Source organism: Perca fluviatilis, chromosome 2, assembly GCF_010015445.1.
Source record: "Perca fluviatilis chromosome 2, GENO_Pfluv_1.0, whole genome shotgun sequence".
NCBI classification, from domain to species: domain Eukaryota; kingdom Metazoa; phylum Chordata; class Actinopteri; order Perciformes; family Percidae; genus Perca; species Perca fluviatilis.
This window is the reverse complement of record NC_053113.1, coordinates 29,250,021-29,394,199: the sequence shown is the minus strand read 5'-3', so window position 1 is coordinate 29,394,199 and position 144,179 is coordinate 29,250,021. Positions and strand designations below refer to the sequence as shown.

The 144,179-nt window shown below is 39.7% G+C and overlaps 8 protein-coding genes and 1 long non-coding RNA gene across 11 annotated transcripts in view; 5 read left to right on the top strand and 4 right to left on the bottom strand.

Moving 5' to 3' along the window:
• foxn1 (forkhead box N1) overlaps nt 1–8,096 on the top strand; it is a 21,080-nt gene extending 12,984 nt beyond the window's left edge. Inside the window, exons 4-9 of the mRNA XM_039821887.1 lie at nt 413–508; nt 767–897; nt 1,036–1,132; nt 3,868–4,075; nt 4,310–4,762; nt 7,556–8,096. Coding sequence (XP_039677821.1) covers nt 413–508; nt 767–897; nt 1,036–1,132; nt 3,868–4,075; nt 4,310–4,762; nt 7,556–7,869 — 1,299 coding nt within the window. The 3' untranslated portion in view covers nt 7,870–8,096. The remainder of the gene's footprint in view (nt 1–412; nt 509–766; nt 898–1,035; nt 1,133–3,867; nt 4,076–4,309; nt 4,763–7,555) is intronic.
• A 3,790-nt stretch (nt 8,097–11,886) lies between these two features.
• On the bottom strand, nt 11,887–31,067 carry unc119a (unc-119 homolog a (C. elegans)). 2 transcript variants are annotated; one of them, XM_039789712.1, is made up of 5 exons: nt 30,769–31,067; nt 16,857–16,970; nt 16,428–16,518; nt 13,003–13,175; nt 11,887–12,874 (listed from the first exon to the last, which is right to left on the bottom strand). In XM_039789712.1, exons 1-5 carry the CDS (start codon nt 30,890–30,892, stop codon nt 12,762–12,764), a joined length of 615 nt encoding a protein of 204 aa, XP_039645646.1. In that variant the 5' UTR covers nt 30,893–31,067; the 3' UTR covers nt 11,887–12,761. The 2 variants fall into 2 exon arrangements, with proteins under 2 accessions (XP_039645646.1, XP_039645638.1); XM_039789704.1 differs by having other exon boundaries at nt 16,428–16,521; nt 30,769–31,065.
• A 1,487-nt stretch (nt 31,068–32,554) lies between these two features.
• On the bottom strand, nt 32,555–36,021 carry crybb1l3 (crystallin, beta B1, like 3). The gene is made up of 6 exons (XM_039821399.1): nt 35,939–36,021; nt 34,715–34,788; nt 34,481–34,599; nt 34,251–34,383; nt 33,653–33,795; nt 32,555–33,538 (listed from the first exon to the last, which is right to left on the bottom strand). Exons 2-6 carry the CDS (start codon nt 34,778–34,780, stop codon nt 33,370–33,372), a joined length of 630 nt encoding a protein of 209 aa, XP_039677333.1. The 5' UTR covers nt 34,781–34,788; nt 35,939–36,021; the 3' UTR covers nt 32,555–33,369.
• A 2,837-nt stretch (nt 36,022–38,858) lies between these two features.
• cryba1a (crystallin, beta A1a) lies at nt 38,859–41,875 on the top strand. Its single transcript, XM_039819018.1, has 6 exons — nt 38,859–38,925; nt 39,365–39,429; nt 39,592–39,710; nt 39,912–40,053; nt 40,275–40,417; nt 41,319–41,875. Exons 2-6 carry the CDS (start codon nt 39,391–39,393, stop codon nt 41,464–41,466), a joined length of 591 nt encoding a protein of 196 aa, XP_039674952.1. The 5' UTR covers nt 38,859–38,925; nt 39,365–39,390; the 3' UTR covers nt 41,467–41,875.
• A 4,901-nt stretch (nt 41,876–46,776) lies between these two features.
• Nucleotides 46,777–64,832, top strand: cpda (carboxypeptidase D, a). Its single transcript, XM_039782932.1, has 21 exons — nt 46,777–47,423; nt 49,678–49,925; nt 54,406–54,548; nt 54,720–54,889; nt 55,377–55,792; nt 55,942–56,133; nt 56,681–56,848; nt 57,220–57,329; nt 57,530–57,632; nt 58,019–58,161; nt 58,257–58,426; nt 58,522–58,824; nt 59,009–59,204; nt 59,474–59,609; nt 59,797–59,943; nt 60,264–60,362; nt 60,451–60,515; nt 60,800–60,931; nt 61,211–61,396; nt 63,464–63,566; nt 64,158–64,832. The coding sequence occupies exons 1-21, from the start codon at nt 46,777–46,779 to the stop codon at nt 64,382–64,384; spliced, it is 4,104 nt and encodes a 1,367-aa protein (XP_039638866.1). The 3' UTR covers nt 64,385–64,832.
• Nucleotides 64,833–67,684: 2,852 nt separating this feature from the next.
• On the top strand, nt 67,685–90,915 carry gosr1 (golgi SNAP receptor complex member 1). Its single transcript, XM_039783251.1, has 9 exons — nt 67,685–67,800; nt 68,258–68,369; nt 69,728–69,815; nt 70,386–70,493; nt 70,748–70,839; nt 75,556–75,630; nt 85,154–85,183; nt 88,664–88,746; nt 90,292–90,915. Exons 1-9 carry the CDS (start codon nt 67,767–67,769, stop codon nt 90,414–90,416), a joined length of 747 nt encoding a protein of 248 aa, XP_039639185.1. The 5' UTR covers nt 67,685–67,766; the 3' UTR covers nt 90,417–90,915.
• A 2,734-nt stretch (nt 90,916–93,649) lies between these two features.
• Nucleotides 93,650–113,682, bottom strand: trarg1a (trafficking regulator of GLUT4 (SLC2A4) 1a). Of its 2 annotated transcripts, XM_039823091.1 has the most exons (3): nt 112,065–113,253; nt 96,281–96,407; nt 93,650–95,872 (listed from the first exon to the last, which is right to left on the bottom strand). In XM_039823091.1, the coding sequence occupies exons 1-3, from the start codon at nt 112,470–112,472 to the stop codon at nt 95,865–95,867; spliced, it is 543 nt and encodes a 180-aa protein (XP_039679025.1). In that variant the 5' UTR covers nt 112,473–113,253; the 3' UTR covers nt 93,650–95,864. The 2 variants fall into 2 exon arrangements, with proteins under 2 accessions (XP_039679025.1, XP_039679032.1); XM_039823098.1 differs by lacking the exons at nt 93,650–95,872; nt 96,281–96,407 and adding an exon at nt 109,981–110,797 and having other exon boundaries at nt 112,065–113,682.
• On the top strand, nt 95,778–96,860 carry LOC120573394. The gene is made up of 2 exons (XR_005641703.1): nt 95,778–95,911; nt 96,288–96,860. It is a non-coding gene; the product is annotated as an uncharacterized LOC120573394 (long non-coding RNA).
• A 1,725-nt stretch (nt 113,683–115,407) lies between the features above and the next one.
• aipl1 (aryl hydrocarbon receptor interacting protein-like 1) lies at nt 115,408–126,050 on the bottom strand. The gene is made up of 6 exons (XM_039823081.1): nt 125,799–126,050; nt 124,360–124,539; nt 117,762–117,950; nt 117,474–117,650; nt 117,239–117,380; nt 115,408–116,830 (listed from the first exon to the last, which is right to left on the bottom strand). Exons 1-6 carry the CDS (start codon nt 125,901–125,903, stop codon nt 116,631–116,633), a joined length of 993 nt encoding a protein of 330 aa, XP_039679015.1. The 5' UTR covers nt 125,904–126,050; the 3' UTR covers nt 115,408–116,630.
• Between the last annotated feature and the right edge of the window lie 18,129 nt (nt 126,051–144,179).

Sequence of the window (144,179 nt, the reverse complement as noted above, 5' to 3'; positions counted from 1 at the left end):
ATGCATTACACTTTGTTCCTCATATGTTAGGACTATTACACAGATACCTGCACACAGTGATCATTCATTAATAACATAAGAGAGTTCATTTGAATGCAAAAAGCGGCTATAATCAATGTTTTTTATAGTAACAATGTATCATGTGACAATGTGAAATGGGGTCGCTCGTAGTGATAAACCTACAGAGAATTATCACCTGAATCTGCAGCTGAACTTGTTTCCGCTGCCCCGAAGGGATCAAAAAAATCTGTTATTGCTGGTTTAAAGGTGTCAAATTACGCCTTAACATCAATTTTAGACACTCTGACATCACTCCATTAGTGCATGTATAGGTTCTAGGCATGTTTATGTTTATTATTACAAATGAATACAGTCTAGATGGCTTTTCCAAACAACTTCCTCATTTTTGCAGAGTTCCTACCCAAAACTACCAACTCTACCAGCAGAGCCCTCCTGCTTCCTGTCTCAAAGCTATCCATCCTACAGCTCATCGAGCCCTCTACAACAGGTGAGTGAGTGAGCTATCAAGGAATTTGATGTATGTGATGATTCAAAACGTGAGTAAGAAATATTTAGGTTTGAGGGTACCACAATAATCTATACGAGCCAAGATAATGCCACCCAATTTGTTTCAAAAGCAGCAGGCAATACATATGACTCAGCCAAAGCAGATAAACTAAAAGGTCATAAAGTGTGTGTGTGTGTGTGTGTGTGTGTGTGTGTGTGTGTGTGTGTGTGTGTGTGTGTGTGTGTGTGTGTTCTACAGGTCTCATCTAGACTGTATCTTAATAATGATCAGTCCAACAGCTCAAAATATTGTCTCCAAAGTCTCTCCAATCAATCACACCAGGAGAGCACCACACAGTCCCACTTCCCCAAGCCCATTTACTCATACAGGTAACATGTATTTGCCAACATCCGTATTTCTGTCTACCTTTACACAATCATATGTAAAGCAACAATGTGCAGAATTCCACATGTAACATAACACATACATAAAATGCTAATGTAAAAATGTTTCCTTCATGACGGCAGCATCTTGATCTTCTTGGCTCTGAAGAACAGTAAAACAGGAAGCCTGCCAGTCAGTGAGATCTACAGCTTCATGACTGAACACTTTCCCTATTTCAAGGTACCAGGATTAATGTTTTCTCTATTAAATGCTGATTTTAACCAAAAAAATATTTTTCAGTTCAGCACAAGCAGAACTGAAAAACAAAATGTTGCTGTGAAGTTCAACACTTTAACAACCCATACAGATATTCTACTCCAGCAGTCTCTATAGATCAATCGATAGTCTTTCAGTAGTAGATCAGTAGCTTAAGGATTCACGTTTAGGTTTATGTTTTGTTGTGCACATCCCTTCAGATGGTTAAAGCCTGATTCAATAGCAGAAAAAGTTGCTATTCCATCATTGGCAACAACTGCCTACACTGCAAAGCAAAAAGGGAGATGGACTTAAAAAAAGAGTCTAAAATAGAGTATGAAAAGGCAATAAAACATGCATCAATATCAGCAAAGTGTTTCAGAGATGGAGAAAAATTTTGCTGCGGCTCTAGCTAGCTGGATCCTTGAATCACAGTATGTCATTGCAAAGGGCTTCAAAAAGAAATCAGACGGTAATTATCATAGAATTGCTGCTATATAAAGGCATTCAGGATCACAATCATGATCAGGATGATTGAAAGAGATGACTGGTACTTGTACAGGTTACTGAGCGTGTGCATATGCCCATGCTTGTCTGGTGGGAGGGGCTCTGGACAGACAGGGGAGAGCTGCAGGAGGAGGGCTGTATTTTCAAATTCTGTTTTTTTTGTTGTTGCTTTTTCCAGAAATCTGCCACCCTTACTCCCTAATGATTAATGACATACTGCAAAAATCAATGTGCCAAATCTACACCTGCAGCTCTGAGGCAGTGTGTGTGTGTGTGTGTGTGTCTAATAAGTAAAACCGAAGAGATATCATAATTATATGTACTTGATAAATTCAAATTTTCTTTAATATTAATAAAATCAGGCAGCTGCAGGGTTGGACCTCTTTTTGAACCCTGGTTCGTCACAAATACTGTACATTCTTCAAAGGCTTGCAGGTATCTACAAATCAAATAAGTTCAGACTCACCTCTGGAAAGAGCTCAAAGACTTGCTGCCATTTATATTCAAGAAGGTACCTTATAGATGGCTGCTTTCCAAACAGCTGCCTGTAACATTAAACACAGGCTGCAGGGCCAGAATACACATGAGGCAGATGATAAGTGATACTCCACAGAAAGTCAAAGTATTTTTGCAAAAGCTGTGATTTTTAAAATACTATAATAAAGTTGACAATAATTGTCATAAAGTTGACACAAATTGTCATAAAGTATGTTTGAGTTCATTTCAGTTCAGTGGACACTTGCTATGGCATGAGAATATTAAACATTACAAAGGGTGGACAAATGAATACACATTTATTTATAAGTGGTGTTTAATGTGACACATTCAGGCAGTGGGTGAGAGCTGCAGTGAAACCAAATGTCTTCATTGAACATGAAGAGAGTTAATGCCAAGATACTGTAGGGCAACAAAGGGCATGAAAGTACAATCATTTTTAGCCACATTAGTGGTGTGGCACCAGGGATGCTAATGTCAGTCGTTGTGTATATTTTCACTGTATATATTTATTTGAACAATCAATCAATCAATCAATCAATCAATCAATCAATCAATCAATCAATCAATCAATCAACCAGGATTAAGCAGTTGCAGCCTTACTCCGTTGCTATGCCTTGAACAACCCTGGCCTCAGTGAGAGGGCGAGGCAGAATGACAGATAAAGGATAGAGGAAGGCTCTCTCTGTCAAAGAGTTCTTGAATGTGGGAACAGATTCCAGGGGGCACTTCAGTAAAAGTCTCATTGTCTTTTGGGAAATAATTGCACCTAAAACTCAGAAATACATCATAACATGGTGACAATTATTGTATTTTTATTTGAAGCGTGTTTCAAAAAGCATTTCATTGTACGATGTAATAATATGTTGAGCACGTGACAAAATGAACTTCAAACTGTCTATTTGATGGATTGCCATGAGATTTTGTACAAACTTTCATGTCCCCCCTAGGATGAATTTTAATAACTTTGGTGGTCCCTTAACATTTCATTAAGCGCCATCAACAGGTCAAAATGTGTATTTGTTCAATTCGTTGGTTTATGACTATATACCTGCAAAACTCATGACATTTCTATTAGCCTCAGCTGTAGGCTACTGGCGGATATGTGCTAATTAACAAATATCCGCATGCTAATATGCTAAACTAAGATTGTGAACATGGTAGATACATAACTGTTTAACATCAGCATGTAAGCATGCTGATGTTAGCATTTAGCTCAAGGCACTGCTGTGCCTAAGGACAGACTCACAGAACTGCTGGTGTAGCTGTAGACTCTTGTTGAATTATCTTTGGCTATTTTGCACTTTCCAAAGGAACTAAACACAGTGCGTAGAGCTGAAAATGTGTTGATTCAGTCGATTGACATTAAATAACTTGCCAACTATTTTTAATTTCAATGAATTGCTTCAGTCATTTTTCAACATTCACTGGTTCCAGCTTGTAAATATTGTCTTTGGCTTATGTAACAGAATGTCATATATCATTGGTCGGACAAAACAAGCCATCTGAAGATGTCACCGGAAGATAATATTTTACAATTGTTTTTTTTTACAATTTTATATAGAATATGATATGACATATTCTGGTAGCGCAGTAGATAGGATGTTGCAGCCCTAATAAAGTGTGCTCAGTACTTATCTTCCTGTACCACTCTGAATAGCTGCTTTAAACCTTTTATTTCCCATCTTCTGCATTTATCTACCACTCTCTGTTGTCAGTCAGCTCCTGATGGATGGAAGAACTCTGTGCGTCACAACCTCTCCCTGAACAAGTGCTTTGAGAAGGTGGAAAACAAAAATGGGAACTCGTCCCGTAAAGGCTGTCTTTGGGCTCTTAATCCAGCCAAGGTGGAGAAAATGCAGGAGGAGCTGCACAAGTGGCGTCGCAAGGACCCTGTCACTGTTCGCAGGAGCATGGCGAAGCCAGGTGGGTCCCCTAAATGAGAGGAAATCAAGTGGGAAATAATGTTTTTTTATTTATTAATTTTTTTACATAAGATTGATTTTTACAATGGATTCATTACAGTAAGATTAAAAGGTCAAAGATCTACTGTAAAGACATTTGCCATTTTAATCAGTTCTTGCTGATCTGACCTGTACTTTTTAATTTTATTAGGCTATATATTTGGATTCAAATTTGATTCAAACACTTTTTCTACAGAAGACCTTGATCGGCTTCTGGGAGAGAGACCGGACAAGTTCAGGTCTGTGCCACTTTACACCAACCCAGCTTTGTTATCCAGAGTGGCCCCTATCTACGGCACCACCTCGTCATCTTGCACCCTAGCCCAGCTCCGACCACCCTACCTACCCGTTCAGCGTCCACAGTATGCCCAAGTTCAACCTCAGCAGTCCCGTTTCCTTCCCCCTGCCACTGCTCACCCCAGCAACTCATTTGCCCTGTACTCACCATGTGGACGGCTGCCTACAGCTGGCGTCCCATCAGCCACTGGAAGCTTGCACTCCCCCGTGACTGGTAAGATGCCACCTGTTTACAGTGCCGCCCTACATGCTGAGTTCAGCTCCAGGAACATGCAGGACTTGCTGTTGGATGGAGACGCCAGTTATGACATTGACACACTCAACCCCAGTCTGACTGACCTGCAGCTGCAAGGTATGAGAATCAGGCAAAGAAAGAAAGTTCTGAATCAATTACACATACTGTACACACACACACACACACACACACACACACACACACACACACACACACACACACACACACACACACACACACACACACACACACACACACACACACACACACACTGTTATGCTAACTAGCTATTTTCAGCTCATAGCATGCTAGCAATTGCTTTCCTCATTTTGTAACTGGGATGTCAAAATGTGGCATCATATTGTTTGATGTACAAACTAGTACAAAGTCTGCCTTTGTCGATTAACAAAAATCCTGTCTGTATTAAACCTTTGTGCTGCTATCAGGCCTCAGCAGACATTTTCATGTCAAAGAAGCAAAAGCACAGGTTCAATGAATTACATTAACAATGGCTCTGTGACATTTTGTTTTATTTTTCGTCATTCTCTGCTACACCTTTTTCACAGCAGACATTTTGACTTATCAAAGCAGAAAAGGCACGTGTACGGCACATAGTATGGCAAGCCCTTTGAGCATTTATTCCATATCCTTGATTTTAAAAGCCACGATCCTCAACTAGTAAAAGCCAAAATTACTAGTTCACTAGTTGGATTGTTTCTGGATGTTACTAGTTAACTAGTGCGGTCCAAAATGTCTACTTGATAACTAGTAAAGGCCAAAGTGCACACTAGTTAACTAGTAAGACAGTGCTAATGAGGAGGAGGAGGGGAGAGGGGGATTTGAGGCTTCCTGTTCGGTCTCCACTTCAAAATAAAAGATACAAACCAATCAGGACTCAGGATTTTGTTGTATCCCGCCTACTTAATTTGCATGTTGCACACTAGTTAACATGTTGCCCCGAGGAACTTACATGTTAACTAGTCAAGGCGAAAACATTCACTAGTTAACTAGTTGATGCCTGTTTGGACCTTGCTAGTTAATTAGTGTGGTGGTGTAACTGTCATACATGTTAACTGGTGCCATTTCATCACATCAGTAGTTGAATCAGTGGAGCGTACATGTTAACTAGTATTAATTTTTGTTGAAGTAGTACAATGGGAACATCAACTAGTGTGCCGAAAATATATACTAGTGCGACGGAAATATATACTAGTGCGACAGAAAGCCCAACATGTTGAACAAACGTCTCACTAGTGGTGCCCAGACGCTTACTAGTGCTGGGTGAGGCTCAACTAATTAAAGGAAAGATCCAACATGTAAGAAAAATTGTTCAACATGTTCAGGACAGAGTCCAACTAGTGAGACAAAATGTCTTCCACTAGTTAACCAGCGAGGAAAACATCAGTGTCACTAGTTAACTAGTGAGTCATTTTGAACCTTACTAGTTAACTAGTGAGGTTGCACCAGCAGACCGAATTGTGATAGTGTAGCTGGAGAGGTTTTGCTGGCTGTTTGCACAACTTAAAAAAATAAAATAAATATATATATATATATACACAGTATATCTTGTCCGTGCATGTTAAATAAATTGTATTTTGTTTCTCTATTTCGTTACACACACACACACACACACACACACACACACACACACACACACACACACACACACACACACACACACACACACATCTATGTGTCATATATATATATATATATATATATATATATATATATATATATATATATATATATAAGCTTATTCATTTCAAAACAGCCAAACAAAAGCAGTTTGAGGTAAAAAGATATTTTTGTCCTAATGCTATAATTCATAATCATGATTCATTAAATACAAAATATTGCATATATTTGTGTTTTACTGTGAAAAAATACATCAAGCTGAGGATTTTTAACAGAAAATACAATGTTCTATGTTTTTTTCATTGTGGTTAATATAAAAAATAATCACGTTTTCCTCTGGATAGTGTATTAAGGAGCGGGATTAACACAGAAAGCTCTTCAGGCTTTCGAGGGTTAAACTTTGGCTACAGGGAGTTCTTACTGGAGAGTCAATAGAAAGCCTTAAAGCCCCTTGTCCCTGTCTCCTCATTAGCATCGTGTGCTACTAGTTAACAAGTAAGCATTTGGGGCTTCACTAGTTAACTAGTAAACATTTTGGACCCAACTAGTTAACTAGTAAAGTCAAAATATATCTCACTAGTGCCACTTGTAGGCTTTTTGACGTCACTTGTTAACTAGTAAATATTTTGGGGCTCACTAGTTAACTAGTAAGATAAAAAAGAGGCTTTAATGTGTTAACTAGTAAACATTTTGCCTTAACTAGTTAACTAGTAAGCAATTTTGGCTCTCACTAGTTAACTAGTGCAGAGAGATGTAGCTCACTAGTAAACTAGTAACCGGAATTCATGTTTACTAGTTGACATGTCAGAGCTTTTGCAGCTCACTAGTTAACTAGTAGGGCTTTTAGTGTTACTAGTTTGGTCCACAGGACCACTAGTGCGTCAAAGAGCTGACAAGTTTGGACTTTGGTGCTACTAGTATGCTGCTCGGCGTCACTAATAAGGCTTCTGCTGTAACTAGTTAGACAGATGTTCCAGTAGCTGCTGAAAAAAAGTGACAAGTAAAAGATTTTGTTCAACTAATAAGACAAAATATCCAACTAGTACAAACAAGTGTTCAACTAGTACTGACAAAAAGCCAACTAGTGGTCGTAACAGTTTGACAGTGAGCCATCATGAACAGTACCAGGACCCAGAAACTGAAGCAGCTAAATGGAAATTCAGCCATCATTATTTTTTTTTATTATTTACACCTGTGCTTTTCTTGCTGTGACATGTCCAAATGTCTGTTCTTTAATCATGGAGTTAAAGATATGTCTTCATTTTTGCTCAGGTAACTTGTGGGAGGAGTTACAGGAGGACAGCCTGCTGTCTGATCCACAATTTACCACCACAACCCCATCCACGACCTCTGCCCTGCAGGACCACAGCGTCCAGACCAGTGGCCTTCAGGCCACGCCACCTGACGGTCAGACATCAGAGGTGACTGCCGTCGTTCGACGAAAAGCTGAGTATGAGGACGAGAACGCAGACAGAAACTTTGAGCAGCATGGCTGTTTGAATGGACTGCATCCTGTGGCTTATTCGGGGATGGAGAGTCTAGCTGGGTATCTGACCTCCTGTACCAAATCCATCTCCTTAATGTAAATACCTGACTGTTTGGGCTCGTTCACACTCCCTGACCATTAATGTAATATATTAACCTGAATCGGGAATATTGTTGCAAGCAGCGTCATGCCACAGTATTTGCTTGGTGGTTATTTTACCCATCAAATCCTCTGTTTACCATAGTGTGACAAACTGTGGTGGAAACAGTTATATCCTTTTTGGCTGTTTAATACACATGTCTTTCCCACCATTTATTTATTTGCAAGAGCTCCTGTTATAAAAAGTATAATATAAAACATATATATGTTGTTGATTTTATTGATGCATTAATATATTTGTGCATTCTTGCCATTTCAGTTATTTTAGTGAGTTTATACCAGATGATGAATTGCTTTCTCAGTATCCAAGGGTTAGGTTCCTCCATATTAGAGAGTAAAAAATATAAACACACATTGTTGGAGGATGTCCTCTGCTTCAGCACCTTACATTAAACTGGCTGCAACCTGTACCACATGTACAGTTGCCTGGATTATCCTGCCGTCTTATGTGAACTGATTAAAATTCGCTTAACTCTGTTTTTTTTTCTATTTTGACTCAAGTGGATCTAAAATGAGCCTGTTACCTTACACACTGTTAATTATTGCTTTTCAGTTCTGGCTGCTTTTCCAACTATTGAATGTGTTTATGGTTAAAAAAACAACAACACAAACCTGTGAGAGAGCGTATTGTATATTTTACAGTCATAAACTCCACTGTGATACTGGCTCAGCATAAGAAAAGCTGTTTACACTGACGTCTAATAACAATGCTTGCCTGATGGACGATGATAGGTGGTGTCATGGCAACAATGCAGTAAGACTGTTGTCACAGAAGATGGCAGCAAAGATACTTTGTGACATGTAGCTTGTTCAATCTTCTGATGTAACAGTCACATCTTTAACTTCCTGTTCCTATTTCAGTTGTTTTCTACATTATGTAGCCTGATAAACATGCGGAAAATACAATATAGACCACCTGCAAACTTTATTTACTGGCATTATTTTAGCACTTTGGGTTACTGAGTTTCAACAATCACTGTTTATGTAAAAGCATTGGCCTAAACTGATTAAAGAGTGTTATATTTAAGTACATTTTGAACTAGGTAACTGGTAACTTTTTTGTGTGGAAAAGCCTTACCTGACACACATTATTACAGTTTTTCTCGATTGCTAAGACACATTTCTTGAAAGCTACTCTCCTTTTCTCTAAACTGTGAACACAAAACCCAATTTTCAAGCTACATTCACAAAACCTCAGACTCTTCTTGCAAAACCAAACTTTCACCTCAAAACAGTTCAATCTGTGCTCAAAACTGAACTATGTTGTCAAATCGTGCCCCGAGTCAATCAAAATTAAAAACACTACTGAACAGTCACTAAACACTATGTAGAAAAATAGAAAACACAATGCTCAGGACATGAAGCTGGAGAAATAAATGTTTATTGTTCACTGTAGGCTAAATGCATGTTGCAAAACAAAAATAAACTGTGCATTTAGCACTTTTACAAAAAGACAAAACAGAAATCTTGTGCATTTACACGTAGCACTTGTAAAAACAAACAGAAATCTTATGTGTTTGCCACTTGTGTACAGTAAGCCCATGTAAAAATAAAGTACAAAAATATACAAATAAGTGCATTACTCAGCCACAGCATCATGTCTCCGTACTGGGTCAGGCCACAGGACTTCATCCACATCACCGGCCACATTTTGTCTGGCCGCACCGGGGAAAAAACCCTGGCATGCCATATCCAGGCTTGGCATGCCTCCACACCTATGTCACCACAGGCAAGTCCCATGGCTTGTAGGAGATTTACCCTGGTGTAAGGTTGGCGTTCATATACCTTCCACCGCCATGAGGAGAATAATTCCTCAATGGGGTTTAGGAAAGGGGAGTACGGTGGAAGGCAAAGATTGATACAACCTTGATTCATATTGAACCACTCTCTAACCTGGAGGGCTCTGTGAAAACTCACATTGTCCCAAACAACAACATAGATGGGATGCTCATCCTGCTGCCCTAACAGAGCATCTCGCATGTGATTGAGGAAAATGAGGAACTGGTGAGTGTTGTATAGCTGTTTCATGCGCAGTCTGTTGCGCTTGAGGACACGATCAACAGTAGAGAGGCTGACACTGTTGATACCCTCAAAATGTACATGGTCCTCAATGATCTTCTGCTGAATTTCACTCAGTTTAATGGCATTGTTCTCACGGACCATATCAACAATTAGGGTCTCTTGGTGTGGGGAGAAAATACCTGTCCTCCCACCCCCATGTGGCAGTTTTTCAATTCTACAAAAAGAGAACATGGAGTTACAAAAAATATACATGGAATATTAGGCCTACAAACAGTTAGACCAACCCTCCATTACAATACTACAGTACATTGGTACAGTGATGTACTGAAACATATATTTACTTACAGTATACTATGGTACAGTATATAGTATGTCATACAGTAATTGCTGTCACCATTTACATACTGTACTATAATGTCAAAAAAGGTAATTACCTGTTCTCTTCTCTACATCTTCGGATTATGGTGGACACAGTGAATCTACTGATGTTTGGTTGTACCGTTTGTCCAGCCTCCCTCATGCTCATACCATGGACAAGAACATGGTCAATCACAGTAGCTCTGATTTCATCAGATATTACTGTTCTTTGTCTTCGCTGACCACCACGACCTCCTCTCACACAAACTCTTCTTCTCAGATTTCTATCCATTGTAGGGCCTCACAAACCAGTGCTCTCTGAACTGGCTTATATGTTCCCTCACATCATTAGCCACAAGTGTGATACATTTTGAGTTGTTGTGTTCAAGTGGTGACAACTGTGCTTTAATTGTGTTTGACTTTTGTCACCTGTGCTCACCATTATGCAGCACGGGTGCATCACAATGAAAATGTGTTGGCAAGTTGTGTCTAAACAGGTGAAAAGTGCTTATGGTTTTGCCGAATCAGTGGGTTCAGGCAACTGAGCATTTGGTTCAGACAATAGGGTTTAGTGTTTTAGCAATTGAGAAAAACTGTAATCCAAGCAAAGTATTTTTTCACCTTAAAACTTGTCTGGAAAGGTTCTTTTTATCAGTGCTCTTTAGGGTTGGGTACCGAAACCCGGTGCTAATACGGCACTGGTGCCTAAACGACTGGTATCTACCGGTCTGAATTGCAACGTGGATTTCAGTGCCACTTAAATGCCTTCTGCGCTGATCTCTGATGCTCTGAAACAGACGTTAGAGGCAACAGGAGCATTGCTGCACGTGACGCTAGTTAACACTTAATTTGACAGCAGGTAACGTTAGCCTACCGTTAGCTAGCAGCTGGATTAAACACGGTTAAAATGCTAACAGCTAAACGGTGTAAAGGGTGTCTGTATTTCACTGTAGAGGATTCCAACAGCGGGACGTTAAGCAGTTTTGTCGGAAAAACAACCGACGTGGTGCATTCACCTTAAACTAGTAAGCCTCATTGTACATTCAAAGTTATTTTAAAATACCTTATTCCCTATTACCCTATTTTTTTAAGTATCGGTTCAGGCACCGTTTAGGCACCGTTTTAAAAGTAACGTTTTAGCACTGGTATCGGCAAAAAACCCAAAGGATACCCAACCCTAGTGCTCTTAAAGTGTTGGAGTATGGTTCTTTTCCACACCTAAAAATCTGAAAATCAATAATACTGTAGAGAAGAAGATTTTGACTGTTGAATCAGGTAACATCGTCATTTTGGAATACATCTTTTCCATCTCACCAATAAAATTCAGGGAAACAAGGCTGACAAAAGAAATCTTATTATATAAAAGAACACAAGACAATATACTAACTCTGGGTTACATTTACTTTGTTTTCATGCCTTTTATTTTGTTTCTTCAGTTTGTACTAATTCTGATTCTTTGTAAGTGTCACTGTTTTGATATTTGTCTACTCAACATTTTTTTTACCGTTAACGTTTAAATACAAAGTACTTTGTATTTCAGTTTCATCTTTTGTGGAAAAAACCCAAATGGATATCAAGATTCCGATAAAAACCCATATTTATTGCAGTGATGGAATTTCCGCTGTCAAAACTTTACATACTTTTTCATTTTATACTTAAAACATTTATCATAACTAAAGTATACACAGAGTTCAGTACTACAGAGAACGTACTGGATATCAAAATTGGTATGGTAGGCCTATAGGTTTTCTGACACTTCAAAGTGGCTATTTATTTAAAAATACTCCTGAAGTAGTTCTAGTACTACATGAAAACATACAACAAATGACACGTTCACATGGACAAAGTATACATTTCTGTTTGTTGTTCAAATAAACGACGACATAATGAATCATTCAGATGTGTGCTACTAGAATTTAAGAAACTTCAGGAATAAAAATGTATGAGCTTTCTATACAAACTATATAAATGTACATCTGAGTGGATTCATTATTATTAAACTTTTTTTAGGGTAACTTTATTTCTCTCTATGCCTCATGGTGCGTTTCTGACTCACTGTTGCCCTTTTTCCCTTCATATTAATAGCTATCAAAACACACAAAATGTAAATGAATCAACAAGTATTCCTTATGATCAAGTGGAACCCACATATAGAGACTGAAATCAACAGTATGTACAGACACTGCATGTGTTTGCTGCCCACACACTCACTCACACACTCTGATGCAACTGATGATCAAACTGGCAGGAGTCGATGTTTCTGCAAAGGGGCAAAGGGAGAAATCTATTGGTCTGGCAGCTGAATACCTGAATGGAAATTTATGGAGTTAACAGGAGTGAGACAAGAGCGTTTACTGTCAGTGAATTGTCCATTAGTTCATCTGTTTCTGGTCCTGAAGTGGTACAAGGAAAATGTCTAGAGCAGGGTGGAATGAAAGGTAGAGGAAAGTCTTCTTATGGCCCCCCACTGTAGGAATAGTCTGCCTTGTTGTGCATCACCAGCTTATTGTCCACAAAGTAGAAGCTGTCAGACTGGGTTTCATAAGGGTGCAGGATCATCTCGCGCACTGAGAGAGAAAAGAGACACACAAAACTCAGGATTTTGCATCCTGTCATACCCAATAACACATCTCTGTGTGGCTGTGTTTGTCTCTTGTGGTCACATGTGTGTTGGCGTATTGTGTTTGACACTCACTGATGTCCTCGGACAGCGCGGGGAACTCGTAAATGTGCTCGCACGTGTTCTTGCTGCTTGGCATGCAGAAGCCAAACTCGAAATCGAAGCTCTTTAGCAGCTGATCGCGGAAGTAGTGTCTCTCAATCATACGGAAGTTGTTGATGGGTGTGTCTCCCACTGTGAACTCCACGCTGCAGAAACACGGGGAGGAAATTAATTAACCAACTTGGAAGCAAAGTTTCGGGACTGCTCAAAGGTCAAGTACATTATAAAGGTTAATTCCAGTTTATTTGAACTAGGGCCTTATTTTTGTAGTTTTGGCCATCTCTTCTTACAGTTATAATAACATTGTACTTACTAAAATAATTGCTGAAATATGGGGACATCAGTACAACAAAGTCAATCAGGGCAAGAAAAGCGAGCAGTCAGCCAATCAAATGAGTAGCATTTTCCTGCAATAGAGGCAGCTGCAGTTTCAGGACCACATTCCTAGGATTGCATTTCTAAGACTCTAGTTTTTCAATCAATCAATCAATCAATCAATCAATCAATCAATCAATCAATCAATCAATCAATCAATCAATCAAACAATCAATCAAACAGTCAATCATTCTATTTGTCACATGAAATCGTAAAAGGTACAATTCCAGTGAAATGTTATCCCATCAGCTCCTTCAAATTGTGCATCATACATCACAAAGCAGAATGTGGCCACCAGATCAGCACCGTAGACTGTAACAATAGTGGACGCAGCATCTGTGACATCACCCATTGGTGTGTGGACTGCTGTTCTGAAGACAGGAGTTAGCATTTTAGCCGGCCCGTCGCCATCTTGGTATTTTGGAGAAAGAAGTGACCACATTTGGACAAAAGGGCAGAGCTGGGGAGGATGACGTGTCTAAGCCAGTGTTGTGTATGGTTTCATGGCACTGCGACAAGCTAAACACTAAAGAGGAAAAGTCGCCAATTTATAACTCTTCTGATGTCAGTCATCTAGATAGTTTTACTGGCGGGTAAACACGGACATCTGGTGCTGTTCATCAGCATGTATGGCAGTACACAGAGCTGTTTGAAAATCAGCAGACTTAAGTTACCAGCTAACGCTAGCGCTAGCTAGCTAGGTTGGTTGGCAAAACCGCTATTTTTATTTTAATTCATGGATAAGCATCGCTAAGCCTCTATCATGATTGACAGGTCGGCTTGTAGCCATGCCCCTGAATTATCACCTGCTTTTTCGTGTATATTGTGTATAACACATTTTGTAATATATAAAATGAACATCATGCCGTATTAGTGTTAATTTTGTCACCTATTTTTAATTTAGTCTTAGTCTTAGTCTTGTGCCAAATGTCCTGGTTAGTTTTAGTCACATTAAGTCATTCACATATATAACTTTTAGTCTCGTCATTTTAGTCTAGTTTTAGTCAAAAGAGAACTAGATATATCTTAGTCAAGTTTTAGTCAAAACATTTTAGTCTTTTTTTAAATAACAAATTATTTCTGAGATTATTTCTGATAACCATTTCAGTCAAATAGTTATATAAAAATAAATTATATAAAGTTATATAAATATCGAGCCTCTTCCTTATTTCACCAGTAAATTCCTGTTAAACGACAAAAATAACCACTGAATGGGAAAATGGTATTTTGCAATAACATTGAACGCAGCACGAGGCTGGCGAGGCGAGTTTGAAGTGAACGCAACATATGTGTTGTTTTTCAGACAACGGCAGCTGCAGACTGTCATACGCCCCGCTGTTGGAATCCTACACAGTGAAATACAGACAAACTTTACACCGTTTAGCTGTCAGCATTTTAACCGTGTTTAATCCAGCTGCTAGCTAACGGTATGCTAACGTTACCTGCTGCCAAGTATAGTGTTAACTAGCGCCCCGTGCAGCGATGTTTCGGTTGCCTCTAACGTCCGTTTAGGAGCATCAGAGAGAAGCGCAGGCATTTAAGTGGCACCGAAATCCGTGTTGCTATTCGGTCTGGTAGATAACGGTCGTTACCGTTGGGGCTGTATTAGCACTGGGTCTCAGTACCCAACCCTAGTAACAGCTGAATATTCTATCTCATGATGGAAAAGTAGAGACGATTGTAGACGAAAATGAAGAGAAATTTTATTTTATTTTTTATTTTATGCAAAACATTTTAGTCTCGTCTTTTTTCGTCAACAATAATGCATGTTAATTTAGTCTTATTGAAGAAGACTTAAGACTATCAATTGAATCCATAAAGTTGTTATGAAAATGTTTATTGAGGTAAAAAAATGAAGTACGAATTAGCGTCATTTCCCCATAGACTTCTATAGAAATTGATTTCTTTTTGGAGCCAGTGGGCATTAGATAGAATGGAGGGTTAAGGCACTTCCTCATTGGCTTCACTTTTCAGGCACGGAAGTTGCAGCTTGATTGAATTCAGCACATTAAGTCACCCTGTTGAATGGCGCTGGCATTCAGTCAAGTCTCTGCGAAAGGACACCACAGCATCCGACATACCGACACACCAAAACAGGCACAAAGGCATGGAGCCACCAGCTCACCATCCGACGCCTACACACTGGCTAGCAGTGTCGATAATAAACTGTCGTTGCACAGGAGTAATGTAATGTAATGTAAATGAGCTCAGGAGAAGGTTGTGTATTCAAAGTATTTTTTGTGATCTCACAGATGTCTACTTTCGATCCAGGATGATAATTGGTCAGTGGAGCGAACCCTAAATCAAATGTTTCTGCAGACTATGCTGCTTTGCTCTACTTTTCTGCTTCGTTGGACGAATGTAATGACTCTGCTGCTTGGGCCATGGCAATGACCAATCAGTCTGTCCAAATTGGGAGACAAAATACATCATTAAAATACAAATAAAAGTTTCACTAACCCGTTTACAACCTAGACTGGCGTCATTTTAGTGATGTTGCTGGATTGTCAGATCTCAGCAAGTATGTAACTTTATGAATGCGATGTTGTTATAACAGATAAGAATGAAGGCCAAAACTATGAAAATAAAACCCAACTTGTAAAACACATATATTTTCTGAGGTGCTATGCTAAATAAAAACATAACACTTCTACTATTATATGGTGCACAAAACACATTGTATCAATATGCATTGAGCTTTTTCATTAAGCCTAGATTATCTATATGAGTCAGTTGTTGGGTTGAAATAAGAGTAGGAGTCTGTTGATGAACACCACTCATGACCACTGACAGCTGTTGGGTGCCTGACTCAGCAGGTGGGTTTGGCTGCTCTGTATGTTCACACTTGTCATCGTCAGCCTGCCGTCCCACTCTGACGCCCACATATCTCCCACATCCGGTATGTGTCTTCTATCAGTGCAGCAGGGTTGACCGGACATTATTGCATCATTCAGCTTTTTTGGACACGTCTCTTTCTCTCGTCTTTCTCAAAGTCTTCAAATACACGCTGAATGACAACTTACGTGGCTCCAACCTGCCGCAACTGCAGAAAGGCTGGGGTGAACTGGTATCGAACAAAACGGCCAGCGTTAGGGTCGCAGTGCTTTCTGCCTCCTGCTAAAGAGGAGACATTTAAAAGAAAAGAATTGAGTTAGAACTACAGCTCACATACAGTTTTTAAATGCCTGACATGAAAAATGTCCATTATATCCATTATTATATTGTCTATGCTTGCTTATCTTCTGCAGTGTAATGGAGACAAGAAAAATATCATACAATAAAATCTAGCAGGATAAACGATAAAATTCCCTTTAAAGGACACCATGGACTATGAGATATAAAAAAAACAAGTGGCACACATCACAAAACAAAACATTGACTCTCAGTCTTCACAATATATTCATAAATCTGTGGATCTGTCTTGTAATCTGTTCCCAAGGTTTGGAGCTGACCTGGTGTTGGAGGTTTGGTAATCTCAAACAGGACCGTCCCTGTTTCCATATCACGGATCTTAAACCTGGTGAAGTCGATCATGTGGACATTTTCTTCTGGAGAACAAAGATAATCTGGACAAGAGAGAAAATACTTTGTTCTCATCCAAATACTACAAACTGTATATTTCTTCTCTTTTCCTGATATCACTGTGAATGAAGCAAACCATTCATGTCAGGCAGCAAGCTGTCAATTAATAATAAATTGCCTGCCAAGATACAGTAATAGCTGTTGTTACAGGCAAGTTTGAAATGGTGTCATTCATAAGCCTGCTCCATGCTGTATACATTCTCCTGACCTTGTTTTTGGAATGCTCACCACTAACCTCACAAAAAGGCCAAGGATACTATTTTCTTCACATCAGATCTTTCAATGTGCTAAGGTATGACACCAATGATACGTACACAGCCTGTCAGACAGGTTTAGTGTTGTGGAGACAATGTATACATACAATACAGTGGGTAAAATGAAATGTTGTTAAATACAAAGCACCTCAACAACATTCGTTCAATTTACCAGCCTGCTTCCTGTCTTCCGACCTTAGACTTACAGTCTATGCTTCCGACACTGAACCTGGATTGATAAGTAGGCTAATTAACAAGAACAGGGTGAACAAAAATGCACATCTTGTGTTTTATGAAGGTGATTCCTGTGGGAAAGATGGTTTTAATTGTTTCTCTTCTCCGTTTTTGTGCATTAAGTTTTTAGTTTCTGCCTATTGTCATTTTTATTTTTTAACCACTTCTTTTATGTCTGTAATATATGTTGGGCTGAGGTTTCTGTTTTTTAAGTTTGATTAATTTGATTTGGAGTACTGGAGATTGAAATCACAATAATTATTAATTAAATCACAATCATTTCAGCCTCCAGGCCTCCAGGGGTCCTCCTGCCCTCTCTGTGTCTATTTCCCAATACACACACACACACACACACACACACACACACACACACACACACACACACACACACACACACACACACACACACACACACACACTGAATACAAGTCCCTCCCGCTAGGGGTTTCTATTGGCTGACATTCAGCTGACAAACTGCATGTGATTGGTCCATAGACCAAGTCAACCTAGTCAACGCCATCTTGGATCCTGCCCAAAGCGAGTGTAGGATTATTATTATTTTCATACAGAACGATGACTAAATAGTTGTTCAGTCATGGATTTATCGCTTTGGAATTACTTGTGCAAAGTGTCCAAAAAGTCATTGTCCTCCCGGGCGAATTACTAAACTTCTGGAAGGGCTACAAAGACACTAAACATCCTGCTGGAAAGCTGGAGCTAATGGCTACAAGCTACAAACAAGACGTGACGCTGGGTTGACAGGTCGCGAAGAAAAAACGAAAATTTGTAAGTTAATTTTTGGATTCATAATTATTTATTTATGTTACAAAGACACTGTAATTCCAAGATGGATTAAAAAAGCTTCTGGATGGCCTACAATTGTTAGAGGATCTCGGTGAAACGGCCCATTTCTCTGCTTCTAACACTGTATTGATCTGGAGATATTAAATATGATGTAAAGTCACCGGCGAAAGCATCTACATAAACACTTTAGGCAACACTTTCTGTAGGTTTAATCAATCATCTGCAGATGGACTCACAGCAACACACACACACACATCAAGTGCATACGTATGCTCAAATGAACGAGGATAGCCTGTTATTTATTCCAGCTTCAGGGTCAAGCGTTATCATATCACAGAGACACGTTGTCCCTGAAGCCTGACTAGTACAGAGAACAGAGATGCATTGTATGTTACACATATTCAATGTCATAACTAAATCACTCTGAATCCAGGGGTTACATGATTAATAAGAAATGCTTAATACATCAATGTGTCTTGGACTGCCATTACAGAATTACACACACACATTTGGTCTTGCTGGCACTGTGTCTGTGTGTGTGTGTGTGTGTGTGTGTGTGTGTGTGTAAGCAAGTCTGAGACACTCCTCTCCCAACGGGGCAGGATTAGACCTAAGAGGCTTATTGTGTTTTACCATCACATGGACTGGCTGGTTGGGAGGGGAGTGTCACACACACATGCATGTACACGCACACAACACAAAAAAAAAAAAAAAAAAAAAAAAAAAAAAAAAAAAAAAAAAAACACCTCTTTTTTTTTTTTTTTTTTTTTTTTTTTTTTGGGGGGTTTTTTTTTTTGTTTTTTTTTTTTCTTAAGGGTTGACACACACAAAAAAAAAAAAAAAAACAAAAACACCCACCCAAACACAAACACCCCGTGTTTAGGGTTAGGGGAGGGGAGAGGTGCTTTGTTGTAAGGGTTGAAGAGTCTTTCTTACTGATTTTCTGATTATGATTATTTTTGACAGGACAGATGAAGACATGAAAGGGGAGAGAGAGGGGGAATGACATGCAGCAAAGGGCCACAGGTCGGAATCGAACCCTGGCCTGCTGCGTCGAGGAGTAAACCTCTATATATATATATATATATATATATATATATATATATATATATATATAATATATCGCCCAGTCTTTTTTACTGATGACTTCAACAACATATTTAAAAAGACTGTTACGGGTCAATGATGAAGGTCCAAATAAGATAAACACACAAGTGGTAGTGTGTCTGTGCATAGTCAAACTCACTGCTGCATCTTCTACTGTTTCTGTAGGTAAGAGAGCAGATGGGCCACACAGGCTTTAGCCACCTGCTTGAAGATATTTATAGACCTTTTCATAAAGTACTGTACACCATACCTGACACCTTGTCTAAAAATGCCCCTTTTGTGAAACAGGACTATTTGGAGCTTATTGTTTATAGCAATACAGTGAACTGCCTCTTTTTTACACTGATGTAAAACTAGCTGAATATGACTGATTTCATGTGACACAATGACTACACTTTCCTAATAAATTAAAGCTGCAATTGGCAAACTTCTGACGTTGAAACTACAGCAAAGATGACAGAACATGTAGTGTCTTTCTCTAAAATGCCATTGACAAAAAATATAAATGCAATTTTATATGGCGTATGAAAAATCTTATCATTACATTTTTAGTATTGCAGTGCTTAACCATACAGATAATGATTCGTGAGCTGAGCTCGTGATTTGTTAACTAACAACTATACAGATTTCCGCTTTAGGCCGTGTCTTAATGCCAAATTTCTCTTTTTCTTTTCACATCATCATGAGAGTACTGGTTAAAAAATCATGTCTACTCAAACCAGTAACATTTTCATGCATTGTACATTACATCATTCAAACAATAGCTATTACAACTACACGAGGCACAGAACTAAATGACAAAAAATTGTCTGCAAAATTTAAAAACTCTTCAATGTATAATATTTGTGTAATCATAATTTCATGTCTTTGGTTGGTCACTGATGTAAAATACTGCATTAATGTTGACGTGCAGCACCCCCAAAATGATATCTAGAATATTTCAACACCCCCAGTTATTAAGAATTAACAACCCCAGGTCGTGTCATGTCAAGAACTGGGCTCATCTCTGGTAATCATTAAATGTTAAAATACCGTAGATGTGAGTGGGGTGTTTCCACAGTGAACGTCAGGAGACTGGTTAAGGCGTTTCCATGTAAAGCTGCTCTGGCTCAAAAAATCAAAGTATCTTTATATTGCCTTCCATACTGCAGTGAGAGTGTTAGAGAGCTACTGTTTGATGCAGTGCCCTCTGGTGCCAGTTCATTTGATGTGATGCACTTATCTGCTCTGAGAATATTACTTCAAGCCTACTGTTAGTCTCAGATTGCGTTTCTTCTTAAGCAACACCATTGTTTTCCTTTAATCTTCTTAATTGTAATTACCATAAAGATCAAAATTGTCCATTTCTGATCTTAAAACCTTTTGCTGAATAGACAGAAAATGCACCATAAACATTGTATTAATGATTTTTGTTAAAATACCTTCTGAAAGCATCAATGTTCATCCCCAAACTATAGTCAAATTATGTATATTATATTATGTCTACTTAAACTTATACTGTAGTATACTATTGTACTATACTATTCTTATATTTTTTCATATTGTATTGTAATTGTTCTCATTTATTTTTTTTAAAGATGATTTTTTGGGGGGCTTTTCCCTTTATTATATATAGTGACAGTGGATAGACAGGAAAGGGGGAGAGAGATGGGGGATGACATGCAGCAAAGGACAGCAGGTCGGATTCGAACCCATGCCGCTGCAAAGGACTCAGCCTACATGGGGCAAACGCACTTACTGGAAGAGGCCGCCCCAATTGTTCTCATTTTTATATTGTCTTTATGTTTGTCTTTTGACAGTCTTAATTGTCAATTTTTGTATTCTCTCAATACACCCATAGAGAGGTAACTGGTAAAAAAAAGGAAATCTTTATTTTCCCTCAATGCAAAGTCCAATAAGGACTGGAGTAAGTAAGGAAAAGAGTGTTTGTAAAGGGTAAAACATTTTTCATCCGTTTCTCCATTTCTGACAAAAAATAGCACTTAGGCCTATTTGAAAATTTGTTGGCAGAGTTCTCTGAATGCATCTTGTGTAGCTGTCACAGAGCAGCTCTCGTTGTGGGCAGATGCCCGAAACAAGCATTTTGTGAATCAGAGATGGCTACTTGCCAGAACCTGCTGCAAAAGACAGATGGGGCATTTCATTTGATACCTCAGCCAGTGAAGTCACTTTCACCCAGTCCAGTACACGTATTCACACACAACCATGTCAATCCCACAGTCGTATTAAACCCAGAGCACATAACCAACTCTAGACTACACTAAGTGTGAGCTGTGAGGAGAGAAAAAGGATCAAAATACACACACTGAACGATGAGAGTCATTTTCAGTTTGTGAGAGACAGACAGCAGGAGAGAGAGAGAGAGAGACACACACATGGAGATAGAGGATACAAAGAGGATAGTACATATTTGAGAAAAACAATTGTTTACACATCTTGACTGAACTGTATCCTATTTTACAGACTGCAGTTTGTCACAGTCTTTTTTATGATGAACCAGGGCCTTGTTTCACAGCAATACCAAATGTCTAGGCTTGCATTTGGGAATATTTAGGATAATTACACAATACATTTCTTATTTTGGGAAAGACATTCATAATTTATTTTTGGATTAATTTCAAACTGGTTTCTGAAAACATACAGCTGGGACAAATCCACCAATCAGTGATTTACAAATGGCCCCTGAGACTAATTAAATGATTCAGTAATTCAAACTGCACAGTGGTTTTCAGAACTTGGTAATCAAAATAATATCCTAATCGTGAGCTTCTGATAATGAATAGAACTATCCTCAGAAAAAAAAGATCAACCCAAATCAACATGATTTATGTAACCATCTCGATGCTCACAGTACTTTTTTCTTTCCTTTTTCCCTTCAATATAGCTTAGATTGACCATGCAATAATCTGACACACAAACACCTATAAAACCACAACTCACAAGTCATTTTGACACTTTGGTTTTTTTACGGATTAAACAAACAAGATATAATGTGTTAATTAGTGAGCTTTAGAGGTGCTGGTAGGCATATTTAGTTTCAATTGAACAGAGATTCAGGTTATTATACTAAGCTAAACTAACAAGCTGCTGGCTATTTAGCTGCATATTTACCATACAGACACTAGAGTGGTATCTACTGTATCATACCGTCTAACTCTAAGAACATGGACAATTTCCCAAAAGTTTGAAGAATTCCTTTAGGAATTTGCTCTGGCTCCAACAAAAGTAGTCCTAGCGGTGTGGCAAAAAGGAAAACCATATTGCAGTCATTGTTCTTCTTATAGGAATAGATTGTGTTGGAAGGAAATGATCCCTGCTAACTGTGCATCTATGCAAAGTGTCCAACCAAACTATTGAAATTACTATAAAACTTTAACTTCATGCTAAATAATCCATTAGTTACTATTTCCCTACTGCATGAATCACCTGTATGCCATGATATACATGTTCATACCTCTGTTCTTTTTTCTTTTTTCCTTCCGTCTTACACACACACACACACACACACACACACACACACACACACACACACACACACACACACACACACACACACACACACACACACACACACACACACACACACACACAACACACAAAGTGCTCCACTTCACTTCCTTCAACACTGTCACCTAGCAACGTTCCTTCTGATAGTGTGCCAGCTCGATTAGCCTGTCTTTTTCCTTCCCCTCATCCACCTAGCTGCTCTGCAACAACAAGGTGCAGCAGCGAATCAAAGTGAGAGTGTCTCAGGTTAGACATCAGCGCTATGCAAATGAAATGTTACACGTTTGATGAAGATATAAACCTGGGGCCACCTCCTATACACTGAGGGCCTCCTTTTGCTTGATTTCACAAGGAGGAATCAGGATGTGCTGATCTGATGCAGAATATTAAGAAGGTATGAGTCAACAGTGACTTCAATTACAATTTGACATGATAGATTACAATACCCTTTATTGTCCCAGTGGGGAAACACGACATTAACTCTCAGTGCAGGTGATCTGCCATAATTACATACGGGTCTTTCTACATTCATTTTATTGTGATTTCCATGTATCTTATTTCATGTTTTTAGCTATACAAAGGATTTTGCTGTGTGCTTTCTAACACACATTAGTCATAGACCCAAAGACCAACAGCAGATTATTGTTAAACATTATAAATTTCACTCTAGACTAAGTCAATACAGTCCTGAAAAGATCCCTCAGGCAGCAGCCAACCCTAACCCTCTAAAGAGAGTAAAATTAACACAAAGTCTTGAGTCATGCTGTGTTCCTGTGGTCAGATACACAGAGCCTGTCTGACACCAAAGTGGCATTCATTAAGAGCAAGCATGCTGCCATTTATAGCTCCCTAATCCCCAAGATTAGCCCTGAGTTACAGACTCTCAATGACAGGGATTGGTCTCCGATCACTGCGAACAACATGAGGAAGAACAATGCAGACATGTTTACTTATCTTTACGTTCAAATATTCCATAGCTGAAGGCAGCTGGTGTGACATTAGCATTACACCTCGATGTTCTCATCATGATGTACAGTGCACCTGTGTGTGGCATGCTGTTTCATGTCTCTCAGGTAACAGCACCTGTAGGCAAAGTTTTGAGGTTCGTAGAGAGGTTGCATTCTGAGCAGCTGAATGCAGATGAGATTTTTTTCCTCTTCTCTTTCTCCGGCCTGCATCACCAAGTGGAAAAACATCTTCTGTGAGAGGGTTTTATCAGGACAAATATTGTGATCTAAGCTCACTGAACCACAAAGACAAAAAAGACATAGTTTGACAGTTTGGGATATGCTTCTTCACTTTCTTGCCGAGAGTTAGATCGAGTGGATCCATACCACTCTCATGTCTATATAGATAAGAAGCTACAGCCAAGAAACGGTTAGTTTAGCTTAGCTTAGCTTAGCTTAGTATTAAGACTGGAAACCGGAGGAAACAGCTAGCCTGGCTCTGTCTGAAGGTAACAAAATCGGCCTACTGCCACCTCTAAAGCTTACTAGTTATTAAACAAACAGGACATAAAGTGTTAATTAGAGGTGCTGGCAGGTGGATTCTGTTAGTTTTGCTAGCTGTTTTGCAGTCTTTGTGGTACAATCTATAGCATTATGTTTAGCATACAGACATGAGAGATGAAATCTTCTCATCTCATCAACTCTTGGCATGAAAGGGAATAAGTGTATTTCCCAAGATAGCCGGCTCTGTCTAAAGGAAACAAAATCCACTTATCTGCACAGCTCGCTAATTATAAACAAGACAAGACATTAGATGAGACGATTGATACCAATCTTAGAGTGGTAACGTTACTGTAACGTGATTGTACAGCAAAGACACATATTTCCCCAAATGTTAATACATTTTCCTTCCACGGATGAGATTATGTAAAATTGGAAAATCATGTTTGTAAAATCACGATTAAAAAGTGCAAATTAAAGAAAAGCTTTTCCACAGTTGAGGAATATTTGGGCTGAAATAAATTTAAAAGTGATCAAGGACCAAGAGGTTTTGTAATCATCTGACTATGGTTACCACTTGGAAGTACTAGAAAGGTACTGTGCAGCACACTATGTATGAACGAATCAGCAGCTCACTTTAGTGTCCTCTGTCTCACACACACACACACACACACACACACACACACACACACACACACACACACACACACACACACACACACACACACACACACACACACACACACACACACACACACACACACACACACACTTCCTTCCCATAGGATTAATACATGTATAGTATAGATAAAGTTATACAAATTAAATGATAAGTGAGGGTTCCAAGCTCTAACTACATTGGATGTGTTCTGTTCAGGATCATCCCTGTTTAATCTGATTTAGGTCTTCCAGAAATGTCATCCTATCTAGAGAAGGTGGGGCATTTACTGTCTCCGCTAAATTACAGCATCATACATGAATAGAATATGATATATAGGAGTGTGTTTAGGTGTGCTATTACAGTTTTGGTATCAATGACTGAATAAGTTTATCTCTTTTGGGGCCTTTAAATATTCTTCAAAGAAAAAAAAATTACTCTTTAGTTGATCTGGTCATAACTCACAGACTCACTTGTGTGTGGAAATCATGGGAACATTGGACTTGTGGAGAAATTGATGCTGCCGCTCTCTGTATCTTGGCCCCCGTGATCTGACATTTCGCCTCCAGCAGTGACAAGATATTTAGGATTATTCACCTCTTATTGGTACAAAGAGGGTCTTCTATGCATGTTGGTCTGAACAAATATGATTTAGCACCAGAAACCTAAAAGAACACAGCTAGCTAAAAATAAATATGGATAGTGTAGACTGCATATTTTGCCATTTTGTCAATTGAAATCCAAAATGCAGAAGTGTGGGCATACTATGCTTTTTTCCATATTTTCTGTCATATCTAAAATGTTATAATGTTGGACTTTCATGTTAAACATGGCCAAATAAAGACGTAAACATATTTTAGACAAATCCCCCAAATGAGTGTTACACAAAACTTAGCCAGCCTTCTCCGGCCTTCTGTGATTGGTCATCTGCTCCAGGTAGGCAGGATTGGAGTGTTTTTTTTAAGATACTGCGGTGTTAACATTGTCACATGTAGCTACATACTAACGGCAGTAAATGATGTCATCTGGGCTGCCAACGTTGTTAAATTCTCCCCAATTTTGGGTCGCATTACTGCTGAAACATGTTTGATTGGGTAGTATTTGGTTCAGAAGCCTTTATCTACGATTTTTGACAGTAGAAAGTGCTGCTTTGTTTCATTACAATCTAACGTTAGCATACTGTTAACTATGAAGTAGCTGCATGCTAAAGCCAGATAGCTGTTATCTTGGCGGCCAATGCTGGTTATTTCTCCCCAATTTTCGGGATCACATTACTGCTGGGACATGTCCGGTTGTGTAGTATTTGATTTAGAAGCCTTCATTTGTGATTTTTTACAAAGTCCTGCTATATACTCCGTTGCAGTAGCTCCAGCTGCTACTAGTGAAACAAAACTTGAGAGCAGCGGAGATTCCAGGAAACATGCTGGCCAATCAGAGTAGATTGGGCTTTATCGGGAGGGGGGCTTAAAGAGACAGGCGGTCCAGCAGAGCGTCTCATACAGAGGGTATATACTGGTGCAGCAGCCATGGGCAGTGTGAGAAAGAGAGTTTTTTGAACATTAAAGCATGTAAACATGTCCTAGTACAAACACAAAATAAAAGTATCAACTTGATAATGCTATATGATAGTTCCCCTTTAACACAGAGCTTCAGCCAGAAAAATCAGCACCAGCCAGTAATCACTGAGTTATTGATATTGATCATGAACCCTGTCAAACTCTATAGGACAGTACAATCTTACATAATGTACGTGATACAATTTATAATATTAAGTTAATATGATCTTAAGTTTGGCAACAACTTCCTGATTCAAAGAGCAAGAGCAAGCACTGGTAAAAGACAGATCATGAGATTGTGTTGATTACTTCTCTCCATGTCAAATCACTCTGAAAGAGTAACCTTGTGACAGCTGTGTATGGGAGATTAAGAACCAGCTGCACCAATCAATTTAAATTAAAGCTGTATCCATTGTGCTGGCAGACATCACAGAGTGGAAATCCCGCCCGACGTAGATAAAGCACTGCTCTGTGTCCCAGACTTATTAAAGCCAAATAATTGATCACCCATTAGTTTAAGAGGAGCCAGGCTGTTCTGAGTAAATAATTTGGATGAGGCAAAATTACACATCATTGTACCTGTATATTCTTTGAGTCAAAAATACCAGAAGTACAACAGATGATCTAGTGTGGTGGAGCTTTTACCTCCCATTACATAATATTTCCAACTTTGATTTTACTTTTTGAAGGTATCTTACTTCTAATTTGAAATGTACTCACTTTTATGCTAAATAAATTGTAATGGGATCTAGCAAGACACCAAAAGAGTTTTTTCACTTAACATACAACTACTTTCTTCACTTTACATGTGTATGAGTGCAACACCACGAGTGCTTTTGCCAAGCAAACCATTATCCTAAGACAGATGGTCTTTTACCCAACCTTTCTGTCCTCTCTACCCTTCCATCTGCAGCTGGGGGTTTTCTTCATGCACAATAAAGGATAGGTTCAAAATGTCTGAAGTCTGTCTTAAAACAGTAGTCAGGTGCTCAAAAGGACATTGAATGAGGTTTTGCCTGCTGTAATAATTCCTCCTGTTCATTCTGGACATTAAGAGGTCCCTCTCTGATGCACTTACAATTAAAGTCAAAGGGACAAAATTTAAAGTCCTTGCTAAAATGTATATTAAAGTTGATCTGAAGTTAATTCGCAGCTTTGGCACCATGATAACTTTCCAGAGTTGTACAATCCCGACTGTGAGTATTATAAATAAACCTTTAAACGCATTAATCTGTTACTCAAACTGGACTTCCTGGATCATATTTTATTGTCTCACCAGTAGCTTAACAACACGTCCCCGCCAACGCAGACCCCTGTTTTAACACAGGCCTCTTTCCGGTCTGAACAGCAACGGTTTAACAGTGAGTTAGGCCAGGGATCTTGAGCTCTGAGGTTGCTTTGACTAAACTGAAGAGTGCATCTTTTGAATTCATGGTTTACATTTAAAAACTCTTGCAGTCAAATTAGGAGGCATGTTTTCACTTTTTATCAACAGGAAATCCTCTTCCTCTTGCTGTGATTGCCCACTCCAGAAAACACAAAAACAATTTCAGAAATGCACTGAACAGGATAAAACACACACACACACACACACACACACACACACACACACACACACACACACACACACACACACACACACACACACACACACACACACACACACACACACACACACACACACACACACACACACACACACACACAGGTGTTCTGTGTATGTCTGTCTGCCTGCCTGCATATCATAAATCATGCATCAAGTAAACAGTTAACTGATAATGTGCCATTTTTCATATCACAGCAGGGCTTCTCTGCTGCCTGGATTATATTTCTTCTCCTCTCCGCCTGTGTGACAATGAGGCGCTGTGCTTTGCTTATCAGCACTGAACCACTGTGACAGACTGGAGCTAGGCTGCCCCAAAATGGTGGCATTTACGTCCCAAAAGCACAACTGAAAAAGTCATTTACACTGCAGGGTGAGGCGTTTTCTGCTTCCCTCTTTTCACACCGCGATTTTCGTTTTCATGCAGCAGAAAATGATACCCTGAATTGTGCACCACACAATGGATTTTCTCTGTGGTATGGTCTGTCGTTTAAAATGATTGGGCCTTGGAGAGACTTTTGTGTTCTCTCATCACTTAACAGGAAACAAGGAAGCAGATTCAACGTCAGTTCATTTGTATAAACCCAAACGTTCCAAATGAACAGCACTGTCATTGTTGACAGGATACAAAATCCATCTTACTCTGAGTGGATAATCTAAATATGATATCTTTCGATTACAATTTGCAGCTATATATGGCCAGTAAATGAATGGTTAGGGAACATAACAACTATACGTTTAATCTTATATCCACAATGTAAACAAACTCACTTATGCTTCAGCTCCAAGGTCATTACAGTAATTACCTGAGGTATATTGCATCATTGCTCTGTTACAGCCATCCTGACATAATCCAGATTACTTTGATGTCAGTGGAGAGCGGAGATTACTGCACCAAGTATAATTTGTGGTGAAGGAGGGCTAGTATTGCTTTTCGGCTGAGGGGGCATCAAATGAAAACAGATGTAGCGGAGAGTTGGTGTTCAAATTGTGTGTGTGTGTGTGTGTGTGTATGTGTGTGTGGGGGGGGAGGGGTGTTTGAGAGGGTTCAGTTTTGACTCAGACTTCACTGTCAATCACTGCTATAAATATGAATTAATGGAAATGAATGCAAATTTACCTTTCAGAAAACAATAACTCCATTGTTTTTTGTCTTATGTTGTCAGTTTAAGACCAATCAACTAATTTGAGTGTGAAAGCACGTTTAAAACCTGTTACCAATAGTGCCAATAAAAATGCAAATATATACCCATTTTTCGGGGATCTGGGGATAATGTCGGAGTTTCTTCATGCTATGTATTTGGTAATTTGGTTTAGGTAAGTAGTGACAAACAATTCTGAATGACATTAGACTTTTACAAAAAATAAATAAAATTATTAGACACAAAGAATCTTACAGTAAAACAAGGTCCACTATACCAACCCCCTCTCACAGTCTCTAACGATAGCGTTTGCTTACATTCACTGACGAAGACCTTGAGATGAGGTTGAAATCTCCAGAAAAAAGCTAGGATTTAGACCTTGAGTCAAGATTTTTATTTATTTATTTGCAAAATGTATATTTAAATCAACAATGATCTATCATTCTTATCATTAGACTTATGAAGTAGACTCCACTAATCACATTTCTTTCTTTAAACCAACTATTTTCTGTAAGCCTCAGGTATATAGTTTTGACTCCATGCCACCTCCACAAACTACTTAGACCCTTGCTTGTTTCACATTTCCATCCTCAGTCCCAATCTCACCCTCATTAAAAACTGCAACATCATTTTAACACTATACAAAAGGGAATCCTCGTGACAGTGTATGATATTATGTAGCACTCATGAAATGGAAGTTGAAAGTTTGTGAAACTCCTTTCCTCTGACTCCACCCTGCTAATGAACAGGCTTGAAACCAGGCATACTAGTCACCTTGAAGAGCCTACCCTGTCCTGTTCCCATGACATAATCTGCAAACAGTTTCCACAATATGTTAAACAACAGGCTGACAGTATTCTTCTCTTGTATTTTTTCCAGCTGATCACTGTCTGTGACAAGCTATAATTGGTGGATCACATCTCTGGCCACCTGTTACCACAGAGCCACAGGTGTCTTGAGGTGAAGAGATTTCTTTTTTTCAGCAGGATTTGAGAAGCACACCAGGAAGTACTACAGTCACCTTCTCTCTCTTTCAATGCCTACACACTCAGACACAGAGAGATGAAAACACCTACAATCACACACGTTGACATTGGGAAACCTAACACGCTACAAGCCACATCTAAGGTCCAATCAAAATAGTAAATAAATAAAATAGTAACCTATTAGTCCTTGGGTAAGACATGAAACATTTACAATAACTGCTCACTGACTGTGATACACACCGGTTTTAGTGCTAAGTCTAAGAGACTCTGAGCTCCTTTCAGACTGTGTCGCTGTCCATGGTACCTGTGTCTAGTTCCTCGAGACAGCTAATAAAAACAGTAAATGAGCGCAGGGAGTATGTTACATTAAAAGGACACATAAACAAGGAAACAACAGCAGAAGATGGATTGCACTAATCTCCTCTAACTGTAAGGCTTTAAATACTCTTCCCGTCATGTTAATTACAGTAGCAGGTTACTTACTCTTGGTGATCTTCTGTAGCCCGAGCACATCATCGGGCGTTATTACGGAATTTCTGCGCAATTCTTCTTCAGTTCTAACCGGGATCCCCATGTCTGATGAGTTGCAGCCCTGCTGCACTTTCATGTCCAACAGAAGAATGCTGTTCGGTGCGCAACCTGACAGGAACTGAGGCTTTCTGATGTTCTCGGCGTCGTCGCCGCAGAAGCCGATTTACTTGCGTCGCAGCTTTTAGTTGCACGCTGGCTAATAAACCGTGCAGCAAACAGGCTCTGTGCTGCTACAAGAATAACTCATTCTCCGTGCCTCCTCCCCTTCTCGATCCGGTAAAAGATAAAAATCAGCCCTTAGCTCCCTCCCCTCCCGCGCTCAAGGCTCATCGGTTCTCTCACAAGCTATTTAATCCAAATCCTGTGGCTTTAAACCGACCAGTGGTGCGGGGCTGACAGTCTGCGCGCCTCGTCATCTGCTGCTGATACACCAGTGCGTGCATGGCTGGGCTTTACTCAGGAACAGTAACTGATCACTCAATACTCCTTTCTCACCTCGGAAATGAGCTCCTACATCCGATGAGGCAGAGATTCATAAATGTCTGAAATACAATCTTCAAATTATATTGACCTTTTACAATAAGGCACCCACAATTGGAGTAGTTACCCAAACAAATGAGGATTGAATAAGGAACTAACTGCTAGAGAGTCATTAGTTCATGGGTCACTCCTTATTACATGTTACAGCTAACGATTAGTTAACTAAGAAACGAATAAGGAACGAATCAGGACCAGTTGATAATTGATGAATTAGTAATATAAGTTATAGGTAGCCTATACTTCCCTAATAATTACTATTTGAGTGCTACAGTAGCCTAGATAATGAACAGGCTACTTATAGAGAAAAGCACAAGGGACACGGAAAGGGTAAGTAATCATAAAATAACGATGAAGTGATGAGGGACTACTTTGTACATACTCAGTATAATGTATCACTTTTGCTTGGAGGGGGGGTTAAGTAGTTAATAATTAGTGAGTCATTACTAGTTTTGTGCCCTCGCTGAGTTACTCCTTAGTTCACTAGCATTTAGTTCCTTATTCCTTCCTAATTTGTTCCCTGGTAACTACTGAAATGTTATGTACGTTATTGTAAAGTGTTATCGAAATAAAATATCTTCTTGAGGTTTGGTTCTGTAGCATTATTCGCCTCAACAGGTAAAGCAGTATTAACGGCCACCTGGGGGCAGAAGACCAACCTGTAAACATAACATTTACATATTATCGCCTTATAAGGTTGTTATGCTCACAAACAATTACCCATTCAGCAGACGCTAAACAACATCAGCATTAATTTGGAGTTGTGTTTCTGGCCTCCTGATGAATGTAAGTCCAATATTTACTCTGCTTTTAGCTCTATTTTGGTCTCTACCAACTCTTGAAGGAAATATCTGGGGCTCTAGCCACTAAATGCTCCAGCTAGCTAACTTTGTCTGTATGCTGTTTGGTGTTAGGCCAGTAGTGTACAGTGTGTTTATTAGAGATTTATTTTTATGAAAACAGCTGCCTGCAGCTACTGGAAACCAGGTTGATGTGAGACTGATCCAAAACAGGAAAGTTGTGGGCCCGAAAACCAAAACATGTAGCTCTTTAGTTTTCACATTACACATTATCTTCTGATCCTTTCTAAATAAAACCTATTCATTAATGACACTTTAAATAACACCAGAGTGTAAGACCACCATGACCCTTAAGGAAAATACACAAAAACAGGGAAAACAAAGACGAAGATGAGACTATCTTTCAGCTTTATAATATCTTTATTTCATTTTTCTTCATTGGAAAGTAGGTTTCCAGATGCCAGCATCCCTGAGAAAGTGTAAAATGCAAATCTCCGGTCAGCCCCATCAATGAGCTGAAACGGGCCAGCCAAAAGATATTCACATCTGCAAAACACAACCCTGCACAGCCACTTCTCTTTTCATTAATCACACACTGGCCAGTGCCCTCTTCCTTTCAGTGAAGTGAGCCTTTTGCTTTGCGATGAGGAGATAGTGCCTCCCTCTGCTTGGCAAACTTACTGCAGGGCATGTGCAGAGCTGAGAGCTGTCCATGGTAGTACCTTGTGAGGAGTGATATGATTGTTTATCCCTTTGCTCTTTAAAATCTGTGGATCCCAGGAGAGGGAGAGCGCTTTGGTGAACAGGCTTATTGGCATCATGCCAGCTAGAAACATGTAGGCGAGTAGTTAAAAATAAAATAAAAGGGTTATAATAGCATTGAAACAAACTAATAAACACAAACTATCAACTAATCCCCTATAATCCGCCTTTCATAATCTTTCTATGAGGTCTGTAGACAGAGAGCATTGCTACCATTTTTACCGGTGTTACAGTTACTCTGGAAGTCTGTGACAATCAGAACTTCTCATCAGAATCATTCACAATGCCACATACTCCCAAATCCTACCAGTAAATGCATAACAATATTCAAAAGCCATTAGCTTATGTGTGGCTAGGTGGCTGTTGAAGAATTTTCAAGGGATGGTTAACAGCATGGCAAGCCTGATCCCTTTGCGATTCCCTCCTGTTAGCCCACAGTCTGCAGGACTCCTCTCTATGCGGTCATCTCGAAGCAGCCCCTGCGGTGTGTCTGCATGTCTCTCACCCTACGGATGGACTGGATCTGGGGCTGGTGGGCTCCCCACTCGTTCCAGTGCTTGAAAGGGCCCATCTCAAACACATACTGGTAGCCACGGTAGCCTGGGTACTGGTAGCCCACCCAGCTGTGTGAGGAAGTAGAGAGAAACACACGTGAACCCCAAAGCTCTGCTTATGTTGGCCAACAGCTTTGTGTCCTTTTAGTTTTCATTTAATTCTGATGGACAGAAATGTCTTACGTTCCACCGGTGACCTGAATGCTGGCAACACGATCCTGGAAGCCGTAAGACCACAGGCTTGGAATATCCTCATCGCACACCTCCATCTTACGACCCTCGAAGTTTGGACATTCGTACAGGCAAATCTTGTGATCCTGGGCATCCTATAAGATACAAACATTAATAATATTAATAACTGTTACTGTTATTAGATTCTGGTTTACTCTCTGTCCCAGATTTTAGCCAATGAAGAAAGTCCAGTCAGGATCACTACTGAAGTACAAAAGGGGCACAAGTACTATTAGTTATTGATGGTTTGAATAGAAACATTGCTTTGCAAGCCAAGACCAAACCTCTGGGGATACACTGTTTAAAAAAAAAAAAAAGTTTTTTTTTTTTTTTTTTTTTTTGTTAAAAAATTAAAAAAAAAAAAAAGAGGCAAAAAAAAGGCAAAAAACCAAAAATACTGCCATTGGAATAAGCCTATAAATACAGATATAACTGCATCCTTAAATAGCACTTTCCCTTGTGCCAATAGAAGATGGATGAGAGGTGCAAATGGAGCTTGACAACAGTGATACAAATCAGCCCCCCCCCCCGCAGGCTGATCCCAACTCACCATTCTGACGGGCCTGACTGACATGAAGCGATCACACCTGTAGCTGTTGGACCAGGTGTCCCAGCGGGGATAGTCTCCCTTCTCCAGCATGAACATCTCACCAGTCATGTTCTGCTGCTCATAACCCACCCAGCTGCAAAGATAGATAGATAGATATATACATATTTTACTTTGGAAAAAATGATATACAGAGTTGTAACACATATTTGATGGCAGGTGTGATGACTTACGGTCCACACTCGACCCTGATGGAGCCGATTTTTTCGAAACCCTTCTCACACAGGTTACGGCACTCTCCGAACAGGTCCATCCTACGGCCTTGGAAGTTCTCATATTCATAGAGGTAGATCTGAAAGGTAAAACAAGCTGAATTAATTTGTGTAGTAGAAAAAAAAAAAGTCAATGCCTAAGTTAAGGCTTAGTTTTAGGATTAGTTGATTAAAAAACAACAACTGTAGAAGTACCTTGTGATTGCGCATTCCAATGGCAGAGTGGCTGCCAATGCTACCTTGAACACCTGAGTGGGACATGATCAGTTCTAGAGAGAGAAGAAGAAGACGCACAGAGTAAGTCACTAATTTTCACAAATCAATGTGGGGCTACTGTTTTTTTACTGCTGAAATACAATATGTAAATCAAGAGTGGTGTGTGAGCATGAGGATTCCTCTTTTTGATAAGAACTGGAAGGTTCTTTCAGTTGTGATGGGTACACTGCAAAAACTGCAATTAATGGAGGCCCTCAATTAATGTATATCCTTGTAAAGGCTTCCAATGCTGAAATGCAGCGTTTCACCCCCCTCCGTGGTTGAAAGTTTCAAGTCTGTTTCTCCCCTTACACTAATCAGAATCACTGATGGGTGTGGATGGGTGAGCACCTTTAACCACACCCAACAATGATGTCACAGTGCGCTGACAGACCTTGGAGTACCCTAGTGCATCACTGCATCAAGGTTAATGCATCAAGTTAAACCACTGTAAATGTAAAAGGTTGTTAAATTGCTCTTCAAAGTTAAAACATAATGTAAAAGAATTCCAGCTCTTTCTTTGTTTTGGACATCTTTTCTTTCATTATCTACTAAAAGAAAAACCTCTAGGCTTTTCGTTCAATTTAAATTTGAAAAGCAAGATGGAGAAAAAATAAGCAGATTTCTGCAATAATGTAAATGCAAGCATTTGTAAAACAATGCTGTTCTTTCTTTTTCTGTTTCCAGTAAAAGTGGAATATAACTGAAGTCCTCTCAATGTTTTGCTTACTTAAGTCTACCCCAACAACCTCTTAGCAACATTAATTTGATTCTTCCCCTCAAAGAGGTGTTTCCTCTGTACATTTCCCACTGATCCCTCTCCATGAGAGTAACTCATTAACAAAACACAAAAAACTAATCTATCCAAACCTGCCATGATCCAATTTTAAGGAAAAATTATTTGGCACAGCCCCTCATCTTTCTCATCCATCTTACGTCAGGATGAGCAACTGAACATGAGAGCAGCACTAAAACATAAAATCATACCCTGCTGCATTTTATGTCAATATTCCATCTACTCAGTCGAAAGTTTAGGTTTAAGAAAAGAGCCAAGCCTTGCTTGGTCCAAAGTGTGAGCAGACAGGAAAACCACAACATTCCCCTTAATATCTAATGATTCTAGCAGTTCTTACAGAGTTAGAAGACCTTAGAGTGGAAACTTACAGTTACAATCGCAGGTTGGAACGGAGCGACCTATTGAGAATGTGATGGACACAGGCGTTGCTAGTGGGGATATATATATACATTTACATCCAGGCCGAGTCTATAGAGGCCGGATTCTAACTTCTCATTGGCTGTGAGCTCTTTGGAGCACAGTGCAGGGGTCAAAGGTCACGCTGCTTATCTGTGCGCAAGTCGTGCTGACTCAGCTGCCTGTTTTGTTGTCCAGCACCATTGTGGGGGACCAGGGACAGTCACTGCCATCAGCAGAAAGTTTAGTTTTACAAACACTCACACACACACACCCACACACACACACCCACACACACACACACACACACAGTTACTTTAGTAGACACCATTCTCACGTTCTGGCCCTCACTTTCGTAGTAAATTCTTACTGTTTTCTTTATCCGTCCCTTCTGTTTTTCAAGTTTCTCTGTGATCTGTTTTGTCTTTTACCTCCATATTCTCTCTTTTTCTCTTGATCCTTGGTGCAGCTGGCCCAAGCCTTTGATCCCTGTGTGTGTAATGTGCTGACTGCAGGAGCGGCATCCATCTCTCTATTGTTTGCACAGGCGAGTGTTGGGTTCTCTTTTGCGTATTATAGTGCTGGACAGGCTGTATCCATACATACACGTCTCATACAACTCGACCGACACACTCATGTCATATGCACACATGCATTTGTGCATGCACACCTACAGAGTATTAACTTTTTATGACTTGTGAAAACAGATACAAAACATTTGACCAAAACACCACAGACACATTAAATGTCTTCTGTAAGCAAAACGAAAGATTCACATTTAGTCTGACTGCTTTCTATTACAGTAAATCATTTTAATTGTTGGGTGTATGAGCATTTGCCGATGGATCTCTCACACCAGTGGCACAATGATCGTAATGCTTGAAAAACTAATTAAGCAGACAGCTCTTATTAGAACATTGCTATTTGCATCTGATGTCATTTTAATGATTCTGATGCAGCTGTTAGACAGTGGTGAAAGGCCTGTGGAAAAATATTCACAGTATGAATTTATCAAAGGAATTATTAGAGCATAGAGGAAGAACCCATAGGAAATGTCATTTTTGTATTCATTTTTTTTGTACAAAATACAAAGACAATATAAACACCTTTGACATCAAAACTATTTTAGACATTTGTAAAGTAGACACGGGAAGAAGAACAGAGAGAGAGACAACTAGATCAGTTTTACTCTGATTCAAAATATTCTGCCATTCTTACTGCTCAGTTTGAGTTTATAACACAGAAGCATTTACGAAAGGCCTCCAACATGCACCCCTTCCTGCTTAACTCTAACCCTTTTTATAGTAAGACCAGGTTTGAGATGTGTTTCTGAGGCTTATGTAGACCTATATTGGTGTTATAAGTCATGCTACATTTACAGTAACAGCAACATTAATCTTTATATTGGTATTGCGAGCTTACAGCAGTTACAAAGTAACCTGGCATCAACATCCTATCTCTCATCATCTTTTTGGGTGTGACTGAAATATGCAGTAAGTTTGCTTAAACACTTAAAAAAAAAAAAAAAAACATCTATAGATGTTTCCCCTTAATTTCTCATACATTTGATACATTTGTTGAGCTTAGAAAAGTCAGCTTCATATTACACTTAAATATGAATTCAAATATATATCATATAAGTCATAACAGGGTAGTAAAACATAGATACCGAAAGTTTTGACTTTTTTTATAAATGAATGTTAAATCACAGTTTGCTGGGCGCCTGGGTAGCTCACCGTGCGCCCATAAACAGAGGCTTAGTCCTCGACGCAGCGGTCGCAGGTTCAATTCTGACCTGCGGCCATTTGCTGCATGTGGTTCCCCCTATCTCTCCCCTTTCATGTCTAAAGCTGTCCTATCTAATAAAGGCCTAAAATGGCACAAAAAAATTCTATATTACAGTTTGCTTCCAAACAAATCTCAAACAAATTGACTTACTCTGACAATTATTTCATCCCTCATAAACCCAGAGTATTAAGAGTGTATGTAGCTCTGTAAACAATAAACATTGGAGTTTTTGTCAAAACTACCAGGAGTTTAGAGTTTGGTCAGCTAGGTGAACTGACCTGTTGGGAAGCTTGTGTGAAGTGTTTGGAACTACAACGTAAATGTACTTTTGCAATATGTGTTTAGGCTAAACCTTTTACTGCCATAAAGAAGAAAAAAAACATGAAAAGAAATGATAAAGTAAGTGTCAATTGTCACTGTGTAAATATATGTGTAAGTGTGTGACTTCTTTTGTAGGCTCTGAATGTATTTCTGACTGCATGAACAGGCCTTTGCGTTCCGGTCTCTGTCCATGACTGTGTGTGTGCATGACTGAGCATGTGTGTATATAGGAGTGAGTGAAAAGGTGAAAGGACCAGAGATGTGGGGTCAGTTGACGTGGACATGGCGTGCAGATCAGCGACGGAGCTCAGCACAGTGTGGAAAGAACTCAGTAAGTACGTTATTAAAATACAAAGCAGCTTGTTTAATTAGAAAACATCTTTCATTTCATTTTCTGGATCCATAATTGGAATACAAGTACCAAAAAAGTTGAAATGATCTGTTTGTAGTCTGAAATTTCTGTTCTTTGCTTTACACTTTAACACTAAATGTGTTTTTCCTTTTACACCAGAGTCACTGGCAAGACTATCCACATGTGTGACAATGTGTTTCCTGGACTAGGCTGTGCCAGGACTTGGTCTGGCCCGCTGGTCATGGACCATTTGCAACTTGCGCTTATCTGCACTGGGCACAGTGCCCTCCATCCAGTCCCACTGCAGCGAGCTAAAGCCCAGCAGCTCAGTGTTGAACAATGACTGGAACAGCAATGTGCTGACTCCTGCCCCGACCCACAGGCCCATCTGCTTTCAGCACCAGCATGTATAAATAGGTCAATTTACTCTGGGGTGTGGACATCGTTTTTGTGGAACCCCCTGTGAGCACTGCACTGCTATTCTTTGGGGCCGGTCAGGTAAGCCCTCCATCTCAATCCATTCATCCTATAGACCTGTGCAGACCATTGTCACTTTACATTTCTGTGTCTTTTGTCTTTGTTGTTTTTGCTGAGCCACATAAATGTATAGACTGAGGTCAGACATGCACATGCATACACATACTGACCATGCATTGGGAGAACAAGCAGCATTGTGCCAACATCAACAGCTGCATCATCAAGTGTGAGCATGCAGTCAGCTTCAAGAAGGGTTTCATACCCAAACAGATGACATGCAATTGTTGATACATTATTTTTTATAGGTCAAGATTCTATCTACTGTATGAAACATGCTAACACAAAGAATATTAATAAAAGGTTTGCGTGTAAGAGGTGACAGGTTGTGTTTGAACTGTGTGATGTTTTCCTTAATAAGCCTTTAATATTGACATGGTTCTCTCTGCTCTCTACACTAAAGGTAAATCAGCATTCAGACACAGTAGCATGGCTCTGAATAACCCCACCCCACTGGGACCATGGAAGGTGAGTGTGATGTCTTTGCCATGGATGATTAACGAAAGCTGATTACATTCTTTTTGATTTCATGCCTGGCCTGATGATGTCAATGATGTGTGTGTCTGTACACACATCAGTGTGTGCGTATGGCATGTGCATACTACATGTATGCATTTGTGTCCTCTCCAGATCACAGTTTATGACCAGGAGAACTTCCAGGGGAAGCGTCTGGAGTTTACCTCAGCCTGCCAGAACATCATGGAGTGTGGCGTTGACAACATCCGCTCCCTGAAGGTGGAGTGTGGAGCGTAAGTCAAACAAAAAGCTCTGCTTAATATTTCACACGTGAGGAAACTATCTACATTAAACAGATCTACCTGTCAATACATTTATATTCAGCAACAATTGAAATGCAAAGCAGATCTAATATCTGACGATCAGTCTGTTTTACAAGTGTCCTAATGGTCCTGCATGTTGTGTACATGTGTCTGTCTGCTTGCTGGAGACAGCTGGGCAGGATATGAACACTCCAGTTTCTGTGGACAGCAGTTTGTGTTGGAGAGAGGAGAGTATCCTCACTGGGAGTCATGGAGTGGCAGCAACGCTTACCACATTGAGAGAATGATGTCCTTCCGCCCCATCTGCTCTGCTGTGAGTTTCTGTCCCACTCCAAAGGCGCCTGTTTCCCCTATATCTGACTTCTCATGTGTCGCCAGTTAAAAAGCACTACATTTTGACTCATCAAATTGACTAGCTTGGTTTCTTCTACACTATAGTGCAGTGTGATCTTATGCACTATAAGAATTTGCACTTCCCACACAAATTAGTAGGTATATGGTAAATAACTTTTTTTTTGCATCATATGCACAAAGATCCACAAGGAGTCCAAGATGGTGTTGTTTGAGAAGGAGAACTTCATGGGACGCCAGTGGGAGATAAATGATGACTACCCCTCTCTGCAGGCCATGGGCTGGGGCAACAACGAGATTGGATCTATGCAAATTCAGAGCGGCTCGTAAGTCTCAACCTCTGCACTCAGATGGATCGCTCTCTACAGGCTTCTGACGTGTGAATGCTAGCATCAACCAACATGCTACATTTAAAACTCACAATATAAGGGATCCGAATATCAGTAATATCAGTAGAGCATCAATCAAAGGATAGTGTCATTTTTTACATATCCATGAATATATTGCATTGGATCAAGAGACTTTGTACACTTTGTTTTGCTGTTATACTAACAAACTGCAGACACAGACACCTTCACTACCACCTGATCCCATTCCTCAGGGGGAAATGATGTCTTTCATTATTTATTGCAACTCGATTATGTCACTTTATTTGTGATTGTTAGTGTCTCAACAGTGTCTTATTTTACAATTATATCAGGATAAACCCCTTGAGATGTATAATTTTATATTCAAGGGCATCCCCTATTTCTGTATGGTGTATACTGTATATAGTATGTATAGTATGGCAGTATAGTGCCTAGTATTTTTTCAGGGTTTATTGAATGTTGTAGATGCACATAATATATTATATTTTATTTATTAGTATATTAGACTCTAGCCTTTTAGTAGTTTTTGTACGTACATTTTACAGTGTAACCTTTAAGGAAAAATATGGTTGACAGTAGCTCCCATTTCAGTCTTATTTACTTGACTAATCTGATTTAAATCAACTCCAACATATGTAGTTGTATGTCTTGTCAAAATGCATCCATTTATGACTACCCTAACCTGATATTGTCTCTCTACCTTTGATATTTTACTTAGTTTGAATGGAATGCGCGACATGCTTATAATGATAGTTTTTAAAGAAGCCTACAGTATTCAACTTCTGCCTTCTTCTCAAATAGTTTTGAAATGTGGTTATTTTAAATCATTAATCCCTGCTTTCCTTTGCTCCTCGTCCAGCTGGGTGTGCTACCAGTTTCCAGGTTACCGTGGTTACCAGTACATCATGGAGTGTGATCGTCATGGCGGCGAGTACAAACATTACAGAGAGTGGGGCTCCCATGCTCAGTCCTTCCAGGTGCAGTCGCTGCGTCGAATCCAGCAATGAGACCCGCTGCCTCCTCTCCCAACCTCTCACTCTTGACCTCCTCCGGCTCCTCTTCCTCCTCCCCCCTTCACCCAGTCATTCCAAGCTTTAGCCAGCTCTGTCACACCCTGATAAAGGCTGACACTTTGCTGGTGCTTCACAATCGAGATGTTTAACGCACTTTTGTTTTGTTCTGTTGCCAAATGAAAATAAAGAGAAATGATGGAAAGAATTAAGGGAAAAAACAGTCACAAGAGAAGCCCCTGACTGACGCCCCACTGAGAAAAGAAAGAGGAAATTAAAGGCCTCAGGGTGGAGATGTCACTTAGAATCATTGCTTCTCATATTTGTGGCTAAAGATGGTGCTACCAGTGATCAATAAAGAAGGGGCAACTTAAAATAAACATAAATACAAGAGTCTGCTGCTAAACTCCATGTGGTCAGTTGTGATTTATTTCCAATCTTTGCTTTTGGAAAGTTTTATGTTGCAGTACACTTACACTATGGCTTCTCCATTCATACCTTAAACACAAAAAGGGGCTCACAAGTCCACATGAAGCTTGCTCTAAAACTGAGTAGTGTAATTATTCTATTGCCTGGTGTAGTAATTTTAGGAAGTCTTAAAATATGCAGTTTGAGATATGAAAATAATGCACACATAAACATGACCAACATGTAGTCAGTGCTACTAGTTAATTATTGGAAATCATGCGCATTGTGAGCATATCATCCTCTGGCATCTTTGTAACAGAGGATAAGCTCTTAAATACTTACATCAGCAAAAAGCACACATTTTTTTAAATGCAAACAAGTTTGATTTATTGTGTTTGGCTGGTTGCTCTACCTATACACACAATAAGAACCATTGCATACTGATAATAGTTAATAGCATAACAGCATTGATAAGAAAACCACAGAGTGAAATTTATTTTCCCTCTGTGGACTCTAAGGGAAAATAAATGTTCTAACTGCTCTTTCCCTAAAGAAAACATTAAGGCTCTAAAGCTTAGATCCTTAATGTTTTCTTTAGGGAAAGAGCAGTTTTTGACTCAGTAATCTTTAAATTGGACCAAAACTCAGATCCTCCTAAGATAAAGAGTTGCAGACCTTCTGCTACATTGCGAGCAAAAAACATAAGGATCTCATAAGCATAAACACCACACACTTATCAAGTTTGTGTGATATTAAGTGGGTGGCCATGCAGCCTCAGTGTAAGCTTGAGTAGTCTTGAGTGAAAAAGGGTTCAACATGGTCTAAAACTATTATAGGCAGGCCACTTTTCCCCCCATATTTATTTTCTTTTACCAATTCCTACAGTGCAATTAATAGTGCAACAGAAAATAGCTTGACAATATTTCCTGTGGCCATAGGAAAAGACTAAAAAAACAGTAAACCTTTCAGGAGTTTTGAGTCATAAAACATGCAACTCTGACACGCACAGTAGTACAAAATTACATCCTATCAGCAGTATATTTCCCAGTGATAGCCCCAGCATGTTACTTTACACAAATATATTCATATGCAGTACAAACAATTTGGCTTTATACAAGTTCAAGTCAAGAGATGTATAATAGAGAAAGAAAGAAAATATTTTAAAAAGTTAATACGTATAATAATAAATACATTATAATAAAAACAAACAAATAGGCCTAATAAATACATAAATCAATAAATAGGGACTTATAACATAAAGCCAGAATGGTATGAAGCTATTCTTTTATTTAAAAATGTGAAATAAAATGCTTTTTATGTCGTTGAAAAAACACAGAAAACAAACAAACAAACAAACAAACAAACAAACAAACAAACAAACAAACACATATCTGTTCTTAAGGATTCACTACCTTAGTTAGTGGGGATAATTACACAGTTCAAGTCGACAAAACACGTTCAGATGGTATCAAATTGATTACCGTGGTTTATTTGGAGGATATTAACCCTCATGCCCTCCTTAAAAAAACTTACTCTCGACACCTTCGAGGCAAAAATGTCCACGCACACAAAAACTGTTATTAAATCATCATATATCAATATTTTTTTCTGCTTTTTTTTCATAAATCACTTAAACAACTTCTAACCTAATCAAAACTACCAAACATTCAATCATTTTCAGGATTTTAACCCTTTAAATGCCAGTTTATGTATTTGAAGTATTTCATTTTTATTACAAAAAACACAAAAATTATTTTTTTCCATATAATGAATAATATCTAGATGGGGCTTTGGTGGTGATTAGAGGCTTGGATATGTCAAAGATAAGCAACAACATTAATTTGATTGCATTAGTATTTTTTACATAGTTCCAGATACTCCCTTTGGACACCTTCGAGGCAAAAATGTACATGTCCAAAAAACTGATATTAAATCATCATATATCAATATTTTTTTCTGCTTTTTTTTCATAAATCACTTAAACAACTTGTAAATTGCTCAAAACTACCAAAAATTTAATAATTTTCTGGATTTTAACCCTTTAAATGCCAGTTTTAAATCTTTGAAGTAACAATTATTTATGAAAAACCCAACAAAACATTAATTATTTTCCATAAAATAAATCATAGGGGAATGGGGCTTTGGTGGGGATTAGAGGCTTGGATATGTCAAAGATAAGCAACAAAACTGATTTGATTGCATTAGTATTTTTTATGTAATTCCAGATACTCCCTTTGGACACCTTCGAGGCAAAAATGGCCCCATTGACTTCCATTATAACCACATGTTTTGATCTCACTGCCTTTACAGTATAAAACCATGCATTCTGTAATATCAGCATTTCATTTGGAAGAAAACTAGTCATATTTGACATTTTTACAGTATTTCACCAGATTCAACCATTTTGCCCTTGTAGGCCGATGCATGAAATTATAGTTATATTATGGAGCTGTGTGTGTGTGTGTGTGTGTGTGTGTGTGTGTGTGTGTGTGTGTGTGTGCGTATGTGTGTGTGGGTATGTGTGTTTGTGTGTGTGTGTGTGTTTGTGTGTGTGTGTGTGTGTGTGTGTGTGTGTGTGTGTGTGTGTGTGTGTGTGTGAGAGTTTGCGTAAACCTGTAAGCAAGCAATGATCACTTTAGGGCTGAAAAAAGGCATCTTTTGAAGGATGTATTTCATGTGTCTTTGAAGACGTGCTTGAATAAAAACATTGTCTCCTGCATTTGCTGTAAACTGGCGCTTATTTCAAATGGTTTGTGGGACATGGTGGCCCTGAAGACTGGTCTCCCACTATGGACATCCCACAGGCTCCGGGTGGATTCCCCTTTGGACCGGTACACACCAGCCAAGTGTGAAGTCCCATGTATGTTAAAATCTCTTGAGCATCCACATCACTCCATCCTGAGATTGAACACCTCCCGTGTAGGTTTGTCATTTCCTGAATCAGCTGGATCAAGTCAAGAGTGAAAGATAAGAAAGAAGGATGCCACATCATGGATTCTTGATATGGCATATCTCGTGGGCTCTGACATCATGACGGTCGATGCTTGAATGTTGCGCAGCGTCTCAGTATTAGATGGAGACCAGACTTGCCAATTCTTCACTGTCCATTCAATGTTAGGATGGACAGGATCTTCAGTGTCCTCTCCACTTTCAGAGGAAGGGTTAGAGGCACTCACAGAGTTGGAGGACACCAGTGACCATTTTGTCAGACTCCAGAAACTTGTGTCATCTTCAGATGAGTCCTGCAGTTGGCTGGAAGATAAAGGCTCCTTCTCTCTGCTCCAGGTCTTTCTCCTTCTCTAGAGCCAGGTGCATGAACACACTAATTGTTGTTTTTGTTTACAACAAATGCAGGAAACAATGTTTTTAGTCAAGCACGTCTTCAAAGACACATGAAATGCATCCTTCAAAAGAAGCCCTTTTTTCACCCAGATTTACACAAACTCTCTCTCACACACAGACACGCATGCACGCTCACACACACACACACACATACACACACGGCTCCATAATATAACTGGCTAAAGTAAGGTGCGCTTTTTTCACCACTAAAATTATCATTGTTTGTTTACAGATTTACACAAACTCTCTCTCACACACAGACATGCATACATACATGCATGCACACACACACACACACACACACACACACACACACGCATACATACACACACACACACACACACACATACATACACGCACACACACACACACACACCCAACCCACACACACACCCACAGACACACACAAATATACATATATACACACACACACACACACACACACACATACACACACACATATACACACACACACACACACATACACACACACACACACGCACGCACGCACGCGCGTACACACACACACACACACACACACACACACACACACACACACAGCTCCATGATATAACTATAATTTCATGCATCGGCCTACAAGGGCAAAATGGTTGAATCTGGTGAAATACTGTAAAAATGTCAAATATGACTAGTTTTCTTCCAAATGAAATGCTGACATTACAGAATGCATGGTTTTATACTGTAAAGGCAGTGAGATCAAAACATGTGGTTATAATGGAAGTCAAAGGGGCCATTTTTGCCTCGAAGGTGTCCAGAGGGAGTATCTGGAATTACATAAAAAATACTAATGCAATCAAATCAGTTTTGTTGCTTATCTTTGACATATCCAAGCCTCTAATCACCACCAAAGCCCCATCTACATATTATTCATTATATGGGAAAATTTTTTTATAAAAAATGACATACTTCAAATACATAAACTGGCATTTAAAGGGTTAAAATCCTGAAAATGATTGAATGTTTGGTGGTTTTGATTAGGTAAGAAGTTGTTTAAGTGATTCATGAAAAAAAAGCAGAAAAAAATATTGATATATGATGATTTAATAACAGTTTTTGTGTGCGTGGACATTTTTGCCTCGAAGGTGTCCAGAGGGTACAAAATGAATCATTTAAGTATAAAAGACATGTAAGAGTAAACAACACTGGATTTAAAAAATTTGACTGAAAAGAAGGATTCCTACAAAATTTCATGCCATAAGAAGTAACACAGCAAAAATGATCACGAAATGAAAAAAAAAACTTGAGAAAAATGTACAAAAATGACCGAAGAGGGCATGAGGGTTAACGTGTGGGTTATTATTGTGGAAATTCGGGCAAAAAAACAAAAACTAAAGTGGATCTCTGCCGCTCCACCTTAATGTGACATCACCATGGAGCCCCGCCCCTGTGTGATGAGCGGAAGTAGATGGAAACAGGCAGGCCAGCCAGCTCTGGCAGCGAAAATACGCCTGTCGCTTGGGAGCCAAACTCTCCGTACCTGGTGTTTGTTCTTTAATTTGAAAGTCCGAATGGTGTAGAAGTAGACGATACATCAACATGTTGCAGATTTGGGAGTATCTCTCGAAGACGCCGAAACTCCGGCTTTCACTTTTCGCCGTTCTTTTCTTTCTTGTTGTCTCCCTTGGTGACGCCAGGCTGCGCACACGAAGCGACAGCACCTCGCAGGAGGAAACGGTAGAAACTTACAACAAATACTACAATTATGTTGACCTGACCGGGCGTTTAAAGTCTTTAGCTGAGAAATACCCTCGCGTAGCTAACCTGTCGAGCATAGGTCAGTCTGTTGAGGGCAGAGAGCTCTGGGTGATGCGGATCACCAAGGATCCCAACAGTGACACACCGGGGAAACCCAAATTTAAATACGTCGGGAACATGCACGGCGACGAAACTGTGTCCAGGCAGGTGTTGGTGTACCTCGTTGAGTATCTGCTGACTAAATATGGGGAGGAATCGCGTATTACTGAGCTGGTGAACACCACGGATATTTACATAATGCCCAGCATGAACCCTGACGGCTTCGAGAAGTCCAGAGAGGGCGACTGCAGTGGCGACAACGGGGGGCGAAATAATGCCAAAAACATGGACCTCAACAGAAGCTTTCCTGACCAGTACGATGAGACGCGTGTCAATCCGGCTGATGTCCCCGAGGTCATGGCTATGATCAGATGGATCAAGGAGAAAAAGTGAGTCCACCCCCCCACCCCCATCTATGAAACACACTAACACGTAACACACAGTGTCCATTTGTTTGAGGTATTGTTGTCCAGTGCACAGGTTGGAATGACTTAAGTGAAGTTCATTGATCTCAAAACACAAAATTTTTTTTTGTAAATGTGTATCTCACAGTGGAGGATTTGGAGAGTGACAAGCATTCCTGTCAATGAGCAACTCTGTTCTTTGTCTCCTTTTATTAATTAATTATTATTAAGACCTACTGGGGTAGCAGGTGTGACTCACACAATAACGTCAAGAACTACTGAACTGAGACACCATAATGGCATGGTGTGTAAGACTGAGGTGCACTTAGTTGAGCTAAACAAACAATCAATGTGCAACTCTTTTCATAATCAAATATTTGTTTTGTTTTTTTTAAATCACTTTTCAAGCAAAACTGCGTAACATTCAGTGATTCCAGCTTCTTGAATGTAATATATGTGCTTGTTTCCCTGTCTTATTTGATGGCATACTGAGTATATGTGGGCTCTACACTGCTGGTCAGACAAAACAAGCAATTTGAAGAGATTACTCTGGGCTTCAGGAAAATGTGGTGGACATTTTTCACTATTTTCGTACATTTTATAGATCAGTCGATTAATCAAAAACAAAGTTAAAGGTCCCATGGCATGACAATTTCACTTTATGAGGTTTTTTAACATTAATATGCATTCCCCCAGCCTGCCTATGGTCCCCAATTGGCTTGAAATGGTGATAGGTGTAAACTGAGCCCTGGGTATCCTGCTCTGCCTTTGAGAAAATGAAAGCTCAGATGGGCCGTTCTGGAATCTTGCTTGTTATGAGGTCATAACAAGCAAGGTTACCTCCCCTTTCTCTGCTTTGCCCGCCCAGAGAATTTGGCCAACCCATGAGAGAGAGACATCATGGCTTTAAAATGAGCAAAGTGGCAGTTGGTCAAGGCCACACACCCACCCTCCACAATGCCCCTCCCTCTCTCCTCCTCAATAACTACAGACACAGAAATGGCACATCCTAAGGAAAGCTCATTGTGGGACTGGCTCTAGTGGCTGGAATTCTGCACCAAGGCTGAATTTCGGGAAAGAGACTTCAGATATAGTATTAGGGGACCACTAAGGTCTATAGAAAAGCATCCAAAGAGCACTATGTCATGGGACCTTTAAGGGGGCGTCCTGGTTGCTGAATATTTGGGGCACATACCATATAACACAATGTCCACGGTTTGGGCGAATATTATACGAATTTTTACATGTTGAACCCCTTTCTCTTCTCCCTTGCTTCCTGTCTGGCTCTGTGCTATAAGCTATTCAATAAAGCTAAGATCTACCCCATGTGGGCTCTTCATAGTTACTGCAGGGGGGGGCACCAAATTATAGTTTGATAATTTTTCAGAAAGTTTTTTTTTTTTTTTTATATAAATTGAAATCTGTGGCCGATTAGCTCAGTTGGTAGAGCAGGCACACGTATATAGAGGTTTATTCCATCGATGCAGAAGGTCCAGGGTTTGAGTCCGACCTGTGACGGTTTTCCTGTGACAGTTTTCCTGCGTGTCTTCTCCCTCTCTCTCCCTCTCTCTCCCCTTTTCATGTCTGAGCTCTCCTATCATTAAAGGCAGAAATGCCAATAAAAAAATCTTTAAAAAAATTGAAATGTCTGGAAAATATACATTAATATAAATCCAACATATTATTCGCAAAGATAAATCAGCCTATTTGTGAAAAAAATTACCCAACATTGATGATAGGCTTACTGGCCTATAGGTAAGCTACCCACTAAGGTAGCCATCCACAGATACAGTTAAGCTTAAAGATTCACTGTGCCACATGCATGTTTAGCATTAAAACTTGATGTATAAATATATGAATATGTCAACATTTATTTTAATAGCTTAATGGGTAAAAGGTGTATCTCAAAATAAAGTCAGCAAGAACTGCTGTCCTGGGACGCCATAATGACGGGTGTGGAAGACTAGACGTAAACCCTGCATGTTTACGAATACTTATCCAGTTAAAATGGCCCTGCCGGCTCCAGGGCTGCTATGCAGCTTCACGCAACATAATTATTTCCTTATAACTTTTTATGGATAGGATCCCATTTAAAAAAAAAAAATAAATAAATAAATAAATAATTTATCTTAATAATATTCTTGCATGCTCATACATTCAACGAGTCATTGTTCGCTGTCCATACTGACCCTAAAGAGATCCCCAAGCAAACCTTTCAAATATGCCATTTTCTTACCAGATTTGTGCTGTCAGGGAACCTGCATGGCGGCAGTGTGGTTGCCAGTTACCCTTTTGATGACTCAGCCTCCCACCAGCGGCAGGGCCACTACAGCCAGTCAGAGGACGACAGCCTGTTTCGCTACTTAGCCCTGGTGTTTTCCCAGAACCACCCTGTGATGAGGACTGGTGAGCCCAACTGTCCTGAAGCCCCGGAAGAAATCTTTAAAGATGGCATCACCAATGGCGCGCAGTGGTATGACGTGCCTGGTAAGATCTATTTATTTTTTTTTTTTTTAAATGCCTAGTTTAGTGATTGATGACTAATACTAGAGATGGCCCGATACAATTTTTTGCTTCCCGATACCGATTCCGATACCTGAACTTGCGTATTGGCCGATACCGAGTACCGATCTGATACCAGTGTGTCATATATTTTATTATGTTTTAACAACTGTATACTACTATCCCTGTATGGATGTGATATTATTTTTATCTTTGTTGTCTGTCTGGCTCAGGTTAAACTCTTTGTATATCATGAACAAACACAAACAATGAATGCCACAGAACTTTCTTTTATTATCCAGTTTGACAGTCAGTTATAACGGAAAAAGAACATAAATAAACTACTTTAACGTAGATTTTTATTCAGTTATAGTCACTAAGTATCAGAGCGGTATCGGATATCGGAAGTGAGACACCTAGGCTGTGTGTTACCATTGAGATGGCCAAGTGGGATTGGCGAGTCGATTGTTTGCATTTCTTTAAACCAATCACAATCGTCTTGGGTGGCGCTAATCTGCAGACACAGTGACGGTGCCTCTGCAAAATAGTCTCAGGAAGGAACTTGTTCAGGTGGAACATTTGCATTGGTTTTCAGCGTACAGTATGTGGATTGGTATTGTGTGCACAAGCTTCAACCTGTTTGAGGAGACCGAGACTCAGGACCAAATGATTGCAATTTCTCATACACTTGGTGTAATAGAGCTTAAGCCATTGTCGTGACAAGGTTTTCTCCCACTGAAGATCAAATTTCAGAGAGCAACTTGAACTACTTGCTTTCCAGAGCTGCTTAGAAGCAGTGTCCGGTAGCTTTATTTCCTCATTTAATAAGCATAGTTAAAATGCAACATGAAGCTAAGTTCATTGTTACTGTGAGAGTACTGTTTCACATCATATAGCTGCATTGTGTAACTTGTTAGAGACAGTTTAAAGGTTTTGTGAATAAAGCTACATAGAAGAGAATTGACTGATTCTTCATCCACAACATTGGCAATTGGTATAACCCAAACATAATTTCAGTCTCATACTTCAGCATTTGAGCTACATTGTGGCCTGTTTTGGGGTTTGCCAGGTGTCAAAACGCTGACAAAATGTAAGCACTTAAGCTCAAAGTGCTCTACCGAGCATGTTTTTCTGCCAAAGCCTGTAATTACTGAAAGTGTTAGAGCCATATACAGGTTTACCATGACAGCTAAGACTGGGCTATGTGTCTGGCCTATGGACTGTTTGATTGAATGCTCTTCTGACTCATATTATATATATTATATATAGGCTTTGTGTATCCCCGTCCTTGTTTAAGTGTCTTTAATAGCTTAAGTAAATGCAGACTGTGCGGTTTCCCCACCTTCTACAATTAATTTGGGTTCAGAAAACCGCTCTACTCTGTATCACTTAGGCAGAAATTTGATCAGCATACTCTCTACCTCTGTGGGTGGTGATTAAAGTGTCTGTAGCTCCATGTTACCTTACTGCTTTACCTGTTGAGATGTGCTTTGTTGCAGTCAATTTTAGGTAAGGATAGAGTGTCTTCCAATTGGTGATTTCCCATTGATTAGTTAGCATTTGCCTTGGTCAGATGAATTGACTTGATTAGCTCTCCAGAACTAGCACCTCGTTTGCTCCCTAGTTTTTGTTCTTTTGCAATCACTTTAAAGCTTTAGTGCGTAACTTTTTTTATATTAATAAATGTCCGTTCCATTCAAGCCATTGCCAAATGAGTTGATACAAAGCTAATTAAGACTATCAGCTCCACAAAACTCTCTCTGTATTTCTCAAATAAAACAGCCAGTATTATTCAGGCAGGTTCAGGTTGTAATAGAAGCCAGTTATTAAAGCTCTTAGCAGCAACTATGTTCATATCTCAAGATGAAGATAGACAGCAAAAGTGTAAAACTGTTGAATACACTTGCTTGTATCTGTCTGACATGTTTCAGTGGATGAAATGTCACTGCTAAAACTGGGCTAATGGCAGATGATGGATACGATCAGCACATTGTGTGACATAATGAGTGGCTCAGGCAAAGAGCCAGGACCAGGAGTCAGGAGGACAGGAGATTTTTTTCTTTTTTTGTGGCAGTCAGGGCTTGAAATAATCATTCAGCATACCATTATCTTGACTCATAATCTTCTGACACATTCTGGTCTCGGAGGGCGTCCTTTACTTTTGAGCTGTAGTTTGGTTTGTGTAACTCTCAGCACATAATTAGGCCACTGTGGTGTTGTTGAAAATGTATATTGTTGGTTGTACGCTTTTCGACTTGTACAATGTTGACTTTGTTGTGTCATTTGTCATTGATTCCGAGTCTAAACTGTTTAAAATGTTTATGGGTCATTTGTTCAAAGCTGTAGACATGCAAGAGAACAAGGTCAAGAATATAATTTTACTGTATGGAAGTACAGCTCCATAGCAGTGATAGTCTGAAGCCCTAAAAGTGCTTTGGGATGTTCAGACCTCTGATAGCTGTACTTTTCATGATCAATGATTACTGTAAACTGCTGACCGTTATATGACAGTTTTTCCTCCTGGATCATCATTTTAAATGTTTGACTAAAAATAGTTTATTGCGTTGTATCACTAAACATTAAAAGTCATGTGACGTTATAAACATCCCTGTGCCCTACACAGCAAGTTCAGCTATCAGCTCTGACTATGGCTCCATTGTCTGGCCACTGGTTTCCTGCCAATTCCAGGGTGTGTCACTGGATCCGGTACATAGACAGGATATTTTAGGTTGGGTCTGCCATAGTCTGTCTGTGTGTTTGTCAGACTCTGTTAGCATATGGGAGTTGTTTACCTTTTGTAAATGGTACCTGAATCAGTTTGAACAAAGTACTTAAAGTTAACTTTACACAGGATGCCTAAAGTCTTGTGACTGGAGAAAAGGGTTGGTGCAGCTGCGTATGGATTTCCACACATTGTCACAGCTGTCAGATCTAGCATTATTTATTCATAAGGGGAGAATTTTTGAAGTTTGGTTTGGTTGACATAGCACCCTGCTGTCTCTGCTGCTACCACAGGGGGTAAAACCTCTAATGAATTACCCTGACACACCACCACAGTCAAAATAAGCTCACAGGGCATGGTCCCCTATTGTCCTGTCTAAATTTTTGTAACCACCAGTTCAGTACTGGATTTCCCCGTTGTGTTCAGAATGGATTACTCAGAAGGTATACAATGGGGATGCCCCTCCTGTATTTATTAAAAATGAAGTCTATTTGTTCTGCCCGACCAATGCGAAAAAGACAACCGAGAAACGCACTGAAACGTGTCAGATGAGCCATTAATAATTTTGAAGTTGCTCTTTACAGTTTATAGTGAATTAACCTGGCAGCCAGTCACCATCGCTAAGTTTCAGACCGCTACAGCTAACAGCTGCTGCTTGGCCTGGGATGACTCGGAGGAACTTGTGTTTGTGATGTATATTTTGGTACGCCTGCTCTCAGAGCCGAGGCATGTACCACATAACAGCCTGCAGCTTTTCTCTTCAGCTTGTAAGAGATCCACTGTAATTTTCTCTACTGCATTTCCTCTAGTTTTCACAGTCGTTTATTAATATGACTTTCAGGAAGATCTCATCATCAGGCAAGCAGATCGGATTGTTGAAAAATAGGCAGAAGTATGAATCTCTGGCAATGGTTGTTCAGTGATAGTGCTGTACAAAAAAAAAGGAAGTAATAAAATAGGTCGCACAAAGCACTGAATAGAGCACTATGCATGGCACCCCATATAGAACTGTGGAGTATTGCAAAATCTTGGGGGTTGTGGATATTAGGTGTTTTGTGTACCACTTTCGTTAAAGCATTGTAAATACATGTATGTGGACCCCAGGAAAAACATCTTACAAGTCAAAGAATGTGTTTGTTTTTGCTGTGCATCACAGATAGTTAAAGCCCATCGTTTTCTGGTGTGGTTGATGTCTTCATTATTTAGACTGTCTGGAGGCTGTTTGCTTTGCTAAAGTTATTTGTAAGTGTTTGTGTTGTAGGTGTTTGAGCCCTTTCACTTTGACCGTTGCAAAGTGGCAAAAGGTGGCTGTTTTACTGGATTCCTGCAGGCAGTCATGGCAACCCTCCAGCCAGGGAGCCTCTGGCTGCCTGCTGTCGCTCCAGTGGGATGGCCAGCAGTCAAACAGCATGTCTTACTGTGGTCTTCCTATTTGCCTTACTGCAGATGTCATGGCTTGTTGCCACATTAAACACTACCTTTAAACTGTGACATTGAAAAGACAAAGACAAAAATCAAGCCTTTCCAAACAGTGTCTTCCCTGTTAATAAATTGGCCTGGCCCCAGTAGGGTTCAAATTAAGCGAAGCAGAGCATGTCTAAGAATTTACTTTACGATTATATGTTGTACACATCGGTTTTATTCCTGGATTTAGACACATCCTTCTCTTTTATATATGTAATTGGAAGTGTTATGCCATTTTCTAGCATGATTTGTTTATTACATTTTTGGCTTCTTATCTAGGAGGGATGCAGGACTTCAACTACCTCTACGGAAACTGTCTGGAAATCACCATGGAGCTGAGCTGCTGCAAATATCCTCCTTCTTCTGAACTCCATAAGGAATGGGATCTGAACAGGGAATCCCTACTAGCCTACATAGAAAAGGTAGATATTTTATCTAAAAAAACGGTAGTAATGATACATCAGCATTCATTATAATGTTGCCATCTGTTTTTGTTTATTTAAAAGGACAATGCCACAATCAAACCCAGCCTGATACCTTTGTCGTACTTCTCCAGTTTAGCAAGATGCTCTTACAATACCGCTGTCTTCCAGATCCGTATAGGTGTTCGTGGCTATGTGAAAGACGCCATCAGTGGCACTGCCCTCGCCAATGTCAGCATTGTGGTGGCAAGCATTCGCCACAACCTGACCACAGGAAAATATGGGGACTACTACCGCCTTCTACTCCCAGGAACATACAACATCACAGCTGTGGCCCCAGGGTGTGTAATACTATTGAACATCCTTCACATAGCAGGTTTTCAAAAACAGAGGTTATGAGATTTTTTTGTTAATTTACATAATCTGGAAAAAAAAAAATTTTATGTAAAAAAAAATAAGCTTTGCCCACACCTATTTGTCAGGTTTCAAATTTCATTGCAATGACCAATGACAGCACAGCGAGCGGTGCGTTCATCTCTGGTTGTTGCTTGTTGCTTGTTGCCAAATCACAATGAATTTAGAAATAATCTATAATCTTGCTCTTTCAGACTATCAAACAATGTAGCTCAGTCTCCATGTCCCAGACTACTCTACCCACAAGTGCTGTACTAACTGAATGCATAACATAACTGACTTCCTCTTTAGAGTTACTCTTTGTTACTGAAATGAAGAAAAGTGTGTTTCACAGGTTTATTTGTGAATTACTTCATGGTAGGTTCTTGGTTATTTTAAGTACTTAAGCTTGTGTTTTTATTTCTCTCTACACAGGTACATAGCAATGGCAGTCTACAGTGTCCAGGTCGTGGAGGGCAAAGCCACAGAACTTAACTTTACCTTGACGCCTGTGGTCAATGAGGCTGCAGGTGGCATCCCTGTGACTACATACTCCATGCCATCCACCAGTGATCCAAAGCTATCCACGACCACCAACTCTGACTCCACCCAGACCCGGGTGGTTCCTTCTGAGGACAGCAAGAACAGTCCTCCTTTACTTCCACCTAAACATCAGCCCATCCAGCCTAAGGAATTTCGTCACCACAACTATGCAGACATGGAGCTGTTCTTGCTCAAGTACAGCAGCGAGTTCCCCTCGATTGTCCATCTTTACAAGATTGGCCGCTCCGTGGAAGACCGTGAGCTCTATGTGATGGCCATCTCAGACAACCCCACTGTCCATGAGCATGGTATGCCTTAGAAGTTGATATTAGGATTTGGAATGCTTTTGTTTACATGTCATTTGGTGTGTGCATTCCAGCACCTCTGACATTATGTCAAGGTTGTCTATTAGAAATGTTCACTCTGACCTCCATTTTTTGTTTGTTTTCATTGTCAGGTGAGCCAGAGTTTAAGTATATAGCCAACATGCACGGTAATGAAGTGGTGGGCCGAGAGTTATTGCTCAACCTCATCGAGTACCTGTGCCGTAACTATGGTACTGACCCGGAGGTCACTCAGTTGGTCAACAATACCCGCATTCACATCATGCCTTCGATGAACCCTGACGGCTATGAGGTAGCCACTGAGGGTAAGGGACACACACGAGACACGCTAAGAATTTCTTACACAGGCAACAATAAAGTAACACTATCTGCACAGTATAGAATCAAGACTTGTAACATTATGGCAGATATTTTATTATACAGGTCACACAGGTATTAGATATATTGCTTTGGATACATGAGCAAAGGTGTAACATTACAGACACAAACAGTAATTTGATCACTTGACTAAAATTCCTCAGGTGTATGTTGTTAACCGCTATCAAATTGATAAAACGGGGCTTGCAAAACTAAATTCTAGTGCAGGGGGAAATTTTCTTCTACTATCTCCTTACATACTCCACGCTTCATCTCATCTGCTGGTTGAAACGGATTTAGTTGTGCCATTGTGTCTCTGTGAAAACCTTTTGAGTGTGGGAAAGTTTCACAAAGCACTTCCTCTATTTGCCAATATCTTTTAGCCGATAGCTGCTTCTGATATGTAACAGGAAGTACAGGGGAAGTGGAGCTGAAGTTGTGGTTACAGATGCAGATACATTAGGTGACTAATCACTAGTACTTGTTTCCTCTCAGGTGATATAAAGGGCTACAAAGGGCGCAACAACAGCAACAATTTCGACCTGAACCGCAACTTCCCAGACCAGTTTATTACCATCACAGAGCCCAGACAGCCGGAGACTATAGCTGTGATGAACTGGCTGAAGAGCATTCCCTTCATCCTGTCAGCCAACCTCCATGGAGGTACGGTCTCATTTTGAGCTTTTAGTGCCGAAGAGTGTTGTATTTCAGTATCAGTTCCTCCATTTGATGGTGATCTCTCATATTTATAATTTCAAATATTGTGTATGTTTTGCTTGTTTTATGTATTTTTTCTTAATCTCGTCGAGAGGGTAACAAAACACAGAATTGGATTTTAAAGTTACTTCAATAAGCCTAGGTGATTACTGCTATGATTTTATGCTTTGGCTCTAGAGCCACAGTTTAAATAGATATTACGCTGGATTATGATATGTCAACCAGTTATGCATAATGAAATATACTTTAACCTACGAATGTAGATTTTTTTTTTTTTTTTTTACTGGTTTGTTTTATCTCTGTGTTGTGGAATTTAGGTTCCTTGGTGGTTAACTACCCCTATGATGATGAAAAACAAGGGCTATCCCGATACAGCCAGTCACCTGACGACAAAGTCTTTCAGCAGGTGTCTAGAGCCTACTCACAGGTAACTGGACACTGTTGCTGTTGGATCGGTTTCAGGCTGGGATAATGTCTGCTTGTGGTTTCATGTTGTAATTGAAATCAAAATGTAGAGTTGGGACAGATAAAAGCCATTGGCTTTTTGTGTAATCTGTGGAGAGACTAGGTTTGAAAAGTTGACCACAATAGAAATCGTTGTGTTCTCACTATGTGATGTGTGTGCAGGAGAATCCTTTGATGCACAATGGACACCCTTGTGAGGACCTGTACCAGGATGAATATTTTGAGGATGGCATCACCAATGGTGCCAAATGGTACAATGTTCCTGGTAAGCCTACATCTGTCATCCTCCTTTGTTACTCGACACATTAATTAGTTTTTCCCACAGCCAAATCACCCTTTGTGTTTGAAATGTTTTGAGTTAACTTACATAATCAGCTTTGCCCACATCTATTTGGCTAATTCAAACTTTTTTTAATTTATTTACAAGTCAAGTCAATTAGTTTGTCTGCAAAAGGTTTATTTAGTTAAAAAAAAAGATTAAGCTACTGTAATTGTAGCCTTCAGTGTTACTGATTCTTCAATAGTGGAAACAGTATTGCAATTTTGACTCTGGGTTCCTGTGTGCAGTTGATCATGACATTTACTCAACACCACTGTGTGTGTTTACTTTAAAGTTTGAGTTGAAGTGTAAAGGAGCATGTTTTTTTCCAGGTGGCATGCAGGACTGGAACTACTTAAACACCAACTGTTTTGAGGTGACCATTGAGCTGGGCTGTGTGAAGTACCCCATGGCCAAGGACCTGCCACAATACTGGGAAAAAAACCGACGAGCCTTGCTTCAGTTTATACACCAGGTAATAAGCTCAAATCTTAACATTCCCCCAAGCTTTCTCTTCACTTTACCCAGTTTAGTGTCTACTCATGTTTATGTGGTTATGTGTCTCTGTAGGTTCACAGTGGTGTAAAAGGCACAGTCTCTGACATGAGGGATGGCACAGGAATTCCCAATGCCACTATTAGTGTGGAGGACATAGACCACAACATCACCACAGCTCGTACTGGAGATTACTGGAGACTGCTAGTCCCTGGGACTTACTATATCACTGCTTCGGCCCACGGGTAAGATATGGATTTCAGAAGGAAGAACAAACAGAATTTACCATGACATCTATGTACTCCTGTGCTGTTATGTCTTCTTCTTCTCTGTTGTCCAGTTATACACTTATGAGGACCTACGTCACAGTCCCAGAGGAAGGAGTAGAGGTGCTGGACTTCAGACTGACACGTGTAAACTCAGACCCTAATGGCCAGTCTCCCAATGGCCCCCAACCCACACAGAACCCATCTGAGAAGGAGTTCCAGAGCTTAATCAAGGACCTCTCTCTTGGCCAGGGTTTGGAGCAGTTGGTCAAGAGCACGGCCACAGAGAACAGCTTCCCCTACAGACGCTACAAAGAACTGTCCGGCTTTATGAGAGGCCTCACACTTAACTTTCCCCAAATTACATCTTTACGCAGGTATTTGAACCAACCAAAGTAATTTCCTTTTTAAGGATACATATATGTTGGAGATCTTACCTCTGTTCCTCTCATCCTCGGTTTGCCAAAAGTCTGTATACAGTACTGTCCATATCAGCTCTGTGTTTCATAACTTAACCTATAATACTGCCGTATATTCTGGTTTCTTCTCCTCTGTGTCCAGTTTGGGCCAAAGTGTGGAGGTTAGAACTATTTGGGCTCTGGAAATCTCCAACAAACCAGGAGAAGCTGAACCGTCTGAGCCCAAGATCCGCTTTGTAGCAGGGATCCATGGCAATGCCCCAGTGGGCACAGAGCTGCTGCTGGAGTTTGCTTTTTTCCTGTGTATCAACTATGGCAAGAACCCAGCCATCACCAGGGTGAGTTTTGGGGTGTTTCAGGAAACCTAGTATATTGATAGCCTGGACTGTATTGACTGTGTTCAGCATGCATTAACTTTAACCTTTTAAAAAGTAGTACATTTTCCTCATAGTAATACACAGTAATAATGCTTTGTTCACTCTCTGAGAAATCCACACTCTTTTCATACCTGGGATTGGGTTCAGTATGTACTGTAACCAGTCCCAGTAAATATAGAGTATGATTCAGCCAAGTCTGTAATTGTTCATTCTCGGTTTCCCTTCGCCAGCTGATTAATGAGACCCGGATTGTCATCGTGCCTTCCATCAACCCCGATGGACGAGAACAGGCCGTTGAGAAGCAGTGTACCTCCACCCAGGGCTTTACCAATGCTCATGGCAAGGATCTGGACACAGATTTCTTTGGTCAGTTGTGTGGATTTGTGTTTGTGTGCATTTGATTTGAGAGAAAGAGACAAAGAAAAATATTGAATCAACTTATTCAAACTACAGTTGTCAAATATTTGTTATGAATGTCATTGCACATCGTACATACACTTGCCATAAAAAGCTACGCATGTTCTATCCACCATATGTATGCCCCCTTTTTTAGGAAATGCGTCGCAGCGTGTGGTGGAGGCCCAACCAGAGACCAGAGCCATGATGGACTTGATTCTAGACAAGGCCTACACTCTGTCTGTAGCCCTCGATGGAGGCTCCCTTGTAGCTACCTACCCTTATGACAAGCCTGTCCAGTCCGGTAACACCATTATGCCAAAAACTGCTTTTTGTTTGAATACTTGATTAGATTATTTATATTATATTTGCTCATGAAGGTTTTAAATTCAGTTTATCTAGTGTTTTGAGTTAAAACCACTTTTAGGGCCAGTGCCCAGGGATGGTGATTTGTGTGTTAGTTTTCCTCACAGCTTGAAGATGGACTTGACAAGCTTTTCATTTATAGTTATAGACAAACATTATACATTAGCAATTTTGCAAAGAGTAAGACAAATGATGCACCATCCCATCACTGCTTTTGGCTGTGTGGTTTTATGTTCTTTTTTTGTTTTATTGTTCCAGTTGAAAATGAGGGCACATTGAAGTACTTGGCAAGTGTTTATGCCAACAACCACCCTAAGATGCACCTCGGGGACACTGGATGTTCAAATAATGAGCAGAGTATGTAACTCAAGTACTATGAATAATCCCTGTTGTCATGTTGGTATTGAATCAGTCATTAATAACTTGGAACTTTTCTGTTACCCAGTGGGCAACACCCCAGATGGAGTTATGAGGGCAGCAGAGAGACAAAGCCACATGGGGAGCATGAAGGTAAGTCTCTCCACTCCAGTGTCTGTGACTTCAGTTACTGCAGTTGGCATCCATGCTGCCACTACATAGTATTTTATCAAGATATAAGATCTGAAATGAAAAACACTTTTCATTTTTCAGTGGAGTTGGACTGTTATTGACAGTTTGTTAAACCGGTTTGAGATGCTGAATATTATATATCATTTTATAATTTTAGTTTTGAGTCAAATCAAATGAGAAGTTAAAGCAAAGCCAGAAATGGGCTTCTGACCCATGTGTCATCTTGTGTACGTGTGTCCTCCCAGGACTTCAGCATGGACTTTGGCCACTGTCCAGAGATCACAGTGTATACTGGCTGCTGTTTGTTCCCTCCTGCTGAGCAGCTGACCCCACTCTGGGCTGAGAACAAGAAGGCTCTCCTAAGCATGTTGGTGGAGGTATGATGCAAGATTTTATCAGCAAAACATGGAGACGTTTCATGGACTTTTTCTTCATTGCTACATATGGATATTTAACAATTGTATGACTTCTATGCCTTTTGTAACCAATTTTAAATGAGATATTTTCAGAGAGTAATACAGCAGTGTGTCTAGCTTTAAGTGTTTTAAAGAAATAATATTTAGTTCTCAAATCAAGGATTTAGATTTTTGAGTGAACTGATAATTTTTCCCACTCTCATACAGCCCTAATTTGCCCTCCATTTCTACCCCATCCAGGTCCATAAAGGTGTGCGTGGCGTGGTGAGAGACAAGAGTGGAAAGCCTATTGTTGGGGCGATCATTGTACTGAATGGGGGAGTGAGGGTCTTTACTTCAGAGGGCGGCTACTTTCATGCACTGCTGGCTCCTGGCAACCACAACATTGAAGCTGTTGCTGATGGCTACCAACAACAACGTCAAGAGGTACACCACTATAAAATATATTATGCAGCTAGGAATGTACTAGCTTTCAGAAAGATGGCCATGATGGGATAACACTCGACAACAAGTAAATCAAAGTTATAGTGTCTAATTTATATTTTCCATTATGATCACTTGAAATGCATACACATATTCAAATGTTTTGTACCTCAGATAAAAAAAAACTAAATAAATCATGCATTGGGCCTTTGAAAACGTTTACATTATTATACATGAACATTTTGAAGATGCGACGTAAGAAGCATTTAATGGGGATGATAATGCAGAGTAAAAGAAGAGGCTTACAATTGTCTGGTTTGAGTATTGACTTTTATGATGAAGTTTTAGAAAGCACAAATCATCTGTGCCTCAGTGGCAACCACATGTGCTCTGTTGAACAGGTGGAGATCATAAACACATGTACAGTATGTACAAATAATACAATATAAGCATTTTATACAAACCAATTAAAATGCAGCATTCACAGGTTTTGGCCTCATAGATTTTAGTATAGAATCTTTTTTTAAACAGTTTATAAAGAGGAGCTTTGTTTTCAATAAACATTTGGAATATAAATTCAGCAGCTACGTTACATTTCAAGGTAAACGAAAATAGTCTAAATAAAGTATCAAGAGACCAAAAAAAATGTCACACTCGTATCATAGAAAGTCAGTGGGAAAATATTACTGTGGTTCCCCGTTACTGTCTATATCCAAGAAAGGTGTTGGGCGGAGCACACAAAATCGCTCAATCATCTTCATCGTTCCATTTGGCTGCTCCGAAATTTGAAGCGTGGGGTAGGCCAGCTCTTTAAACAGATGTTCCTTAATGTTACGGCCCAGCTCCAGACTGTAGGCTGCGAGCTTCCCGCAAGGCCTAAAAAGCAGGGGATCCACCACTGAATGATATGTCTGCTGGTACTCTGGTACTGTGAAGCCGTGGATCATCAGAGGTCCTGGCTGGCTAGTTGACACGCTGCTGGAGGTCCTCTCTTCTGTAGTGAGGGCTCCGTCTCTGTGGGATAGTTGGAGATCTGGAAGAACAGCAGCATTCCTTATATACCTGTCATCCGGGAGTTTCTGGGGTCCGGCTTCACTCTGCTCACACACAAGGTCCAAATCATAATTTGGGGCCACCATGTATTTCCTCTCTTTAATAGTCTCCCCATATTTCTTAGGACATCGAATACTCCGCCGTAGACCATAGGGACGCATTTCATTTCTCTGGAAATTAAAGTGACATTAGTTTTAGTGGATTCAGGTACCTCTGTAGGTTCTTGTGTCATGCTGTCAGAAAAATACCAGCAAACCATATTGGCAATGAAAAAACCCCGAAAGAAATTATGATCACTTACTCTTTGACAAAAATCGTGTGTGTGTTCAGGCAACATTACTGAATCAGGTCTGAAACTACATAGTTTGAAATCCTTGTTTCTTAATTTTTGGGTCTAGTATCCCCATTTGTTTTGAACTGCACTGAAATAATGACACAGAATCAATGAGAGACTCGTCACACTTGCTATGCAGAAATGTTAAGCAAGTTATAGAAGTGAATTCTGAGATTCTTGTAATTTACCTCTCAGAAGATAGCTGTGTATTTTAGGATTTTTATGAGCCAGCGCTGAAATCCCATTTTCAACATACAAGACAACCTGCACCAGATTATACTAAGCAGTCACACCTGCAAATGAGGCTTGCTAATTAGGTAATTCACAACCCCACGCCACTTCTGTGGGGAGCTTTAGCAGACAGCTAAATGTCTTTTACCTCCACTTAGAGAAACTCCCAGAATGGATGAGATGATGTGGTCGAGCTTGATTTGGATTGATTTTCTTTATGTTTTTGCATTTTGAGTGTCGTGTAAAATTAATTAAGAAGTTAAGCTAGTGAAGCAGTTTATATTCAGAGGGTACCACACCCAAACTAAGAATGGCAAACATTTAATTAGTTTGATTCTGATGTTTTGCATATAATTCTCCTATTAGGAATGTTGCTGTTATACTGTAATCCTGATCTGACAATGTTTCCGGAAGGCTCGTAGGCTTATTGAAGGAATTTTACTGTGTTGCAGGTGGTGGTGTCTTCCTATGAAGCTGCTGTCTCTATTATCATTGAGTTTGACATGGACAACAGCATCTTTGGCCTGCCCAGAGAGTTTGTGGTAGCCAGTGCAGGTAAGCACATCCATGAGAAGGCCTTTTGTAACCAGTGTTGGCTATATGCATAATGTGACCTGTCCACATAATCCACAAAAACTAAAACCATAAACCTATCATTTTGGCTAATTCAGTGAGCTAAAACAATATCACAAGCTGTAGTTTAATGTTTAGATTCAATGTTGCTATAAAACAAACACCTTATAACAGTTAGTATGCTTTGTAACTCTAATGATGCAACTAGTGCTAGTAATTAAAAAGTCTCAAAATTAAACAATTCTCTAAGTGGTTTTTGCCTCCATCTAGTATGTTAGTCTTGTGATCTTTGACACAGATGACATGCACTCAATAATTCTCTTTCTGAAATACTGTTGAAGTACACTATAACTCCTTTTTAGTTTTTTTTTGTTTTTTTGGGGGGTTTTTTACGATCCGTTTAAACAAAGACTTTTTTTCTTTGTCGACACTTATGGGAGTGCGATCTTGTTTAGTGGGCTTAATCATCAAAACAAAAATCAATTGTTAGGTGTGTGATTTGTGTGAGTTTTTCTAATGTCCTCCCAGCTAGAAACTGTATGCTGAGTTGTGTATCTCTCTTCCTCTGTGCAGCAGCCTCCATGACCGCATTGGTGGTGACGGCGTGCATCATCTGGTGTGTGTGTGCAGCCAAGTCTAATCGTCAAAAAGATGGCTTCCACCGCCTGCGACAGCACAGAGACGATTATGATGATGAGATCCGGCTGACTTCCATGGGCTCCAAGAAGTCGCTGCTTGCCCACGAGTTTCAGGACGAGAGTGAAAGTGATGAGGAGACACTGTATGCCAACAAAATCTGAGAACCATTGCACCAATTTGGCTGCTGGCTCAGTATTTCATTTTGATCTCCCTTAAATTTAATCCACAAGGAACATGTTGAACTCATTATGATGGAGATATGAGTGATAAAGACGCTTTCTTCTGTTATACCAACAAGCTCTAAGGACTTACTCCCAGTCACTCAGTTATTAGTGCTACTAAATTATTACTTTAAGAGCATCCTGCTAGTGTCTGGACTGAAAGGCTTGCTCCATCTCTACCTGACTGGATCAGGAGAAAATGACAAAGAAGGTGATACATAGGGAAGGTTTGGTCCACGGTGGCCCTCATCCGTCCTTATTTTGAGTTCCACAGCTTTTTCATTTCCGAGCCATGCAAGAGTGCTCTTTTAGACCACTGCCTGTCCTGCCTGGCTGAGGGGTTCCAGCCATTAACTCAAAATAAACTCTTGTTTAGTGGATGTGTGAAGAACTCTGGATGGAAGTGCTTAATCTTACATAGTCTCCCCGCTGATATCATGCATTTCTTTCAATACTGCTTTGAGCTAAGAAATTAGAAATGTCTTTTATCAAGACAGCATTGCCACATTGAAATGTCTCAGTCTTTGGGAGACTGAATCCAACACTGTGCCTTGTCTTCTGTAAAGTTTACAGTCCAGTCGGGCTGTAGTATGTGACAGGAAGCAGCAACATAGTGAATAGAATAGTATTCGATCCATCCTATACTCAGGTGGTAGGAAAAGAGAGAAATCCTAAATAAAGGACTGCTGAATTCCAATGGTGCACTGTTTCTGCATAGGTGACTCGAGGCTGGCCAGCCTGGATTCAGTAGTTTTGTATTTTTCCAGTGAGGCAATGTTGTGGCCACAATCATCATCATAAGAGCGAGCTTCTCAAAAGCTTTAAAGCATCAGGGAGAATCTGTTACCAATGAAATGCTTGAATGATACCCTTCCCAGTAAGTGCAGGGTGCTCTAATGTATATGTCTGCAGGCCACTTGCACTAAATGGAAAGCAAGGATTGTCCCATATCATTGGCCAAGAAAATAAACAAATTTCTAAATATACAGTATCTCACAAAAGTGAGTACACCCCTAACATTTTAGTAAATATTTCATTATATCTTTTAATGGGACAACACTGAAGAAATGACACTTTGCTACAATATAAAGTATTAAGTTTACAGCTTGTATAACAGTGTAAATGTGCTGTACCCTCAAAATAACTCAACACACAGCCATTAATGTCTAAACCGCTGGCAACAAAAGTCAGTACACCCCTATGTTAAATTCCCATAGAGGCAGGCAGAGTTTTATTTTTAAAGGCCAGTTATTTCATGGATCCAGGATACTATGCATCCTGATAAAGTTCCCTTGGCCTTTGGAATTAAAATGCCCCCTCACATCATCACATGCCCTTCACCATACCTAGAGATTGGCATGGGGTAGATTCCATAAGATCATCTCTCAGTGCAAATCAAACTAGCTATTAGGCGAACTGACATAAAACCATGCCAATCTCTAGGTATGGTGAAGGGTATGTGATTATGTGGGGCTATTTTAATTCCAAAGGCCAAGGGAACTTTATCAGGATGCATAGTATCCTGGATCCATGAAATAACTGGCCTTTAAAAATAAAAATCTGCCTGCCTATGGAATTTAAATATGGTGTACTGACTTTTGTTGCCAGCGGTTTAGACATTAATGGCTGTGTGTTGAGTTATTTTGAGGGGACTGCACATTTACACTGTTATACAAGCTGTAAACTTAATACTTTATATTGTAGCAAAGTGTCATTTCTTCAGTGTTGTCCCATTAAAAGATATAATGAAATATTTACTAAAATGTGAGGGGTGTACTCACTTTTGTGAGATACTGTATAATCCTAAAAAAGAATGTATTTGTTTTCCATTTTGTTTTAACTATAGGTTGTAAGTCAATTTCAAACTTGTCTGTACGTGGAAAGTTGAGTCTTTTTCCCCTTTTTTGGATGTAATTAATTCTGTTTTCATTTGAATGTGTTAATGTTTATTCCTCCACTAAACAATACTTTGGAGTGCAAAAGTCATAGGTTTGTCCGTCCATTAATTATCACTGTTTGCGAATCAACGTCAGAGCCTCCCATACTACATGATTTTAAAGGTCCAGTGTAAAGAAAATTCACATTTTCCGAACTTATTGTAAAACAAAGGGCATAGATCATCATCCATTTGACTGTGAGATGTGGTTGAAAGCTGCAAAAATGAGTTGAGACTTTTGTCACACAACAGTTTAAAGCTACTCTGTACCATAACTACTATTGTTATGAGAGGTGAGAAGAGGCTACTGACAGATCGCCTCAAAGTACATTGTAAGCTGGTGCCAAATATTAATGCAGTAATTTGCCATTTCTTTCATATATTAAAAAAGCTCATTAGTCATTGGACGACATTTGAGTGGGGTTTATGGCAAATCTATAGAGCAGGTTTTTGTGCAGAAATGCAAGTAAAGTGAAGAGTTATATGAAGACGAAAAAGCGAGACCTCTGTTGACAATCCTGTGCTAAAATGTCCAACATGGCATAGAATTTAACTTAAAGCATCTTCTAGCGAATCAGGTGAAATGCCAAAAACCAAAGTTGTGGTTTTCTTTACATTGATGCACTGGGTCATTAAAATCAGGTGGCTCTTATTTTGGGAATGCCATGCAACACATTTTCTGAAGGGATACACACTTATTCACTAAAGAATTTTTGATTTCCAGTTACTTTGAGAAAAAATTAATTTCATCTTTTAACAAATGCCGCTGTCAGAAAATTTAAACCTGATCTGTATAGAGAGACAGTTTTGTATGTTTTTCTTTCTTATACTGTCTGTGAATGCGTGCGTATGAATTTTGAAAGTTGGGCACGAATCAGGGTCAGTGTTGGTGTGAAGTTTTTATATAAACTAGAATCGGCTGTATATAATGTTTGCCAATTGTAAATGGGAAAATAAATGCAATTTATGTTAGCCATGAATCTACACACACCACATTTAATAAAAAACCTCTGATCACGACATGCTAACATGCACTAAAACTCATGAAGCACAATGAAATAAAACCTCTCATGTCTCTCTTGCTTTTGTGTAGCATTGTGCTATTTTTAATAACGAGCAACAATTCAGTTGGTCAATATATAATATATATTGTGTATCTGCATGTTGAAGAATTTAATAGGATGCTTCTTTGAAGGAAACATAAAATTGAGGAAGCCCCAAATGGCCTCTAGATGGAGCTGTTTTTATTATGTGGCCTGGTACGTGTGTTGCCTGAAAGGCTCAGCTGAGGGCGATAAAAACCCAAGGAAAGATTTGTTCTGTTTTGTTGGTACGTCTTCTTCTGTGACGCACCCTGGAACTTGGTGACGTCGCAGGACAACAAAGATGGCAGGAATAGGAGGCAGCAACTACTGGGAAGGTAAGTGAGCAAAATTAGACTCGATTTAAGAAAACGGAATGTGAAACGACATCTAATACAGCATCCATAATGTCCGAAATTATTTTGCCAGTGTCACTTTCGGCGCGTTTGGCTCATATCTATGGTTTAAACACATAGCTAACATTACGTGTCTCTACAACGACTAACGTTAGCTCCTAACAAGCTAGCGAACACTATGTAAATTATCGTTATTCTTTAGGCTCTTAAATCTGTGTCGCCCCTCTAAAAGGTTTATCAACTAACGTTACACACATTAAAAGTCCGTTGTAACGTTTACAGATGTTACACCCATTTGATGGCAATTAGTAGAAAGTTGTTTCTTTATTTTTTCCTCGTTCAGGTCACTCCAAAGTAATAACGTTGCCATTGTTAGCTAAGTCTGAAAATGTTAGCTAAGTGTTAAAATGTTGTCTGTGTGTGTGCGCCCCTGTTACAGATCTGCGAAAGCAGGCCAGACAGTTGGAGAATGAACTCGACCTGAAGTTGGTCTCCTTCAGTAAACTATGCACCAGCTACAGCAGCTCCAGGGATGGACGTCGAGGAGACACGTAAGATCCGTCTCACCTGCAGAGTTCACAACCGCCTAAACTAAGCAAAGGTCTCAGTCACACAGGCACGGGATGTTTAGAAGTAGTTAAGCAACTGTAGCTTAAATGGAGACTACAGTTAACTGACTAACGCAACTCCAGTATACACCCAGCAAGTCAAACTGCCTCTGACTACTGCTACAGTAGGTAAATCAAAGCAAGAACACATTTGACCTGATTGGGATTGATCGGTTGAGTTGTTTGGACATTTTAAAGACCAAATGATTAATCAAACAAAAGTCTGACAAAACTGATAACAAAAACAATTTTTAGTTGCATTTCTAAGTAATTTGAGTCCCTCTCATTTGTGTTAGTTTAGGAATGCATGCCTACTATCTAACTAATATGAGGGACATAATCTATGCTAGGGCATGTCCTTGTTTTAGTGAGAATATAAAAAATGGCTTCTTGTCAGAAACTTTTCTGGTCACAATCGCACAACAACAACAAAAATTATCCCAACATTTATTTTATAATCTCAAGGATCATGAAGGTGCAAAAGTGGCCTAAGTCATAGTGGTCCGAAGACCTTGATATGTGGGTGGAGGCTTGCCAGCAAAGTGTTGGCTGCAGGAAGGAAGTGTCTATGAACAATGCATTGAATCCATACCAACTCCAAGGGTGCAATAGTACAATATTCTAGCAGGGAGGCAGTGAAGAAGACGTCTCTATGGAGATTTTAATACTATATAGTCTATGATTGTAACGCTACCTTTTGTTTCTTTTGGTAATCAAGCCACTATTGAAGGATGAAACTTTGAGATCTAGCACACCTTTTTCGCATTTTGATTCTTGAAAGTAATTTGGCTAGAAACAGTCATCTGTACATAAACAATTCTTTGTTGCCAAGTGGTGCTGGTTTGTTGCCCCAAGTAACAATCATTGGACAATTCTACTGATGCATCTGTACATAGGACATTCACTAAACCATCAGCAGCTAAGAAACCCATAACTACCTATGTAATTTAATCTAAAACATGTCAATCACACTTAAGATCTGTGTATGGAGGGAGTAGCGTTAGGTTGCCCAGAGGAATGCCCTAGGTTTTTTACTTGCTTTAGTTGCTTTGTGAGTAATTTCTAATTCAACATTTATTTTCATTTGGATGCACATTCATTTAATTTGCTAAAAATGTTTGAACCCAAGTGCACAAGACTCTTCACACAAGCATTATTCCTTTTAATATTACGTTTTTGTGCTAAACTTAACATTTCATTTAGTCAGTGTATCATTTAATTAGTGAAACAACTCAAATCAATATCAGTATATTTTGAGAACCTTTTAAAAAAAAAAAAATTATTTGCTTTTCCTCCTCAAGGTCAGACACCACCCCGCTGCTAAACAACTCTACCCAAGACAGGATGTTTGACACCATGTCAGTGGAGATTGAACAGCTGCTGGCCAAAGTAAGTAAATTCTCATGGGCCAGCAAAAAGACTGTAATAAGAACGGCACTGGATTTATGCCAAGCGTCTTGTCTTTCATCAAGGAAAGATCAGACTGCAGGCTCCAATTCTTCACATAGTTTGCATTAGACCCTAGAGGGCTTTAATCTATCTGACTCAGTTCAACCCAAAATGTAAGACACATCATTTCATTCCTTATAGGGCAGTCCAAAGACAGACTCCCCAAACAACAGGAGATCATAACAAAAGAAAATGAAACTGAACCGTACATTTTTAAAGTAATGACTCAAAGATGTAAGTCAAAAACAACTACATAATGATAGTAATATTATGCAATTCCGAAAGCATACAATGCATTTATCCCTATGATGCGTTGTCATTTGGCTTTTTGGCATTACTAAAGACATCCCTTTGATAGAATTAAGTGTACTTCCTCGAATTGACACATGTTGTACAGTACCGTATGTTTGTTAATATTGTGTAGGTCTTTACCTTATCTGCTGATTTTTTTCCCCTGATGTCTTTTTTACGTCCATCTGTCAATCCATCTATTTTCCATCTCTCTGTCAGCTGACTGCAGTGAATGACAAAATGGCGGAGTACACCAACACCCCGGGTACAGCTTCTCTTAATGCTGCGCTCATGCACACGCTCCAGAGACACAGAGACATCCTACAGGTTTGCCATCTCGTTCTTCCCAATAAGTTCTCCTTTATTCATCTTGCTCATCAATGTTCTATACTCTTTATGTATTCTACGTTACAGGTTTTGTTTTCTGTAAAACACTCTAGAAATGAACTTTACTAAATTCACTGCAGAACAAAACAATTTTCTGAAGCACTCAGTGTTTTCAGTTTGTCCTTTTTGGTGTTCACCGTTTGTTCTTCTTTACACCCCTTCTTCATTTTCACATTGATTTGTTTTCTATGCAGGATTACACTCATGAATTTCACAAAACCAAAGGCAACTTCTTGGCCATCCGGGAAAGGGAAGACCTGCTCGGGTCAGTCAGGAAAGACATTGAGTATGTACCACCACCTTTATGATTCATTTGTTCATGCATGTGTTCACAGTTATGGGAATATGGACTCTGTAGTTTATTATTCACACTTGTAAAATACAATTTCAATGTACGTAACTATTGATAACTCATTAAATGTATTGACTGATGAAGGGGTAGAGTAAATGGGTGGTCAGAGCCAACACACATATTGTTTCGCTCACTGGAAACTGTTCATGGTATTGCACACAAAACAAATAATATTGTTATGTGATAAATTGCTTGTGTTTGATCTTTGTGGCTGTGGAGGAATAAAAACTGCCAAGCATTATTCACAGTGCTTCCATGTTGTAGACCTTAGAACTTAGAGGGATAGTTGAACCTTGACTTCCACTTGGCACACTCTTAAAAAATGCTGGCCATTACAACCTAAGCAGATTCATGGCCTCTTTGGCCTTGTATTGAGAAAGTGTGTCCTCTGCTCAAATTGCCTCAGTAGTGAGTGAGTGTATTGAAATGAGATGGAGGCTTTTTTTGTAATAGCTTATTGATCTGTAAGACACAGCATTGAGCATATGGTGAGCACTGCAGGATTCCAATTGATCCCTTTCCATCCATCTAGTGTGCAGATACAGTAGTCTGCCTCATACACGTTCCACAGGCCTCACAGTCAAAATGTTTTATCAGTGTAATCGTAGACTAACTTGTTTACATTGGATTTGGGGGATGTATATAACAAGCTATCAGCAGTTGTACTTAATTTTTTCTATAGGGAATGCAGAAGTGCTTGGCTCGCTACTTAATGCAGGAGACTGCTGCTGCTGTTTGTATGATTTTTTTATAGTAAAAAAGGTCCCATTATTAGCAAGGTTAAGGAATGATGATGGTGATGATGTTGTTGACAGAGTTGAGGAGGAACACACAACTTTTCCCCCTCAACAGATTTCTTTTTTTTAAATTTAATTTATTTATATGGACAATGTACATTAATCAACATTTATGTAAATGTCCCAGTGTTAGCCAGCCAGGCGAGATGTTTTTTGATACCAGAGCAACAAGAAGCAGTAAGACATTAACACATCAACAGTATCCACATTCAGTACATGTAGCCATGCAAGCAACAAAACACAGCCAAGCAACATTGAATATAGCCATTTTCAACGTACAAATATACGTACAAATATACACATAAATACATAAATGAACAAAGTATAATTGTTTGTTGTGATAGTACATTGTCTCTTATTTCACAAGTAATTGCACTCTTTAAATTAACTTATTTTAAATCTACTTGTATCAATGCACCACCAAGCCTTCATTATCTAGTGATAATTTGAAGTCACAATGCATGTTAGCAATTACATTTTAACTGTACTATCCCATGAGGTCAGCACTACATGCAACAAACATGCAACAGTTCCCTCAATCTTCTCATTAAATCACACTACTAAGGAGTGCCACTGACCCTACTAATGGGCTTACTGCTGATAAATCTAATGCATAGAAATGAGCCAGTCTTGTTGACCCATTGCTCAGCCTAACGATGACTAATGTTGCCCTGGGGCTGCTAATGAGGGAACTGTCTTGAGCATATAGGTAGGGGAATTACAGCTGCCGCTGTTGTGGCACTGTATAATAAGATGTCGAGTCATGCTTTACATGAGACGATTTCTTTTGAAGAGCAATTTGCCCTTTAGCTCCCTAGTGACCTTTGCTGGACAATGAAAAGTGATAAGGTAGGACTTGAGAATATACGAAAGCCGTCAATCCTGGACAGCTGGAAGGCTAGCTTATTATTTTTCAAGACTTGATCTGTTGAACTCCCTTGACTGTAATGCAGCTTGTGAGGAATAACTAAACTGTGAACTAACTGGACATCACTAACACACTTTTCATCTGTTCTGAGCTGCGTACAGAGAAAATCAATGACCACAGTTTTACTCAGTTGTGTTGTTTGCAACAGTTAAACATTGCAGTGAGAAAAATAAAAACTTATTATCTCTACATCACAGAAGCAGGGCCCAGTATTTTATGACCTTGTGATTTTTATCAAACAATCTGAGATTGTTTTGTTCTCGGTTTGAGCAGCCCAGTTTAGAACTTGAATCATAACAGCAGCATAATGTTAAATAGGTGTCAGTAGTCATAGTTTTACATTTTTTTAACGCAATATATTGCAGCTTAAGTTGTGTTTAGAAAGCAAGATGTTAAGGTCACTTTGTTCGAAAATGTGTCGGCTTTCATGCCATTGATAGAGTCTTGTCTGTTTCTGCTGCAGTTGAGCCTTTTGTCCCTTTTGTCAGGTAGAGGGCAGTAGAGATCTTGGGCCATGAGTTGACCTGGCCAGGACGCTGTTAACTGTTTTATGTGTACTGAGGTTGTTTACACTGCACACACACAAAAAAAATCCATACTGATTAAAAATAAATAGCGCATTTATTTCATTTAATTTATGCAAGCACAATAAATGAGCAATATGACATATTGTCAAAAACTGTGTCAATATCTTTCTGCATGCTTGCAGACTCTGTCAGCAAAACAGATTCTCACATACACGCACGCACACAGCTGTATTCATAACAGTAGAATGGAGCAGACCTAACGCTCCCTCTTCTCCTGCTTTGATTCTAAATGTCAGCAACAACAATGACAGCTTGCCTGTGATTTACATTGGTGCCCTTTTAAAAAGCCTTGCTGAAGTGATGAAGCTGGCTGTCAGTACAGGCAATTCTAGCCCCACAATGGCATCAGCTCTGCTGCTGGGGCGGTCAGCTTGGACTGAAGGCAGCCACTGTGGAGTGTGCTGTGTGTGCATACTGAATATAGTATTTCCATTCAGCGGCTTTGGATGGTGCACTGGGGAGGAATTAGGCACATTTGTTCTGGGTGGGGTAGGATGTTTATGGTATATGCATGTGCATTCTCTCATGCTTTACAGTTACCCGTCCTCCCCTGCTCTTTATCTCGTTGCCCAATAGGAGGGTGGGGCTGTGTTAAATGACCAGAAACCTAGGAGAGCACTGGGAGTCAGCTGTTCAGGGATGCTGATAACTAGAGCTGCATCAAGCAAAAGTGAATGGGTGTGATGTGTTTGTGACCCATCCATTATACTGCTTTGCTACCAGATAGCTTAGTAATAGAGCAGCACACCACTTCACTTCTACTCCTTTTATTAACCTGAGATTGTATGGTTCTATCAGTATGTGCATGGAATTAGTGGCCTCTTACATAGATCATTTATAAAATAGTGAAAGCATTGTATACTGTTCTAGACTTCCACCCACTCTGAACCGTTGTCAAGGAGGAGGCCAGGCCAAGCGGCACCTTGGGCCTTTTCCCACTGCCCAGTAGGTTGTTTTTTAGCTGTGATATGGCATGCAGAGCTGTGATTTTAGGCATTTCCTTCCATGTAGTGTTAGTGCAATAAATGTATTGGCTCAACATACATGGTTATGCAGGTGACCAGAGAGAAGAAGAAAATGATCTTTGCTCAGCTCCACTCAATATGGTAGATACCATTAACAGTCCTTTTTCTGATCTGCTCTAGTACAACCGTACTGGTGCTGTATTTGCTGTTTTAAGTTACTGCTAATGCAAACCAAATATGTCCTGCTGCTGCTTGCTTTACATAAAAAGCTTTCAATTGGTGAACCACAAAAGGGCTTTTACTGTAAAGCAATACATGCAGTGTGATTGGCAGCGACTGCTATTTGATAAAAAAAATTGGGTCTATACAGCTGTTACGCCAGTGCTTTTGTCGGTGGTTCGGTTTAAATTTGGCAATGAGTAGGAAAAGAATTAAAGCTGGGCAATATATCGATATTGTATCGATATCGTGATATGATACTAGATATCGTCTTAGATTTTGGATATTGTAATATGGCATACGTGTTGTCTTTTTCTGGTTTTAAAGGCTGCATTACAGTAAAGTGATGTACGTTTCTGAACTTACCAGAATGTTGTAACTGTTCTATTATTTGCCTTTACCCACTTAGTCATTATATCCACATTACTGAGGATTATTTATCAAAAATCTCATCAGCACCAATAGTCAACACTACAATATTGTTGCGGTATCGATATCGAGGTATTTGGTCAAAAATATTGTGATATTTGATTTTCTCCATATTGCCCAGCCCTAAAAAGAATAAGTAGCTAGTTAGATAAAGAGCTGTAGGCCACATGTGTTTGCCATTTGTGTGAAGCACACCATTAAGGTAAGCAACGCCTTTTATGATGCCAATAGATCCCTAATGTTCAGTGGGACGGGCGACTTAAAAGAGTGACAGATAGTCACCTCACTTTTCAAAACAAATAAGAAAACCATTTTCACCATGTTGTCTTTTGACGGTGTATGAGGAAAAGAAAAGGTTGTGGTGGTGATTATAAAATAAATGGGTTGCCACTCAGATAGCCCTTTCTCTGAGTGACTGATTCTGACGCCCGCTGATCTGAACAGACAAGAATCATTAGTGTCAGACATACTGCAAAAGCTACAGCTGAAGGTCAGGCTTAAGTCTGTCGACTGTCAGTTCGTTGTCAGCTTGGTCTGTTAGGGCTCTAAGAGGTGTCCTAGGTTTGGTTGTGATGTCTGGATCATTTTTGACTCGGATGACATAACTTTGCAATGACACTCACTGTTTTCGAATGTTGTGTCACATTATGCAAATGGCAAATATTGTTGACCTTATTCCAAGTGACAGTGTTGTGTTTACTAGTGTATCTGCATTCCCCTTTCAGGACGTACAAGAGTGGCTCCGGGGTCAACAACAGAAGAACAGAGCTGTTTCTAAAGGAGCATGAGCATCTGAGAAAGTAAGTTCCCATCACCTTTCTTTGCCGAATTTGAAGTAATCAAGAATCCAACTTTTTAATTCACTCAGCAGAGTTTATAAGGATATTTATTTGTTAGTTTTGGTATGTCAATCCCAGCAGTTGAAAGTAGAATATAGCTGCCATTTTTCGTGAGCTGAACAGCCTTTTCTGGCAAACAATAGCTTTGGCTTCCCAGAAATCAAAGTCGGGATAACTCATCATGAGGGTTCAGCACAGCCATTTGGAATAACACTGGAAATCATTGCTGTTACTGATGCTTGCTTTGTTAAGCTCTGGCACTCCTTGGCACTTTATCTCTTGATGCTTTTACTCTCTAGCAGATTGGAAGCCACTTTTTCATGATGTCGCATTCATTAATCTAGAGTTTCTTGTATACTTCAGGATAGAGAAAATGTAAATCGGATTTGAGTGCTTTCCTGGCTAGTGCAGACAAAAAATGTTTGTGCTTTACTTAATGCCCTGTTGAAGAAAATATAGGCAGAGACAGGTTTAGATTTACTTGTAGGGGGCTTTACTTTACTTTCTTGTCTTGCTACGTGATGCTGAGTAAGCTTACCCAACACGTTTTCTGCTACATAATTTAGCATCTTAAAGCTGTAAAACGTTAGGCATACTTTTTATACTGACACAGTAGGTCAAAGCATAATTTGCCAGTAACCTTATTAGTGTCCTATTATTATTTGGCTGACACTCCAGAACTGCATGAGGTAGCAAAGTTTGTGAAATCTGTATGTGCGTGTACCTGTGTGAGGAGTGTAAAAGTAACCCTCCCTGTGTGAAAAGTAAAATTGGAAGTCAGCAGGGCGCACGCACGCACGCACGCACGCACGCACACACATTCAAACAAAACCTAAATATAACACAGAAGAGCTTTTAATATTGCCCAGGCTTGAGGATCCCATCTGATAATTTGAACATAGCAAATATAAAGCAGTGTGATTGATAGTGTGTGGCTAAATGTTTGTTTTCTCTTTCAACCTCTTAAGGAATAATGTCTCAATTATTCCCCATGAAAGACCTCTTAATTAATTTAACAGGTTGTACCTGCTCTGACAGGGCATGGCTTATTTTTATTTTTCAATTTATGAAATTAAAAGGGTTTTATAGAGTGAACTCAACAACATGAACACCTTTCAAATGCAATGCAGTAATAAGAAAACAAATATGATAATTCAATGACATGGCAGTTTTTGAAAACAAGATTTTTCTTGAACACTAATGTGGTTTTGCATTGTTCTACAAACCCTACCGCCAAATTTCCACTACTGTATGTGCAAGGAAATACTGATCTGCATTTAAATTACCAACATTTATTTAACCCAGGTAAATACCACTTTAGTTCACTCGTGTTCCTGTAACAGCTGCCATGCTTTGTGGCAGTGACATAACAAGGGATCTGTAGTGTACGGTGATAACAATCTGACCATGCAGAAATTTGTGTATTTGGCCATTGCTGATGGATGGATGCAATCCAAAAGGTATTACATGGGATTCATTTTTGGAGAATTTGATCGCAACATTATTTTAACTCAAAGTTCCATGAGGGATTGCTAGTTAATTATTGTCTGACAAATCGTGTCGTAGCATAACAGTTAGACTCCCAACACCACAAGTCTATCACTGTTTTGGTGCCGTTACCAGGATTCACCAATTCAACCTTTTTCTTGTCATCGGCCGTTCAGTGTACACATTTTACAGTAAATTTGAGAAAAAGAGAATACTGGTCGCATCAGTTCTCTGCATTGACAGATACCCTGAGTTGAGATTCAGGACTGCAAGTAAAGAGGTTTCCAAGAGAGTGATATATCTGCAGAATGCTACCACTTCTAGATTAGGTGAATGTATTTATGAAGTTCAATTGCAGAAGCATAAGCAGTTTAGCTCCACAGGGGTTTTCAAGAGTCACATAGACACTCCAACATGGCCTTAATGTGAACGCCTTAATGGATTCATGTACTGAAGCATAGAGAGTTATTATTCCTGTCCGGTCACTGAGGGTGTGGCCCTGAAAAACCAGTCATACGGTTACTTGTATCTGCTGTGTACCTTGTATTTTACCTCGAGAGAAGAAAGGAAGATAAGACCCTCTCTCCCTCTTTCCAAATTGAATACTGATGATGAAATAATCTCAGCAACGCAGCCACCTGCATTCCCAGCAGTCGATCCCTTGTGCCAATCCAGCACAGTTGATCAGGATATGCATAATGAAATTATCTTATTAAACCACAACCCATGTTGTAGGGCTTCCCCAGACCATTGACAGAGATGGGAGGGGAAGGCGGAGATTGGATGAGGATCGAGTTACGCTCGATTGATCCTATTAGAGCCATAAAACAGGAAAGAGGGCCTTAAGAGAAAGGGACTAAAATGTGTTAGTGGCCAGAGAAATGGTCAGAATTGGCACTAGAGGAAAGGCATAGATATTCAATAAAGATGAGAGATTAGAATTCTTTCTTCTTTTAATTTTTATATTTTAGAAATATATTAAATTTTTTTTTTTTTTTTTTTTTTTTTTTTTTTTTTTTTTTTTTTTTTTTTTTTTTTTTTTTTTTTTTTTTTTTTATATAATATATTTCAGCAAGTGAGCCACCGTGAGGATTCAAATGTTCTGTCTCTACAATGTTTTTATGGTAGATGATGTAATGTATGATCAATATAAAGTGTGTGTGTGTGTGTGTGTGTGTGTGTGTGTGTGTGTGTGTGTGTGTGTGTGTGTGTGTGTGTGTGTGTGTGTGTGTGTGTGTGTGTGTGTGTGTGTGTGTGTGTGTGTGTGTGTGTGTGTGTGTGAGAGAGAGTCTATAATATATTGGCAAGTGATGGTACCACCATTGCCAAACTGATCAACTAAGACTACTCTATCACTTCCCAAAGAAAATAAAAGTCCCTTCCAGTTAATCTACACATTTCTGCTGTGGGTGGAGTGCTTACAAGCCTGCATTCATTCTCAAAAGAACCTAATAAGACAGATATGCCCAGATTAATTAAGATAACCTCCTCTTTAGTTTTGGCAGCTAGTGATGATCCTTGTATAGTTCCTCATCAGTCAGACCTGTCCATACACCATGTTTGAAAAGCTGTCGTTGCAGGAGACAACGGTAAATAAGAGTGACACTTTAGGTGCTTTCAGACAGAGCGGCTGCCGTCCGTCAAGGTTGGCAGCGGCAGCAAGGTGAGGGAGAGCTCTCGTTAACGCACACACCTACTTGGTGCTGCATTCAGTGGTTTAACTTTTTCAAATTGCAGCCGCAACTTGCTGTGTGACCAACCATTGCTACAACAGAAACTGCAATATGGTGAGATAATACTAGGTGAATAGCAGCAGTCTGTGCGTGTACACGCTGGTAGGATCTGTGGTGTTTGTGGTGTTGGCCAAAACATTAACTTGATGCTGTTAAATTATTAGCGCAACTATAAGTGCTTTTGATATTTCTGTCATTTTCGTGGAGTTCGCCTTATCACTGTCTTTTTCTCCATCGTTTTTCCATCCGTTTTTCCATTTTCTCTGCCATAAAGGTCACTGTTTATGAATAAACTAGAGGGAGAGAGGGGCAGGTCCATTAAAAGTTCATATAGGAAATGCTCATATGGTAGTGGTCACGACAGTCTGAGAAGGACTTCCTGTCCAACAGAGATTATTTTTGACAGCAATGGTGTCTGTGTGAAGTGAGGCAAAATGTACACCTCACTTTGGCACCTTTGCTTTAATTTGATAGTGTGTTTGCTGTGGGTCTGCTTGGACCCTGTTACTTGCTTGCAAGTCTAGTTTCCAATGACTTTCTACGCAACCATGCATCATCTCACAGTCCTAAAAACCCAAACAAATTATACACCTTTGGAAACAATGCTTTTCAGCTCTGTGTTAAGTTCTTAAATAAAATGTAAAAGCAAATCTCCTGGACAATTTCGGTTTTCTCTCATAGCCATCCTCCTAAATGTTTCTCCTCTTTCCAAAAGTAAGGTGTATCAATCTTTATCAATCAATCAATCAATTTATAGAGTTCTCGGATGTCTTGGTTGACTTATCGTCTAAAGTTGGGATAGGACACCTTTTTTTTTTTTTAAATGTTTTTCCAGAAACTTTTTTAATTCATTAGCTTCGATGAGGCCATGACAATTTATTGCCCATCCAAAGGATTGAAATGCTCAATTTGATAGTAACAAAAGCTTTTTATTGGGTTAACAATTTTGACTTTTACTTCCAGAACTCTGATGGCTAGTATAACCCGACTCACTTCTCCAATCTACCTCACTTTCTTCAAGGTCTTGTTTTTAACAAAATGTTATTTATTGTAAAAACTATATTATTTGAAACTATATTGCTAAGTGCAGTGGAATGTGAAGCGATAAAAAAGACACAATTAACAAAATCCAAAAAGTATACTGTAGTTGTTTGTTGGTGCATCCTCCTCTAACTGTTTATTTTCTCCAAAATATGCCAATATGCCACAGTGGTCACCTCCTACAGCCTCTTTCTTATTCTCTGTTTTTCTTAATGTCTTTATCTTTCTCTTCTTGTTCTTTAGTCTGCCTGACCTGTTGCCTATCTTAAGAAGTTTGATCTGGGCCGCCAGTTCCCTGATATGCTAATGTTATCAGTAGAGGAAAGCTCTGAGGATTCAGGATAAAGTCCTGACCTGCTCTGCCTGGCTCACTAGATAAATCCAAATCAGTTCAGAAGATGTAGAGGTTCAGTCAGAGGTTAACCCCCCAATAATGTGAAGGTGTCTGGAGCATTTTAGATCAATTAATTTCTGTGCTGTGCTTTTTAGCTGGTTATCAAGATAAGCTCCTAGAATGTTGCTTTTGTGGAGTGCATTAACCATATTCATGTACTAGCTCATACATAACAGTCCATTATGATCTATCACAAGTGCATTTTCCTGTAAAGACATTATAAAGATTAAGATTGTGTACCATTTATTGCCACTTAGTTGCAAAATAATACGCCTTTTCTTTATTGATTCCAGTGGGTTTGAAGTGTTTTGCTGTTTGCTGGTATGCGCTGATTGTCTCTTTGTGATTGGTGGTGTATTTGCCCAAAGGCCTCTCATTTGAACAATGTTCTCTCTCGGAGTAGCAAAATGTTCTACATCACCACAGCCTTTTCACTGCTCCAGTCTAATCACAATGTGTAGGGCCAGGCCCTACCAGCTGAGCTGTCGACATTAGAAAGGAGGAGTAGTTAGTAGCTGTTATTACTGACAACACGTAGCCATTTAATCCAACAGGCAAATATTAAAATTAGATAAGCAATATATTCATGCAGGTTTTCAGATTTTTGAAACACATAATGGCAGGCATATAACCATTTTCAAAGGTGTGCTGAGTATGTAGCTCTGCGCTTTGATTTGCGAGCACTTTTCCTCTTTGCTAATGCAGTTTGCCTCCTGCAACTGTTGCCAAGATTTGCTAGACTGTTTCCTAAGCAAAGTAATTAATGTTTCAGTTCACCTGGCTGATTGTATTAGTTGCCTTATATTGCTCTAAAAGCCAACCTGACAGAGCATTACTCTCAGAAGGTTGCTGTACAGCATTTCCTTTCAGAAAACCCCTCAATACTTGTCAAATACTTGATGAGTCAACAGAAAACAAATTGGTTACCATTTTGGTAACCTGTTTAATTCTCTGTTAATCTTTGAGTGGTACATGCATAACACTGCCTATGCAGGTATCATATTTGCCACTAGTTGTTGTAGGTCTTAATGCAAGCAAAAAATGTGTGTGTGTGTGTGTGTGTGTGTGTGTGTGTGTGTGTGTGTGTGTGTGTGTGTGTGTGTGTGTGTGTGTGTGGCGAAACGGGGCAAGGAAGCATGCGGGTGAGAGTGGGTTGATACATCACACTGGGAAAGTCAATTAGCTGGGAGCTAATGAGCGATGTAATTAGTGCAGCCAAACACCACTGACCAGGTGAAACAGAAGGAACCCACTCTATAGCTTAAACCTCAGAAGGCCACATATACATAAGCGTGATGGCACAATCAACCTCACAGCTGCAGCTTGATGATGGTGGGAACAAAGCATAAATCTTTTTCCCCATTTCATCTCTGCATATAAAAAATCTATAAACCAAAGCTCACCTCCTCAGCTCGCAGCCACCCTCTCTCTTTTGCTCTTCAGCTCATGATTTACAATGTGAACACTATTGGCAGACAACTCAAGGTTCAGTTTTCTCTGTCAGTCATTTGTCTGCCCACTATGATGTTTTTTCTTTCATAATTTATGACTGGTGTCATGTGGCTTTCTATTTCAGACTTACAGCCTTAGGGGCACTGGTAGATCTTATGTGCCTAATAATCAAATTAGCTTAATGGGTTTGTAAGATTTTGTAAGACTCTACAGCGCTTTGCATCACAACTACCCATCCTTGCAGTATTCTTTGCTGCTCCCACAATGCATTTGTGCAAACTTGCCTGCCATCCCTCATTCTGAATTATGTGGCAGTTATCATCCCATGTAAATTATTCCATTTCAGTGTGACAAAGATAACTGATATATTACAGACTACTGCCAAGTAGCAGTTTGGTGCTTGTGTGCGAAGCTCTGATCCAAGAACAGAAGGCTGTCCAGCCCACACTGTGACTATGCAGTGTCCCTTGCAGTGTCCAATCTCATTGGCAACACTCTTGGGATTACAGCAATTAAACCCAACAAGTAAACATTTACTGGTTGAGGTCATTCCTGTATGGCCCGCCAGCAGAGAGAAGGACCCTAAAATTAGAGGTCATTAGCAGGACCAATCTCAAAGTGATTACACCAATTTATAACCCACACAATGGTCTGTCCTCAGAGATCAGTTGGTAGATACCTGACCACATAAGTGACCTGTACAAGGTCACGTTTGTGGCCCACACTCAAATTTAGTTAGAGCCCCTTGATGGTAATGGTTGCGTTTTGTAGTTTTGTATCATTTTTGGTCTGCCTGAATGAGCTTTGCAGTGCTCCTTCTGTAATCATGAATCTTTTGAGATTATTAGGTCTTCCTTGAATTCATCATTTTTGATAAATCCAATCTTTAAAACTCCTTTAAGGGCTGCCCAACATCTGTTAGATGAAAAAACTGTTAGCTCAGCACATACTATACTTGCCAGCAATGCATGCGCGCATGCAGAGCCACATGGCATGTTTCCCCCTCATTTAAAAAGAAAACCGCTGCAAGACAGAGATAACCTGATGCGCAAGATGGTTGTTACACATCTGAGAATCCGTCATTGGAAACTGTTTGGAAAAGGCCAGGCACTTTCAAAATATACCTGGCAGGTGATGAACCTGTCTAGTACATCCGCCATTGTTGTTTTAAATAAACAGTCATGGCCATCACGCACATCTACACCACGCCCGAAGCTGCCAGTAGTTCCTCACTGGACCCTGATAGGTTTGGACACAAACCCATTACTTGAAGCCTGACTAGATGGATTTTGGTGTGATATGTGATCCCGCAGTTCTCATGTGATCTCGGGATTATTTAACACAATTACTCACTGACTTTTGGAAAGATGTTGCAATTATTTAATTTAAAAAACTTAAACTGTGAAATTTCCCGTAAAATATATATATAAATTTCCCGTAAAAATATAATATATATATATATATATATATATATATATATATATATATTCATTCAGAACAAAATAAATGTTACAAAATAAGAGTTTACTTGCAAAACGTAATGTGCGTTTTGTGGTGGTTAGGAGCCAAAATCGTAATCGTGAATACAATTCGATTAATTGCAAAGCCGTAGCTTACACTAAGAACAGATGTTCAGGATCAATTTAAGACCATGAACTGATTGTCACATTTAAGATGGACCTTTTTCACTGAAGATATTGTAATATGTCACAGCAGGAAAAGCACATGTGTTAATAATGAAATGAATGAGGACTGAGGTCTGTTTGGCTGCTTCCGTTTCAGGGTCCTGGTATTGTGCATGCTGGTAAAATAATTCCCCTAGGGAGTGTGATCATCTAAAGCTGACATGGAATCATGGCTCGTGCTGTTTTTAGGCACAAGCACTCTGAAGCACTCTGAGCATCAAACCAATTACTTGGGTTTAGGCATGAGATTAAACAGAATAAACGTTGAGATGGTCAAGTAAAGGTATCAAGAGAACATTTTCGTAAAAGTTGGAGATGGTTGTGGTTTGGTAAAAGTCTGGTGCGGATTAAGGCAAGGTAGGAATCTTTGAGAGACCTTCCAACTCTTTCTGCAACTTTGGTTGAATCCATAAGGACGATAAAAGCCTAACACAAACCACATATGGAGCTGGACAATGGGGATGTGGAGTTGTTGAATGGATGTTGAACTATGAAATTCAATCCCTTCAGTTTTGTTTGTTTGGTGTACTTTAGTTCTCTGAAACATTATCCAAATTGATTCCAATTAGGGAAATTAACCGCTGAGAGCATTGTTGTTTATCAGCAACCCGAGACACGAAACCAGTGTTACAGCATAAGAGATTTGTGTTTGTGTGTGCGCACCTTTCAATATTCTCTGTAGGACACTCTTTGATGTAGTTACTGTATGCTGAAGCTCCAGGATCTCTAAGGTAAAATCCTCTCTGGGTCTACTTAGTCCAGACTCCATGTCGTTGAGGGAGTCATCCACGAGGAGAAGATGAACAAAATTAATTGCTTAACAGCCACACTATTTTGTGCAGAGGTTAAACATAAATTAACTAACTATAGCAGTTATTCTAAGCAGTTTTACTTGGGATTTAAATTTCAATTGCCAAAGCATTATTAACATCTGCCACTGCTTTTTAAATTGTCTACACAACAGTTTTTACAAATAAGACTTTCTGTTACTTGTTACTGTCAAGCAAAGGACATGGATAAAACAGAAACAAGTAGCACATGCACACAGACGTGAGCACACTGATGTTAGAAAGATTCAAATTACATTACGCTGTGTTCTTCCAGACTGGTCGGATAGTCACTGTGTGGGAGTTGATGAGATTGATGCAGAGAGAAGAAAAGGAAATCCAGTCCCAAACAACATGCAATTAAATTCAGTTCATTGTCCAGCTCATTGTCACCAAGTACAAGATCGGAATTCAGTTTTGATCACTGCCAATCTGAAACTGATGTCGAAAACTGCCCCCACTTAAAGGTGCTGTAGGTAGGATTGTGAAGATCCAGGACTTAGCCAAAGAATTTGAACATCGACAACTTCTCAGTCTCTCCCCCCTTTCCGCTAAAGCCCAAACGGTCTCCTAAGCCCCTCACCCCACAAGAGAGAATCAATGCGTGTGCATAAGCTGTGATTGACAAGCAATTAGACACCCCCCCCCCCCCTTTTTTTATTTTTATTACCTGCTTCGTATAGTTCTACTCGGACATAGGGTCACTTTCAGCAAATTTTACAAAACGTTAGTTTTATAAGTCTTACCTACTGCATCTTTAATTTGTTATAACATTCCATGTTTTGCTACCCTGCCTCATGTCAATACTTAATCACCGTCTTTATCTTTTCTTCCCACTCCCCTATCTTACACTTTTGTCTATAGTTCGGACCGACTGATGGATGACACAATAAGGTAAGACCTGCTTTCTGTCCTCCACATATGGAAAGACATTTTGAATACAAATTTTGAAGTATTGTATTAGAAAAACTAAATGGAAACGGAAAAATGTGATAAAACCTCCTCAATTGCACAAAAAACTTTTTTTGTTTCGCTCATGGAGGTTATTACCTTTGTCGAAAAAGAGTTAATTCGCTAAATGCGATATGGAAAGCCTTTACGCTGAAGTAGGGCTGGGCAATATATCGATATTATATCGATATATGAGGCTAGATATCGTCTTACATTTTGGATATCGTAATATTGTGATATGACACAAGTGTTGTCTGTTTATGGTTTTAAAGGCTGCATTACAGAAAAGGGATTTATTAGCTGTTTTGCCTTTACCCACTTAGTTATTGTATCCACATTATTGGTGATTATTTATCCAAAGTCATTGTGTTAATATTTTGTGAAGCATCAATAGTCAACCCTACAATATCGCCGCAATATCAACATCAATGTCTTTGGTCAAGAATATTATGATATTTGATTTTCTCCATATTGCACAGCTCTACGCTGAAGCCTAGTTTATTGGCTCCAAACCAGTTGATGGAAACGCACCTAATTTGCATTTCTTTTTTTGCAACATTTCAAAAGTTCACTTCAAATTTGCTTGACAATTGAATGGAAACACAGCTGCTAACAGTGCAGGAAACCAAATGTTGTTGCTCAGATGTTTCTTACTGTAGTGCTCCTTAGGAGTTATAGCTGACTTCTTCTTCTTCTTCTTTTATGTACGTATATTGTTATGAACCTTGATTTATTTAATTTTTTAATAATAATAAACTTTTCAATGCAGTTGTTTGTACTGATGATTAAACGGGGGGGGGAGTTTCATGCACATCAAAGCTCCATGGAAGTGCTCCAACTGCTGGTCACATAATATTGTGTGTGCATGAAATGAACAAGGCTGTCACGTGCCCAGAATAAGTCCTCCTACCTCCCAGATTTATATTTACCATCCATCTCTCACTAGTCCCTGCTCCTTTCCTTTCCTGCAGACCTGCACAAATGACAAATATGTTGTTTAGGATTTACCCTCCCTCCTTCCAGGAGTTGTCTCTCATCATTTCCAGTCCTTGCATCTCATAAACTATGCTTACCCATGGATTGGCTTGGATAGCGATTGCTGGATTTTGTTTCTGAAATGGTGGATGATGCTGTGTATTTCTCCCCATGTGTTTCCTGACTTTCTGTAATTTTCCCCATAGCGTTATTTTTTACAGCCCATGTCTAAGCTGCTGCCCACATTTTTTTTTAACCAACCTATACCATTGCATTTCCTCATCCTAATCCTCCAAAGGTTATTGTGGGAATTGTTAAATTGCAAAACCAAATAATAAATGTATAAATATAAATATAACTAAAATAAACTCAAGGGAACAAAATAAACAGCATTAAAGTTGTTGAGGTTGGATGTTTTGTAGATGGGTACTGATGTGCAGAAGTGAACACGCCAGTTTTTAGTTCACTTTTCAAGTTGTTTTTCCAGATTATAATTTACATTACATTACAGATGGGGTCATATCTGATATCATCTGATGAATAACATGGTCTAATCCATATATTTCTCTATCTGCATTTTGAATGTTATAACGGTTCAAATGTTTTCTTTGGACTTGCTTCCTGTTTTTGCTTTGTTAGGTGATATCAAAATGAAAAGCACCCAGTCAACTTTTCAAGTTAACATTAATGTGGTAACCTCTTTGACAACTTGGACCCTGATTTCCATTTCCCTGTGGTGCATATCAGAACAAAAAACAACTTTGAAACAAATGCTGAGGTGTGCTTTTATACCGAAGTTAGAGGTTACTTCTGTGGAGATTTTTTTAACCGAATGGGGCCACGGTCTCAGGATAGAGGGGGAGATAGTGAAGTCTTCGGAGGCAGATTCGTGATTTTGGGTTAAATAATTAAAATTGACTTTAACTTGACAGGTTAATCAACAACTTGAGACCCCTTGTGTGTGTGGGGGTGGGTGTATGTGTGTGTTGCGTGTTGCTGGAGTCAGCAAAGTGTTTCTCCCTGACTGAGGCAAACTTGATCCCCAAAACACTGCTCCAGGCCAAGACTGCGGACTGTCAGGAGATGCTGTGAACACACACACACACACACACACACACACACGCACACGCACACGCACAAACCACACACACACACACACACACACACACACACACACACACACACACACACACACACACACACACACACACACAACGCCTGCTGCTCCAGAGCTTTGCCAGCCAAGACTAAACAACCGTGGTGATTTCATTTACCTTGTTTTGACCTGCCTCCATTGGGCTCTGTCACTCTGGGATGGGAGGAGTTTGTCCCCTGTGGCCAGTGCTTACTTGTTGTCACCCTGTTGTTCAACAGTTACATAATGCCATTGTACCACCTGTATTTTGAGCATATTAACACTAACTTAAGGCAGTATTTTACCTTTGTCAGGTGGTTTTGAGGAGTTGATTTATTTTACTCAAATGCTCCCACTGTGAAGGGCTCAAACGAGGACGCCCTAGCTGCTATTGATTTTGGTGTGTAACAGATGCCACGGAGGGCAAACATAGAGCCTGAAACGTTTTCTGCCAGCTACACTTTCCTGCACTGAAAGTTGCTGAGGCCAAAGTTATAGAGCAAGTTAGAGAGCTTAAATATCACCGCAATTCTATACCTTCCTTCTACAAGCCAAGGTGGCTCAAACACACCCCATAGGCACCCACGTAAAGCTGAAGTAGAACGTGATAGGATGACTTATATTTTACCCCAGAATGATTCCCTTCCTTGTAGCATGGACGTGCCTACAGACGTGTAGTCCTTAAATACCCGTTTGTAATCGTTAAAAAGGAGAATATCAACATTTGCAAACTATGTTTCACAGTCCCATGTTCTTCTATATCTTATAATGTGTGCATGAATGTTTATTAGATGGTAATCAAATGGGTGACAACACCTTTAACTTCTTTCAGTAGGCTAAATATCTGATTAAACACTTAATTTGGATTCATTTGACTGACAGGTGTGAACTTGCTGGAGTGAGTTGCAACTATTTAAAAGTTATTAAATATACAACAAAGTTGATTTTAAATCAAATAGCTGCAGAAATGTTTCTCTCCAGTTAATTTTTTTGGATCACACGTTTTCTTGCACCAAAAGCTTAAAACCTTGACTTAACCTAGATTTTGCTTTTGAATATGTTGCAGTTGTAGGGACTGAATTTAGATGAGGACGTCTTCTTTATTGTATTCCCAAAATATATTTCCGGTGGTTCTGTTGTCCTCCTTGACAGCCTGTAGCTTTAAACTGCACCACCTGTTCTCTTTGAAACTGGATGCTCATTTCTCATATGGGGACTCACTTGCAGTCAAAGGTACTTTACAGTACTAATGAGTGCAACCACATGCAGCATATTGTCACTTCTCAACTAATTTCTCTCTCTTGTCTCTTTAGTATTGCTATGGCGACCAAGGAGAACATGACCTCCCAACGGGGCTTTCTGAAATCCATACAGAGCAGAGTCAACACGCTGGCCAGTATCCTTTATGCTTATAAGTGCATGGTTGTGTGTTTAGGGAAAGGAAAATTCAGGAGGCAGGTGACAAATATATATATATATATATAATTGAATATAATGCAGTAAGGCTCTCAGGCATTCTGTATTGCTTTCAAATATTTATTTTATCCCTGCTGAGTCAACACACATGTAGGTTTGATTTTGTCATCTTTTGTTTCTTTTGTTTGCGGAAGCAACCGCTTTAAATGTGCATGTGGCACCTTTTCATATAAGTGATACTTTAATTTATTTTTAATAAATTTATAAACCCCTGGACTGGGCAAGATTTCGGCTCATGTTCAAAACCTTCTGCACATTCAAAACAAATCCCATACATCTGTTTTCACTGAGATTTTGGGGGACACAGAGACAGCGACACAAAGCTGCTGGTCTCGTATTGGTATATTATGATTTTATTCTCGACATCTCAGATGATAACTTTTTCTAACAGTGGCCCAAATACTCGTAGTAATAGTAGACGGACCAGAATGCCACCTTTTTTGGTTTATCTTTTATTCTCTTACAAATTTCTCCTTCAAAATAAAATTACTCAGCTACTTTTATTTCATTCACTTTTATTGGGGGAGGGGGCAATGGAGAAAGCAGACCCACAATATATTGGAAGCTGATCGGTTCCCGGTATGAAATGACTGCTGTTCCTTCAGAAATCAATCGTCACGTATTCCTTTTGGGTCATTGGGGTTGGGTCATTTCCCCAAATTATCCTTTGATTTTGTAGAGGTCAAATAATGCAACAAGGTCTGTGTGAAGGGCTACAGTAGGTAGAGAAGGGGACTTTCACCTGTCCACATTGTTAGTTTATGTCAGCACTCCGCTTTACAATGACAACATTAATCAAGTCTTCAAACCAACCCAGATTAAAATTATTATTCATATGCTCTCTTCACCATTAGGAATTGCCCAATCGGAGACCTTCTGTTTGTCAGACTGATCTCATAAAGTGGCGTATGTATGACACGCCAATTCGTATGCCATTTTGGCGTGTTATGAAGACGCATTATCGCTTTTTTAGCATGTTTATCAACACCGTTCGGCCGCCATTGACCTACATTACGTGTGAATTTTCGCCGTAGCGAGTACTATCAAGGGACGCAAGTCCGCGGAGGGAGGTTGGACGACGCCACATGGTGTGTATGTTTACATCCGCTGTATACAGCATAGACATACACGTGGATAGCTCAAAATGCGTACAGATAACACACTATTTGGCTTTAGGAAAGTGGCGTGTATGTTTACACAAAGTCATGATGCCATGTGTGTAGAGTGGTCCTGAGATCTGATTTGTCACACTTGTGTAGGTTTTTGCATGGCATCGACTGTGAAAATAGTTTGCTCCATGCTAAGATGTTTTGAGTCAGTTGGAACTTCGTAAAAGCTCTTCAGTAAAGTGGTTGTAGATCATAAAAAGACAAAGATAAAGCATTTTTTCTCTTTTATTTCTTACTGGGTTAAAAATTCGGCAGTTTAAATATTTGTGATCTTCCCTAACTTTTGACTCTCCTAGACCGTTTCCCAACCATCAACAATCTCATCCAGCGAATCAACCTGCGGAAGAGAAGGGACTCTCTCATCCTCGGCACAGTGATCGGAGTCTGCACCATTCTCCTCCTGCTCTATGCTTTTCACTGAGAGCCAGCCCTGGTGAAATCTTTAAAGGAGCAGGATGTATCTGTATCTTTGTAACACGGGAACCCCAGGAGACTGAGCTCAGTGATTGGAGGACCCTGGAGGCTCCTGAGCAGAAGGACATTCAGTTGGCCCAGTTCTTGGAAGAGAACAGATTTGGCCAACATGAACTACTGAACTTGTATTTAGCAGTGGGACAGATGGAGGGCTGCCAACAAGTAAATGGAGACCAAAAGTAAAAAAATCTGACTAGATTTTAATCAATTATATTGATAACTCACTTGGTGAAAAGTGTGAAGAGACCTATGAGAATGTGTGATGCATAATTCTTTTTGACAGGTGGAAGGATTTTTAGTTGGATGGTCCTTTTTAATTGATAAGAGATACTTTATTGATCCCCAGGGGGAAAATTACATGTCTGAGAAGATGAAGTGGGATGGATAGTTAATTGTGGGCTGTAAAATGTGAATTAATAAATTATTAATATCAGTATGTACAAAAACGTGTGTGACACTACTAGATACTGAACACTTAAAACATGAGAGAGAGAGAGAGAGAGAGAGAGAGAGAGAGAGAGAGAGAGAGAGAGAGAGAGAGAGAGAGAGAGAGAGAGAGAGAGAGAGAGAGAGAGAGAGAGAGAGAGAGAGAGAGAGAGAGGAGAGAGAGAGAGAGAGAGAGAGAGAGAGAGAGAGAGAGAGAGAGAGAGAGAGAGAGAGAGAGAGAGAGAGAGAGAGAGAGAGAGAGAGAGAGAGAGAGAGAGAGAGAGAGAGAGAGAGAGAGAGAGAGAGAGACCCTGCTCTACTAGGCCACCAAGATACGTTTGTAATCACTGATTAAACATCTAGAGCTGAATTAATCAATGTGACAAATCAACAGAACATGAATCGGCAACCATTTTGACAATTTATTAATTGTAAAATTAATAAATCTGAAAATGTTCTGCCTTTCCTTGTTATCAAATACAGTTTAGTGAACATATTTAGGTTTTGGGACTGCTGGTTAGACAAAACAAACAAAATTGTGACATGTTTCACTTTTTTTTTTTTTATATGTTTTTTGGCACAATTGATTAATCAACAAAAATGTAAGTTTATAAAAAGTGTAAGGTAAAAGGCAGCTGCACACATTTGTTTGTGTTTCTTAAAGTTTGGTCACTTATCCAAGAGGTTTCAACAGACTGTTGAGGTCAAATGAACTAAGAATTATCAGATTCATGTGAAATAAGCATTTTGGATGAAGTCTTTTTAAGGAGTGAAATGTCTTCAACACCAAACCAGCTAGTTTGGTTGCCTTTTAAGTGCACCAAGAAAAGTGGGAACGTAATGCTTTGATGATCGTCTGTTGAAGGAGTTAACCCTTCTGCACATATAGTGTGCCTGACAGAGTCCATGAACCTCTATTTGATTTCACTCCACCTGAAACACAAAGTGACATGTACGTTTGAAGGTGGGAACCAAAGCATTCATCTGATTGCAGGCTGGGTTTGACCCATTAGATTAAAGTCTCACTTTGTTGCTGGGGGTGTAAGAAAGGCAGCTGTGTGAGAAACATCAATGTGTTTTTGTCTCACAGCTTTAGGCTCACTTCAATGGACTGAAGAGGATACATTTGGTGTCTTGTCCTCATTCCCTCTGTTTGATGTCTTTCGCACAAAGAACGACTGATAGTTAAGAAAACAGTTGCCAGACAGGCATTGCCATCTTCCCCTGAATAGTCCTTTAGGAGGGATGCCCTGTGCTGAAGTCTTAATTTGGTCCAGGCATGTGTTCGCTTTGTCAGTAAGACTGCAGAGGTGCTGATGCATTGAGCTCCTGAATATTTCAGCCACTCAAACTGAACGCCACCCAAGCAGAACTAAGCGCCAGATCCTCTCACTAAGAAGGGTCACGCTACAGTAACTTCTGACAAGCACAGTCTGTTTATTCACAGCAGATGAAAGTAAGACAGAAGTCTGGTCGTCTGTTTAGAAACCAGACGGCTATTTTAAGCATTTTTTCTTTTTTTTTTTAAACTGCAACATCAGGGATGCTTCACTTGTCTGACACTATGGCCTCCATCCCTTTTCTCTGCAGATGTTTATTGATGGGTGGATTGAGTGTGAGGTTCAAGATAGGCATAGTTCTAGTTTTACACTATTTGGCAAATTAAAGAACAGACTATTTGTATATGAAACCCAGAATAAGCCCTTACCTTCAATGGTGGAAGAAAAGATGTGTGTGTTTGTTTTGTTTTTATTATTTTTGGTTTCAGGATGGTGGTGGTGTAAGGATTTCATTAGGCAGCTGCTCTGCAGAGTGTGTAGGTGTGGGGAGCTGGCTTCAAAATGTGTCATGAATTGTTCATTTTCCTTTTTTTCCAGAGCGATCCATAACCCACAGTTGTGACGGCCATGATAAATGGTGTTTTTGTGTTCCCTGAGGCGAATTGTGTATCAGGACCTGCTGTGTATATACAGGGTTTAAATATAACAAAAGCAACAGCTGTACAACATGGTGCAATCCAATACAGCAGAGTAGAACCAATCTCTCCGATTAATTCTCAATAAAAAGAACATTAAATACACATAAATACTACATTTTCAATTGTAGTCTTGGATTCTAATACGCTGTACAGGTTTAGCTATTGTGTCCACCCCCTGCATGTATGTGAGGTAAGTGAAAGACATTGTGCTTACATGATTTGATGTTTCTACCTCTTTTCTGGACCGTTACCATTTGTCATCATCGATGACATTCTCCATTTTGTTTTTACTATGAGGCATTTCTTCTTAAGCAACTGGTGGCCCAGTTGGTCCATCATTTTGGTCCAGACTCAAATGTCTCAGCACGTATTGGATGGATGACGTTTTGTGCAAACATTCATTCAGTCTCCTGAGGGTGAAACTTACTGACTTTGGTGATTCCTGACTTTGCCTCTAGTGCCAATGGGGTTGGCCTTTTTGTGTTTTACTGAAAACTTAGTTTTTTGATTGAATACACTTACAGTCGGCCTCAATTGTACTTTGTATTTTGTAATAATTACTAAATGTTGAACTAAGATGGTGAACATTATACCTCTAAACATCAACATGTTAGCATGCTGATGTTGGCATTTATTATAAAGCACTGCTGTGCCTAAATATAGCCTCACAGAGCCGCTGCATGGCAGTAAATTCATCTTGTTAAGTCTTCTAAACTCACTTCTGGCTGTTGACACACAACCCCTTATCAACGGTATCATTGAAAAGAAAAAACTTGGACCATGCATGGTAACATTTATTCCAGACATGCAAAAATGTACACCACAGAGAGGAAAACTGGCACATACAGTATACTGGAAAAGAAACACAGTAATGTATCGGACCAAAACGAAGGTTTGAACTGTTTTACTGACAGAGCAGAGCTTATAGGCTAGACAGTTGGCTCTTAAACACCAGTTTCAGCGATGGAAAATGTGTACGTTAGTAACACTAGAGCAGTAAACTATACTCGTGTCTACATAAATTACACACATGTTGCGATATTGGCAACAATGTAATGTGTTGTAGTGTATAAGTTTGGTAGTAAACATGGGGAATCTTTGGATTTTGCTGCTTTCAGATGTCTGGTTAAAGAATGTGATTTTTATGTACACTTATATGAATCAGAATAGAATTGATAAAAGCCCATTTTACACAAAACATTGTGCATTAGTGTTAATACATTAAAGATTGCAGTTGTTCACACTTACATTGATGATGCTCAGTTTAGAACTTGGTACAATGTCTTTCGCTATATAGTCTGATACATTACATCCCTCATCAGTCAAAATTAGCTGGTGTTTTTATTGTTTCACTTGTATTAGCCCTTAAAAAAACGTTTGATCACTTTAAATGGACCTTGTCCAAAATTCCTTAAAAACAATTGCCCAAGATAAAAAATGAAGCATTAATGGCCAAATGAAAAGCTGTGGATTTAAATAATGCTACATGGTCTTGCAGTGGCAGTTACCTGTGCTTGTAGCATAAGCCTGTAATGTGTCAATACAACAGTCCTGAGTAGCCACAGTGACTTCTCTCTGATAAAGTGACAAATACAGACAATCTGTCGTGCTTGGAGTTCAAAGAAAGGTTCTTTAAATGCTATTTGTTGTTACGTAGTCAGACTCAGTCATAGGCCTGTTCATTTACAAAAAATAAATGTGTGTAAGCCTGTTTGGCCCAAAGCATGCGTACATATTGCATATACAGAGTAAATATATATTCCCATATAAATACATTTCATACCAACACAAGGAGCGGAAAAACATTCAGTGAAACAATAGCATTTAACAGTTACTGTATTACAATGTAAGAATGGTAATGGAAAATGGGGAGCTATGGTGTAGAAAGGTAGTACAAGGTAAAATGTAAAATGGAGTTTCAAGGGTACAGGATGAAGGACAGCAGCCACTAAATCAGGCTTTGTGGTAACGAATTGGAAGATTTTGGAGGTTTGGCATGCGTTTATAGTCTCTGCCAGAGCAAAGCAAGGTTCAGGAGATTCTGGAGACAAAAGGTGTGGTGGGGGGGGGGGCTGGACTCATAATGTACACAAAGCACTCTTCCATGTGCAAACCTGTTAGCCTCTCTGACTCGACAAGAAAAGAGACAACTAATAACAGTCAAAATGAAGGCAGAATTTTGGTTATGTACATTCAGGCATGCAGTTGGTCTCAATTATTATTTATTTAGTTCAATAAACAAAAATAAAAAAACGTGTTCCCTGCCCCTTTTCACAAACCCTTGGATTTCCACTGATAATCCAAGTGCTGACAAAGCAGCCATCGTGACAGTCTTAACAAATCCAGCACCACTTGGCATACAAACATTTTATAAAATGTACATCTATATATATATATTTATATATTCATATATCCAGATTTCAAATATATTTGTAGCTGTATATGCTTTGAATGCAAGAGGTTCAGTAGGAATATATGAGGATTATATGCAGCTGTTGGAAGTTTGAAGCCCAAAACCCAGAATCTGTTTTTCAAAGGAGCCCACATACTTAGAAAATGTCTATTGTTCACTCTCTCGATCATCCTCTTCGTTTTAAGAAGTCCGTTTTTCAAAAGAGAAACATTTATGAGTACTCCTGGCCACATACAAATCAGCATTTTCTTTTTCCTCTGTTTTAACCTGAACAATTTTACATCCATTTGTTTTTTGTTAGTTTTGTCAAGCAAATGTTACTGGATTCTATTGCATGCATCTCTGATGTTTTTCTCTGAATGTTTTTATTTGTTTACTTACTGCAGTACCTGCTCTCATGAGTTGCCTATTTTTTTGCTTTCTGAGGTCAGTCATGATGTTATTATATAATATGGCATTAAGTTAGGAATTGTATGTCTTGTTTTTATTTATTTTATTTTTTTTGGAATGGGCTTTTTTCCCCCCTTGCATCCGTGGTTTGGCTTTCACGGTTCATTTTTCCCCTCAGGTCCTCCATGTCAGCTTACTGCAACAGAAAGAAAAGAAGCAGCATGGCATCGTCAGAGTAAGTCTTGACTGGTGCAGCTCAAATGTCGAAGGCTTTGAGCAGTAGGGTAGCCGCCCCTTGCTGCACAGTCAGCCCACTACAGTCGCTGCATTGCTAAATCAATCCACACACACACACACACACACACACACACACACACACACACACACACACACACACACACACACACACACACACACACACACACACACACACACACACACACACACAAAACACACACACACACACACATTCATACATGAGCTATACTATAATCATAAAATTGATTTTATGCACCGTACACATTGCATCATTGAGGCTCATACTGTATAAATGTGAGTAGTATTTGTATTTTTAAATGTGTCCTTCTTGTCATTGTTTCTGTACCTGAAAGTGAGACGTAGACTACGATGATGACAACGCCCAGGACGATGGAGACGATACTGAGCAGACGAGCCAGTCGACCCAGCCTCCTGGCTCCGTCAATATCCCCCACCTGGAGACTGTTTCTGGACTGGAGATTCACAAAAGAACACGGTATTACCAAGAGGAACATTTTAATGATAATTTTGAGCAAGGCATAGTATAAGATATTACATAATAATTGTAAACCAAACCATACACATAAGGGTAAAAAAGGGGTTAATGAATGTATTTCATTCCCCTCTGGTACATTTTCAACTAACTGCTCAAATCAAAGATAAGGAATGTTGTTATATTCTAGTTAGAGGGATGATAGATCACAAAGAAGTTACTTTATTTAATGTATATATTCCACTGGAATGATAGACATCTGTATGGAGGGACCTTCACTCTACTGAAAAGCAATTTACTTATTACCCCCCTTGCCATGCAGAATACTTCAGATTAGATTACTTTTTCATGTCTATTGCAGATATATAATTTATAAAAGTAATTGTGTGCACATCCCACCTTCTGGCAGGTGCAAGACAAATGAAAGTACTTATTATATTTTTGGGCTGCTCACACCTAATCAGACTAATTGAAGCCAGATGGTGTGTCAGCTGAATGTGAGCCCTACATATATCCTTTCATCAAATGTGCTCACCATTTGCCTGAAGAAGACCCAGTAGGGTCGAAACGTTGCATTTTATATTAAAAATGGGAGTTTAAAGCAGTGTTGCGGACATTACATTTTTATTGCAGATATATAACCTTGAAAAGAAAGCTTTTTTTCAGATAACCCCTGGTCAGTGATTTGTTTTGTAAAGAAATCAAACAAATGGAGGATGGTTAACCTAACCTGGTCAATATATTAATTGATGTGTATAAGATTAAAAATAACACACATCTTATAGAATATACAATCCATCCATCCATCGTCATCTGGTGTTGGGTAGCGGAGACAGCAGCTCCAGCAGGGCCTGCAGGGGATCCCAAACGTCCCTTTCCCGAGCCACATTAACAGCTCTGACTGGGGGATCCCGAGGAGTTCCCAGGCCAGGGTGGAGATATTATCTTTCCAGCTAGGAACACCTCCTTAGGGAGGTGTTCCAGGCATTCTTGGGGGGCCAGAGGGGGCATCCTTATCAGATGCCCGAACCACCTCAGATGGCTCCTGTGGTGGCAAATTTTATTTTAACCATTTGTTTAATGATATTAACCATTGGTTTGATTCTTTTATAACGCCACAAGATTTAGCTTCTTCATGTGTAGATTCAAAAGGCTCCAAGTGAAATAGTTGGCAACCGTGAACTATAGCCCAGTAGAGTTATTTAGTTCTACTAGCCTGAACCTTCTCACATTGTTGTCTTTTGCTTAGATAGAAGTGGAGAAGGCCGATGACTGTTTACGACAGTGAGAACTACGTAGCTTTCTGTCTCCTGAGATAAACAGTTGTTTAGGCTAATGTTAGGAACAGAGAGCAAAGAGGAAGGTGAGACAATGGTGTGACTGTAATGATGTCCTCTTTTCAACTATGGCCATGCTAAAAGATAAACTTAGAGGGGTGGCTTAACGGACTTTCTTCACTATATGATGTTTGGATGTTTAGACTTTAGGTTAGAAAGACATTTTCAGTTGTGCTGCATGTACCTTTGAAACTGTGTTTTCTCCATTTGCAAATGTAAATAAATACTCAAAGACCAAACTTTGGTTTAATTCTCAGTCGTCAAAACAGTCGTTGTTCGTTTTGATTTTATCATGAATATCACTAACTCTGCTGCTTCAAGGAAAACTTCCACGACACTCCTTTCAACGCAAAGGAGCAGCAGCTCTAATCCGAGATTCTCACTCTGTCTCTAAGGAAGATGCCAGCCACCCTACTGAGGAAACCCATTTCGTCCGCTCGTTTTTTCGGTCATGACCATAGGTGAGGGTAGGAACGAAAATTGACCGGTAGATCGAGAGCTTTGCCTTCTGGCTCAGCTTTCTTTTTATCACAACGGTGCGGGAATATACAGAATATACCATGAAATATACAAATAAAGAATATACAATTAAATATAAAAGAAAAAACAACTACACTGTTGTTTATGTCAAACAGAAACTGGAGAGGGAATCAGGCTTGGAGATATAAATTATTTTTATTATAATATATATATATATATATATATATATATATATATATATATATATATAGAAAGACCAGCTAAGAAGACTTCCAACCCAAGGTCCTGGAGAGAGTTCTGTTGGAAGAACATAATACTATACTATATATTGAAATTTATTCAAAGGGCTATCAATTGTCAACGAAATAAACTGCATTGAAAAATTTTCCTCCACCTTAAGACTATGGTATGATCAGTGGAAAATGGACTACATATATGTGCCTATAATATGTAACCAATTACATACTGTAGGTCATTTCCTGTACAAGTACAATGTAAAATCAAAATAAAGTTGCAAACCATACTCATCTAGGCTCACCAAATGTTTTTAAGTTGAGTTTGTAGTGGTGACATTCATATTTCACATATCCACAGTGACTTTCAATAAGTACAACTCCCCAGTGAGATTCAATCTATCAATACAAGCAACTGGCAACAAAGAAAACCTTTATATTTCTGTGACAGACAGTTAAAATGTGACAGAGAAGCAATCAGAAAATACAGCTGAATCAGCAGTAACCACATTAATGCTATCAGTACAACATGAAAGTAACCAACCAAAGGGATTTACAGTTTGGAGTCCCCATACATACTTAACCCAGAGAATGTTCAGTCCACAGTACGGAAGCTTGACTCTCCAACAGCTCTCTTGAGCTGAGAGTTACACATCAATATTTATCAGGTGGTTTTCCATTAATTGATGGCGGAGTTATTTTAAAGGGGAAATGACTCACAAACAGAAATGTTGACTGGTCTACTAGGTGCGGAGTCCCTTAGAGTGCTCATATTATGCTCATTTTCAGTTTCATAAATTGTATTTAGAGGTTGTACCAGAATAGGTTTATGTAATTTAATTTTCAAAAAACACCATATTTTTTGTTGTACTGCACATTTCTGCAGATCCTCTTTTCAACCTGTGTGTTGAACTCTCTGTTTTAGCTACAGAGTGAGGCATCACACTTCTGTTCCATCTTTGTTGGGAGTCGCATATGCGCAGTACCTAGGTCAGATCAGCTAGCTTGTCAGTTGCAGAGTATGAGGGCGTACCACGCTAGCAGCTAGGCAAACATTATAACAAGTGTTACAAAGTGACGCACGGAAGTACAGGCTGGACTACAATAGAGCTGTTTTGAGCAGTTTGTGAACAGTGCTTTCTCTGGAAGATGGTAACTCCCTTTGGGGTGGACTTTGGGCTTTTTTACTTTGTAAACCTATAACGTACACAAAAAGATATACTGTATAACACAATAGTGAAAGGGAAAACGCCAAAAAGCATAATATGAGCACTTTATGGTAAAATTCCAACAATAATTTATTCCCACATGTGAATGGCAAAATTGTCAATTTAAGATTGGCCGATTGGGATTGATGTGTTTGCAGAGCCAATTGGATGGAGTAGGTGAGCGCAGCGATGTGAAGGAGTTGTAGATCAACTTGATGTTGTATGTATGTATATTGCTTTATGTATGCTGCAGATATGGAGACAGGATGATTTATGTGTATGTGTTGTTGAGAGGCATGACAGATGGGAATCCTCAATCCTTGTGCATTGCTTTAATCTTTGAGAGTCTCTTACTCTTTAGGTCTTCTCATCGACATTGGTTAGATTTGGGCTGCTTTTAATTGGTGATACAATTAAACACATACTACTGTACATGGCACATACACAAGGGTACAAAAGATTCTTGACATCACCTCATTTATTTGATTGTAATACAAAGGTTTAATTTATGAAATGTGCTGAGCAATTTGTTGTTTTTTACATCCTTAACTGGTATTAGCTGTTTAGCTAAACCTGACAGAATATTCCTCTGACCTGCATTGTTGCCTGAACTGGACAACATGTTCCTTCATTACGACGAACATGGACGCTGAAGTTCACTTTAAGTCAAACCCATCATCCCTTTCCATATATACTAACTAGCTCACCAAATGTGTAATAATCCGTGGCTGAAAATTTCACCTGTTAAGACAAAAACTGTATGCAAATGATATAACACACAGGAAACAAAAGTGAATAAACATGATACTAGGTGTTAGAGATTAAAATAGGCCAATAGGAAGTGTGCAGAGCATCAGTGCAACATTGGTGCTAAAAAAACCAATTGTGTTCCTATCAGCACTAAATAAAAATGTTACATATATATATTTTTTACAGGTTGTACTGAGGAAAAGAACAGCATTGGACATTGGAGAGGAAACATTGCCTGGTCTGATGAATTCCACTTCCTGCTGTCTCACGCTGGTTGTGTGACTAAATGCATCCATCACGCAGAGTGAAAACACTGCAGTCTGCTGGTAGTGTGATGGTGTTGATTACATTTGCATGGCACTCACTGAGCCCCTTTATACCAAACATTTGAATGCTACAGGACAACTGATCATCCCTTTATGCCAGCCATGTCAGCAATCTTTTAATCAGATAATGCACCATGCTAGGAGGTTAAAACCGTCCAGGAATGGAAAGTTATGCTGGCTTGTCAACTCACTAGCTTTCAATCCAGAGCTACTTGGGCAATGTACACAATACCACCTGGTGTAACTCAGCCTGGGTCGGCATCCCTGTAGGGTGGTTTTAACTACTGTACATTTTGGGTCTATGCCCCGGTAAACTGAGATTGTACAAAGGTCAGGCTCACAGGGAAAACAATATTAGAAAAGTGTCACTCATTCTCTGTTAAACAAAAGCAAAGACCGAAGGGGAAGAGATCATGTGTAACAAAGTCTAAATTTAAACCTACCCCACAACATGGCCATTTGCTTGCACTTGTGATGTTGTGATGGCACAATCTTTTACTCTTTTAAAAGGTGCTCTAAGCGATGTTGGGTGACGTTACTTCTTGTTGACGTTCGAAGTATTGTCAAACAAAATGGAAGCTGTCTACAGAGACCGCGTTTTTTTTTTTAACAGTGTGTTCAGTGGACAGGCAGCTAGCGGATAGTGAGTGAAATGTTTGCTGTATGTGACAAAAAATATTGTAGCCTAAAAAACACGTCACATCGCTTAGAGCACCTTTAAAGGTTTAAACTGTAGGAGCTGGCCGTGGTGCTGAACTGGTCTTTTTAACCAGAGGCAGTGTGGAATACCGCAGGAAATGGCTCTCACTCCTCATCTATATTAAATTACACCACTATATTTCTGTAGGGCGATTTTCTTCATAAAGATAGTGTGGTATTACATGGAATAATTACTACCCCTATCTGATTAAATTATATGTATATTTTAAAGACAAAATATGGCCCATTAAAGCCAATTCAGCAGTATATAAACATTGTTGTCTAATGACTGACCTATTATCATACCAAAGACAAAACAGAGAAAGATGTTATTAGAAAGGATGTTGCATGGAGGGAAGACGAGGTGAAACCTTATTTCAGTGAAAAAGAATGCCTAAAATATAGTAGTTTATCATGATACAAAATGAATATGCATTTTCAGAAGTGATTTCATTTTCTACTTTCATCTTACCTTATTTTTTACCAAAACAATGCAATTAAAATATTTAAATCACAAGATCCGTCAATGTGCAGATGGGTTGCCTCAGTATAGGATAACGAGAGAGAGAGAGAGAGAGAGAGAGGAAAAAGAAAAAGAAAGAGAAAAAGAAAGAAAAAAAAAGAGAAAAAAAATCCTCCCTCATCTATGTCTACTTCATCCTCTCACTCCCATGAGCCTGTCTGTCTGTCTCCAGGCTGTCTAGGGTGTTGTCAGATCCCACAATGCACTTGGTGCAGGTGGGTGGGGACAGTGCAACCCTGGGGTATTCCACTAAATCAGGTGCTGCTGGCCAGGAAACTACTTTTAAATAAGCACACTGAAACGACAATCTGTTTTGTATCGGTTTGTTTAAACAGTATAGATCATTTAAATTGATGTGTAAACTGCCTGTTTTTATCTGGGTTTTTACAGATTTTAAAACATACAGATGCCTGATTTTGTTATTGAGTGATTCTGTTGTTGGTAATATTAATACTTTGGATATTTATTTAAAAAGCATACCCAAAATATCTGCTGTAATAGGTTTTTTTTTTCAGTTCAGTCAATTCAATTTAGGTAACAATTTATTCAATAACTTTATTCACATTACCTCAAAAGCATAATATTGCCTTTGAAAGATGGTGATAAGACATTTAATTGACAAAAAAAAAAATCCTGATTAAAATTCTAAAACTTCATGTCATTTTTAATATGACTTAAGCCACAAACGTTTAATCAACGCACATGTCAATCTGGGCTCCTGACAGTAAAATAAGAGATTTCTTCTCTCTGACACTCGCACACAGAGACACACTTCAGCTTCTCACTTCCAGGACTGCAATGTAAAGCTATGGTCCAACCACAGTCCCAGTGGAGCCTGTATTGATCTGGACCCACATCACAGAGAAAAGCAACATCAGCACCTTAAATCAGTATTTAGCTATTTAGCTTGCTTAGAGAGAAAACATTAATGAATGTAGATTTAAAAAGTAATAATAATAAAGAAATTATAAATAAGGGCAGGCTGCTATGTGTTGGTGTGTGTGTGCTTTGCTCAGCTGATACATGTCTATATTGATTACAGAGTAAATTTGGTCATATTTGTTTTCTGAATGGGAAATTCTATCCTCAAAGTGTCCAGTGTTCATTCTGCTACACACACACACACACATACACACACACACACACACACACACACACACACACACACACACACACACACACACACACACACACACACACACACACACACACACACACACACACACACACACAAAAAAAAAAAAAAAAAAAAACACACACTACTCTGTCTCTCTCTGTAGTTCATGTGTTGAGAAGAGAAAGGTGGAGGCTAGTAAGTCAGTAAGTGCTCCCTTTCTCTCTTGTCATTAATAATGGAGAGCAAGCAGCACCCTGGTGGAGAGGGACAGTGTACAATCAGGAGCTGGTGTGTAGATATGTCTGTGAGACTGGCCATTTAGATCAAATTAAAATAGTTTATTTTCATATAATTTATCATTTTCATTCTTCAATCATTTTTCTCCATGCATTTCATTTTATGGCTCTCTTTAAACTGTATTCCCCCGTTTTGGTACGTATTTTTCTTTTTTTACTTTGAAACTAAACGTTTCACAAAAGTCAAGGTTGAAGATAATTCATAGTTTAGTTATTGTAGCTATTTTAAGCTGTTAAAGAGAGAGAACAAGGCTGTTGGTTTAAACCACTTTGGTCTGGTTGGGTGTAAGGAGCATTGCGGCCTCTAGGGGCCGCTAAGCGAGGCTTTTAGACTCAGTCTTGTTACACTAAAATCTCCATTAAAATTGAAAACCACTCAATGAGTTTGGATGATCAAATCTGTCAGATCCATGATGGCACCGCTCTCATTCATCGAGCTATAAAATACATTCTAGCTGCAGTTGCATCTCATACGTTTTATTGTATTTATATCTTAGTTAGCTTGTGGACTGAAAACACAGTTCAAATAATCTAACTAAGCTAAGTATTAGCAGCACAAAAACACAAGGCCTTAATAGTGTATGCATTATTCCATTTAACACATCAATAATAATCGAACCACTGTTTATTTAGATAATCCAGGGTCATGTTGCACAGTTTAGTTCATAGCGCTGCACGCGGTTGTCAAGATTAGCAGAGCACAATGCTATTGGTGATATGTTTGTCAAAACAAAATGAGATTAAAAAGTCATCTAGACATGTAGACATCTACAAAGTGCTAGCTGTCCTGTTCAGAAAACACATCAGTAACTAAATACTGTAGGTATCAGATTGATACAGGAAAAGGAAGCACTAATAACCAATCAGGAGATGGTTTGTCGAATCCATGAGCAGATGACAAGAGTCCAGTTACAGCATTAATGCATGTATAGTTCCTTAGTACTTCAATGAGATGTTAAGCAGGTATAATGGTTACTGTGTTCACTTCTTAGTTTAGCATGCTAGCATGTTAACATCCGTTAATTAGCATAAAACACAGTACAGTATAGCTGAAGTGCGCTGAAGCACAGAAGGGAGGGAACGGGAGGAGGAGGAGGGAGGAGCGAGCTAGTCTTCGTTTTGTTTGAAAATACTTTGAACGTCAACAAGAAGTAACGTCACCCAAATCGCTTAGAGCACCTTTAAGTTATAATCTAAAGTAGTGGACACATTTTGACCTGATAATGGCACTGCACAAATTCAGAGTGAATAAACATGATGAGTCAGAGGATCATCAAAGGTATTACAGTTCATCCCCAGGGGAACATGAATGTTTGAATCAAATCCAATGGTAACAAAGTGGCTAATGACATGACGGCATGTAGGATTGATATGCACTTACTACAGTTAACATCTATAAATAATAACTTAAATCTTAGGCATATTGGACTATAACACATGAGAAAAATACTGTATTGAGGTGAAGTTGTACTTGTAAGCACTTTTTTGGGGACTCATTATGTGGAGGACATGTAGCAATAAATTAATATTTTGTTGGGGTACTTTTACAATTTTATTCAATGTTAATGTTAATTTTAAAGCCCCGATTTAAAGATTTCTGACTTTGGAAGCTCCTTCTGCTATACCCCTGCACCCCTCCCCCATGCCTTGTAAAGCTGGGTGGTACTCTATTGCCATTACTTGTGGCCACAACATGACACTGTACTGTAAGCTTATATTATTTCATATTTTATCTGCTGTGGAATGAAAATATCATTACATGCACAGGTTTTACATTTCAAATAATATCTTCAGATAATTAGCAACAATAGTTTAAAGTGCTCTCCCACTATATCTGCAGTATGAGATTGCGAATAAGAAGTAATTTACCTACGCAAACACACACACACACTCACAGTCATCCATCCAGTGCAGCATTGCGAGTCCATATTTCACAGGCAAATCTGCCGAGCGTGCAATAACGCTCCTGCAGTTTGGTCCTTCCCATTACTGGGATAGGCTGGTCTGAGCAGTAAAAACCTATTACCCCTGCCTCTCCAATCCCCATAATTGACTGCACATCATCCGTGTTTGCCAGCCACAAGCCTTCCCCACCAGAGCATCTGTCAGAGATCTGTGGCGGCAGCCAGCTGGAAGTTGGCTTTTAGGTGGTCCTGCTGCTGGAAGTGGTGGTGGATGATGATGGGTGTAACTTTTGGCAGTCCTGTTGTTAGCAATGCACCATCTGCCAGAACAGAAAGATGCTGACTGGCTAAATGATGCCCTAACAGATTGTACTTTCATTATAGTAAATTTTGATCGTTTACATGATTAAAACATGGATACTTTGTCCTTGTTTGATGTTTCCTGTCTGTACATCGATTATTAATGTTACAATTCCCTTTTGTTCTACAGTGACGCCTCATAAAAGTTAGTTAAAATATGCGCTGGAATTCTGAAATGCAGTCAATGTAATGTGAACAAATGGCGAGAGGATTAGATCTACACAATAGGCAACTAAAACAAATTATATTAAGGTTAAAGCCGCATTCATTCTTGATTTTTTTTGGCCACTTGGGTACAGCAGAACAAGCTGAAACACAACCCTGACACATTATCACCATATAAAGTTGCTATGGCGAACATGTTAGCCTACCATCACACATAACACCATTAGCATTCATTTGGGGCCCGGTTTGTGTCTGCTTGATGAATGTACCGGTAAGTCCAATATTAACACTCCTTTTAGCCCTGTTTTTGTTTTTTTCTTTTCATATTGCACATTGTCAATAAATAAAATTGATTAGTGCAACTTTAAGGTTATATTTAGGTTCATATATGCTTAGACAACTACACCAAGCTAAGGTTTTGAATTAATACATTAATTGAAACCTGAGCCCAGTTCAATGGATGTTGAAGGCAGTTTACACACTCATTAACAACCCACCACAGACAGCCTAACTAATTATATACAACTGTGGTGTTTCACATCAAACTACTTACTTACTTATGTTGGGGAAAAAAGAAACCCATTCAACATTTTGTTTACAACTTCCTGGATTCTGGGCTGTTTCCTCTGAGCTCCCATTTTGACAGCAGTTGAGCAGTTGTTGTTTCTCTCTTCAACTTTCTAGAAGTATCCATTTCACAGGCGAGGGGAATATTAGCACTTAGTCGTGAGCTTGCACTCTCGAGCTATATCGTGCGGTATCAACCGCATTACTTTTGATTCATTTGTTCACAGCGAGTGTTGTAAACCTCTGTTTTCCTGCTCTGACTCACTTGCACTTATCTGATATCTCTGTGGTATCTGATTCAATTCCTTTCTAATCCAGTGATAGGAACTATTTGCTGTCTCTCTTACACCCATCTGCCCTTGTAGCGAATTATGTTTTTATCTTCTTTGCGAGGCCCATATCCCCTTTCCATACCCTCAGGAAAGAAAGAGGATGTTGATTGCTGCCACATAGCTTGGCTAACTGCTGCAATCTGCCCTCTGCAGAGAAACTAAATAGACTTCTCTCGCCTTCTATTGAGTTAATGGCCAGCTCCAGTTTCTCCCTCCTTCACATTTCTTTCTTTTGCCCTCTGTCAACGACACACACACACACACACACACACACACACACACACACACACACACACACACACACACACACACACACACACACACACACACACACACACACACACACACACACACACACACACACACACACACACACACACACACACACACACACACACACACACACACACACACACACACACATTACTGAGACTTGACTCGTGAAAGTCAGTGGTTTCACGATGATGGCTTGAGGAAATACAGGCTGTCTTGTGGATATTGCCTGATATTCTCTTTGGTGTGTAGTGCCCACAGGAGTGATATTACAAAACTAATGGCCTTACTGCAATGCCTTTGCCTTGTTTATCTGTAGATCTGAGTGCTGGCTGCTGCACAGCTGGCTGCTTCACAGTGTCAGAAGTAAAGTGCGCTGAAAAACACAAATAACAACTAAGCTGCCATCAGCCAACAGGAGTTAAAATCCTGACACAACAGTTACTACTAATGCCACTAAAAGACTCCTGGTAAAATCCTGCCAGATACTTAATGCAAATGTTTGTCAAGACAAGACACAGAGGTTCAGTGTTGGAGGAAGCATTCAGATCATTTACTTAAGTAAAAGAACTAATACCATACTGTAAAAATACTCCATTGAAAATTATATTTCATTAAAAGTATACTGTAATCATGAAAATATACTTGAAAAATGAACAGTATGCACAAAAAATATACTATTAAATTATTAGATTATTATTACTTGCATTCATGTAAAAACTGGATTTTACAGTTGTAGTTGGTTGAGGTGGTTTCATTAATAAATTAATTTTTTGGTTTGTAAAAATTCAGAAAATTGTGAGAAATTATGTCACTATTACCCAGAGCATAAAGTGACACCATAACTTAACCAGTAACTAAAGCTGTCAAATAATTGTTAGGGCTGGGTATCGATATCGATACTTTATAACCCAGAAGCAAGTATCTAAACTTCATTCAAACGATACATGCATTTGATCCTTTTTGTACCCAGATCTAAAATTACTATTTGTATGGTTTTGCTCGCAGCCAATCACTGCAAGCTTTCTTCAACTTAATGCGACATGTGATTGGCCCGCTGCTGCAGCAGCTACAACTTATCCAATCTGTGGTGTGTTAAGAGTCCAGCGACTCTAACACACCACAGAGTTGGCACTGCCCAGATGCTTCCATTCACATGATGGGTATTGAATGAAGTAGAAAGAAAATGTATAAATTGAAGTACTCTATATTGGCATCAGTATCACTTATGGTACTAAGGGTACAGGTATTGGTACTGGTATCATAATTTTTTAAACGATACTCAGCCCTACAGTATTAATTGTAGTGAGATAAAATGTACAATATTTCCCCCTGAAATGTGGTGGAGTAGAAGTAGAAAGTGGCATGAGATGAAAATACTCAACTTACTTAAGTACAGTACGTGAGGAAATGTACTTAGTTACTTTTCACCACTGAAGAGGTTTGCACATTACAAATTGTGGCACAGGCAGAGGTTGCACATAACAAGACACTTTGCTTAGTTTTTACAGATCTTGATGATCCACCAAATGTAAAAAAAAAAGGGATTTTTCACCTGAATGATCAGTTCACAGCCTTCATTGTGTTTGCAGTTTCCATCTCCTCTGCCAGCTTTGTTTGGCTTTTGATGACCTCCAATCTCATCAACTACAGTAGATATCTAATGATGACCGAAACTCCCTACAGATGTAACACTGTTTAAGTATTATACGGTACTGTAGTTCAGGGGTCTTCAACATTTTTTAAGCCAAGGACCCCTTAGCTGAAAGAGAGACGGAACAGGGACACCCTACTACTTAACCAAGCCTACGAGGGTGCCTGGGTAGCTCACCTGGTAGATTGAGTCCTCGACGCAGCGGCCACGGGTTCGACTCCGACCTGCGGCCCTTTGCTGCATTTCATTCCCCCTCTCTCTCCCCTTTCAAGTCAAAGCCATCCTATAGAAATAAAGGCCTAAAATGCCCCAAAAATAATCTTTAAAACTAGGCCTACAATACAGGTGGGCAGCCCAAAGCCTTTATACATACTTTTTTAGTGCATAGAATACTAAGCTATTAAAATATAAGTTGGCATGATTTTATAAATCATGTTTTAATGTTACAAATACATGTGGCAAAGTAAATCCTTAAGATTACCTGTATCTGTGGATAGCTACATTAGTGACTACCTTACCTATAGGCCGGTAAGCCTATCACCGGTGTGTTTTTTTTTCAAAAATAGGCTGATTTGTATTTGCTAATAATATGTTGGATTCATGTTAAGAAATTTACATTTTTGAAAAGACTTTAAAAAAATTAACAATAAAATTAACAATAAAATTAACAATAAAATTAACAATAATTTGGTAACTCTGAGGAGACCCTAGGGGCCCCGGATACCCTGTTGAAGATCTCTGCTGTAATTACACCCTGTTAAACAAATTGTGTGTAGACAAAAATTCTGTTGAAATGAAGCTCAATCCCACTGAAGGAGTCTATGGTTCGAGTACATACAGATATAATTGTAGGGTCTTATCAGTAACAGAAGACAAAGGGATTTTGTGTGATTCAGTGGGGGATTTGACCGTGATGTACAGTTTAAGTACTTTAGTAGACGAGCGCTCAGATGCCTGGATTTTGTCACTAGTGGTGTCAGTCAGCTAAAGACCTTTTTTTCTGAATATTAAGGCAATTACTGAATGGTGCAGTCCTGCCGTGTCATGTTATGTGAATCCCTGAGATTTTTTTCAGATCATGTACTGCCCATGTGTGTGGAGCAACCTCACATGCAGAGTGCAGCACAGTATAACGACAAATAATCGTTTGATCATTGGGCCTTAAATTATGTCTGTAAATATTAATAAATATTGGGCCATTTGTATTTGCAACTCTTATCCCATCAAACATTGACATTTTTGTGTTTGAGAGATTGACTTTGTGAATTTACAAGATCAACTTTCCACATTTGAGTCTACTATGATGGAGGAGTGTCAAAATTAGAAGGGTGGGGGGAGGGACATACTGACATAGTAAAAGCACAGCGCTAATTGGCTGGGACAATTAAACCATGCCAGTTATTACATACCTTCTGCAGCTTTTGTACGAGCTTCCTCCAGTATCAACTTGTATACAATCGTAAGACAAAGTGTCAACACTGGAATGCTTTGCTGCAATATCACTGGCCTATTGCATACGTGAGGAGTTTTTTAAAAATAGTATATGTGTGCAAAAGTGAAGCAAGGGTCACCATCAATGGGGTATAGCCTACTTCATCAATGCTGCACCGTACCCGTAGTTATTCTAAATTATAAAATCATTTACATGTCGAACACAAAGCTTTTGCTTGTCAGGTCACACACACTTGACCTTCACACTACGTTTTTTAGATTTTACATGTCTAAATCAACTGAGCCCGGCAGTATCTCGCTTTGATATCTAGGACATTCTCTAAATGTGCACTGGCTAAATGTAATGAGCTCCAAGCTCTCGCTGCTTTCAATAACAAGTCCACCATTTTTACTGCAGATCTCTAACCACTGCAGAGGGTGACACCAAGAAACGTGTCAGCTTTCAATTATTATCACAGAGCAACCTCAAGATAGATCCTGTAGGCTCAATTACATGTGCAACAATATGAATGCGAAGAGGCCACATAATAGTCCATAGATGGGGTGGAAAGAGTGTTTGTTGAAGACCAACTGAGGATTGTGTCACCAGAATATTGATTGGAGAGTACTAAACAGTAGCAGCATATCAAACTGTGGCTGTCCAGTGTGGCTGTCCAGTGTCTTAGCTGCATCTTGTATCAGCATTTCCTGCCTCCTGAAACGTTCAGTGAGAGGATTAATCAAGTGTCAGCGCCTCTAAACCAGAACAACAAGCAGCTGAAGCCTCAGCACTCGGAAAGCTGTTTGATGCACTGAGCTCTAGGTGTGTGTGTGTGTGTGTGTGTGTGTGTGTGTGTGTGTGTTTTTCCTTTTTCTAGTGAACCCTGATATTCAGAGTATATCTGGGACAACAGAGCCAGCTGCACTGCACCTGAACACAACAATTTTCTTTAAATTAAATACACAACATCTGGAGGAGTTTTAGGATATTCAGATACATCACTGCGCAGAATTTAACTGAAGTAAGTGTTCTGCAGAGATCTGTGTTAAACTGCATCTGAGGGTCTCTCTGGTTTTGGCGGAATTGCTTGAAAAACATCTTTAACAACCTGTTGTCTCTTGGTGTTTAAATAAATGTTGCAGTCAAAGGATGAGATTAGATTTTTACAAATAAATGCTGAACAGTTGCAGACGCTGGTGTCTGTTTAAATTCATACCAATTATGTGGGATGGACAATAAAAAGTTGAACCATTGAGTCAAAAAAGAAAATGAATCACTGACTGTTATATTTTGATAATTGATTAATCATTGGTCGTGATTTATTTAATAATAACACCAAATATTTGTCAGTTCTGGCTTCTCAAATTTGTGGATTTGCTGGTTTAATCTGTTTTATACGACTGTAAATTGAATGTTGGACTGTTGGCCTAACAAATTAACTATATTTTTTTCCTTTTCAGGATGAATATACCCCTCCCAAGCACCTTGGTGGCCATTCTGTCACACACTAATATTGCTCTTCTAAGTTAAGAGAAATATCCCTCTCACTTTCCTCAAATATCACAATGATATGTAGCGGTATGCTTCAGTAAACATTAACTGTAGAAGATAATAAAACCATAACAGATTCCTGCAGAAGTACATAGCTGGGAGGCATCTTGCCTAATTTGTCAGTTATACAAACTTGACATTTATGAACCAGATTATGTTGATATGAAATTTATTTAACAAAATTAATATTATTAAGTTTATGGAGTTTAAAACTAACACAATACAGACACGTTTTCATTATGATTTTGATTTCTCTATCAACTGAGATGATGCTGTACAGAGATTATCATCATCATGTCTTCTCTCAAAACCATCCTCACATATTCACCCATTCATCTCTGCTGCTCCACTTTTTGCACTTTAGGCTAATGTTGTTTTTCTTGATAGTTTTTGGTGCTGTATTCTACAAAGACAGTAAAGTGATACTCACCATGATGGAGTACACCAGTGCGACAATGCTGACGGGCCAGACGGGGCAGAAGCAGGACATGATAACAAGGATGAGGTAATCCTTGGGCTTCGGGGTCTCCTGGACTGTAGCGTTGCCGGTGGAGGAGCGGCTCAGACTGGCCTTGGACGGGGAGAGGGGGGCGGCGGCGCCCAGCTCTCCGGCGGAGCCCGATCTCACGGCAACGCCGTGGCCGTTCAGGTCTGCTTCCTGGCCCTTGTCGCTGTCCATGTTGACCGTAAAGGAGGTGGACATCTTCATCCCATTTCCTCCAGGCTCGGTGGTCAGCGCCAGGAGTTTCTCCGTCTCGTAGGGGTCCGAAGCCTGAGTGCCTCCCCCGCCCTCACTTAAGTTGGACTTCAGGAAGTCGGTGTCCGTGTTGATGGCCATGTTCAAGTCTCAATTGTATCAAATTAGATCAGAAAAGGAATATTTTTTTAAAAACTGGTTTAAAAATTAATTACAGGCTAGGCACCGACATCCCATAATACAACTGAATGCAAGTTTTTACAACTAATCTTTCAACTTTGGTTGAATGAGTGTGATCAACCAGCTGAGTTGTGGTGGGTGGATGGAAATTAGATTATTACAGAGGCTGATTTGAAAGGTCCTTTCAAAAGCTCGGATTTAACAGATCAACCCCCTAAAAAGAATACAATCAGAGAGGAGATGAAAGCAGCCCGATTCCTGCAGATATCATTCTTCCTCTTGAATTTCTGTCACCTTCCTTTACATCCGCCGTGTAGCTCATTTCCAAAAGGGGATCAGATGATAAAACGTCCCCTCCTCTCTGATACATCCAAGGAGGATCAGTTCAATCAGAGGAGCTCCTGTCGCCCGACTTGATCCAGTTACCACTTTCCTTTAAGTCTGTGTATGTCCATTGAAAAGTAGCCTTTAAACGCTTCACTTATCTTTTCTATACACTGAAGGATGAAGGTGAGGCGTCTCTCTCAGAACAGACCCCCAAATCAGCCTCTTTTGTCCTCCTATCATCCACTGTCTCACGACGCAGCAGCACAGCGAGTGAACTCAACTTGGGACCAGTGTCAAGTCACCCATATTAAATCAGAGCACTTCCGGTTACGAAACACAAAATAAAAGCCCCAGCGTATTTTGATTAGCCGAATACAGTAGACCTAGGCCTAAATGACAATACTTAATTCGCCTAGCCTAATATAATCTATTTAACAGTTTGTGAACACTAACAACAATGTAAAATGCAATAAAGGATCACGTTATTATTGTATGCTACCTATATGGCATAGGCCTAGGTAAAAAAAATAAAAAGAAGAAGGTTGCATTTATCTAATCACTGGTTTTATGCACCACGGTCAGCACCCTATGTGGCTCAAATCAAACACACCCAAAGGTGCACGCTGGTTCTGATGCTAAATGCTAATGCTAATTGTGGCTTGTGGCGCAGCAGTGGCTTCTGCGTTCACTCAGGAACTTTTACCTTCAGTGAGGTGTTTGAGGACTGTGTGCTGTTGTGACTGCAGAGCCTCAATCCGCTCAACATGTTTGAAAGAGAGGGACAGAGAGGCTGTGTGGACTCTGTGGATTGAGAATAAACAGGAGCAGATTGAGCAGGACATCAGGCATGGCGAGTAGCTAAAAAAACACTTGCTAGTGTGTTTTACTACAAAATGTGTAGTTCTTTTGTGCTAATGTGTTTGTGGCTGCAGCCGCTGTGCAGTTTTGTTTATACATCTGTGTTAATTGTTTCTTTGGTGATGTTTTATTTTGCTGTTGAGTCTATAAGAAGTGGCTGGTTGTACTTTATGTGGCTTTGTAAAGTTTGTTGCACCCGCCGTGGTGTCCATTTTTTTATTTTTATGTTTTATTTATTGTCTATCGGTTTTGTCTAATTGAGTTTTGTCCTCCGGTTTCCGGTTGTGTAGGCCTAATTGATCATCAGTAGCATGCAGAGTGTAAAGGAAGATCTTGGTTTCGACCTCGACATAGGGGCTCTGTATTGTAACATGCAAGGTGACGTAACGTTGTCCATGCACTTTTTGTGTAGCCTAAATATGTTCAAAAACGCAATAGGTCTATAACATCATCACCGCATACAAAACAAGGATGTCTTTTTTTTTTTTTTTATAGTCCGCATGGCTTCTGCGCATAGTTTAGATGATCGAGCAGGATTGGCTGGTAAGTGTAGAGATGCTGGTTCAAAATCCAGCTCTTTTGCTGCATGCTAAGTAACTCCCAATGCAAACTATCAGGATGGGAAAGGTTTCTTTAAACAAAAAAATGTGCGAAATGAATGCGATGTTTACAAGAATGTAAGATCAATTAATCAGTTTTAAAACATGCAGAAGCCTACATGAAGTAATTGTATATAAAGTATAATTTAAAACACAACCAATCAGTGTAACAGTAAAAGCAAAGCAAAGACCAAGCAGGCAATGAACACAAAATAAAAACCTTTTATTTATTGCTTTTCATCCAAAATCTAACATTTACTGGTTTTTATTTTGATCACAGTACTTCCCATATGAAATTGGCTTTCTCTGGTTAACTTGCCGCATCTTATGTTGGAGCAGGGCAGTCTGGCACAGAGCCACCACCTCCTCCTCCTCCTCCTCCTCCCTTTCTTCCCCTCTTCTCAACATCAGCACCAGTGGTTTATGGAGGAAAGCCAGCGGCGGATTGTGCTGCTATGCAGAATTTACTGTAGCCCTGTTGTTTAGTCCAGGGCAGGGTTTTCAGTGGCACAGCCTGGCATCATAGATCAACTCTTCCATTTTCTAAGTAGCACTGATGATATTCAAGAAAAAGTTTTACTGGATCTGAGAAGAGATAAATTGCAAATGGTATAATGAGTGCTATATCAAACCACAGTTTTAGTCTCCTTGGTTTGCTGCCTCAGATCAGGCAAGACTCTCGGCAGGAACTGCATTAGTAAAGGTGGTTGTATAGGGCTGGATGCTGTAGCTTGAATGTTTAATCACGATCCTCTGTGGGTTTAGTTCTTTGATCTGCTCCTATTGATTTTACTCGACTGGTGCATTAGCGTCAGCCTCATTTCCCTGAGTGACTGCTACACTGCACTGACCTGTGGTAGTGATGAGTGGGGGGGAACAGTGCAGATAGTGATGAGTGGGGATTCCCTGAATGAAACTGAGCTCTCCGTGTGATGTCATACTATTGATCTAATATTTTATGGCAATGCGCAAGTATAAGTGCATTCAAATGTGTTTTAAGTGCACGTCCCTGATGTATTAGTCATAAGAAACTCCTTGTTTCGTTCCTTTCTCTCTTTTTAAGATGTACAAACAAAAAGAAGGGAAGGAGACAAGCAGGATAAAACACACAATAAAATCCAGATTATTTATTTTTATGCGCCCCTAGACACTTCATGAAAATGAGAATGCTGCTGATAGGCTCAGAATAATTTCCAACAGGGTTTAAGTTGAAACAGAGGCATAATTGTGGTCAGAGCGCCATCTTGTGGAAGGCCAATGTGCTTCCAAGACTTAGAGAAGAAACTTTGTTTAAATTTTATTTGATATGACTATTGACTTAATATCACACTTTAGAGATAACATAGCCACTACTTCAGTTCTTCAACATTGTTTAGGGAAAATAGTGGCAGAGTGTGACATGACTTTTGGTGGTTCTGTTGGCTCACATAACATCTGTTGTGGGGTCATATTTAAACACAGAAATCCAAATATACTGCTCCAACAATTTATTAGCAATCAGTCAGTATCATGGATTTTTTTCTTTTCTTTACATGATGAGGAAATATTCCAAAACAATATTCCAAATCAGAAAATCAACAAAGGAATAGTTTGATATTATTCGCAAACTTCCCGAGAGTTGGATAAGAAGACTGATAGTACTCTCATGTCTATCCGGTAAATTTGTAACTACTGCCAGCAGCTGGCTAGCTTATCTTAGCATAAAGACTGGAAACTAGGGGAAAGAGTAAGCCAGGCTCTGTACAAAAGTGAAATAGCCACCTACCCTCACCTCTAAAGCTCATGTTATAATGGAGCTGGACAGAGCAAATCTAGCGGTTTCCAGTCTTTATGCGAAAATAAGCTAATTGGCTGGTAGCTCCAGCTTCATATTTAGTATTCTCACTTAAATCACTTAATACATCCATAATCTTAGCATTTAGGTACATCTCAATGCCTAGTTTAACAATATAATATAAACGCAATACAAACAACAAAGTCAAACATTTAAACCAATCCATGAAATATCAACCAATTGATACCAAAAAGTGAGATTATAAGGGTGAAAAGTCCTTACTTTACTAGGTTGTCTCACTCATGGTTCAGAGGAAAAGGAAAGAGGGGAGCCGAAAGGGAGCGGCTTATATAACATCCTGATTTAATAAACCACTATTATTTTAGTGGGCACTCTCTTCCACACTACTGGGAGTGTCTCAAAGCCATGGCGAAAGTCGATGCAGGGAGTTGGGTGTAGTGGTTAAAGGTCAAATTAAGCATGGGGATTTGTGATTTAATAACTTTACTCTTTAGCCCATCACTCCTCTGATGCTCCAACCTCTGCTGCAGTCTCTCCTGGTCAAAACATGCCTTTGTACTTGATCTTGTCCTCCTGGTTCTTTTCCTCCATGCGCATATTAAGCACAGCCAGCTCTCTCTTGACGGCCTTCTTCATGCCAGGGTCCAGGTCCAGCACCCTGCTGAAGTCCTGCCGAGCCTCCGCCTCGTTCCACACTTCCACATGGGCCTTCCCTCGCAGGTAGAAGGCTTTCATTTCACCTGGAGGACAAATGCATGCATGTTTTGACAGCAGCATCTTCTTCATTTCTGTCTTTTACGTCATAGATTCCCTTGTGCTGTCTATGAACACATACACGGCGCAGGCTAAAGTAAAGGCACTGGAACTTTTATAGGGTCAGACTTTTCCATACATGTGATGTATACACTTACAGCCACCATTAAAAATAAATAAATAAATAAAATAAAAATAAAAAAAATAATAATAATTGCATACACGCACAGCAAAAACATACCCAGCTTGTTAAAGGCTGTAATGTTTACACAGCATGCCAGACTTTCATTCTCACAAAAAATTAAAAGGCTGAAATGTGGTAATCTACTTCTTCTTTAAAAATGTCTACATAACCCCTCACTCCACCATTGCGGAGTCACACATCAGTGCCAAACCTGGGTTCTGGTTGATGATGTCGGTAGTGTGCTCGATGGCTTCGTAGTATTCTTCCATGCGCAGTAGACACTGGCAGTAGTTGAGCGTTAAGGTGTTGGCCATCTTCTCCAGCTTCAGCCATTGGGCCTCCCATGCTTTCTCCTAAGAGGAAAGTAGTTCGGATCCACGTTTATTTATGCTTACATGTTTTATAGAAGCAAAGGAAACTTTTTTTCGGACCACCTATTTGATCACCTTTGTCTGAACATTCTTGATGCAGATGATGGCCTCCTTGTACTTTTCTGTGGCCTGTTGGTAGTGACCTTGTTTGTAGAGCTTGTTCCCGTGGCCGTGCAGCACAGGGACCACTTTCAGCCTCTCCTCATCACTCAAAGCCCACGTGTCCCTGTTGTACTCACTGGGCTGCTGCACCTGTCAATCACACGCATACATACATAAAGTGTTTTATTTTTATTTATTTTTTCTTACTCGGGAAGCTTCCCTTTGACACAAATCTGTGTGGTTGTCTCTGTCCTTTCTCACCCTGAGCAGCTCCAGGACAAAGTAGAGGGGTTTTGGTTCTTTCATCAGCTCATCCAGGTCGTCGTAGCCAAGGCTGTGGTAGGCGAACATGTTGGCCATACCACATGTATGGATGTGCCAGTCAACTGGGTCTTTGCCCTCTGCAATGCGCCTCATACTCTTGGACACAATTGGATAAACGCCAGTGTGCTGGAGAGGAGAGAGGATCACAAAAATCTAAATTTAAAACAGAAAAAAAACAAAAAACTTTCGCTTTTCAAATTTTGTCTTATGCATAGACTTGCTTAATCAAGAGTAACATGGTGATATAATATAGATAGATAGATAGATAGATCTTTTTTATTGATTCCAAAAAAATGGGAAATAATGGTGTTGCAGCAGCAAAAATATCAGACACACAGCACACATACAGAGTATACATTAAATAATAGGAAACAATATACATTAAATAATAATTGAATACTACACGAGCAATATTTAAAATATATACAATTTGGAAATAAAATGTACAATGGATTCAACAGATATAGATAAAGTTAATGTACAAGTTGGGGAGTAAAAATGTACAACTGTTTCCCTAGTAAAGATAGGATGTAGATAAACCTGTTGTGCATTCAGTGCAGTTGTGATGTATATGAGTCATATGAGTCTTATCTCACACTCAGTGATGAAGTGTTAAAAAGTTGAATTGCCTGTGGTAGGAATGACTTCCTGTAGCGGTCCGTGTGACATTGAAGCTGTCGGAGCCTCTTAGAGAAGCTGCTCCTCTGTTGGACCAGTGTGGGGTGGAGAGGGTGGTCGGGGTTATCCATGATAGATAACCGTTTGTTCAGTGAACCAAGACCATATTACTCACAGTGCACATGCACTACACGGGAAATCAGATTTTACATTAACCTGATTAAAGATCTTTTGTAATTCAGATTAGTTGTTTCACATGATCTCCAGTCTATCTCCTTAGTCTAACATGGCAAGTTTGCCCTCCATTGGATGGGAAGGGTACTGCACAACATATCCAGTGGAGTGTGTGGTGCAGCCATGTAGTCCAGAGAGGAGTGAATAAATGCTCTAAGCCCCATCAAATCTAATCAGAGTGGAGGCGAGTCAGTAGTGCTGATTCAGCAGGAATCCGAGCCGATTAAGGAAAAGTGAGGCTGCTGCAGATTAACGACAGTATACCTCAACCCATCTATCTCTGACACACACACACACACACACACACGCACACCAGAAAGACTAAACTAATTATAAATGGATAAATGATAAATCAAATAAGATACACACACATATATATATATATATATGTATGTATGTATGTATGTATGTATGTATGTATATGTATGTATGTATGTATGTATGTATGTATGTATGTATATACACACACACACACACACACACACACACACACACACACACACACACACACACACACACACGTCCAAAGGAAGTATGTTTGTCCCTGCTTTGGGGGCATACATGTGTGTATGCGTGTAAATCTGTACAGTACCCAGCCGTGTGTTTGGACACACCTTCTCATTCAATGTTTCTTTTTTTTCATGACTATTTACATTGTAGATTCTCACTGAAGGCATCAAAACTATGAATGAACACATATGGAATTATGTACTTAACAAAAGAGTGTGAAATAACTGAAAACATGTCTTATATTTTAGATTCCTCAAAGTAGCCACCCTTTGCTTTTTTTGACAACTCTGCAAACCCTTGGTGTTCTCTCAATGAGCTTCATGAGGTAGTCACCTGAAATGGTTTTCACTTCACAGGTGTGCTTTGTCAGGGTTAATTAGTGGAATTTTTTCCCTCATTAATAAAAAGCAAAGGGTGGCTACTTTGAAGAATCTAAAATATAAGACATGTTTTCAGTTATTTCACACTTTTTTGTTAAGTACATAATTCCATATGTGTTCATTCATAGTTTTGATGCCTTCAGTGAGAATCTACAATGTAAATAGTCATGAAAATAAAAAGGAAACGCATTGAATGAGAAGATGTGTCCAAACTTTGGCCTGTACTGTATATACTGTATATAGGACATCTTTCATCACAGGAAGAGGTCGCACAGAAAGTCACTTGCAAAGAAAAAATGGAAGCAGGGCTCTAGAGTGTGACCAATTTGTAAGGGTGTGACTAAGATTTTTCCTAGGTCGCACCGGTGCACCTAATGTCCTCGCATCCGCTGCCTCTCCACGAACATAGCAATGTTGTTTATATCGATATGGTTTAATGTTGCGTTACATGACCCATTCCTTCTGTAAAGCCGTGCCTGTGTTTGGATCTCTCCTCCGCGCAGCCCCGTCCCCAGTCACTCACACACCGGCCGGCTCACCTGCAACATGGAGAGACACAGCGCCGCCGGTCCAAACTGCTGACATTTGTCTACAGTTTTAATTGTTATTAACACAGCTGTATATTGTTAAGTATGAGAGGGAAACCTGTATTGGTACCAGTGTTTCCGCTGGTAACTCTCTGTTATTGCGGCCGCCACAGCAAAAAACGCATTAGAAGTTATTAAATGCAACTAACTTCAGTTTGTTGAGTAATATAGCGTGTAAGACGGAGCCTGCTGGACCTTGGCGAGAGATGTGACCCATGGCCACATTATCATAGTTCATAAAAATGCAGCGCAGTGACGATACAGACATTTCATAGCCTACACAAGACGTGTGTAACACCGCTGACCCGCCAAAGCGCATTCGACCCGTGCTGGACCCATTCATAATGAGTCAGCCGTCACTCTGTGAGTAGTATACGCTTGAGTCCATCGCACTCCCCCTCTCTCTCTCTCTCTCTCTCTCTCTCTATATATATATATATATATATATATTGTGTGTGTATATATATATATATTTTTTTAATATATCCTAGGCTATTTATTTCAGATAACTTTCATTTACTTGTGTTGCAGCTGTATATTTTCAAACTAGTAAAGGAAACCCTGTCTTTGCATTTTATTTTAATCACAATCTGTTTTAATAAAAGAGCTTGTGAAAAGTGGCTTTGACTTAAAACTGAACATTTAGCCCACTTTGTAAAAGAAATACAGAGCTATATATCGTGTATCGCCATTCAGCATTAACGGCAACACAAGGAAAATTTAGGTGCACCTAAATTTTGTTGCTGGTGCACCTAAATAAAAAAGTTATGCACACCAGTGCAACCAAGGCAAAAAGTTAGTCTGGAGCCTTGTGAAGGACTTCAAAGTGGAACTAAACTAAAAGTGAGTCAGATGCAAGGGGTGAGCTTCGCTTCAGAACTCCCGTTAGCATTTCACCGACAAGCATTTTGGCGCCACTTTGACAGCGAATAACTTTACATCTGAAGCGTTTAAAGACTCTATTTGTCCGTTGTTTATTTCTAAAGAAACACGACAATGTATAAAAGGCTCCATTACCTTGTACCTCCCGTTATGGCTCCGTATCAGACGTTTTTGTAAAAATAGGCTAACGATTGTGTCATAACCAAGTGACTTACTGTCGCACAGTAGAGGAATTACCGTATAGTACAGGAGAAGCTCGCAGGCAGTTTCGACTTACGTTAGCTGTTTAGGTTTAATTACTAATGTTAACTAGCATGTTAGTTAGCAATAATTAACCTGTGCTTATGTTATCTCCTTACATATACCTACACTCTCCGTCTCTGTAAGATTGGGAATGATTGAGATTTTTCTTGGCACAGCTACCAGAAGACTTACAACTTTCAGACACGTTGCTCACGTCACATTTACGTTGTCTCTGTCAGTTGGAGGCTGTGCAGTAAAGCAAGAAATCACAGGAAAAGTGCTTCTAACAGCCTTCACTGGTCTCCGTCCAGAGCAACGGGGTCTATTGGTCCATTATGTCAATGCTTGAAACCCATCAAACAATGACTTCTTAAAGGAATAATTGGTTTTGTTAGTGGCTCAGGAATATGGCTCTGAAAAGTATTATTGCTAACTAACATGCTAGTTAACATTAGTAATTAAACCTAAACAGCTAATGTAAGTCGAAACTGCCTGCGAGCTTCTCCTGTACTATACGGTAATTCCTCTACTGTGCGACAGTAAGTCGCGTGGTTATGACACAATCGTTAGCCTATTTTTACAAAAACGTCTGCTACGGAGCCATAACGGGAGGTACAAGGTAATGGAGCCTTTTATATGTTGTCGTGTTTCTTTAGAACTAAACAATGGACAAATAGTCTTTAAACACTTCAGATGTAAAGTTATTCACAGTCAAGTGACGTAAAAAAAAATGGAGGTCAGTGGAATGCTAACAGGAGGTGATACCTTTTGTAGCAAAAAAAATGGCGCCATCGGGGGTTCGAGTTCTGAAGCGAAGCTTACCCCCTTGGTTTCAAGCTTGTACACCCCTCATTATCTTGCTGCTAGAGATTGAAAAGCGCCTGTCCGCCTCACTGATCATTGAGTCTATGATGGGAATGAATATACCTATTCTAAACATGGACATAGCCAATGCATATAAGTGACATTACATATTATCCTACTGTACAGAAATTTATATGGAAGAAAAATAAAAACATACAATATTGTCCAGGGGTAACTGCAGGCCTCTTCCTCCCTGTCATCTTCATATGCCTCCTCCTGTTCACTCTCTGCCTTTGTCCCTCTCTCTGAATCTGGAGCCTCCTCTTCATCCCTCACTGATTCATCTTTTTCCTCATCTCCTTCACTTATTTCCTCTTCTCCTTCTGTGGTCTTCTCCTGCTCTGACCCTAGTCTCTCCAGTTTACTGCCTTCTCCTTAATTTCCCTCATTCTCTTCATCCTGTGTACTTCTTAGCAAAAAAGCTGGCAATATCCCACCTTTAGCCTTCCTTTTCATGTTTAGGCTCCAGCTAATTTCTTCAGCTACTCTGGCCTGCAAAAATCGATATGTGAAAACCTCTGGTTATTATTGTATTACATTACACTGTAGGGCCCTGTAGCTAATAAGTAGCTTATAACAAATATAAAATCAGAAAATATTTATCACATGCACACAATAGTTATGTTTAGACTAGGCTATTTAATCCTATTCTATTTGTTATTTCCCCAGTTGTAACCTGGTTTAATTTGTGCAGCCTTATTGCTGTGATATGTGAGAGGAAGTGGATTTTATAGGACTGCTTAGCTAATCAAATACAAATTATCTATCTCCCAACTGGCACTGTATTGTGCGTTGTAACGTAATGTTGGTGAAACGGCGACCATCAGTAAACGTTATGGATACAAACAAGATTTTATATTTTATATTAAGCTGTTCTTGTCTTTACTAAAATCAAAACTAATCAAAGGGCAGCATGCTCTTACAAATCACGAGGGAGCGATTTGACTTTGACGTAATAGACTCGCTGTTTTTGCTGATGCTGAATCGTCTTTAGCATACAATACATTCATTACATATGTAACTTTAAGTTAAACGTGTGTGTTTAAACTTCACCTGGGGAAACTGACTTCACCTTCAGAGGCTCTGGGGCAGCTCAGTCTCTCCAGTCGGGTTGCAGGGCCACCGCACCGCAGCTCGCTGTGTGTGAGCCAGACTGAGTGAACGCCGCTCGCACGTTTAAATCAGCAACTCGAAAGCGTACAAATAACACGGGTTTACAACCATGCAATGTGTACGCCAAAGTAAAATTCTTCGTGCATTACATACGCGGAGCGCTCCAATTGAAGTAAGGGAGACCGGTGCGTTTTATATGCACGCAGCTCGCGTCGCCACGTTGTGTGTTATCGCGAGAACAGCGTCACACAAAAAGATAAATATGGTTGGGGAAACATTGGGGAAGGCTTAACAAAAAAACACAACAAAGTCGCAAAAGCGCACCACATAAACATGCTAATAAACGGCCTAACAAAAAAAAAAAAACACGGGACGTGAACCCCGGTCTCCTGGGTGAAAGCCCTGTGTTTCACCCATCCACCACCCCAACCAACCTCCTTACGCGGTCCCATGTCCCTTTATACTATAAACGCAGCGGTTTCCATTACTGTAATTGGAGCGCTCCACGTATCTACTGTACGCACAATTTTACTTTAGCGTACTACACATTGCACGTATTTTCACAGGTGTAAACCCGTGTTATTTGTACGCTTTTGAGTGAGAGTGGGTTGAAATCAGGGACATATAGCAAAGTATTTGAGGGGCAGGGGGCTAATAGTACATTTAAAATAAAAAATTAAATTGTTCACTCTTGGTAAATGTATTGTTTAGTTCACTGTTTTGAGAAGCTTGTGGACATAGTGGCGGGTTGTTTTTACAAGTTCAGTTTTTGGATCCCCAAAGTTGGGGGGGCAAAGCTCTAGAGTGGGGGCGCACCTGCCCCCCCCTTGCCTCCCTGTAGATCCGCCCCTGAGCACATAACACTTGTCCTACTGTGTTATGCTGCTGCTTGTTATTGAAAAGTAGAGTCTATAAGGTCCACAGTGTGACGTCATTCTGCATAAAGTTAACAGTCAAACCTCTCAGAAGAGATTTGCACTAACCACAATGATGCACTGTGCTTAAAAACAAGCAGCCATGAAAACAAGGCAAGGCAATGCACAAATAAAAAAAAAAGCAGCTTGCGCTTAAAGTTGTCTTTTTTTTTTTTTTTTTAGCACTCACAATGGTGTCACACCAGAATTCAGCCACCTCACCGATCCTCAAGGAGGACAACAGGGTCTCCCAGATGTCCAGCTTGAACATGTTGCCGATCACTATCTCCATGGGCGTCCCCGCCACTTTGCTGTCATCTATCACTGTACGTTCATCATCACACAACTGGGTGCGGAAGTGAAACGTCACCTGGAGTAGAGACATGAAGCTTGCTTGTTAAAACTATACAGTAAGGACAGTAGAGCTGCAAAGATTAATCGATTAGTTGTCAACTCTTAAATTAATCACCAACTATTTTGATAATCGATTAGTCGGTTTGAGTAAGTTTTTAAGACAAAAGTAAAAATTCTTTGATTCCAGCTTCTTAAATGTGAATAATGTCTAGTTTCTTGTCTCCTCTGTGACAGTAAACTGAATCTCCTTTGAGTTGTGGACAAAACAAGACATTTGAGGACGTCATCTTGGGCGTTTGGGAAACACTGATCCACATTTTTCACAATTTTCTGACATTTTATAGACCAAACAACTAATCGAATAATCGAGAAAATAATCAACAGATTAATCGACTATGAAAATAATCGTTAGTTGCAGCCCTAATGGACAGAAAGTGGGGGAAATTACTCTGAATTATGTCAGCTTTAAAATGAATGAGGACTCTTTCATGTAACATGAGGCAGCTAAAGTGATTATTAATACGACCAAATAAATAGTGCCTGGAATGCACGTGATCACAAATTCCATAACATTTAAGATGGCATGTTGTGTTGAAATAAACACAACAAAGTCTCAACAAAAATGTTATGTCACAAGCTTCACACAGCTCAGTTATTCAACAAGGCAGACAAACGGGAGGAAGGACAGACATGCCAAGGTTGCATGGTTGGTTAACATCCAAGGGAAGTGAAACCATAAAAACCTGTTGTTTCATGAGCTTCCCCCATATTTCATGAGAACAGTGCCCGCATACAGTATACAATACCAGTACACCAGGAATGATTTTATGAACCTCGGATGAAATCAAATGCAAACAAATGCCTTTTAGTGACTCATCAAAATAGACAATTTAGACAACAAAATTTGGACATTCTCAAATGTGTCTCAGACCAGTCTGGAAAAACTGTTTTGTCTGCATGCTCATATGATGCTGTGCATGGTGTGATAATTATGTAGTATGTTAACTTCTATTATTACCTATAATTAGATTTAGAACATTTAAATTATTATTTTCAATAATTCATTCATTTGTCTAAAAGAAATGCCAAACATTGCTGCTATTTTTCCTGAACTATGATTCCATTATATTCATTTACTGCACACTAAATGGGCTGTGGACTCGCACAACTTAGTCTATAATGGATGAGACTTAAGTTGGTTAACAGTCCAAAAAGTGAAAGTAAAGACATTTATTTATCAGAAGGTGTAAATTAAGTCCTGAAGGCCAACAATACCTTTGCCCCAGTGATGAGTTTTGGGATGTCTCCGGTGCCTCCATGCAGGATGGTTTTCTTGATTCCCTCCAAACCCAGCAGCATCGTATCCTGCATATCCGCCATCTTGTTTTGTTTATTGATATGGATCACCTTATATTACCATGCATATGTATTTATATATCTTATTAAGTAATTATGTGTGTGTCACAAAGATATGTGGGGTACAAGATGTGTGAAGGGTATGGATGACTAGGAGGTGTTGTTCTTGGTGGATTAGTTTAGGTAGGGATAATGAGATTAGAAACGTCTCATCCTCTCCTTATGTATCCTCACCTGTCTATTGGCCATCATCAGCACTTTCTCTGAATACTGTCAGACCCCAGAAACATCCAGAAAGGAGGAGAAACAGTCAGCATTGAGTTTTGTTTTTTGTTTTTTTATGTGTACATCCCTGTTGAATGTCCAATGAGACCAGAAGAGAGAGTGTGTGTGTGTGTGTGTGTGTGTGTGTGTGTGTGTGTGTGTGTGTGTGTGTGTGTGTGTGTGTGTGTGTGTGTGTGTGTGTGTGTGTGTGTGTGTGTGTGTGTGTGTGTGTGTGTGTGTGTGTGTGTGTGTGTGTGTGTGTGTGTGTGAGGATAAAGAGAGAAAAACACAAATAGGTCTGTGAGAGTAAGACATGGTTTCCATTCCACAGGAAATTTCCTGGATTTATATGGATGTGGTGATCTGAACAATGCCTAGAATACTGAGAAATGGTGGGGTAGACAATTACTGTATGGACTCCTTGACCTTGTCTATTAAACATCTGGCTCCCATCGTGTGCGTGTTCGTTTGTGTTCGTGTTCCAAGGCTCCCATAGCTTTTGCTAACAAAGTCTGCAAGCAGTTTGAGGGGGCAATTATCCTAAAACATTACCCAATGTTAATGCTTTATTCCGTACTAATTGCACAAATAGAAAACCCATAACTGCACCTTGGCAGTGCTCACAATTGTATAACTTTACAGCTTTGTGTTTCCTCTGTGGAGCAACATGGAGGAATAGGTATTTCACCATGCTGTTTCAGGCGAAGTTGCAGGCTTATCTCTATTCAAATAAAAGTGCTGCAACATATAGTACTATCAAGTTTGCCCTTTTTCACTGATGTGACACACAGGATTGGGCAACAGTTCTGTGTGTACTTGGCAGCTCTCAGGGTACATGCAATGAGCAGATTCTATGCTCTCTTGTGGAAGAGGTCGGTAGTGCAGCAGGAGGCGGTCCTCTTGTTGATCATATTGGTCCTAAATTTGGAAGTGTTGCTAATGTGGATGTGTGAAGCCCCTTTTGAGACCTTTATACTGTATGGAATACTGAGCTACACAAATAAACTTTATTTTACTTGGTAATTCATCTATAACTGTCACAAACACTTACAAATTTCAACCTGGCAGAGGTGGTAGCAGGGTGAGGTGGTGGCTTCGTGAGCAACATCATTTTAATATTAATCATAGTATAATTAAAGAAAAAAAAAAGCGGGTGCATTATTTCTCCTCTCTGGATTTAGCTCCTCCGTCCTTCTCTGTGGAAACAATGGGCATATGGTGGAGTGTTTCTCTTGGATGACAGGTTTGTGTTGCTATAGTTACAGCCTTTTAAATTATTATTAATTATCATATCTGTGAGTCCAAAAGAAAAATAATAAAAAGGTGTGATTAGTCATTGTTGGACCCCTGTCTGTAATTATAAACCAATAAAAACAGAGGGTTGTACTGAATAAGATTTTGGTTTGGTGATTTAAAGTTGTTTCTGTGTCCTCACCTCTGGTCGATTTTCATACGAGTGAGTGGAGGGAGAGCAGCAATGTATCCAACCTGTTGGAGAGGTGTGTGTTGTAATGCTCAGACTTTGTGTCAGAGTGACTCATAATGCTTGCGTCACCCCGCCTACATCTTTCTCTACTGCTCTGCCTATGCACGTCTAGCTGCATTTGTGTGTATACGTGCACGCGTATCTGAATTTGCTGCATGTACATTGAAGTGTGGGGAATCAAATGGGCCAGTTTTGAAACCCTGCTCACACACATCTTGGGTTCAGCTACAAGCAGTTCTGCCAACAGCAGGTACACCCATGTCTCCATCACGTTAAACCCTGCTGGAAACCCTTTGCTGATGCATTAGTTCCACTTTAAGCAAGTCATACTCTATTTCTGGAAAGTACAGTCGTGGATTTCCTGGGGAGGAGCCATTCCCTGTGTAGAAGCCATTCATTCATATACATAACCCAGGGGAGAGGGCTCCTTCCATGACGCACAACATATACGCACATAGCATAATGTTTACGAATGTGTAAACCTTTTGTGTGTGTGTGTCTTTATTTCTCTCCCTGACAGATTGACATGTAAAGCTGACCTAGCAGATCTAAAAGGAACATGCAATAAGAGCAGTGTGGGAGGTCACTTTGCAGGGTTGGGAGACATGCTCCACTACATTATAAATGGCAGGTTTAGTTAGGAGTTATTTAGCTAATTGAAATTGTAAATGATGCACATGAAAAAACATGATGCATTTTTACACAGTAAGTTTAACCACCCAACATTTATTTTTACAGTGTGTATAGTTAAAATTAGCACCACCAACTCCAACGTTAAAATGCTGCCTACATCATTGACAGAGGTCTTCTGTTGCCCAATGAATGCTTTTACTTTTGAAACCTTAAGCACATTTAGCTGATTATACTTAATTGGACTTTTATATATATGGACTTTTTTATTTATACTTAACTTGCATCAATTTGTTTGCCACAAGGGGGCAGTTTAAAGAGGAAATTCAGTAATTTTCAACCTTATGTGTCTGAATGCTGGATATGGTGTGAACAAAGCCTGTAATTCTTTCCAATGTTCTCTGGGTCTTACCCAGCTGCAGCTGCAAAATCTGCTTTACTTCCGTCCTCCAGTCACGTTACTGGAGGAAGAACTACAGAGTGCTACTTCAGATTTGGTAGCTGGGGTGCAATGCGGTTAACAAACTTCCCTGTTCTCTTGTATTGCAAACTAGCTACGGTTCCATCAGCGAGAGGATGTTATGGACGAGAGTTTTTTTACAGTGTACATTTAACAGTGTTTTGACTAGTCTTGCATTGCCAGATCTATCTCCACAGTGATGTTGAGTAAGGTCTGGCTACTCCACACATACATTCTGGAATAGGAGAAAAAAAACGCTCTGGGTTGTTTGCATTTCTTTAAACCAATCACAATCGTCTTGGGCGACGCTAAGCTCCGGTCACAGAGACATTGGTTTAACAATGGTCTCGGGAAGGAACTTGTTTTGGTGGAACATTTGCACCCTGCAAAAGAAAATGCCACATACAATATTAATTGAAGTTAACAGTTCACACAATATAGTAGCACAAGCTATATAAATTAGCTGGATACATGGTTAAACGAAATTTGCTCTTAACACTGTATTGCCCTGTGTATTTTGTCCATAGCAGACCCCCCGTCAATAAGTCCCAAAACGTCCCACTTAGATTAAAGAGTAAATGTCGTAAACAGTTTTTTTGTAAATCTTTTACAAACATTCCCTGAGGGAACCAAGCAGGCCTGCCAAGATAAACTGGAAAATACAACCAAGGCAAGCAGAGTGATTTTGGGGCTGATTTTATCATAAACTAAAATGGACTAAATAACTATCATAATTCTAATGCAGTTAGCAAATGTGTTAGCAAAAAGTTACATATTTACATATCAGCAGACACAGAACAACAATATTATGTATTGTATTGTTTTCACTCTCCTTTTAGCTCTCTTTTTGGTGTTAACCAACTCCTGAGGGAAAAATCGGACTCTTGAGCTGCTAAATGCTCCACTATGTTCACTAGCTAGTCGCTAGCTGTCAGTGTTGTAGTACTTGAGATCTTGGTTTCAAGCCACTTTTTGAAGGTCTTGGTCTCTTCTCGGAATTGACCGCATTTTTACTTGGTCTTGTCTCGGATAAAGATCACTCAGGACCGGACAAGACCACAACTGCAGGGATACATCCATGGATATCCCTCAACTGCCTGCATTGTCTAATTTGTGTTAACATCATTACTGTGATTGGATGTGAAACTTACTGCATCAAATGCAACCAATAACTTGACTAATTTCTATTTTGAAATTTGTTACTGTAAACCCCCTCTCCCCTTTACACACACTCCCAATATGTCAGGGTGTCAGCCAAATCATCTGTAATAAAATTTGGCTACCTAAACTATAAGCAATTTATTTGCAAAACAACATCTAAAAGAAAACACAGCAGTGTGTAAATTCTGCAATGTAAGGCTGACTGAGACCGCTAGGACCATTTTTATCAGCACTTGGAAAGGAAGCCTAAAGAAAGTTAAGCTTAGTGTGACTAGCTAAGCTAGATAGCTAATGTTGGTAACATATGGTTAGCATTTTCCACATTTTATCGTGTCATGCAGTGTGGGATCTTTCTTGACTCGTGCTTGCGCTGCCTTGGTCTTGACTTGGTCTCAAAGTCTTGGTCTTGTCTCGGTCTCGATACACTCTGGTCTTGGTGATGACTTGGTCTCAGTTTAAGTGGTCTTGACTACAACACTTCTAGCTGTGTCTGTCCGTTGTTTGATGCAGAGCAGGTAGTATGCAGTGGGTTTATCAGAGCTATTTTCCCTGAAAACGGCTGCCTGCTGCGGCTGAGAACGAGTTGATGAGAGCCCTTGGAGTGAACCAAAACAGTAAAGTTGTGGGCCGTAAAACCAAAACAATGAGCGGAAAGATGCTAATATACGCTACAGAGTCAGATGTAGATACTCTTTAGATTTGTCTCCACCCCAAAATTCACATACAAGTTGACTTGAGCTGCTTTAGGTAACATTTTAAGACTTATACTTTTAATACATATCATTTTAAAGGGGTGATAGAATGCAAAACCGATTTTACCCTGTCATAGTTGAGTAATGACAGTTTGGTGTGTAAATAGGACATACATAGAACCTCAAAATCCCATTGACACCTCTTTCCTCTGCAAATCTCAGAATTTGAAACTGCTGCTGAAAACGGGCGAATCTCAACAAAGCTAAAAGTTGACGTCAGCTTCTCAACTCCTCCTCATCTGGCTCTAGTCTCTAGTCTTTGTCACGCCCCAACATTTACAGGGGCTACACAACTGACCTGAGGTAAGCTAGTCTTCTGAATCTAGGTCATGCAGATCTCTGAAATTGTATACATTGTTCCTCTGCTATTTTACCACAAAATTCACTTCTGAGACTTTTTAAATGCGAGAAATCAACTATGTAAAGCTCAAATATTGGCGGTTTCACAAAAATTGATGGCTAATTGCAAATTTGGTAGGACAGTATCGGACTTCACAAGCTCCACAATCTGCCGGGACAGGCGGCGGCTGCTGGCCAGGTTTGCTGCCTTCTCTGTCGGCCTCTCCCCCTTCACAGACACGCTGAGCTGGAGCTCTGTCAGGATCTCACACACGAGCGGCGCTATGTAGGACTTTAGAAAGAACAAACTTTGGAAGTTTTTCAAGGATATTGAAAATGAACCACGGTCGTAAATGCAGTGTTCCAGACTGTACAACGGAATAGCCTACTGGCCCAGAGAAAAGTGTTCAGAACGAGTATATCTGACAATGGAGCGGGAGTTGTGGATCTAACGTAGCGCTGCAGAGGACATTGCAGGGTTCACTCTCCGCTCCCTGCGCTTACTAGCTACAAGGTGAGTTGTGATTCTTTGGTGGAGGTTTTTTATGTCCCAAGGGTAACGTTCCAACTACACTAGTTATAATGAAACATTTTGTCTCGGCTACAGCGGCTGAATCCTTGCGCCCGGGCATGTCTGGGCATGTAACTGTGTGTGTGTGTGTGTGTGTGTGTGTGTGTGTGTGTGTGTGTGTGTAATATGAGACTCCAATGTATGCGTATGTGGGTCGCTCAACCAATCAGTGCGCAGCTCATCTAAATATTCATGAGCATACCATATTTGGAAGAAAAGCTCTTGTTCAAAATAGGGCCATATTCACAGGGTAGTTAATGTCCCACAGAAAATCATTTGGGCCATTTTCAGCCCAACCAATGTTACATACTGTTACATGTGCCTCTTTTGTGTCTTCACAGTGCCAGACTAGAGTCAAGCTCAACAGGGTCTTCTTTCCCCGCTGATTCTGCCAAGCCCGTTCCCTTGCCTGTGGTTTCGCTAGATAGTAGGTAGGGACAGTGGGAATCTCGTTCATCCATTCATGCGCGTCACTAATTAGATGACGAGGCATTTGGCTACCTTAAGAGAGTCATAGTTACTCCCGCCGTTTTCCCGGACGAGCCCCCAAATATGTTACGGCCTCCATTAAAAGGAACAAACAAAGGCTCAAAAGGGAATGGAGGATGCAACATATATGAAAAGAAGGATGCCAAACACCATGTTAACAATAATCCAACAAGCTTTATTAAATAATGCAGACTCCCAAAAGTAACAAACCAAAAAGAAACAAAAGGGACTGGAGACCCCGGCCAAAAAGAACAAAAGATGGGAAGACGCTGGACCAACCTCGCAGTGGGCCGTCGCTCCCCGCGTCTCCCCCTAAACTAACTAAAAAGGGTAAACTAATCCTAGAACAAACAAAAAGAACGAATAACTGAACTACCGGTAATCTCCAGCCCAAACTAAAACAATAAACTAAAACAACAAAACTCCAGCACCTAAATGTGCATGGAGGTTGGGAAAAGAACAGACCTGCTTGTGGAAAAAAAGGAAGATGAGGAGACAACTCCTCACTGGTGTGCTGCCAGTGTGCTCTGCCCTCTCTGCCTTCTTATCACCTCCCCCACTCTACCTGAGCACTGATTACTCTCAGGTGTGCAACAGGTAGAGAGGGAGGAGTAATCAAGACACAAAAGAGGCACATGTAACACATACCCTATTAGGAGACCTTAAGGAACAGTGTGAAATACCATATAATCATTCTATCACGCCTTTAAGTAAAGTACATCAATATTGTCAACACTGCAGACACACACACACACAAGCACAGATTATAGACCAAAGCCTATTGTCACTGATTATCCATCGCCACTGTGTTTGTATGCATGTTGTTACACACACACACACACACACACACACACACACACACACACACACACACACACACACACACACACACACACACACACACACACACACACACACACACACCAGGAACACCATGGTTGAGAGGGAGTACTGTCTGAGAAGCAAAGGCATGCACACACACTGTGTTGCCTAGAGGCTGTACTCTCAGCTGGAAATATGGATCACGCACACATCAGTAATGCATATAACAGAATTCATAACATCTTCACTGGAGACATTTTGCCAGAGGTTTCATCTGTTCTGACTTTGGAAGGAAAAATGTAAAAACTTCCAACCCACAGATGCTTTCAAACACTCCCTACCTAATGATGACATGTCTCGCTTGAAAATCTTTTATTATTTTTTTTATTGAATCAGTTTGAACTTTTGGGATAATTTGCTAAGGTTATTCCACAATTTTCGCTTTCGTCATTTTGGTCTAGCAAGGCAATTGATGAAATACTTGGAGACAGATGTAATTTTATGGAGTCTGACTCTGTATAATAGACGATTTAAAGTTTTCTCCTTTGGTTACATATCAATAGGACACAAGCCTGACTGACATTGGTCTACTCCTCCTACTTTTGATCTGGATAAAAACACAAAGGCTGCTCTATAGATGTCAAATTGCTCCAAAGCAATCTGGAGAAAATCCTGAATAAATGTAGGGGGAGAAGCTGCAGAACAAGCTTTTTTATATCTGCAATGCTTAGTAATAATCATGAAGTTCAGGAATTTGGAGAGACAGGAAGTCACACGACCAAATGTTCACTGATTGGTCCAGTATGTATGTGACTGTGACTCGACCCTCGAGTGGTTGTTTAGAGACAACAAATTTGTAGTATAAACTGTTAAACGTATTGTGAAGTAAGATACTAAGATCACTGACACAAATCTTAAACTATTCTCATCCTAATCCTCTAAAGTTTAAGCTGCTCCCATGGGGCCACACATACTAGTACGTAGTGTCAAAGTGTGGAACAAATGGGCGTAGGAATTCTTTCACACCAGCTGCTATTGTCTCCATGAACAAATTAATTGTACTTCTTTGTTACTGCTCTCTTCTGGTTGTTTAGCTTTGTGAAGAACAACAAATTGACTTTCAGGAACAGTGAAGAAACTCACTCCAACTCAACCGTCACACACTCATAAATGTTTGTCTTACTGGAAGTCATCCAGCAATAATTTCATGTTGATGTAAGTCATGACTGCAACACTAAATAACATTTGGTATTGAACTGGAGAAGAAGCAGTATGGACTGAATAACGACAACATACCACAGTTCTTTATTTAAAAGTCAGTGAAGCCCAAATTTATCCCACATTAAATGAATAAATACACATTTGTTTAACCCCAGATAAACATAAAACCAATGCAAGTATTGGTGCACAGATGTGTACTATCAAATGATCAAAAAAAGTGATTCATGATAGTTATTATACAGATTTTGCATATTTTCTTCCAATTCCAATTTTTTTTAATGTAACCTTGCTTCTGCAGTCATATGAGTAAATGTCAAGGCTTCTGATGAATGACAACAATAACGGTTATGCCTTTATCTACTCACAAGATTAGGAAGTGAAATGTTGAAGATTTCCAGTCCATCCCTCATATTTCCTCCAAAGATTTGAAAAGGATAAGCAAGATGGCAGCAGTTCAATCAAGCCAGTCATATCCTCCAGGCTCATGGGATTTCATATTTGGATCTTCTATTCAACTTTTTAAACTGTGTATATGCCTTATTTATCAAAGTGACCAAAATGGAGGAAAGCTGTGCACACAACGTCCATTCATAGATTACAGATGTCTGTGGAATTTGAACAATCACCCGCTCGCCTAAGATCCCAAACAATGTATCTGCAAACTATGGTTAAATGAGACTCTTCTGTTCCTTCATTACATCTATAATATTCATCACCAGATCATGCATGTGTTGTAAAAACTATATTATGTTTCTAATCCTTGTAATGTCCCACTGGCACATATTTCCAAGTTGAAATGTCCTTGTAGGCCTTGCAGAACAAGGTCACAGATTGGAAAAGATTACATAACAAATGGCAGCCTCCCAAAATGTCTCACAAAGTTCTTCTGTGAGTCAACAAGACAATGATGTTTTTGTTCTTAGGCTAGTTGACACAGGAACAAACCTAACAAAATAGATATTTAATCCTGCATAAAACTTTTAGTGTTTTCTATATTTAACTACTTAAAGGTGCCCTGCCACACGTATTTCATTACTTTGTGTTAATGTCTGAAGTTCTACCATGGACTCTGTAACATATTTTGTGGAAAAAATGCCTTGGTTACCTTGTTTCAAGCCATTCTAACATGGTATTGAAAGCCTGCAGAAAGATTTGTGCCAGTTCTCATTAATATTCAGTGAGCTAAGCTGCTTGACTCTGATTGGCTAACAGCTAGCCAATGAGAGCCTGGCTATCAGCATCCTTTACCCAGCGCAACTGGCTGAGCTCATGAATAGGAATGAGCTCAGGCAACATGATGTCAGACTGACCAGCTTTTGTAATTGGCCTGATTTCTCCCATTATTGGCTCAGTGGCTAGAGCTGACAGAGGAGGTAGCAGTTCATTTTCACATTCACAACATAACCCAAACACATATGGACCGAACATATTTAAAAAAAGAAATACACGTAAAAAATGGTTTTGTGTGACAGGGCACCTTTAATTCTCTCTTCCTTATGTAAATCCAGTCTATTCATGTAGTAAAACACAGCCCTGGCGTGTAAAGAGGACTGTTGGCCACAAGCTCAAGCAGGAAATGTCAGAGGTCAGAGTCACCGTTATTTACACCACTGAGACAGAGGACTTTTGACCCTGCAGTACCTCTTCGTGTGTGTGTGTGTGTGTGTGTGTGGACCTGTAAAGTCATGCATTGGGTAACGACTGGCGAGATGTTTCTGGAAAGACACATTAGCTCAGATTCCATCAGTTGCTACTCTTTAATTACACGCACATTTTACTTAATGCAGTCTCTGAAATGAAATGTACATAGCTCACTAACTGATTATTTCCTCTTGCATTCTATTGCCTGTAATCTTTTAGCATGTGCACAAGGATCTGTATTGTTTTGCTGTGATATCCATGGCTCCGTCCTAATCCCAACTCTCGTCAGAGCTGCTGGCCTTTGGCTCTGTGGCTCTTCCCAGCCACAGCTCCCCCTGACTGGGCCCCTGCCGTCCTGCTCTCCGCCTGGCCCCGACCTTTAGCTACATACCAGAACACATAGCAGCCGGGACAAAGGGCAAACACACCAATGCAAAGGTGTACTCTGTGGCACAGGAAATATTAGATCTAGGTCTGTGATGTGCAACAAGAAGGGTATAGAATAACATCAGATTAATATATACACACATGCACACGGCGTGGTTGCGGACAAAGTCACCTTCACTGTTCACACAATCGCATGAGCTTTGTTACCAAGAGTTACCATGACCGTAGCTATAAGGGAATATTCTTGGACAGAACTGGGGACAGGTGGATAAGTGAAAGCCATTCCACGCACACACTTCTACGTAAATACATAGGAATGAATTACAAAATATTGTAAAAAATGAGTGGAGTACCCCTTTTAAGAAGTGTAGTAGCCAAAAGTACTTAAATAATCTGCAGCAGGCCCTATTAGTAAAACACTACAGACTAAAAAATAATATATTTAAGAATCAGTAGGCCTCCTTAACCTCTTGATTTATTGTTCAAGATTTTTAGAGAATGCATATCTGTCTCTGGAACTTCTCATACCCTGGTGCCTGTAAGTTGTCAGTGGTAATTGACAGTATAGTTTTGATGAGACACTGACAAAGACATGTGCCCATGCTGAGAGCTAATAGAGCCAATTGACCTAATAGACCTAACAGCTCTCTACAGACCTGTACAAACCTAATTATATTATTTACTTGCAATAAGAGCTCATGCCACTATTAAAGGGATACTTCACCGATTTAGCATTAAGCTTTGTATCCGTAGAAACACGGTAGTATTTTCAAATGACCGTGCTTCCCTCCCTCATGTCCCCCTGAGACGAGAGATCTCTGTATTGTGGGTCTAGAAAAAAATCTTTTGCTAATTTTTTGCCCAGAGGCAATGGACTACAGCCAGTAGTAGGAGCTACTTCCGCATGTTTTCAACCCGCCCATAGGGGGTTGGACCCATCTTTACCCAAAGTTTGCCGAAGCAAAACGAGTGTCAGCCATCTTGAAGCTTTGCTAAACTGGCTCCGTCTTTTCAGCAGAAAACTTTTACAACAATTATGTGCATTCAAACTACCGCATGTGTACCGCCGGGATACATTCGTTACCCGATGCCGCTAGCCGGGGAAAGGGACCTCGACAGCGGTGTGCAGGAGTTCGAGGCAAGCTAGGTGGAAAGCTAACGCTAGCCAGCCACCTGTTCCATCAATCCTGCTTGCAAGTGTCCACTCATTAGACAACAAACTGGACTACATCCAACTTCAACGAAACTCCCAACGCGAGTTCAGTGACTGCTGTGTTTTTTGTTGTTATGGAAACATGGCTGAACAACAGTGTGCCGGACTATCCAGCTACCAGGCCTGCTGCTCTGTCGCCAGGTAAGACTAGTGGAGGTGGGCTGTGTTAACACCCGGGCAGAAATGGGGTGCTTGGATCCAACTAACTGCTAACTGCTGGTGGAGTTTGTGACTGTTAAATGCCGACCATTCTACATTCCACGCAAATTTACGGCTGTGTTTATACTCTGTGTTTACAGCCCACCAAGCGCTAATGCTAGTATGCGTTAGCTGAACTTTACGGAGCCTATAATTTGTGTGCACTAAAGTATCCTGTTTCATATGTCGTTTTTATATAATGTCGTTTTTATGTATTTTAAATGTGTAACAGCACTAGAGCCACGGTGAAACGTTTCGTGTATGGTTGAAATGACAATAAAACACACAAGTTGAGTTGACCGTCTCACTGTCTGTCTATAAATGGTAACCCCCAATTTCCACCGGCTGCGTAACGGCTCCGGAACGGCGGTGGAGTCATTAGGTTTCCATTAAAGTTAATGTGCGTATTTCCACTGACTGCAGAACGGCTGTGTCCCAGCTCCGGCAATCCGTAGCTCTCAGGAGCAGATACGCAGAGCTTCTATTTTTGCTGGACCCCGGAGAGCTCCGCAGCAATTCGGCACACGGCAGATAGTGGCGGAGCACGCAGCCAACACACAGCGGAGCTGGTCCGCAGCCGTTCTGGAGTATATCCGGAGTAAGCGTGGCTTGAGAGTGGACTCTAAAGCAGCGAAGCAAGTGCATTCTGGGATTTGGTGTCTTTCATCCACATGAGCCAAAAACATTTTCTGGCTTTTCTCGGCTTAGAAGCCACAATAAAAAATAATAATTAACATTTCTACTACATAAGTGACCCAATTTAAAGATATATTCATCTTTCATCATCAGATTTCTGTTTTTTCACATAACGCATTATCTTTCGATGCCCGTTTTGCTAATGAGCAATAAAAAGAACCCAACCATTAGTTCTGTACAAAAAATATTTCTTTCACCACCTCTCTCCCAGTATCATGTATTGTACTTTAAATTACCTCTCTTATGATTTTACACTTTTACACACTTTGACTTAACAGTTAATATGTATTCTACACAATAATAGCAGGTGTGTCACAGGTACATCACATTTAAAAAAAAAAAAAAAAAAAAGAATTGAAGAAATTACGTTGGTAACCAGTGTTGGGAAGGATACTTTCAAAACGTATTTCGTTACAGAATACAGAATACATGCCCACAAATGTAATTTGTAACGTATTCCGTTACGTTACTCAATCTGAGTAACGTGTTCTGAATACTTGGATTACTTCAGGATTACTTCCACATTGAATTGCGTTTTATAAGTGTAGGAATGCAGCTATCACATCCAGCTTACTAAACAGGCCTATAATGGTGTGTTCTTTTTATTCCAACTAGCTGAATGTGTACCTGAACAAGCAGATAGATTATTGTATTGTTAGTCCCGAACTGCATACTACAAAAATCTAACCGCAGTCTTGATACCACGAGCTAATTTTAGCTAACGTTAGCTAGCATGTAAAACGGGGCTAGTCAGTCTTTAAACGGCTCTGGAGCTAGTAAATCAGCACGTAGGAGAATGTAAAGTCGCACGTCAACTTTAAAATAGCAAGGTGACCAGTAAAACTACAGCAGACGACTACACCTAGCTAATTAAAAAAATAGCTTACTTTAAGATGCTTCTTCAGGTTGGAGGTGGAGTAATTTGGACGCTGAAAGCAGGTTGGTTGCTGGCAAGCAGAGGTTGCACTGCACAGTTATATTTCATTCTCCCTGTTCGTTCTTTAATGTGAAATGCTGTTTGAATTTCCAAGATAGAAACTTATTCCTGTCCTGGCTCTGTCGTGCCGGTTCCGACTCCATTGTGACTGATCACGCAAATAGCTATTTTTTTCGATTTTATATCGGGGCTTCTGGAAAATGCATAGAGTTGCCTTAATTTAGTCAGAGTGAATAAACTCGTGAAACAGAGAAGTATCGTCATGTAATCCATTGATTTCAACAATGTAACTGTATTCTAAATACCAACGATTTAAATTGTAACTGTAACGGAATACAGTTACTCATAATTTGTATTCTAAATACGTTAACGCCGTTACATGTATTCCGTTACTCCCCAACACTGTTGGTAACCATATGTTAAATGTTGCAGTTGTTATTCAACCTACTAAAGAAGTGTAGTTAGCCAGCTTGATTACCTTAATGCTTAATTGCTCTGTCTAATGGTTTCATTGTCTCTTACAGTACTGTCTGTTCTTTTCTGGTTTTTCTAGTACTAAATGCCATGAAGTCACCCTGTTACAAATCCTGTCGGTGCAACTGTCATTACTCATTGTTTAAAGTAGCTCTGCGCTGTGATCAGGCCGCCGTATTGACCTTTTCTGCCTTGCCAGTGGGGATATATGAAGGGGAAGTAGGATATTGAATGTGATTGAAGTGCAGCCAACAGAGAGTGACAGGATCGCCCTGAGTATTTTCCCCCATCAAGCTGGTCTAATCTATCGGTTAGACCAGGTCAAGGGATTAAATGTGTGCTGTTCAGCGGCCATCCTGTCTGACCTCAATACATTTAACCTGGCCCAGTCCTTAAGACAAATCATCTACCTGTTAAGAAGCAGATGGATGAAGCTACAAAAGATGCAGGAGCTCTACAATAGAAAAGTGTGATATTACATTTATAAAAGGCCCAGTGTGGGGTGCAGTAAAATATTTGTTTTCATTTATAATCCTTGGAAAGTTGTACAGTGTTTATTTTATGGATAAACATCAAATTGTATTTTTCATATCAGCTAAAGCCAATTTTACTTCCTATAGCACACCAGCAACTTGGCTCAACTTAGACCTTCGAACCAAACAAAATGTAGACAATTGCTCCCTAAAAACAAGTAAATAATAGTAGTAAGAAACAATACAGTTATCTTTTCAGGCTAATTTTAATCTCCGAGCCATTGCTGTACTTACAGAGACACTACATGTGGAGAACTCATTAGCTTTTAGTACTTCCTGAAATGTGCAACCTGTAGTTTGACTCTTGCAAAATTTAGTTTGATTTTAACTTACCACCTTGAGGTGCACTATATACTTATTGCTCTGGAGCTAAACCAAGTTATGTGAATAATGCATCGATCCCAGCCTTACAGTATCACAGGCCACTGTTACACTGTGCATGACTGAACACAAACCCAGTGAACTTGGAAGTCTCTGCTAACACTCTCGGGAAAGATTTTCCACTCAGAAGCCCTATTTCATATGCATTGTCATTTCCTAACTCAAGAACGACCATTGAAGTAACCAGACGTTTGACTAGAGAACCTGATGGCGAGCACGCCCTTGTGTGAGATGGCTTTAATGGGGACCATGTGCTCTCAGAGGGCAGGAAGAGGCTGAGCTGGTCCTGGTCTTCATGAGAAACTATTGACAATTTCCTTAAGTATGCGTGAGATGCACACAGAGAGGGACACTCCCAGATACACAAACACTTTTGCCATCCTCGTGAGGTTGTCGCATGCAGCTAAAATCAAAGGTCAGCCTGCTCTCACATGGGTGCTGCATGTGGTGAGCAGACACAAATACTGTACATGCTCTGTCTGTCTGTCTGTCTTTTTTCCATCCATCCTTTCTTCCTTCTTTCCTTACTCCTTTTTATCTTTCTTCCATCCTTCCTTCCTTCTTTCCTTACTCCTTTCTATCTATCTTTCTTCCATCCTTCCTTCTTTCCTTACTCCTTTCTTTCTTTTTATCTTCCTTTCCTTCCTTCCATCCTTCCTTCCTTACTCCTTTCTTTCCTTTTATATTTCCTTCCTTCCTTCTTTCCTTACTCCTTTCTTTGCTTTTATCTTTCCATCCTTCCTTCCTTCGTTACTCCTTTCTTTCTTTTTATCTTTCCTTCCTTCCTTCCTTACTCCTTTCTTTCCTTTTATATTTCCTTCCTTCCTTCCTTCTTTCCTTACTCCTGTCTTTGCTTTTATCTTTCCTTCCTTCCTTCCTTCTTTCCTTACTCCTTTCTTTCTTTTTATCTTTCCATCCTTTAACTTTTATTGTAACAAAAAGAAAATACTGGTTACAGCTGTTCTCGGTTGCTGAACCTTCTCGCTTTAAACACCCAAAAGCTGCCTCTGGTCATTGGCATGCATCCAAAGGATGACACCAGAGGATGGGTTCAGCTTTTACTTTTTCCACTTGGGTAAAATAAGAGGAGGCTTGGAGGCGGCCTACGTTCACTACTTACAGTAAGAAGAAACACATCAAAAATATTTTAATATCTTTACAATCCTGTATGTTTGTATTGTTAGTCAGAAATATGCGTTTCAGCTTTATGAATGATCTCTTAATGTCAAACTTTCTGACAGTATGTTTTATCAGAAGGTGCAAGACATCGATCTATGACGTCTCTGATACTCGAATATAAGCAAGAGTCTGCATTTGCCTAGTCTATATCCACAACGTTCCATTTCCGGGATTGCTCCGAAATTCCGCCGGATCAAGCTCTTTTCACCAGGATATCCATTATCTTCTGCTTTCAGTGTGTTGGAATTTTAAACTCCGGTCGATTTATGAGTACAATGAAAAAAAAGTGAATTCTTTTATATACAGTATATATTCCAGCAATCTTTTGTTCCGCTATTTAGCTCTGATATGTTTGTTACTAAAGGATATTAGCATTTTAGGAAATATGTTTATTCATTTTTTTCCCCAAGAATTAGATGAGAAGATTGATCCTTCATGCTGGTATCAATCTCCTCATCTAACTCTCGGCAAGAAAACAAATAAGCATATGTTCCAAAATGTTGAACCATTCTTACATTTCATAATGTGTTTTCACCTACTCATGCTAAACATATCCGGAACATATAGGCCTTACAACCGTAAATCTCACATCCAAAATGCACTAATGCATCCACATCACACCGTATGTCCCCTCTTACAAAACACCTGGGAAAGAACATTTTTGCATGCCTGATCCATCCCTAGAAGTCTTCTGCAGATATGTTCAGACATCCAGCATTGGGGACCCACTCAAATTACCACCTGTGGGTTCCGGGGACTCACTACATTAAAAACAATAAATAGAGTTTAAATAGACAGAGTTTTAGTTAAGTTAGAGCATTTTGTGTCAAAGCAATGAAAATTGAGCCACAGTTTATTCCACATTGACTTCTGTTGTGCTGACTGTGTAAAGAGTAAAAACAAAAAAAGGGAAAACAAACTGTAATGGGTTTGGGAAAAGAATAGCAGAACAATGTTCCCATGCTATGCACATGAGTATTATAAGCTGAACTCTATCAAAAAAAGAGCCAATTTTTGCTGTTTGACTGAAGTCCAGTGTGTAAGGGTTTTAGTTGTTCATTATCAAAATCTGTGTTGCCCGTTCATAAACTTTTCATGAATGTTTACCACCACCATTAATTCCAAGTATTCCTTTTGGCTTGAAATTTTACATTTACATTTGCATTCGCATGAAGTGGGGTAGACGCTCCATATTAATGCGCCATCTTGAAATACGTTAGCCGGTAAGGGACATACGGGACATACTGCTCCGCCTTTTGCGTTTTCGCTGCCACATGATAAACTCACAGGTGCTGCTAATGCTGCTAATGGGTATCATAGCATCCCGGCCCCGGCAAGTTTGAAGAAGGAAACATGGAGGACCACACATATTCAAAATCCAAATTTCAGGAACAGGAGTATTCTTCGCCCAGAAAAAGGATATTGAAAAGAGCGAGAGACCGGCTTTTTGAAGCGTGAAAGCTACTGTAGCTGTAATACGTACTTTGAACTGCATGGTGCGAGAGAGTTGATTGCGATATGATCTCAATGCTAGATGGGAGAAATTCCTACACATTATAATAAGCAACAGTAGCTTGAAAATCCAAGACGGCCCCACGTTCACCAGTCTCCCTCTCTCTTACAAGGGATTAAGTCGTCAGGTTACATTGAACTCTGAGCGCCCTCCACCCAGACAAAACCGTCTTAAGGTGCAGGCCCTCCAGTTATTTTTAACTCTGTTGGGTAAGCCTCCACTCTCCACAGCCCACTCCAGCACATAGACATGTATGGGCCTCTGTGTTCTGCTTTATTGCATGGACTCAAGGGGAACTCATCACAGTGGTTGGGTTTTTATATACACTATAAATTGTGTAATACTGTATCTACATGTTTCAGTCTGTTTGTGCATGCCCATCAGAGCCATTTAACAAGATGGTCTGGCCAATACTGGTCAGCCTTTCCAAAGACTTGCATAATAGGCCTTCACTTAAGAGCACCAGACTGACCAGAGCACCTTTACTGACGTCACCACAATCACATCGTGAATTACAAGTGCCGAGTGCAGGCACCGGATTGCAGACACACACATGCACAATACCTGTCCTCTTTCCTTTTGTTTCACTATCTTGCGTCCCACTCTCACTGCCTTTCCCACTTTCTCTCTCTCTTGCCTCACAGCCCACTTATCTGGACAGGCAGCGTTGATCTGGAGCTGCAGTCTATTTTAGGAGCTCTGTGCTGGCCAAGTATCGGCTGCAATGTGTAGAACACATCGCGGGTAGGGGCCCCTTTGAGACAGGATGCGTCCTGACTTAAGCACTGTGGTACGTGGGTGTAGGCTACTTTGTATAATCTCTCAATCCCTGACTGTACATTGGTTTCAAAATTTTAATTTAAACCTTTTTGTGACATAATGCATCTTTTGATTTTGCGTTTCACCTGTTTCCACATTCAAAACTTACATGACAAAAAACAAGATTACTTTGC

Coding starts and splice junctions, on each gene's coding strand:
- cpda (XM_039782932.1), top strand. CDS start 46,777: ATGTTGCAGATTTGGGAGTATCTCTCGAAGACGCCGAAACTCCGGCTT. Junction 54,549..54,719: donor TACTAGCCTACATAGAAAAG/GTAGATATTTTA, acceptor GCTGTCTTCCAG/ATCCGTATAGGTGTTCGTGG. Junction 58,427..58,521: donor ATCACTGCTTCGGCCCACGG/GTAAGATATGGA, acceptor TCTGTTGTCCAG/TTATACACTTATGAGGACCT.
- aipl1 (XM_039823081.1), bottom strand. CDS start 125,903: ATGGCGGATATGCAGGATACGATGCTGCTGGGTTTGGAGGGAATCAAG. Junction 124,540..125,798: donor AACTCATCACTGGGGCAAAG/GTATTGTTGGCC, acceptor TCTCTACTCCAG/GTGACGTTTCACTTCCGCAC. Junction 117,651..117,761: donor TTGTCCTGGAGCTGCTCAGG/GTGAGAAAGGAC, acceptor TGTGATTGACAG/GTGCAGCAGCCCAGTGAGTA.
- unc119a (XM_039789704.1), bottom strand. CDS start 30,892: ATGAAAGTGCAGCAGGGCTGCAACTCATCAGACATGGGGATCCCGGTT. Junction 16,522..16,856: donor TACCAAACCTCCAACACCAG/GTCAGCTCCAAA, acceptor TCTCCTCTTTAG/CAGGAGGCAGAAAGCACTGC. Junction 12,875..13,002: donor CGCGCTGTCCGAGGACATCA/GTGAGTGTCAAA, acceptor TTTCTCTCTCAG/TGCGCGAGATGATCCTGCAC.
- trarg1a (XM_039823091.1), bottom strand. CDS start 112,472: ATGGCCATCAACACGGACACCGACTTCCTGAAGTCCAACTTAAGTGAG. Junction 96,408..112,064: donor CACTGGTGTACTCCATCATG/GTGAGTATCACT, acceptor GTGAATCTCCAG/TCCAGAAACAGTCTCCAGGT.
- crybb1l3 (XM_039821399.1), bottom strand. CDS start 34,780: ATGTCCCACTCAGGTGTTCAAGGTAGCATTGGCAGCCACTCTGCCATT. Junction 34,600..34,714: donor TTGGAATGCGCAATCACAAG/GTACTTCTACAG, acceptor TTTACCTTTCAG/ATCTACCTCTATGAATATGA. Junction 33,796..34,250: donor CAGTCAGGCCCGTCAGAATG/GTGAGTTGGGAT, acceptor TGTATCTTATAG/GATGCCCAGGATCACAAGAT.
- gosr1 (XM_039783251.1), top strand. CDS start 67,767: ATGGCAGGAATAGGAGGCAGCAACTACTGGGAAG. Junction 67,801..68,257: donor AGGCAGCAACTACTGGGAAG/GTAAGTGAGCAA, acceptor CCCCTGTTACAG/ATCTGCGAAAGCAGGCCAGA. Junction 88,747..90,291: donor CAGAGTCAACACGCTGGCCA/GTATCCTTTATG, acceptor TGACTCTCCTAG/ACCGTTTCCCAACCATCAAC.
- cryba1a (XM_039819018.1), top strand. CDS start 39,391: ATGGCTCTGAATAACCCCACCCCACTGGGACCATGGAAG. Junction 39,711..39,911: donor CTGAAGGTGGAGTGTGGAGC/GTAAGTCAAACA, acceptor TGCTGGAGACAG/CTGGGCAGGATATGAACACT. Junction 40,418..41,318: donor ATGCAAATTCAGAGCGGCTC/GTAAGTCTCAAC, acceptor CTCCTCGTCCAG/CTGGGTGTGCTACCAGTTTC.